This window comes from Bidens hawaiensis, unplaced genomic scaffold (assembly GCF_021521415.1).
Source record: "Bidens hawaiensis isolate Kalapana, Puna unplaced genomic scaffold, B.hawaiensis_p1.1 tig00013006_1, whole genome shotgun sequence".
In the NCBI taxonomy this organism is placed as follows: domain Eukaryota; kingdom Viridiplantae; phylum Streptophyta; class Magnoliopsida; order Asterales; family Asteraceae; genus Bidens; species Bidens hawaiensis.
The window spans coordinates 414,521-558,699 of record NW_027492092.1 but is presented as its reverse complement, the minus strand read 5'-3'; the positions used below and the strand labels follow the sequence as shown (position 1 = coordinate 558,699).

At 35.0% G+C, this 144,179-nt stretch overlaps 7 protein-coding genes and 2 pseudogenes across 8 annotated transcripts in view; 7 read left to right on the top strand and 2 right to left on the bottom strand.

Moving 5' to 3' along the window:
* Positions 1–7,570: 7,570 nt before the first annotated feature.
* On the top strand, positions 7,571–8,888 carry LOC143542943 (transcription factor TCP15-like). The gene has a single exon (XM_077035398.1). It carries the CDS (start codon positions 7,598–7,600, stop codon positions 8,693–8,695), a length of 1,098 nt encoding a protein of 365 aa, XP_076891513.1. The 5' UTR covers positions 7,571–7,597; the 3' UTR covers positions 8,696–8,888.
* A 24,115-nt stretch (positions 8,889–33,003) lies between these two features.
* Positions 33,004–34,525, top strand: LOC143542942 (uncharacterized). Its single transcript, XM_077035397.1, has 9 exons — positions 33,004–33,183; positions 33,283–33,347; positions 33,428–33,468; positions 33,544–33,632; positions 33,703–33,816; positions 33,885–33,962; positions 34,048–34,113; positions 34,208–34,285; positions 34,371–34,525. Exons 1-9 carry the CDS (start codon positions 33,064–33,066, stop codon positions 34,476–34,478), a joined length of 759 nt encoding a protein of 252 aa, XP_076891512.1. The 5' UTR covers positions 33,004–33,063; the 3' UTR covers positions 34,479–34,525.
* A 12,832-nt stretch (positions 34,526–47,357) lies between these two features.
* On the top strand, positions 47,358–48,442 carry LOC143542941 (transcription factor bHLH47-like). The gene is made up of 4 exons (XM_077035396.1): positions 47,358–47,413; positions 47,503–47,621; positions 47,708–47,835; positions 47,926–48,442. The coding sequence occupies exons 1-4, from the start codon at positions 47,388–47,390 to the stop codon at positions 48,334–48,336; spliced, it is 684 nt and encodes a 227-aa protein (XP_076891511.1). The 5' UTR covers positions 47,358–47,387; the 3' UTR covers positions 48,337–48,442.
* Positions 48,443–65,855: 17,413 nt separating this feature from the next.
* Positions 65,856–73,007, bottom strand: LOC143542960 (microtubule-associated protein RP/EB family member 1A-like; annotated as a pseudogene). Its single transcript, XR_013136986.1, has 9 exons — positions 72,921–73,007; positions 68,170–68,261; positions 67,536–67,604; positions 67,364–67,450; positions 67,173–67,279; positions 66,951–67,093; positions 66,802–66,872; positions 66,611–66,724; positions 65,856–66,140 (listed from the first exon to the last, which is right to left on the bottom strand). The product of XR_013136986.1 is annotated as a microtubule-associated protein RP/EB family member 1A-like (transcript).
* A 94-nt stretch (positions 73,008–73,101) lies between these two features.
* Positions 73,102–74,149, top strand: LOC143542940 (pentatricopeptide repeat-containing protein At1g59720, chloroplastic/mitochondrial-like). The gene has a single exon (XM_077035395.1). The coding sequence runs from the start codon at positions 73,210–73,212 to the stop codon at positions 74,128–74,130; it is 921 nt and encodes a 306-aa protein (XP_076891510.1). The 5' UTR covers positions 73,102–73,209; the 3' UTR covers positions 74,131–74,149.
* Positions 74,150–80,154: 6,005 nt separating this feature from the next.
* LOC143542959 (uncharacterized) lies at positions 80,155–87,583 on the top strand (annotated as a pseudogene).
* Positions 87,584–97,284: 9,701 nt separating this feature from the next.
* LOC143542958 (pectinesterase 1-like) lies at positions 97,285–98,037 on the top strand. The gene has a single exon (XM_077035411.1). It carries the CDS (start codon positions 97,285–97,287, stop codon positions 98,035–98,037), a length of 753 nt encoding a protein of 250 aa, XP_076891526.1.
* Positions 98,038–105,814: 7,777 nt separating this feature from the next.
* On the bottom strand, positions 105,815–108,779 carry LOC143542948 (RINT1-like protein MAG2). Its single transcript, XM_077035403.1, has 4 exons — positions 108,126–108,779; positions 107,934–108,043; positions 107,762–107,865; positions 105,815–107,679 (listed from the first exon to the last, which is right to left on the bottom strand). Exons 1-4 carry the CDS (start codon positions 108,392–108,394, stop codon positions 105,829–105,831), a joined length of 2,334 nt encoding a protein of 777 aa, XP_076891518.1. The 5' UTR covers positions 108,395–108,779; the 3' UTR covers positions 105,815–105,828.
* Positions 108,780–140,498: 31,719 nt separating this feature from the next.
* The window catches only part of LOC143542939 (transcription factor PRE6-like), a 4,432-nt gene continuing 751 nt past the window's right edge, over positions 140,499–144,179 (top strand). Inside the window, exon 1 of the mRNA XM_077035394.1 lies at positions 140,499–140,788. Within this exon, the coding sequence (XP_076891509.1) occupies positions 140,657–140,788 (132 nt within the window). The 5' untranslated portion in view covers positions 140,499–140,656. The remainder of the gene's footprint in view (positions 140,789–144,179) is intronic.

Here is a 144,179-nt window from a genome sequence, read left to right as displayed (position 1 = left end):
ATTCAGGGACTTTAAAACCTGGTTTCAATATGAGACACTCATTTTCTGTAAATAGGGTTGAGAATTTCTTATCACAAATTTGAGACACACTGCGCAGGTTGTGGTTGAGCTGTTCCACCAGATTGACCTCATCGAACGTCAAAGTACCATTCAAGACCTTTCCTTGCTTTGTAATTTCTCCTCCAATGTCACCGGCAAAAAAAACGTGCCCGTCGTCGAATGATTTAATGTTGAACAACAGCGACTCGTCTCCTGTCATGTGTCGGGTACAGCCACTGTCTAAGTACCAAATACTGATGACAGGCCGTCCAGGCTGACCCTACACACACGAACAATTAGTTAGTGGAGGGTTTCCCGAGACGTACTTGTCTTGGGAAAATTAAACACAAAATCACCAAATCTAATTTTATGATTTCTGAAAATGTAGTCTCTTGGTGAGTCAGAATTTGAAGAGAAATCCCTCGAGGAACTTGAGTTATGATTTCCTCGGTTTTGAAATGGTTTTCTGGATTGCCTTTGTTTTGGTTTGGGCTTAACCACAAAATCTTCTTGGTTAGCCTTGGTGAAAAATTTTGAAGAGTTCTTGGGCTTTTTAGCTTCAGACCCCTTAGCTAACCGCTTCCTTTCTCTTTGGGTTAGCCAGAACGGTTTCTTGGGTTTCTTATTTTTCTTGGGTCTTGAATCCGTCTCACTAGCTGAAGTGTAAGTTTTGTGAGGCATTTTCTTAGTTTGAGTATTAAACTTAAGAAATGTCTGACCAAACTTACTGTTGAAGTCTCTTTGTTGCTTATGCCAGTTCTTGCAATGTCTTGTAAGATGAGATGGATTGCCACATACAAAACAGCATTTTCTCTTATTGCAATTATAGACATCTTGATCACTGACATATGTGGGATAGGGTGATGTAGTAGGGTTAACTTGTTTGTAACCTGTATCTGTCTGATAATGATGAACATTTAAAATGTTGAAGCAAAATAATTTGAATGCCTTGGTTTTTGTTGAGAATAGTAATAAGCACTATCGAACTGATCATAATGTTGAGAACTGTTGCTATATGAAGTATTTTGAGAAAATGAAGTTTTCTTTGGTGGCACATATTTACAGGAAGTTCTTGGTTTTTCATTTTCAAACTGGATTTCTCTTTAGTTAAGTTCTTAAAATGATGATCAGTTGATGAGCAGCTAGGACTTTTCTGTTCATCAACCTTCGCTTCGATTGTTTCATCAAAAATAGTTTCACGTTCAGAATCAGATGAAGAACATTCACTTTCATTACAAGCATTTGTACAACTGTCATCACTGGATGTTTCACAAAATACAGCTTTTGATCCTGACATTAGACTTCCTAACATTGACTCACACACTTTATTACAGGCAGGATTGTTAATTGATTTTGTTAGACCCACACAGGACTCAAAACGGGGTTCTAACTCTCCTTTTGGCTTACAACCCTGGTTAACCTTTCCACAATCATCACTTACATCACCTACTACACAAGACACGTTGACGTTAGACTTATCAGATGATGGAATTGGAGCAGCTGATGGAGAAGCAGCAGAAACAAATTTCACTAGTTTTGGTAGTTTACCAATACCATATGCCATTTCTTCATCAGGAGAAGTATTATAGCTAAAGTGGGGTAGGTTAGTGTAATTATCATTCAACGGTGGAGGTACTGCTGAATAATCATATCCTAGCCCCGCTTTAACTTTAGTACTTCTCTGGGCTCCAATAAGATCATCTAATTGCTCAAATGATGCTTCAAATCTTTCAACTTGTTTTTCTTTTTCACTTTTATCAGAAGCATCAAGTTTTAATTTCTCAATTTCATCTTTTAACTAATTAATTATATTTTTATAATAGATGACAACTTGCTCCTTAGCAAAATTTTTAGTCTAAGATTTGCAATATCATCATGGTGAGTTTTTATCTTTTCAACATAAATCTTGTCAACCTTAACATACTCTGCATTCAATTGACGAAGTTTTGAATTTTCTTTCAAAACTTCGTCTTGATGATATCTATAATATTTCACTTTGTTTATGCAAGCTTGAGTACATAGAGTGTGATGTACCTCATCGATGGGTGATTTATCAGAACTTGCAGCAGTGGATGAGGATGCTTCATTGTTTATTGTGAAAGCCATGCCTGCTATGTTAAGAGGATTCTGCAACTCTTGAAATTGATCATCCCAATCTACACCAACTTGGACCTCCATTTGGGAGACAAGGGCCTTTGTGTTTGAGCTTGAGTTGCCCTTGTGTGGATGACTTCCAATTCCTTGAGCTGAGCTGCTTGGCTTCTGCACCTCATGCCTCTTTCCTGCAGCTTTGCTGTTTTCTTCCTCTATCACCTCGGTCACACGAATATCATTTGCTGGCTTTGAAGGATTCGTGCATTCTCGTGAAAAGTGACCTACCTCACCGCAGTTGTAACATCGTAGCTTCGACTTGTCAAACCCAATCCTTTTCCTGTCAGAATCCTTGAAGCTATCCTTCCCATACATCTTCATGAAGTTTGTAGCTCTTTGCACGGCCATTGCCATTTGATACTTGATATCCATCTTTTCAATATCCTTTTGATTTATATCTCTCAAATCCCCAATCTCAAATTGCGGAGGCAATAGATTTCCCTGCATCAACTCTTCATGGCTTGACAGAAAAGCATGAACTATTGAGATGTTTGAATCATTCAGCAACGGTAGAGCTTCACAGTAGCTTGAAGGTTTGCTTGGTTGAGGTTTTGAAGATGATGAAATTCCGTGGGCCTTTAGAGCTTGCTCAACAGCACTATTGACTGCCTTCTTAAATGAGCTAGACTCAGATGGTCCAGATTTACTTCCCGTTGAGATAAAGGCAATAGTCTGTGGAGGAACACTTGATGAAAACTGTGGAGCAGTCACTTGGTACACATTCTGCTGAGTTTTGCTGATAAAACCAGTTGGCATTAATGATGCAGTACTCTTCCCAACCTGATTCAGAGAACTCAGATGATTGTTCATTCTCATCTATTCATCCATTTCAAATGATTTGATGGTGGATATCAAATCACTGTTTGTTATAGCATTCAGATTGGTGGTTCTCTTGATTGTGATTGTATTTGTACTCCAACTATAAGGCAATGAATTCATCAACTTGTGATTAACCTCGGAGTTGGTGATGTTGACACTTGCAGCTCTTATTCTCACCATTAGTTTCTCAAATCTCTTCACTATGTCCAATACAGCTTCACCCTGACGATGATTGAACATATTAAACTCTTCTTTCAGCAGGGCTTTCTTGTTTTCCCTTATCGCAACATTGCCTTCTATCTCCTCAACAAGTGCATCCCACAAGCACTTTGCAGTTCTGTGTTCCCATAAAGTCTCAGTGATCTCATTTGAAAGACAAACAGTCAAAATGAGATATGCTTTCCTGTCTTGTGCTAACAGGTCCCTATCATTTTGATCATAATCTTCAGGATCCTTTAGTTGTTCCCCAGCTTGTGTAACAGTCACCGGAACATGAGTACCTTGTTCAAAACATCTCATCAAATCAGTTTCAGTCAATGAAATATAGTTCATGAACCTCCATTTGAAGTCAGCAAAATTATCATCTAGGGTCATAAATTTTGGAGGTTTTTGAGGTGTTCCCACTTGGTTTTCCAACAGTAAATAACCCTTCAACAGCTCAGAATCAGTGCTAGCCATGGTCTTAGCAGTCTCAAACACTTAACAGTCTTAAACAGTTCTGAATTTTAAATCAGGAAACTTTTTCGCACAAAACAGCTTTTCAAGCGAAGCGAAAAAGTTTTTCTTTGCGAAGCGAAAAAAATGAAGCGAAGCGAAACACCACGCGAAGCGAAACCCCAGGCAATGCGAAAAAACTATGCGATGTGAAAAACTTTCTTGAGCGAAAAAGTTCAGTTTCCTAGAAGAAATCTTTCTTGGGATCAGTTCCACCTAACTTGTCAGTACTAGGTCAAAAGTTGGTACACTGATTTTTATGCCATGAGAAGCGAAAATTTAAATTGTCAATTTTAACAATTTTCAAACCCGTAAACACCAACTTTAACACTTTTAAACCCAAAACATTTGGATCTAAGGCTAGTATACTGTTTATTTTCACCAAGAACACAATCTAAGTCATGTTCACAAACCAAAAACCGATTCTTTTGTATTTTTTTTGTTTTCTTTGCATGAAGCTTTCTTATCTTCTTCTCAAGATCAAAACCCAAGGTTGTGATCCAACAACCCTCAACTAGTGAGCCGAAGCTCTGATACCAATCGTAGGTCCCGTGGCGGGTGGATCTAACAATGTTCTTGGATCAACCGAGCTTAGTACTAGTGGAAATCACACTAAACCACCTAAGCGGTCTCGGATCTTGAAATGTTATTTCGGGTAGAGAGAGAGACGAGAGAAAGTAAGAGAGTGTATTAGCAAAAGGTTTTTCTATTTGGAATCAACTTTTATCTCTCATGGCATGCTTCTCTATTTATAGAGAAGCATGCATGAGAAACATGTCACATCGTATGCCTAATGGGCTTCTTAACATTATTTCCCTTAGGCCTATACATGCAAAATAAACTACTAAAGCCCATAACAAAAATACATTCAATACAAAAGACTTAGATAAACAAAATGGGTCTAACAGACATACCATGTTGATTGATCACAACACAATTGTCAATAAGTGTTGCTGAAAATTTATCAGTGGACTCATAAGTTTATTGGCCCCATATAAATTATTTATTGAAGACTTATTGTAATAAAGTCAACTACCGTGTTTTCTTAATCACTAACAGTTTGAGAGGTGTTGCATTAAAATTTGATATGAAATTAATTATTCATTTATGAACGAATTGAGGAAACTAAATTTTCGTATAGAATACATTCATGACATGCTTAAGGATTTTATAACTAAACGTCTATCGCCCAATATTATTATGAAAGCATTTATAATCATGACGGGTTTATTGATGACCATGTACAACTGCATAGAATACTGTGAATGATTAACTATTGTTTTTTATCCTCAAAAGTTTTGACTTTGTATGTCTCTTAATATGTTCTGCATACATAATAACACATAGACGAATTACTATACAAATCAAACGCTCTGAAAGGTTTACATGAAATTTTGATCATATAACTACTTAGGTTCTAAATAAGATTATGATTAATGAGGGTCTTGAGCTGATTTCTCTGCTTCAATTTGAGTTTAAACTAAAATGAGTGTTAATTCCTTATCAGACTTATCTAATACTCATAATAAATGATTACTCGGTCAAGTGGGAGGATGTAAGAATAAATATATATTATATATTTATTAATATGGTCAGCGTTATCGTTTATATTACAATAGATCAAAATAAAATTATACCTTATTATATATTAGTTTGGTAATTGTTAATAGGCCATATTACCCTTACTAACTAATAAAGGTTTCTCTTTTGATGTATATAAGGGAGATATTAAAAAATAGCATCATAACCTAATCTCATAAACATATCAATTTTGTGGCATTCTCTCCTCTACCGAAATCAGTTCTCCCAAGAACCCTAAATCCCATAATTAACTATACATCCTAAAGGGGAACTTGACCAATCTGATAATCATGTCATCTGGATCATACTCCTCTGTAGTGGCTACTCTCCATACTGTAACAGGCATGCATGTTATCATAGGTTTATCATATTATCATGTTTTTCCATTAATAACATGAAGAACTAATCAACATAAAACTCCAATGAGCTTTAGTTAAACTGGTAATGGAGAGGAGCTTAAAATCTGGGCTCCATACCACAATGTCTTGTGTTTGAATCTGATCCCAACCGTGTTTTACCGTAGTAGATTTTCGGGCTACGGGTTTTTCGTGGAACAGGCATTGTGGATTTGGGATATCCAGTGCTGTTCATAATTACGGGCGTATAAGATCTCTTTTTATTATTGAATTAATCTAATATCTGGATTTTATTTGTTGGTCGTTAAAGAAGATTGCAAATTCAAAAAGTTTTTTTTTTTTCAAACAACGTTAATCTAGGATTTTACAACGCAATCAGTGTTCTCGAATTGGCTGAGTCAAGGGGGTGGGACCCAGACGATGGAGAGGAGGGCCCACCACTGATTTATGGATTGAATGATAAAAAAGAGCTCCTCACGTGGACTCTGAACCAAAGGCCTCTGTCCAACCACAATTAAAAGGACTTCTTCATTTTTGGTTTTATATTTGTAAACTTAATATTTGTTATCATAAAAAATAAAAATATATATTTAAAAAGTATTTAAAACAATATAAATGTTGTGTGTTTGATATAAGTTCGAGTTTTGTTCGTGATAGATTCAAAATCTTATAAATCAACGTCATCTGATTTTTGAATATATAAATAATACATAAAGTATCTCACATTATATAATACATAAATATAAAAATTTACAGCGTGTATCATGTGTGACACTGATGTTATTAGATCCGTGGATTGAATTTTATACAAATAGTCAAGAATTTATTTACTTTTGTATATTTTATAAAAAAGGTTAAAACAAAAATGATAGCAATATCTGGAAAAGAAATTCCTTTTTTGATACGTTTCAATCAATTTTAAAGATACCAGCAAAGATGTCAACAAAGTAATTTCTTAATTTCTCTTTGTTCCCATTTTTCAATTATACCCATTACCTATCATCTAACCTACATTATGCTCCCTATACTTCAATTCTCTCAACTTTGACTACTAATTAAACTTGCATTCTCAATACCTCTTTCTACTAGGCTGCATACAAGCTATGTAATAAGTGGTAGAACCATGATTTCTTTTCATTTGGGGGTGTTGGGCCGGGGGGGGGGGGGGTGGTTCTGAGTCTTAACCAAAATTTTATGGCAGATGATCGAGATTTAAGCGTATAAATAAAACTGAAATTCTCACAATATATATGATTATATCATATCATGTATGCCTTTAAATTTAATTGGTTAAAACGTTTTCATTGTGCCAATATACGCGTCTATTGTTGTATAAAATGAGAGTTACATCAAAGCAGCACCACTATAGACTTCCAATTTATGGTTATAAAAATGGCCACTTAACTTGTTAAAAAGAGATACATACACACATTCGTTAATGACCATGTGCATTCACAAACATCTACACAAGAACATGCTAAAAAAAGTTCATATCCCAATACAAGTATAACACAAGTGGATCGACGTCGACTACACATGCGGACGCGTTCCTTCAGTGTTTAAATTCTAACACCAATCCTTTTCAAGTGGAAGGACTATAAATGCAGAGTCACCAATAGTTTATACACCAAACACATATTACAACATTCATTCTTAGTTTTTCCATTTGTTTTGGTTTTAGCTTTTTAAAGCTCACACCCTTATAATTCCCACTCATTACCTTTGTTGCTTAAAGCTTGCTCTCTTCTTATCCTCCCACATATCTTTAAAACATCAAATGTATATCAAGAGAGAGACTGTTAGTAACTTAGAATGTTCTTGAAAGAGAAAGAAATCAAGACTTACAAAAAACCCTAAATTAAGAGAGAGAGAGAGAAAGTGTGTGTTTTTTCACTTTTTTGTAGGTTTTAGTGTGTGTATTATCATCTCATGTGATCATGGACGGTGGAGATGATCATTTCCACCACCACCACCACCGGCCAAACTTCCCTATACAATTACTAGGAAAAAAAGATGATGAAGCCGCCACCGCAGCATACCCGTCTCTCGCGATCTCCGCCGACACCTCTAATATGCAAATAACCACCACCACCACCACCTCCTCCTCCGGTGAACCATCAAAAAAACATCCCCCTAAAAGAACCTCCACCAAAGACCGCCACACGAAAGTCGACGGCCGCGGCCGACGTATCCGCATGCCCGCGTTATGCGCAGCTAGGGTTTTCCAACTCACCCGCGAGCTGGGACATAAATCCGACGGCGAAACAATAGAGTGGCTGCTACAACAAGCCGAACCGGCTGTTATAGCAGCGACTGGAACCGGTACAATCCCAGCAAACTTTACTTCACTTAATATCTCATTAAGAAGCTCAGGCTCAAGCATGTCCGTACCATCTCAACTCCGATCCACTTACTTCAACCCTAATTTCGCCATCCCACAAAGGCGAAATCTATTCCCACAACTCGGATTATCGAATACTAATGATAACAATAATAATAACACAAATCTATATCAGATGTTACAAGCAAAGCAAGAGATGAGAGAGAACAACAATAATGATACTAATAATAATCTGGAGTTATCAGAAACTGAGGATAGTATGGGAAGGAAGCGGCGGCCACCGGGTGAGCTCGAATTGTCACCGCACCAACATTTTGGGAGCTACTTGATGCAGTCAAGCACGGGCGCTGTGGCGGCGAGTCACCCGTCGATTCCGGCTAACTTTTGGATGGTTGCGAATAATAATCAACACCAAGTCATGAATGGAGACCCTATATTGACGTTTCCGAATGTTAGCAGTAACGCGGCCGTGTATCGAGGGACGGTTTCTAGTGGTTTGCATTTTATGAATTTTCCGGCACCGGGACAAGGTGGTAATGGTGGTGGTGGTTATAGTGAAGGTGGGTTGAATATGTTTGCGGGTTTGAATCCATATAGGCAAATGTTTGGTGGTCCGGGAACGTCTGAAACTCCGGCGAGTGGGCGCGGCGGAGGAAGTGATGATAGACATGATACAAGCAGCCACAACTCCTAGGGGATTCATGCTCCTAGATTGCGTTGTTAAATTTGATGTGTAAACACACGTGAGGTTTGGTTTTCTACAATTTTTTTGAGATTTTTGAACCAATTCTTATATATTATGATTTTATTTTTTATTTACTTTATTTTCTATTTCATTTGTGTGATTAATATTATGAAGATGTTCCAAGGGTTTGGGGGAAAATGTGGTTTTTAGTTATACAAGTTTTCCCAATTCGAATTTTGCATCATTCTTGAATTTATGATGTGTATGATACAGAAAATGTATGATTTAGTTGTTCGATCTCAAGAGGTGTTAATTCGTTGGATCGAATAATTCGAACTGAATTCGAATTAAGAATTCGAATTCAGTTCCGAGTTTCATTTCAGTCGGTTTCTTGAATTCTAATTTGAATAATCTAAAGCACTACCCGAATTGGGTTGTACTTATGATTCATCAATTTGATCGTACTCCTGCCCTTCTTGTATATTTTGCATTTTTTTGTGTTTCCACAGTTATCTTTTATAGTTTGACTTTGTCACAATATTCGCCATCGTCTACTTCTTTTGAAGAAGGTTGTGGTTTCGTGGTGGAACATTGAGGAGCAAACTTTCTAATTGATGGTGGTTGGGAGTAACTACTATTCAAATCAAGTTGGTATGTGATATACAGATATGTATTACTTTTAACTAACTAAGCTAGGTGTCATTATGTTATAATAATTTATAATGATTTAGGCTGTCCTTTTTACGTCATCACCACGTAGAAAACGGGGTTTCAAAGCCCCTTTTCATAACTACGTATGTGTGTATGTGAGGGATAGAGAGAGAGGTGCAGGCCTCACCATTCCCCCATGTCGCCCTTCATTGTGATGTAGCAACCCCCCTCCCCAAAAAAAAAATCCAATCACCCTCTGTCGCCTCAGCGTGTTTCTCCCCCCAAGTCGCCCTTTGTCGCCCACATTGTAGCCCACAGTAGGTGGTTTTATGGAGGACAAAAGGAAAAAAAGGCATATGACTAGGGATAGTAAAAAGAGCTTGCTTGATCGGAAAACCTATATTTAGGATGGGTATTCAAGTATAAATAGAGTACATTGTAAAAAATTGGCAAATTGAAAATAAATAATTTCATTTTTTATGTATTGGCCGATAATAATCTCACCTTTAAAAATCACTATCAACGGTCCAGCCTTTCAACTATTTTTGTCTCAATGGTCATCAGTTAAAAAACACTTAACGCCGTTACGTATTTTTCCAAGTTTCAAACCGATATTTTAGGGCTTTTGATCGGAAAATTGATACGAGTCAATTAATGTAAAACTTATCTCGAAACGATGCATCAAAAGGATTGATTTTTGGTAATTGGAAAGTCAAACACCCGAATTGAAACACCGTTTTGTCGTTTGGATCACCATTTCGAAATAAGTTTTATATCAGTTGACTCGTATCCTTCTTCCGATCAAAATCCCTAAAGCATTGGTTTGAAAGTCGGAAAAAAAAACGTAATGACGTTAAGTATTTTTTTAACGGAGGACCATTGGGACAAAAACAGTTGAAAGGTTGGACCGTTGGTAGTGATATTTAAATATATGATTATTATCGGCCAATACACAAAATATGAGATTATTTATTTTCAATTTACCTAAAAAAAATTTATGGATATAAGATGAACATAAGATTAGGTGCTACTCCACATAATTACTTGAAATCATATATCCGTTTATTCAAACTTCTGTTTTTATATTCCCTTGACCTTTGTCTAGTGTTGTTTTATTAAGCTATCGTAATACTGTAAAATATTAACTTTTCTTTTGAGACATGAATTTGATGATATAAAATATATTTTGTATGCTATGACATATGATCTTATCATTTGAAATTTCCATCATCACAAAATTATATGTTTTAGATATTTCAACTTTTTTATGGTGAAGTTGATTATCGATAATATGTAATTTATCATATTCTAATATGTTTTATTAATACTCATCCTATTGGCATGCCAACATAGAAAATGCTCATTCTATTGGCATCCCAAAGTATAAAGCTTCTTTCTTGTTCACCAAAAGGTAAATATATTATAGTTACTTGTATTGAAGTAAAATGTGATATATACGTACATATAACACGAGATTTGTTATAAAAACTATTTGTAAACTCAAAACGATGTTGTGATTCGGAATATTTTATGATGTGAACTGTATATAAGAGTGTAAAAAATAAGCACTGGTACAAAAAAAGAGACCTAAATAAGACGTTTTTTTAATAAAATAAGACGGTAACCTTACCCCCTTAAAAGCCACCGTGGTATTTGATCATTGACCGTCTTATTTATTGCTAAAACTTTTTAAGACGGTTGTTATATATAACCGCCTTAAAATGGTTTACTAAAACCGTCATATTTGGCATAAAAATATACCATATTAAAGCACCTTATTAGAGCCTAATAAGACGGTTTGAGTTTTAAAATAAATAATTAGGCGTCATATTAAAGCCTAATAAGACGGTTTGTTGTGTGGGCTGATAAGGCATTAAATAGGGTTTTCATTCAATTTTTTAAATATGTATTTAACCTACATCATCACCATTCAATCCTTTAATCCATCAATATCAAAGTCATATAAATACAGATTATAAAAAAATATACCAAACAAAAAGCAATTTTATAAATAGCTTAAAAAGCTAAATCATCCATATTGACATATTGGTCTAAAGAATTCACTGACATACAAAAATTATCCAAACATTCACTTTAACCCAAATACAAACAACCATTCAAAAACCTTCTATGACTTCGTATAACCTCCTTTATTCACCACAATAACAACAAGCTCTAAAGTTAACTAGAATCCTTTTGCCACTGATCAATACACATTAAAAAATTCTCAATTAGAATCATGGAGGAAATTTAAATTAGAATCAACATTAATACCACGTCCTTTAGGACTCCTAGAAACACCTAACATTATATGTGATCTATATTGTTAAAAAACCCTTTAGAGCGCATAGACCTAGGGTCAAATGTGTCACACCCCAACCTAAGGCGGAAATGTCGGGGCGTGATCCGATCGCTCACAACTCGAAGATACTATCATATATAAAATGTGACAATATCTAATTAATTATTTTATTTAAAAAAAATACACACCATATCCAAGTATAGCAAACAATATAAGTACATGAATGTAAACTCGAATAATATTTTCTTGTTTATATCCTAAGATCTTGTCTACGTGTCCAACTTCAGTCTTCAATACAAGCAACATGCATATGCGTAGAAAATGGAGTTTTTGTCAACAACACATGTTGAGTGAGTTTATCACCAGTTTTTGACACCACAAATAATGTTGATATAATAAATAAGAAAACTAAGCAGAATGTAATAAATGCAGTAATGAAATCAAACCATGAGCAAGTAAGTTGTCGATTATACCATTGCCAAGCAAATCGGGCGTTGGTCAATGAGAACCCTCTCCAAGAGGATATGTCAAACGATTGCATACAAAGACAAATAATCACATAACAAGTATATTTGATTAATCACACACAATTACACGTTTGCTATTTTTGACATATATATTTATATATAGTATAATATATGCATATGTCCCCAAAACATTATGAAAACTGAGTAAAAAGGGGAATGATAACACTCACCTTAGATTAACGACAAACGAATATAAATACGATTAAGCGAACCAACGAATAAGCGAGTTGTCCACTACACGTCAAATGATATGAACAAATCAGAATCTGAGATTTTATTATATGATAATATAAATAAAAACAAACTCGTGGCCGCTGGAATCAATCCAAATGGATGTCTAGAACTCGAGTTACGTTATATTTAAGATTTAAGCGAGCTGGTACTGACCAGAATCCGAACAGCGAGTCGGAAATCAGGTTTTGGTCAGTAACCTTAAAATTTTGTTACGAGAATAAAAGTCTTCTGGACCGAATGTTGAATCCGACCAGAAGTATGAGAAAACATAAAGTCAAACTTGTTGACTGTTTTGCCATTTAACGAGTTTTAAGCGAATTGACCAGTCAACACCCTTCAACCATCGAAATTGATTGAAGGTTATTGACTAGGGAATATATATGAACGATTCCTATGTTTACAACTTACCCGAAAAGCGAAAGGATCGATGAAAAACGGAAGTCAAAGGTCGGTACATAAGTAAAGTCAACCGATTAAGCGTGTATCTTCAACAATAATGCAAAAACCGAAGAAAATGGAGTATGGAAGAGGTAGGTGACGGTTGGGATTTGTGTTTTAGGGTTTAGGGATGATTTATGAAAGAGAAATAATGATATGTTTATATAGAGATTGCTAAAACGAACTATATATGGTAACTTACTCGTTTTAGAACCAGATGGGCCTTTGATGATCAAATCAATATTAAAATCAGTAAATTTCATTCTTGATCACGGGTTAAGGAGTATGGACATGTATCTAAACTATATTAGTTTCCCTGGGTCTTAAAACACTCGATTATGTCCTAAAATAAGCGATTTCGATGCTAAAAATGAAGTAGGAAAAAAAATCGACAAACGAAACTAATCAGATAGGCCATGGCGCCGCGTGGCCAGCCCCTGAAGGTGCCATCGCGCAGCACCCCGGATACTAGGGGTTTTTAATTTGATTTTTGGCAATAATAGCCCTTGTAGTTTAATATTTGATCAATTATTGAACTTTTTATGTTTTAGATAAAGATTTAGACATTATATAAAGTATGAGGGGTATAAATTGAACATTAGAAACTTAAATGTACTATTTTTGTATAATAATGAAGATCTTAATAATTCCCGGGTCGGGTTAAAAGTAAACGATTACGGTTTGAAAATTCCGAGATGTTACAGTCTCCCCTACTTTAGCGAATTTCGTCTCGAAATTAAGGAAAACCAAAACATCATCGTTTTTTTTTAAATAATTAACTTTAAATAAAAAAATATCGTAACATAGAACTTCTAATAACCGAAGCAACGCTTCAAATGACAATCCGATAAGGGCACTTATATATAGGATGTACCAGCGGCGTATCCACCATGTCCTTATCATCACAACATTCGTACTGTTACTCAAATTACGTTCCGTTCTAAATCATGACACACAATTGTACATATTATGATTTCCATGCGAGGACTTGGATAATTATGTTCGCGGCCATAATTACTTTTATCGTCGAATGGTCTGCATAATTCGTTTCATCATGTGGGTTATAAAATATTTAGAACTTTCATTTTGAAAGAAAAGAAATGTTTTGATAATTTTTAAATATAAAATCAAAAGATAATTAATACATGTTCGAGTTGAATTTGTTAAAACCGTGAAATTTCTAAACACCTTTTATAGCAAAGTTACAAATTTTAGAGTTTGGAATGGATTTCGTGAAACAGACATTTGAAGTGAATTATGATGATCGATAATAAGCTAAGAGTAGAATATGAAGTTAAACGTTATAGATAAAGGAACTTGTTTCATGAGATGATATGCGCAAAAGTTTAATTTATAACAATTTTTAAGATAGTTAATAACATGTGGAATCTTTAAAGATCGTATTCATTATAATGAAATTCTTAAGATCGAGAGTATAAGTTAAAACGAAGATTTTGGTGAGTCGAGTTTGATTAGTTCGAGAACTTATGGGATTTAAAGAGAAGTTAATATAAAGTTATAACTTTTCAAGTTGGTAATTTTGAGATTAGATTAATTCGATTAAGATATTCTAAAATATTATAATAGTTAGTTAATAATTTAAATATTAATGATAATGCGAAAATATACATATTTGAATTAAATTGTTAATAGATTAAACTGGGAAGTGGATATTCCCGAATCACCGAGATAGTCCTATTCCAATTAAATCTTTAAAATGAGATAAAATATAAATTAGGTAATTGAAGATATTAAATTAGAGTAAATTGAGAATTCATTGATTTTTTCCTTTATCACAAAATTGTTATAAATATTAGGAAATAAATAAATTGAATTATCGATAATAAAAATTTAAGTAAATAACAAATTTTAAATTAGAGTGAAGCATATAATAAAATAAGATAAATGCAAGGATAGAAATGCATGAACCACCATGACTATTCTAACAACTACGAATTTATCATTTAAAACGTTCAAGATTCTCAAGGTGTATCAAAAATCAAAGTAGGGGGTTGTAGTATTATTTATGAACGAACGTTTTGTTTTCAACTAATTAACGAACTTAATCAATAAGTAAAGTGAGTGATGAGTTTTAATGAAGATTTATCAAAAAGTCAATTTTAATAGTAAAAATTTAATCAATGGAAGATTTAATTTAATAATGAAAATTAAATTTGAATGATGAACAATGTAGTTTAATATCAATGAAACTTACAATATTTGTATTTTTAATAATAAAAACTTATAAAATGAAAATTAAGTTGTGAAAAGTAACATGAGGAAAAACAAGAGGTAATAAAATATTTATAGTTTAAAATTGAGGGTATTGATTGAAATATACTCGATAATTTATAGTTTGAGAATATAGAAATAAATAAAAAAAATGATTTAAATAATATTTTAACAGATATGAGTTAGTGTAAGATTTCTTGTTCGGTGTATTTTAGTTTTGTCGAGATTGGCGGTCGTTTTGATTAACGAAATACATCAGCAAACTCCTTGTCGATTCTAGTAGTCGAACGGAAATCACGAGAAGAAGGTGAACGACGTTGATTATGATGATTGATTCCTAGGAGAGACACTCTATGAGGACCAACAACGAAATTGTATAAGATGATGGGTAAGTTGTGGAAATGAGTTGATGTGAGATAATAGGGATGCGTCCGTATACGTATGTATATAAATTAGTGCTAGTGAAGACTCGAGGACGAGTCGGGGTTTAAAATAATATGTATAAGTTTGAAGCATTTAAGTAAATGAACAATGTTTATAAAATTTTCCAAGAATAAAATAACCAAGCATATCAAACAAGTTGACCTCCCATGAGCTTTCCATGGCAATTTGAACGGCCCAACTAACTAAAGCAACATAAAGTTTGTAAAATTGGCCTCCCATGAGCGTTCCATAGCAATTTGTTGGCCCAATTCAAATAATGAGTAAATAACAATTGAGTTGGTCAGCCCATGAGCGTGTACATGGCGTTTAACTGACCCAACTAATTAACGAATTATCAAATCAATGGAGTTGTTCTGACCATGAGCGTTACATGGCATTTAACCGACCCAACTAAATATCGAATAAACGAATCAAATATAAGTAGTTGGTGTATCTCGGGAACCACCCCGGACGATACGTTCCAACCCAAAAATCAAATCGAAAATGGTTTAAGAAATGAATAGTTGGAGTGCCCATGGATTTCCATGGATTTTTCACCCAACTAAGCATTTAACATAATTTGAAAACACAATTTGAAAGTATAACCGTGTAGCCGGTTATGTTTACCACGCAACCGTTTAGCCGATTACGGGTACCACTTAAAGTTATGGTTGTATGACATTGGTCATACCCCAATGCTTCAAAGTGAATATACAAAACAAAATACGGGAATTCTTAAGGAATTTCCCACAATAAAAGGCAATATACCAAAAATTAAGAGGATTTAAAAATATTTTGGAAGTGAGGTGTAACCTCAGAATTCGTGTGTGTGTGCAACAAATAAATAAGATAAATACAATAAAATAATTAATCTAAGCAAGCTATAAACAATTTATTAAATAACACATAAGGCAGTTCAGATAAGCACGTATAGGGTCCTATGCATATGTCTAGGACAAATTCTAACGACCTATCTTATAACCTTCGGCTCTGATACTAAGCTGTCACACCCCAACCTAAGGCGAAAATGTCGGGGCGTGATCCGATTGCTCACAACTCAAATATACTATCATATATAAAATGTGATAATATGTAATTAATTATTTTATTTAAAAAAAATACACACCATATCCAAGTATAGCAAACAATATAAGTACATGAATGTAAAATCAAATAATATTTTCTTGTTTATATCCTAAGGTATTGTCTACGTGTCCAACTTCAGTCTTCAATACAATGCATATGCGTAGAAAATGGAGTTTTTGTCAACAACACATGTTGAGTGAGTTTATCACCAGTTTTTGACACCACAAATAATGTTAATATAATAAATAAGAAAAATAAGGAAAACGTAATAAATGCGGTAATGAAATCAAACCATGAGCAAGTAATTTGTCGATTAAACCATTACCAAGCGAATCGGGCGTTGGTAATCAAACATGAGCAAGTAATAATAATAAGATTGTTGCCAAGCGAATCGGGCATTGGTCAATGAGAACCCTCTCCAACGGGATATGTCAAACGATTGCATACAAAGACAAATAAGCACATAACAAGTATATTTGATTAATCACACGCAATTACACGTTTGCTATTTTTGACATATATATTTATATATAGTATAATATACGCATATGTCCCCAAAACATTGTGAAAACTGAGTAAAATAGGGGAATGATAAAACTCACATTAGATTAACGACAAACGAATATAAATACGATTAAGCGAACTAACGAATAAGCGAGTTGTCCACTTCACGTCAAATGATATGAACAAATCAGAATCTGAGATTTTATTATATGATAATATAAATAAAAACGAACTCATGGCCGCTGGAATCAATCCAAATGGATCTCTAGAACTCAAGTTACGTTATATTTAAGATTTAAGCGAGCTGATACTGACCAGAATCCGAACAGCGAGTCGGAAATCGGGTTTTGGTCAGTAGCCTTAAAATTTTGTTACAAGAATAAAAGTCTTTTGGACCGAATGTTGAATCCGACCAGAAGTATGAGAAAACATAAAGTCAAACTTGTTGACTGTTTTGCCCTTTAACGAGTTTTAAGAGAATTGAACAGTCAACACCCTTCAACCATCGAAATTGATTGAAGGTTATTGACTAGGGAATATATATGAACGATTCCTATGTTTACAACTTACCCGGAAAGCGAAAGGATCGATGAGAAACGGAAGTCAAAGGTCGGTACATAAGCAAAGTCAACCGATTAAGCGTTTATCTTCAACAATAATGCAAAAACCGAAGAAGATGGAGTATGGAAGAGGTAGGTGACGGTTGGGATTTGTGTATTAGGGTTTAGGGATGATTTATGGAAGAGAAATAATGATATGTTTATATAGAGATTGCTAAAACGAACTATATATGGTAACTTACTCGTTTTAGAACTAGATGGGCCTTTGATGATCAAATCAATATTAAAATCAGTAAATTTCGTTCGTGATCACGGGTTAAGGAGTATGGACATGTATCTAAGCTATATTAGTTTCCCTGGGTCTTAAAACACTCGATTATGTTCTAAAATAAGCGATTTCGATGCTAAAAACGAACTAGGAAAGGAAATCGACAAACGAAACCGATCAGATAGCCCATGGCGCAACGTGGCCAGCCCTTGAGGGTGCCATCGCGCAGCGCCCTGGCTACTAGGGGTTTTTAATTTGATTTTTGGCAATAATAGCCCTTGTAGTTTAATATTTGATCAATTATTGAACTTTTTATGTTTTAGATAAAGATTTTAGACATTATATAAAGTATGAGGGGTATAAATTGAACATTAGAAACTTAAATGTACTATTTTTGTACAATAATGAAGATCTTAATAATTCCCGGGTCGGGTTAAAAGTGAACGATTACGGTTTGAAAAATCCGAGATGTTACAAAATGGACGACTGGTCAAAGTGGGCTAACGAGCCTAAATAACGCAGCCATCCATGCAATGAACTCTCAATATAATGAATAAAAAGATTGTGTTCCGAGACTCACTCAATTGCTCTAAACAATTACTTAAGAAAACGAAAACAAAAACTATAAAAGAGATAACATACTGATATACTGACCTTCATTCATCCTCCTCATCCTCATAGACAGCAAATAATGTTGTAAACACCTTTAAAGTACGCTTTACAAATTTATTAATTTCACGTTGATCAACCATTCTTGTATTATTTACCAGCTAAAACATAAAGATAGATACAAGTTAGATTATGCTTAATATACATTGTAGTTAAACATATATAAAATATAAATGGAAGTGTATAAAATATGCTTACCCGGTTATCAACAATAATTAAAAATAAATAAACATGTGAGTTAACTGGTTAAAGTAGTGCTAGTCTCAATTTTTTTAGTAAGTAAATACATTGATTGTTGGACAACTAAACACACTCATGAGTGGTTTTGTACATGAAGGACATGCATGTATAACAAAGATAATAAAAATGAATAAAGCATGACTTACATAATAGATGCTCACATGGTGTGACCTTGAAATTTTTGCGCACTCACATTTTTCATCATAATGTAGCGAATATAAAATGCTTTTAATTTTTTATCAGGATTGATTTACTATTTATCGTATATCAATTGAATTCATGGTCTTGTGCTACATCATGACACAGAATCAAAATCAACAAGATAACAATGATCAGCAGCCTGCAACGTTATTCATGCCATGACACTATAGAACCTCAAAATTAGATCTTTTATGCAAATTCTACTATATTGCACAATAAAGTAAATGGCAGATGTTTATAGTTTAAGAAAATATTACATATTTTTAAAACAAATTAAACAACTTCAGTAACTAGTTTAAAAAGACTTCCATGAATAGTTGGGACTAATGGATGATCTTACAACTGAATTTTAAAGTTTTCATACATTAAGCACATTTTTGGGTCCTTAAACACACTATCATATAACTAGAAATATGTTTCAAGGCATTTGCAATGTTATCTTACTATGCTAATTCCCAATAGCAGTGCATACTAGCAAAAAATAGATAGTCCTTTGAAATGTAATTACATTTAAATATGGTTTAAAATAAATACACCAACACATAAACTTGAAAACAATATCCTAATGCTGAATCATAGAAACATACCCTATATATGGTCTAAAGTTCAAGTTCAAATAATGGAAACTTGAATTCCAAAACATTATTCAATAATGAATTATCATAAAGACACGTGCTTCACATCAATAGGTGTATTGTCCAGGGTCAGCATGGCTTGAAAATATAACATACCATAAATCAAGCAAAGGTACTAAAAGCAACAAAGAGCTGACAGTAGAAATTTTCACAAACATATGAGAGCAGTACTCGCTGTAGACATTTTCACAAACACATGGGGTGCATCATTAACGTTTAAAAGGAAAAACGATAAAATCAACATCAATTATGATAAAAATAACAAATATATTATGTTATATGGAAAAAGTTAAAATACAAAGGGAGACAAAAATGAGAATTGTGATAATGATTTGTGACCAAAAGAATATAAAAAAAATCGTAACTCAGAATATAAATAAAACGTTTCTCCTGTCATTCTCGTTCCAAAAAAATGGCGAAAAGCACAATGCCTAGATAAAATGACACAATGACGAAAATTAACAAAACACACAATTATTAATAAAAATGACAAAATACATCACATAATATAACACAATACCGAACAAAATATAACATAATGTTGAGTCTTGTAACATTCGGTCATTCACACCACCAATATTGTCCACTCCACTTTGCCCACAAAGAGCTTATGGATTTGTTTTTGGTTGCCCAGATGGAGACTTCCCAGGAGGTCACTCATCTTGCTACTAATTCCATATAAGCACGCTTAACTATGGAGCTCTCCTCTCATCCACTAGGGTTAAGTTAGAATAAAAACACACTTGAGTTGTGAAAACTCTAGAAACTCATTCTCAACCACATGTTTTTAATTAAAGATTAAATCTTGTGGTCTAGAATTAAAGTTAATAAAAAATGTAAATATAAATATAACATTTTCTCTTTTCTAAAAACATATATAAAAAATTAGTAAAAAAATGTTAAAAAATAGCAAAACAATTTTTTTTAGTTTTCGATTTTTGTATTAAATGGTACAATATATATTACATGTGTAAAAAAACCGATGTTACATAGGGTTTTAATGGGTTTTCACAACTCAAGTGGGTTTTCATTTTATACTTCCCCTATATATATATATATATATATATATATATATATATAGGATCAGGATCGTGTGAGAACTTTTTGGGAATTGAGAACTATGAGAACCATTTTGGACCACAAAAAAACCCAAAAATAAAAAAAATCATAAAACAAAAAAAAACACAAAAATAAAAAAAGTAAAAAAAACCAAAGTTCTTATTTATCATCCCGGTTTCTAAAAATTATTCTCGGTTTATCTAAATTATACATATACATATATGTATAATATGTACATATATGTACACACATGTTTTTTTCCTATACACATATGTATAATTTATGGTAAATGATAATGTACATATGTGTACATTACATAACTAGAGATTAAATAAAAGTATACATATGTGTATAGGTATGATACGAATTAAAAAGAAAAAAAATCGGCTTTTTTTATTATACATATATGTATAATATGTACACACATGTTTTTTCCTATACACATATGTATAATTTAAGGTAAATGATAATGTATATATGTGTATATTACGTAACTAGAGATTAAATGAAAGTATACATATGTGTATAGGTATAATACGAATTAAAAAGAAAAAAATATCGGTTTTTTTAATGAAACCGGAATGAAATATAAGAATTTTAGTTTTTTTACTTTTTTAAAATTTTCGATTTTGTTTGTTTTATAATTTTTTTAATATTTTTTAGAGGGTTTTTTTAGTGGTCCAAAATGGTTCTCAAAGTTCTCAATTTGCCAATGGTTATCTTAGGATTCTTACCCTATATATATATATATATATATATATATATATATATATATATAATTCATCAAATAAGGCAGTTTCAATAAACAATTCATATATATATATATATAATTCATCATGTTCCATCAAATAAGGCAGTTTCAATAAATAAAGTCCGTTTAATTTCAACAATCAAATGAGACGGTTATATCAAAGTATCAAATAAGGCGATTCCATTAAATAAGGCGGTTCCAATAATTTGTTTAATTTAAAAAATTGGTTTAAGTCTCAAATATGACGGTTTATTGTTAATAATCAAATGAGACGGTCATATCAAATTATCAAATAAGGCGATCCCAGCAAATAAGGCGGTTCTAATAAATTATTTAGGGAATGTTTGGCAATGAGCTTTTAGGAGCTTTTAGGGGATTCAAGCTTCAAGCTTTTAAGAAAAAGCTCTTACCGAACAAAAAACCTTGTTTGGTTCAATGGGCTTAAAACTTTTATATTATGAGAAAAAGCTCTTTTTCTAAACGCTACTACTATTAGCGCGTTTGAGAAAAAGCAATAAGCTTTTACAATTGAATTTACAATTTTGGTACTTGAACTTTCATCAACTTTTGTTAATTTATATAATAGTTACATATTTTACCCTTATTCAAAACTAACTACCCCCGTGACTCTTTAAAAGTCCATAACTTTTTCACACGTCAATATTTTTTTTAAACACACTATGTCATAAAAAAAGAGTATTTTATTCTCTTTAATTTGAGTGTGATATTGATATACTTATTTACAGGTTATGATTGGCAACAAGTCGAGTCAGACGAGCTCGGGTCATGTGTAAGACCAAATTAGGGTCGGAACGAGTCGATAAAAAAATGGTTAATTTAGTTCGGTTCGCGTCGGTACGGTTTTGGGTCGAAAGGGGCCAGGTCATAACATGTTTCAGATTAAAACGATGTCAGGTCGGAAAGGGTTTCAAATCAACAGAGGTTGGTTTAAAAAACCATCTATTTGAAATTACTGTATATTTTAGCTTTGATTATTGATTTTCGCCACGATTACACGCTTGCTGCCTTTGCACGAACTACACATCTTCATTCGGGTTATGCGTGCACTAATATCAAGTGAATCACGTACCGACACTGATTATGCGGTTGATCTCAGGTTGCGCGCGCACTTCGCCGCACCAAGCTGGCACCCAATTAGTTTTATTAAAAGCTCCAGCTACTCTGCCAAATACCTAAATATATCTACAATGCTCCAGCTACTCTGCCAGACACCTAAATATATCTAAAAAGCTACAGCTAAGAGCTACCAGCTACAGCTACCAACTTCTAGCTTCTAACTACCAGCTTCCAGCTAGTTTTTCCTAACATACTCTATTGGTTTAAACCTCAAATATGACGGTTTTCATCAAAGCCGCCTTAAAAGGTTTTCCCACACCGTCTTATTTGATGTTTTTGTACTAGTGAAGGGCTAGAATATTGCAACTAGAGGCGATCATGAAGATACGAATGTAATTAATAAGTTGTTCTAATTTAAAAAGTATAGTAGGGAATATAACTTATAGATCATTTGTATCTTAATAAAGAAAAATAATGATATCAGAGTAAATTATGAAGAAAAAAAATCATGTTTTTTTTCTAATTTATTGTTATAAATCAGTCGTGTTAGATAACTATACATCTACAGACAATAGATAGGAAAATCTATAGTCATGTGTACTTTTGCTCGCATATCTGATCATATTTCACTTTTGCATGTGCATCTAATCAATAATTCAACTATGCATACTTGAATCACAACTCGCATATCATCACCGAACTTACATTTAAATGACCAAACTCAATAAATATGCCATATGGAGTAACTATATAATATTTGTTTTCTTCGCGAAATGCAGAGTAACTCTTGAGTTTTCTATTAAGGTAAGGATTGTAGCGAAGACTATACTTACTCCTAACTCCTAACCGATTTAAATACACACACAAAGATACAAATTTAAGTAGAATTTTATCCATGAAATTAAATTGATCAAACATATTATAAGGTTTTTATAGTCACAAAAGCAATCGTTATTGATTGATAGTTTGCTTTTAAGACAAATAACGTGAGTGGTGTTATAAAACGTAATTAACTTATCAAAAGGTGATAGCTGACTTAACAGGAAATGATAGGGTATTCGTATAGTTTGGTGCTCGTTTACAAAAGGGTTAAGTTTTCCTTACCCTGTTAATAAATTAAAACTGCATCAACCCCATATGATGATGTTTGTACATGATAAGCTTTTTAGACCTCATAATGCATTCAGAGTTAGCAGAAATGGTAAGGACATGTAGTTAAATCATAAATGATGTCCTTTTAGTATGTCACCATTTCATAATTTTGTGATCACTGGTCTTTGATTGAAACTTTTATGGAATTGATACATCAAATTTCAAATTTTGTGTACTACACTAGTCAAATCCAAGATGACGTGCAGCTTTTAAAAAAATACATTAACATTTGCTTTCAAATTGGAGTACTATTTAGCATTTAGAATGTGTCAATAAGGCTATTATTTCTTATAGGAAAATTGAATTTTAATAATGCAAACTTTCTGTTATTGGTCGATTATAATCCCAACTTAGTATATTCCCACCAGTGGTCCCAAATTTAAAAAAATTGGCTTTCAATGGTCCCCCGTTAAAAAAACCTAACGGCATTAAGTTTTTTTCGAATTTCAAACTGATTGTTTAGGGCCTTTGATTGGAAGAATGATAAGAGTCGATTGATGTAATACTTAGCTCGCAACGATACTCTAAACAGCATAATTTTTGTTAATTTGAAGTTCAAACACCCGATTTGAAGCACTAATCAAGCCATTTGAAGCATCATTTCGAGCTAAGTTTTACGTTAATCGACTCGTATCCTTCTTACGATCAAAAGCCCTAAAAATCAGTTTGAAATTCTGAAAAAATTTAACGCCGTTAGGTTTTTTTTTAACGGGAGACCATTGAGAGCCAACTTTTTAAAATTTGGGACCATAGGTGGGAATAAACTAAGTTGGAATTATTATCGACCAATAACAGAAAGTTGGGGTTATTAAAATCCAATTTTCCTTTCTGATATGCATATTTTTCTAAGAAATTTTAAGTGTAGTTTAGTATTATTCTATCGATTTATGTCCTATGATAATAACTGAGCACTAGCTATTGTTTGGCTAAGTTGTGTCTAGCTAAGTGTTAGCTAGTGTGAATTACTTGATTAAGATTGTGCATATTGAACCCACAGTTGGATTAATTAATTTGATGAAAACATGTTGCACGCACGTGTTTCCAACGGGAAACTCACGAGTTTTTAAACCTGGACAACTAGGCAACTAGCCTAGAGTGATCTTATTCATAGTGTTTGGGATGAGTTCTCTACCCACCATGGTGATATCCACCATGTTTTTAGGAACAAACCATTCCTTAGGGTGCTCTTTGTATCCAAGTCAAAGAAAAAAGTAACTGTGGAAATTGTTGATTTTGTGTGCTAGATTAAGTTATAAAAATTTGAATATTGTACACCTTATGTATCTGTTTTGATTATGAACAGATTCACTGTTTTGTGTTAAAATGTTATCTAGACATCACATTACCATTATGTTTGACTGCAAAGTAAATATAATAATATATTTTAAGTTTGGCTTGAGAAACTTGGTTTTAGGTTTGAGGTGTTAAAATGGCGCAAGGCATTCTCTAACAAAGAACTATGACATGGTGGTCTACGGTAGTGGTACCTGATGAAACTTCACATGTACGTTCTACCTCTTGTGTATGATTCTTTTTGCTTATTTGAGTATCACAACTATGGTGACTATCGTAGAGTTCTTAGATTGGGTTTTGCGATTCAAAAAGGGGTAGCGACGCAGCTTGTTGCCCGCTTGCCTTCTGTTTCGATGTAATTCAATAAACAATCAAATTTATTGCTTTATTATTCTTTAACTCCTATTATGTATGATGCATATTAAACCGTAGTTGAAGGCTATAAGGTAGAGGTGTTCAAAAAAACCGGTTATAGAACCGGTTTGGTCGGTTTAACCGAAAACCGGTTAATAGAAAAACCGGTTATTAAAAAACCGGTTAGACCGGTTATTGAACCGCCGGTTAGTACTTCGGTTACTCATTCGTGGACAAAAACCGGTTATTGAACCAGTTAGTAAAAAAACCGGTTAAATTTAAAAACCGGTTATTAAAAAACCGGTTAACCTAAAAACCGGTTAACCGGTTTTTAGGTTAACCGGTTTTTGACCGTTATAAAACGGCCATATGACCGTTTGGGTCCTTTTTTGCCCGTTTTTTCTTGATTTCTAGCCGTTTTTTTTAACATTTTACCCCCACAAACAACTATATATAGTTTAGGTTGGGTAGGTTAGCTCACACTCGATTATACAACTCTACTAGCTCTAAACGTTTATTTCATACGCGATTATTTTGTTATCTCACACTCAATTATACCACATTACCACTCCATACGCTCTTATTTCGTAGTCGTTTATTTCATACTCGTACTCGTTTATTTCATACTCGATTATACGCTCTTATTATCATGGCCTCCCAAAGTGCTGCTTCATCCGTCAACATGGGTGCCTCGAACACAGACATAACGGTCGTTCGGATCATCCCCACGAAACGAAACCAAGATGTGTGGCAACATTTCGACCTATGCGAACTGTCTAACGGTCGCCAAAAAGCTCGATGCAAGCACTATTTGAATTTCTATGCCAAAGATGCAAACTCCACTTTAAAAGGGCATATACAACAGCGCTTTTGCAAGGCCTTGAAGGACGAAGCGGGAAGTAGTTCGCAGCCGGAGATGACGAATCAAGGAGGGGTGTTTACGTACGACGTTGAAGCGGTACGTCAACAGTTTTCAAACTTTGTGATTCAACAAACACTTCCTTTCAACCACTTCGACAACCCTCAATTCACGGAGATGATGCAAAACTATGTTCAACCACGCTACCAACACGTAAGTCGTTCGACCCTTATAATAGATTGTCTTAAAGCATGGAAAAACGCTAAATCCGAACTAATTTCATACTTTTCAAACTTACAAACTGGTGTAAACTTAACAACGGATGTTTGGTCGGTACCTCATGGTTCGCCCGACTCATACATTTGTGTGACGGCTCATTGGGTTGACCCCGAGTCGTGGCAAATGATGAAACGAACCGTTGCGTTTCAATTGTTTGATTACCCGCACACGGGTAGAAATATTTTTCAAATCTTGGATAAAGTCATTCGACAATACAAAATTGAAGATAAAATCTTTTCAATTTCGTTTGATAACGCGTCCAACAATACGGCCGCGGTTGGCCATTTAAAATTAAAGTATAAACCTATTTGTGATGGAGCGTTTTTTCATAGCCGATGCATTGCACATATTATCAACTTGGCCATGCAAGATGGGTTAAACGTGATCGAAACGCAAAGAAACAGTTTTAAAAGAATGTTGCGAGATGTTTTTAGCAACAATAAAACATTTTCAAGATACAAAAAATTTTGTGTAGAAGCTAATTGTCAATGGTTGGGGCCAAATTGGGATTGTCCAACAAGATGGAACTCGACTTGTAATATGTTTGAGAAAGCCATCCAACAAAAAGAATCATTAATTGCGTTTCATCAAATTTTGTCAAGTAGGGGTAAATGTGCACCATATGATCCTAGAAACTGGTTATTGATTGAGATCGTTACGGAGGTCCTTCAAATTTTTAAATCTTGCACAACTAGTTTATCCGGGGTTTACTATCCAACAAGCCCCATTGCTTTACCAAAAATTGCTGTCATGTGCACAAAGTTGAGTGAACTTGATTGTAGGGGTGCACCTTATTTTGATATGGGTGTAAAAATGAAAGAAAAATTTAGAAAATATTTTCAACAACTACCCGCTGTTTTGACATGTGCTGCTGCGTTAAACCCTTGCATCAATGTTGGTGGTGTTGAAGCTTTAATAGAAAAAATTTGTGATGAGCTTGGGTTAAACGACGATCAAAACCCCTATTATAGCCAAACTTTAAAGAATGCTTTCAACACCACCTTGTCAAACATGTATGATGTCTACCTTACAAAATACGGGTCGTCTTCCCAAATTCATGACTCGTTAAGAGTTGTTGCCCAATCCCAATCCCAAACCGACCTTGAAATGGGGATGTACTACATGATTTGGGAAGACGCCGGTAAACGTCAAAGGGTAAACACCCCAAGCAGTGAACTTGGAAGGTATGGTGGTACCAACTTTGTGAAACACATGACTCCGGATGAATTTAGAAGTCTTGATTTGCTGGCTTGGTGGAGAGGTAAGGAGGATGAGTTTCCGATCCTCGCCGCCATGGCCAAAGATTTACTAACGGTCCAAGCTTCCACGGTAGCTTCGGAGTCTGCTTTTTCTGTTTCTGGCAGGGTTATATCGATTAGGAGGACTCGACTCACTGCACCAGCTATAGAGATGTCGATTTGCTACAAGGATTACTTGCACTCTTTAGATAGGGCACAACATCAACGCTCACTCGAGGGGGAAATGGAGTATGAAGCGGGCTTGTATGAAGACGAGGTCAATGAAGGACACACTCAACCAATGACCGATGAAGAAGCCGCGTACGACGATTACCTAAGAAATAGCTCGGGATCGGGTAGCGAAGAAAATTAGTTAAAGAAACAGCAAACATGGAGGCAAATCATGAGTAAGAAACAGCAAGTTGTTCATGTAATCGTGTCTAAGCATTCTTTTTCCTAATAGGTGCTCTTATTTACTTGTTGATTTGGATTTTTCTAATTTAGTTAAAGAAACAGCAAACATGGAGGCAAATCATGAACAAACTGCGATTGGGAACAACAGGAGCATCTGCTAGTTCACGATTTAATGTTTGTATTTTTGAGTTAAATCATGAACAACAGTTCTTGGCAAAAATTTCTTCAGTGTTAATGATTTAATGTTTGTATTTTTGAGTTACGAATATGCGATAACGATTTAATGTTTGTATTTTTAATGTAAAAACTATAAATGAAAGTTATGTGTTTTTAATCTTTGGTTTGTTGAAAACACATTCACCAACACACACTCATACTCATCTTCCAAGCAAAGAACCCTAACAACGAAAGCAAAGAATGGCTTCGGTCAGTCCGTTTTGCCTTGTAGTTACCGGTTTGCCTTGTAGTTACCGGTTTGTTTATACTGTGAAAAAATAATGGTCTTCATTAAGTACAAAATATAAAAAACAAGTATTCGTATTTGAAACCGCGAAATTTAAAAAAAAAAAAAAAAAAAAAAAAAAAAACCGGTTAATAAAAAAAACCGGTTAATAAAAAAACCGGTTTCTAAACCGGTCCTAACCGGTTAGACCGGTTAGGGTTTTGACAGAAAAAAACCGGTTATTAACCGGTCCGGTTATTAACCGAACCGGTTTTTTTCCGGGCCAAAAAAAACCGGTCCGGTTAATAACCGAACCGGTTTTTTTAAAAAAACCGGTTTGTGCACCTCTACTATAAGGTATAGAAATAAATGGCAATTGGACAGACAAACAAGGTTATTTTGTGAAGATAAATGACAGAACCTAAAATAAATAAAACTAATATTCATCTGAACCACTAAAAATTGTATGTTAATATTTATCTGTCCTCAAACTTGTTCAACATTGTATCGCAATCAAATAAATTCTAACAATTAATATTGTATTATTAAGGAAAACCTTTTAAAGGTGATAATAAATGCATTCACCTTTCTTGACAAAGTAGCAATAGCAAGTTTTATCAAGAGTCGGCTAAATAAATATGAAGGCCTAAATCAAAATAAAATTTTAGAGTTTTTTTATAACAATTGTTAAGAAATAAAACTGAAAAACATTGCTTAATAAAGGTTTTGAGCTCATGGCCTATACTTTATTTAGTAACAACCAAGCAAACCGTCACACCAATACATTACTTTGAATTTAATTTATACATTACTAGATTTTATTCCCCGTATTACGGGGGTTGTTTTACATTTTGTTTTTAATATATATATATATATATATATATTTGGATTTTAATTTTATTTATTATAAGAAAGTTAATAATTAATATACTTGAGGTTTGATGATAAAATGGTTTCACAAATAAATGATATGTTATAATCAAGTTTAAAAGCTATCTGGGTTTTGTGATACCCATTACCCGTTTATTTTCTTTATTATAAATTATTTCTTATTTATAAATAATATCTTTTTTTAAATAAAATAAGATATTAATTTTTAGTATATCCCTATTTTATAGGATTTTCATATCAAATATTTGATGAGGTTAATTTTTAATATAATGAGATGTTATAGCCCGTTTAAGAGCTATCTGAATTTGGTGAGACCTTTACCCGTGAATTTGAGTCAAATGCGTGAGAAAATGGTTGTTTTACATTTTTTGTTTTTTAATATTTATTTTTTGGATTTTAATTTTCTTTATTGTAAGAAAGTTAATAATATACTTAGGGTTTGATAATGAAAGGGTTTCATAAATAAATGATATGTTATAACCCGTTTAAAAGCTATTTGGATTTGGTGACCCATGACCCGCTTATGTTTTTTACTATAAAATTGTTTATTAATTATAAATAATATTTTTTTCTTTTTAAATTGGATATTAAATTTTAGTATATCCCTATTTTATAGGATTTTCATATCAAATAATTGGTAAGATTAATTTTTAATTTAATGAGATGTTATAACCCGTTTAATAGTTATCTGGTTTTGGTAAGACTCATACCTATGAATTTGGGTTAAATCAATAACAGGCCTCCATTTAAAAATCAAGCAATCTGGTGGCTTCCATAAAAGGGGGAAGCGACCACATCGCGACGCGTAGGATTTTAAGGCTTTCATTTATATATATTATAGATGATATATCTATATATAATTTTTTTAGACTTGGAGGCCTTAAGTAAGTGCGGTTCTAAAGTCCTAACTTGTTTTCGCTGACATACAAGCCAACCCTGGTTTTATCTTTCTATTGACAGGGGTGTTCATACAAGCAATCAAATGTATTCATGTGAAATCACATTTATAGCAAAAGCTATTAGGATAATTTAGAGATGGTGAAATAACGACAAGCATTTTCTCTATCTATTAGATAGAGAGGTCTCTCCCATGAGACTAATTGTATCGAACTAACGATACCAAGAACATAAGCTGACTAGTTGTAACACTCTAGGCAAATCTTGTATCAGCTGTGAACATGAGGGATTTTTGGGTTATAAAGAAATGTCATGCCTCTTAAATCATCAATGCGTTTTGGGTTTAGTTGATTGTGGAGCACATGAAAAGTCAGCGGTTAAACATGCTAATTAGGTGAAAATAGTACTAGGATAGATGACCTCCTATGAAGTCTTCACCGAAACAACTAAAAACAAATCTGTAAGTTTTCTAATGGTCATCCATTAAAAACAAAGCAGACAACATTGGTGATACTCCTGGTTCATAAAAAACATGTCATATAAAATTTGATATGGAATCATAAACCAACAAGACACATGAGTGCTAACACATATACAACGCTAAGGCAAGGCCAGAACAAAACAAAAGTGTTATTCTACGATAAACTTACAGAGTATCAAAGAGGGACACTTATCCACCCTTATCCAACATCTACAACCGCTTCTATCCCCGACGAGGGCTGTGCAACGGTTTAAAACCGTCATAATCTAGCCGGAACCGATAAAGGAAGAAAAATGAAATCAGCACCGGACCCTATCATAGTAAATCGGTTCGGTTCCAGAACCGGTAAAGTCAGTTCTTGCTAATCGGTTTTGTCTGGTTTGGTCGGTTATTTATCAAATGAGTTGTACAAGCTTTGCAAATTGCAACACAAGTTTATTTAATTGCATGTCTTCTATCACGATAAATTTGATTAGATTACAACATGAGCATCCATTATATGTTTTGATTAAAAACTAATTACTGAAGTTAAATAAATCTTTGGTGGCGATAGAATAAAGATCATACCGTTATATATTATATTACCTTGAAAGCTTGAATCAGAATTGAACTTGGCTGCTAGGTATTTAACGCGGGGAAGGAAAATTTCAAATTAAAGATTGATTAAATGGATGCCGACTAATAAGTTACACCCTATAAAAACCTGGATTGGTAATTTTATTTAAAAAATTAATAAAATATTCCGGTTCTTCGGTTCCACGTCTAGAACCATTGATTTTACCCGGAACCGAACCGGAAGACATTTAATACAAAATCTAAGAACTGAGAACCGTGAGATAATACACGTTAGTGGTTCTAAGACACCGGTTCAGTTCCGAACCGTATCCCCTACCATATTTAAGTCTAATAAATCTATGTATCATATGCTCATCCTTAGGGAGGCCTCCTCTTAAGAAAGTGCATCGCCTCAACATCCTCTCATCTCTGTTACCTCAATCTTGCATGTTTTGTTTTCTTAACCGTCCAACCATTTTGACTGGTTCACTCGCCGTGATCTCTCATCCTACCGAAATCCAATTCAAATCCTTATAGAGATCTAATAATAATATTAAGAAATGGCTAGGGTTAGAAACTGGTATAATCAATCCAAATCAGCAGCTGCTTTGATCATCTGGTTCATCTCCTTCATTACCTTCTACGTTCTCTTCCGTACGGCTTCCAAACTATCTACTTCTTCTTCTTCTTCAATAGGTACGTAATCCATCCATCTCATCTATTATTATTATTCACTCCACTTTCGTATCAAACTGAAATTGACACAATTAGCTAGGTTAATCTTGATGCAATTAATTTAGTGGCTGTTCATTTATGGTAAAACTTGTTTCCATATATTGTATCTAGTTGCAATTATACTCTATAGATTGCGTTTTTGGATTTTTTTTTTATGCTTTAGACTTCAAATTAATTTTCTTAATTAGGGCTGTAAATGAACTGAACGTTTCACGAACATGACAAATTTCGTTTGAATAACTAAAATGAACAAATGTGAATATTGGCCATGCTCGTGAACGTTTTGATAATGTGTAGTTTATGTTCATTAATGCTTGTGTGTTTGTTCATTAAAGGTTTCTTATACTTTTTAATGACTTTGCTAATCTTATCATATAAATTTAAGCAAAATTATAAACTATAAAACTAAAATTTATATTAGTATTATGTGATAATTTATATGTAAAATTATTAACATATATTAATATGAATGTTACAATAACACTAACACAACTAGGTAGCCGGACCGAATGGTTGACACTGAACATTCTCGGTTAGACAAATCAATTAAAACATTGTGTTCATTTGTGTTTTGTTATTTTTTGTTCGTGAATTGTTCATGAACAAGTTTGTGTCCTTTATGAATGAACACAAACAAGAAATTTCGCTCTTTGTTGTTCGTGAACCGGTCACTTGTCTGATAAAATCTTAATGGACAAACATGAGCAGGGCCTTGTTTGGTTCGGTTCGGTCGGTTTGTTTACAGCCCTAGCCCTACCTTAGTTCCTTTGGCCTAATTGTATCAAGGTAATGAATAGTCTTAGCCTTTCTAAGTTGTGAGGGTTCAAATCCCATGGGTGACAAATTTATATACAAAAAGAAGTAGATAACAGCCCTAATTTAGCAGATCTTCTGGTTTCAAATGGGGAGAGGTTGAAATTATATGAGAAAATGAGCAGAGATCTGGATGAACACGGGGCGCTTTTTCTTAAACACGGAGAGACTTCGCAGTCGTTGTTGCTTTCTGATCTCTTTGATATTGCAAACGGATCTGTCACGCCTGTTTTGAAGGTGATTACGCGATAACTGATAAACTGATATTCACACTTTTATAAAAATCATATTTTCATTTATGAACATTGTAATTTGCTGTTGTTCTCACTTCTACAGGCTGCTAATCCTCCCGTTCGAACTAATGTCCTGTATTTAACCTCTGAATATTCACTACCAATGGCGTATGGAAGTTGAAATCTTACTTAATGTCTGATCTGTTATCATGTTTCTATGAATTTATGCATGTTGTTTGTTGATGCAGGAAAGCAATCAGGGACATATTTTCACCGACTCTTAATGAAGGTAAGTTTAATGTTTTATAGCTTCCATTGTAGATGTGTTTATCTTTCTTGTTAAGCTTAATCATTTTTGTGTTAGTAATTTGGTTTCAGAATTCTGAGCTTTACCATTTTAGTATGTTTCATGCTTCACACCACATTTCACCCGTTCCCGCTTCAGAAGAGGAAGTAAGCATCTTTTTGTAGCCCCTTAATTCTTTTTAAATGTTTATTTTTATTTTAAATGTAAGTTTGTTAGATTGAAGCAGAAGTAGATGCTGTGAAATCAGTTGCAAACCAACTCTGGCCGTTGAATATTATGTTGGATCGGGTTGTTTTGACTTCAACCGGTGTGCTTTTAGGTTGCTGGCAGGTAGTTTTTATGATTTCATTCAATTATGGTTTCTTTAGCATTTAACGAATACAGATTTGATTATTTAGGTGATATCGGGGACGGATCCTGTAAATATCCGTTCTAAGTTAAGGAATGCTCTTCCACATGCACCAGAGAAGCAACTTGTAAGGATCTTATCAAATTACCGATCTTACCCTTGAATCTTTTATGTAAAGATCCGGTTGACTAAGTTTGACTTTTATGATGTAGTATGCTCCTGCTATACTTCATACATCACTTGCAAGGATTCTTGGTCACCCTAAAAACTCATCCGAGGTTGTATTCATATGGTTGCTTTAAACTTGTTAAAGATATAGCCTATATAGATTTTCTCATTTCCCTTTGACTTGTGATTATTGATACTATTTAGGAAACGGATGTCGATTCAGAATTGCAACATTTTCGTGAACTAGTAGTTCGTTTGAACAAACACATAGGTGGCACTAAGGTGATCTTTTTATTGTCATTTTACATTAAATAACTATTTTGTCTTGTTCAATTATTATGTGTGCATGAGTTGCCATTATTTGCAGGTAATAATATCTGAGTTATGGTATGTAGAAGAGTATGACGTGTTGGCGTTGGCATTAGATGGGAAAATGAAAATACACCGGTTCCAATTTGGATGTTTGAAAGCATGAGAGTTGAATACGCGTATTTTGTTTTTGTAATAGATTTTTAATGATTTAATAAGTTTAGTTGTATTTAATCACATGTATCGTGTTTGCTCATATGTATTGTATCATCATATTACGAAAATTCGTAATAGAGTTTATAAAATATTTACATGATTGGCTGTAAATAATATTAATTTTCATTAAAAAAAATTGGTGGAAGATAAACTTTTACACCCATATTTAGAGCATTCTCATCCAACCCCTCATTTAATGTGGGGTGTTTTTATAATTTAGGAAGTGATTTAGGGTGTTGCGAGTGAAGAGTTTTTATATTTTAGAAAAAGTGGTGATTTTTCTGTATATCTGAAAAGTTACTGTATATCCTCTATAATTTTTTAATATATTTTGAGAGTGATTGTGAGTGAAAGAAAAAGTAATGATAAAAGGTATAAAAAGTATTATTTAATTGAAGAGGTAGGTCCCAGTAGAGCCCAGTTGGACCCGCAGGACTCACCTTGAAGATAGACGTCTGCGCGGAAACCAACTGGATCCGCAGGACCCACCATGCTCAGAGACGTGACGTCCTTACGCGCAGTACGCAAGCTGTTCCCGCAGGAAATGCCTCCCAATGGTGAAGTACTCCGCCTGTTCCCGCAGCTGCGGATACAAGCCATCAGGGAAGGCCACCCGCGCAGCAAGGCTACACGCACAAGGCACTTAGCTCTCAAAATAATTCAGTAATGTCACCTGAAGAAGGAATGAGCAAAGCCGGGAACAATCCCGCACAAAGGCGGGAGGGGGAATACTCCCGCCCAAATGAGCCAGTCCGTACGATACTGGAGGATCTTTTGTACTGTACCTGACGAGGTATGGGCAAAAGATCTGACCAGAGATACGACAGCTCATTGACAACAGTATGGCGAGCAGCATGCTCTTGTACTGTATGTCACTATTAGCCGCTGCCTACTCACCAACTCCTGTCATACCACGTGCATAGCCTGCAGTTGGTGGAAAAGGAATAGTACACAGCAGGCCTGGTCACTGTCAGCCGCTGCCTACCCACCAACTACCAGCATGGCACGTGCGTAGGCCACAGTTGGTAGAACAGGAATACTATTCAGCCGGCTATACCTTCTTGGAAACCTACCTTCGGCTATAAATACCCTAAATGGTATGATCATCTTATCTTATCTTGTATCTTATATCTTATACCTGATATCTGCTCTAGCAATCTCTTAATATACACTTATATTTAAGAGCAATCTAGTCTGATTCTCACGCCGGAGGGTGGTCACAAGGAGGTACCCCCCCCCCCCCTTCTCAGTGACGAGCTCACGGTGTCTGTTTTGCAGGTTATCAGAAGAACCATCTTTGCCGGATCTAACCCCTCGTGGGAAACATCTATTTAACCCCCATATTATCCGTAATCTGCCCGGGGTCACTTAGTGTTTCTTCATTGGCGCCATCCGTGCATAAAAGCTAGAACTTAATTTCTTTTTTCAGTTTTTTCAAACTTCTGGAAAGATGGTTAAAGAAACTCCGGTAACCACAACCCCAGCTACTGGGGGGAATACCGGCGACTACACAGTTTTACGAACACTACCCCGGGTTACCCAAGCCGGGGCAAGTGAAGTAAATTTTACGAACACTACCCCAGTTACCCAAGCTGGGGCAAGTGCAGTAAATAATCGCTCACTGGGATTCACCGATACCCAGTTAGAGAGACAACGAACGAGGCTCCCCCGCCAAACACTCGATGAAGTTAAAGCGTGGGCGGAAGCACGTCAAAAAGAATTCCAAGCTGAGTTGGATGAACGCTTACGTTTACTCCAACAGGCTGATGAATTCGTAGAGTACTTTGACGATGATTCGGAGGAATCCGATAGTGACGCAAACCCTCGTCATAGGGCGAAAGGGAAGCGTAAGGAAACGGACTCCCAACCGAGAAGGCATTTTGGAGAAACCTTCAAACCAAAAAACGCGGGTGGAAACCCACGTGACTTCTCCAAAGCATTTAGACCAACTGCGGCAAATGCGGGAACGTCCAAATTTGCAAGGGACATTGCGGAAGCAATCGCCCCGACAAGTGCCAAACAGATGTCCAACATCGGCACTTACGATGGTATATCTGATCCAGACGATCATTTAAACAGATTCATAGCGGGGGCAACCGTCAGTAATTGGACGGAACCTACGTGGTGTTACATGTTCCAAATGACGCTTGTTGGGCCAGCTAGAGCGTGGTTCGATCGTCTACCGGTCAACCACATCTACGATTGGGCAGACTTCCAACAGAAGTTTAGCCAACACTTCAGCCAACAAAGAAAGTATACCGAAGAGCAATGGACAATCCTCAAATGCATTCGAGAGGAAGATGAATCTTTGCCAGACTTCATCACTCGCTTCAACTCAAAGAAGCTAAGTCTGGGTAATATTAGCGAAGATCTTGTTCGCGCTGCTTTTATCCAGGGCGCGAACGACCCAGAGCTCATCCGCACCTTAACGGGTAAAGATGGCATGCCATCCACATGGGATGCCATCATGACAGCAGCTAAACGCTTTGCGGAAACGGAGAATCAACTGGGTAGAGATCTCCCCCAGAGCACAAACCTCTACACCCAGAAAACAAGAGAAGACAACGTCCTTACCGCCCGACTAAACAAAAAGCGGAAGCTAGGCATTTGGCAGTCAAGGGTAAACTTTGACACCTCATCCGGTTTGCAACATCAGTTAGGCGGAAGGGATAACGTACAGTCGAACCAGAACTCCAGATGGACGCCACTCACCAAAAGCGTCACCGAGATATTCGCCACTGAGGAGCTCCCATGGCCAAAGGCTCCAATAATCCGACATCGTCACAATGCTGATCGGAGCAAATACTGTGACTTTCACAGGACAAAAGGCCACAACACTGAAGAATGCACAGACGTAAAGGACATCGTCGAAGCATTTGTCAGAGATGGGACGCTCGCGCACCTCGTGGCGTAACGAACGCTGAGCAGGCTGATGCGTGTAGAACCCCAGTTGGGGAAAACACGAATAAAATTGCAGCTTCAATGTTGGAGACTACATACTGCGTAAACAACGAGATCCCGAACCAGGTGCATATCGGCTCGATGGCACTCCCATCCCAACAACATGGAAGGGAGCTCAATTACACAGTTTGCATGTAGATCAATTCCAAATTTGTAAAGAAAAGGCCCAGAGCCACTTCTAATGGAAATGATTCTCCTTAGAACATCGATGCTGATGATCTTACATTTATACTTATGAACTTTCCACACTGATATGCCGGTCTTCACCGCATACATAAGTGGGGAAGTCGTTGCTTGTGGAAGGCGGCAAAACCCGCATAAACACAAAAAACGGCAAACCTTCACGCAGGTCAGTCATAGGTAAAGTTGGGTCATCCCACTAAATGAAAGTGCCGGTCCTAACCGCACAAATCATGATGGAGGAAACCGAACTAACCTATTGACAACCGCGCGTCGAACGGTTAATTTATTCAAAACACTGATGCCGGTTTTCACCGCATAAATAAGTGTAAAGAAATCGTTGCTTGTGGAAGGCGGCAAAACCCCATAAACACAAAAAACGGCAAACCTTCACGCAGGTCAGTCATAGGTAAAGTTTGGTGATCCCACTAAATGAAAGTGCCGGTCTTAACCGCACAAATCATGATGGAAGAAACCGAACTAACCTATTGACAACCACGCGTCGAACGGTTACCCTATTCAAAACACTTAAAAATTTTCTAACAAAAAGACGAGGAAAACCTCCACGCAGGTCAGATATAGGTAAAGTTTAGCCATCCTACTAATTGCAAGTGACGGTCCTACCCGCACAATCACGAAGGAGAAAGCAAAACTTCAACCTATTATCTACCACGTTCAAAGGTTAACTTATTCTAAACACTTGGAAAATTGCTAATTTAAACTAAAGTATGCATGAGCAAGTCATATAACGTTTATAAAGCAAGTCATCCAGTGAAAGTAGCGGTCTTACCCGCACAAAGATTTATATTTCATAATAATTCATTACAAGAATGGCCGGGTAACTACCCGCCTACAAGAATATAAATCTATACAAGCTAAACCTATCCTAACAGTGGGAAGGGATCTTAAGGTTCAAGCTTCAGGACCACTCCCTCCAAACCAACTTGTACCCGCACCATCAGTTGGCTGTGGCGGTTCAAGGAAGGTCTTTAGAATGGCTAGCCCATCATCAGCAGCAGCAACTTCGTTCACCTTCTCCACCACCGGATGCGGGAAGGCGGCATACTGATTCGCTGCTTGGTCATATACAGCTTCAGTATCAACATCATATAAAGGGAAGTTGGAAGGCGGGATGCCTTTCTCAACGAACCCTAGACCAAGCAGGAAGCCGGCCTTTTCCCCATCCTCGTGAGAAGCGTTGAGGGCTGCGCTCATGGCATCGTCGTATGATGTGTCCGTGAAGACTCGATGCACGACCTACAAGAAAAAATACAAGTATCAAAACCTTTTCTATTTACAAAGAAAAGCGTGAAGACATTATGAAGCTAAGCTTACCTGCGACAACGCTTCTCGAAGAAGCCATTCCTTGGTAACCAGAGCTTCCTGGAGGGCAGCTTGAGCTTGGTTATGGGCGCGTTCGGCTTCACTTTTGTTGAGGTTGGCAAGCAACACTTCTTTAGCCGCAGCCTCTTCAACGCCCTTTAGCTTCCGCTCAGTGTGGTCAAGCACCCCCCTCTGGTCCAAGATCTCTTGGAGCTTCTTGGCGTCTTCCATCGCCAAGGCATCATGAGCCTGTTGGAGCGCTTCTAGTTTGGCTTTAAGTTCCTCATTCTCGAGGCGTAGAGGCTCAGCAACAGCTTCAGCCTTGGTGGCCCTCTCAGTTGCGTTCCGTGCAGTTTCCTTAGCCAGCCGAAGCTGTTCGTTAACAGCTTGGGCAGCCTTGGAACGGGCCTCGAGCCGGGCCTGAACTTCAACCTCGAGGGCCTTGAAGGCCTTCTCCTTTTCCGCAGCCACTGCGGTAAGCCTCTTGTTCTCCTCCCGGACAGCCCGCGCCTGTGCTACTTCTTGAATACGAGCTGCTTTTAACTTGTCGTTTTCACGACAGAGCAGCTCGACGCGCGGCTGCATTCGGGCCAGGAGAATCCGAAGCTCGTTGGTTAGCCTACCCTCCTGGTAGCTAGCCATTGCTTCCCCCAACGCACCACTGGGAGCTGCGTGACGAGCCCACTCCACGCACTCCACAGGCGTGCGAAGGGTTGTTCCTCGGCGGATGTTCCATCGTGGAACATACACTTCATTGGAATCCGACACTGCAAAAAACAAAAAGCAGTTAGGAAAAGATGATATATATAAAAAAAAAGGCCAAAAGAACCCTACGCACCTGTAGGGTCGACAACAGGCCGATAGCCGCCAAACTCATCACCTGAACCCAAGGGAAATCCATCCAAAAGGTCAGGAAGATGGGAAGGAGGCAGAGGTTGGCGAGAAGCCCCAAGCATACCTGAAGGATCGGCCGTAGCTGCCGACGTCGGAGGAGGCATAGAGGCCGCCGCGGTAGAAACCAACGGAGGTGAACTCACAACCGTGGTCGCCGCTGCGGAAGTACCCGCAGAGATAGTCACCGCCGGCTCAGTGAAAGATTCAGTAAATATGGCACTGACAGCCGGCGGAGATGTCATCACAGTTGGAACAGTTGGCTCAACTGGGTGAGCAACTGAACCAACAACTGAAGCAGGCGCAGCCGCCTGGGTCATCGCCTCAGGTAGGTTGACCAAGCCTACCGTCATGGGTCCGGAGGTGCTCCTCCCCGCTCCACCCTGGAATGCGGTAGCATCCACGCCTGCACAAAGAAGATATAAGTATAATGACGGAAAGATATGAAGTTAAAAAGTAAAGGAAGTTTGTACTTACGGGTTTTCTTGAGCCTAAAAGTGCGAACAGGCGGGGACGAACCCGATGGAGCCGGCCTCTTCACGCCACTCACCGTCGTTGTCCTGGGCTGCTCGGAGGTGACGGTCGTCTCAGCCTCCGGAGCAGTGGTCTTATCACCACCAGGGTTCCCCGCCACCTCCTCGCTCTCGGTCTCTGAATCAGACCGATGCACCGGATCGGCAGTGGAGGCAACCTTCGCCTTCCCCTTCCCGCCGGCAGCCTTCTTCTTCCGCACCAACGGAGGACCATCTGCGGATTCCTCATCAGAAGATGACAAGATTAGAGGAATTCCAGCAGAGTTTTCAGCATTGAGAGGTCGAGGGTTGAATAACGCCTTACCTGGCCGCGTGGCGCTCAGAATAAGGTGGCCTGGCGGGTAGACCTCCACAAACCGATCCCTTGTTTGCTCCAAGATGGGCAACTCGTTCTCATCGAGAGCATGAGTACCCATCCGAGCGGGACCATCACTCTCCCGCGGCTGCAGGAGAGACTGCAAGTCGTTCCCCTCTGAAATAAAAGAAACAAACAGTTAGAAGACAAACCTATATAAACAAAGAAGACAGAGCATACCGTAAGGGACAGAGTTCAAACCGTATTCGAGGACGATGGGAACCTGTGACGCCTCCTTCCACACCCGGCTCATCCCAAGCATCACCATCCCAGACTCCGCAAAGCGGTATACCGGAGTCTGGACCCAGGAGATCTTGGCGAACCACTCCGCCTCCTGGTAGTTGAGGGCGTGAAGGGCGGGGAGTGCTCTCCCATTCTTAAAGGTCATCGCAAGGGGGACGACGCGAGCGGAGATATAAAAAAACTCACGCTTCCACGACCGAAGACTGCGCTCGGTAGCGCAGATCTTCAACCCCTTGATCCGATTGACCAAGGTGTACCACCCCTGGATGCACTCCAGGAGTAGAAGGTCATCAACCGATCTACGTGGGGCTCCACGCCCAGAATGAGGCACACCCACTCAAAGTGGCGGATCTTGGCGACCGCCATCGGGTGTACCTCCGTCAAATGCACCCCGTGCCTCTCCAAGACACGGTATACAAACTTCGTTAATGGGAACCTGAGATTCCCATAAACGAAGAATGCAGCGTACACCCCTATCTTGCCCTTGGGGGCATCGTACACCGTCTGGTGTGGCTCCGGAAACTCAGGCTCGAACGGCTCGAGCATGAACTTCCGGACGATGTACTGAAAAAGCTCAGTGGGAAGAGCACACTGGCATTCGCCAGCAGTGCTCTTATCGTCTTTATCAGACGTAGACGTCGGGATCTCGACGTGCACGTCAGATTCCTCGGCAGCAGCTTCGAAATCGTGAGTAGAAGACATGGTTTGGAGGTAAAGGAATGATTTCAGGAGAATGCTTGGCAGAAAGTATTCGCCGGAAATCGTTTACAAGAAGAGGAGTGAAAGTATGAATTACAAAGGACCCTCTCCCCCTTTATATACTCATCGCAATTAATGCGATGAATTTAATGCGGAAGAGAGAGAAATCACAGGTGCAATGAAACTATGACACGTGGCAAAGTGCAAGCTGGCAACAGCTGTTGAAAGGACGCGTGCCATTAATTTCGCGGCCACGCGCCCGAAAAATCGCGCCCACGCGCCTGAAAAAGCGTCTGGAATGACCATGTACTGTCACATCGCCATAACTTCCTGCACGTCCTGACACAGTCAGAAGAAACCGTCGGACGACGTTTCAACAGTTTGGACTGTTCTTATCCTTTCACCAACTCTTCGAATTTCAAAATTTCAAAAAGATTCAAAAGTAAGCGGGAAAATACCCCTTACCTTGGCAACCAAGTAACTATAAGACAGGTGCGAGTACAGTGTTAAGGCAAAACCCTTCACATACTTAGCACCTGCAGGGAATTGAAGCCAATAATACCTCGGCAACCAAGTAACCATAAGACGGGTGCGGGTACAGTGTCAAGGCAAAACCCTTCACATACTGAGCACCCGCAGGGAATTGACGCCAGGAATACCTTGGAAGTAAAGTAACTGTAAGATGAGTGCGGGTATAGTGTCAAGGCAAAACCCTTCACATACCTAGCGCTCCGCAGGGAATTGAAACCAAGAAGGATCTTCTGGGCAATGCTTGCGGAAACGGGAATAACATCCCGCATAGCGGGAACGTCGAGAACTACATTGTTTGAAGCTCCAAGATGGAATTGGTGGTTTTAACATAATTGATCACTATGTTCAAAACTACCAAAACCTCATGGAGAATCTACACAAGTGGGACTCAACGCTCCTGACTTGCGAGGAGGTTACAGACCTACCCGCATCATACTCAAAGATCAAGGAAAGTCGGGAATTTCTGCAAGTGACATTAGGACTTCCGCGGGAAGAATCCCCATGGAAAACCTTAAAACTAAACCCTTTTCAAAACCCTTTGCTTAAGTCCAAAAGTTCACCTCACTTATTAAACATTCATGAGAAGAACATTGGACTGGGGGACTTGAAGAGGTAGGTCCCAGCAGAGCCCAGTTGGACCCACATGACTCACCTTGAAGAGAGACGTCTGCGCGGAAACCAACTGGATCCGCAGGACCCACCATGCTCAGAGACGTGACGTCCTTACGCGCAGTACGCAAGCTGTTCCCGCAGGAAATGCCTCCCAATGGTGAAGTACTCCGCCTGTTCCCGCAACTGCGGATACAAGCCATCAGGGAAGGCCACCCGCGCAGCAAGGCTACACGCACAAGGCACTTAGCTCTCAAAATAATTCAGTAATGTCACCTGAAGAAGGAATGAGCAAAGCCGGGAACAATCCCGCACAAAGGCGGGAGGGGGAATACTCCCGCCCAAATGAGCCAGTCCGTACGATACTGGAGGATCTTTTGTACTGTACCTGACGAGGTATGGGCAAAAGATCTGACCAGAGATACGACAGCTCATTGACAACAGTATGGCGAGCAGCATGCTCTTGTACTGTATGTCATTATTAGCCGCTGCCTACTCACCAACTCCTGTCATACCACGTGCATAGCCTGCAGTTGGTGGAAAAGGAATAGTACACAGCAGGCCTGGTCACTGTCAGCCGCTGCCTACCCACCAACTACCAGCATGGCACGTGCGTAGGCTACAGTTGGTAGAACAGGAATACTATTCAGCCGGCTATACCTTCTTGGAAACCTACCTTCGGCTATAAATACCCCAAATGGTATGATCATCTTATCTTATCTTGTATCTTATATCTTATACCTGATATCTGCTCTAGCAATCTCTTAATATACACTTATATTCAAGAGCAATCTAGTCTGATTCTCACGCCGGAGGGTGGTCACAAGGAGGTACCCCCCCCCCCCATTCTCAGTGACGAGCTCACGGTGTCTGTTTTGCAGGTTATCAGAAGAACCATCTTTGCCGGATCTAACCCCTCGTGGGAAACATTTATTTAACCCCCAGATTATCCGTAATCTGCCCGGGGTCACTTAGTGTTTCTTCAGGCTGTAAATAATATTAATTTTCATTAAAAAAAATTGGTGGAAGATAAACTTTTACACCCATATTTAGAGCATTCTCATCCAACCCCTCATTTAATGTGGGGTGTTTTTATAATTTAGGAAGTGATTCAGGGTGTTGCGAGTGAAGAGTTTTTATATTTTAGAAAAAGTGGTGATTTTTCTGTATATCTGAAAAGGTACTGTATATCCTCTATAATTTTTTAATATATTTTGAGAGTGATTGTGAGTGAAAGAAAAATTAATGATAAAAGGTATAAAAAGTATTATTTAATTGAAATAAAGAGAGAAAATATAGTGAGTTTTAATGTAATTTTTGATTTAGGGATAAGGGTGGAATGAGAATGCTCTTATATGTGAAGTGTATCTTTATCAAGATGTATATACTTTTTACACCCATATTCAACAAAGTGGTTATATTTTAATGAGTAAAGTAACCATGATTCACATTTTGAAGTCCTTTAATTTCCTTTTCCTATTCAAAGTAGTTTCTTTCTAACAACTTCTGTTATTCAAAAGGTTTGATAAAAAAGAAATGTGTTTAATGATTGTCTTACATAGTACAATTGTTAGCATAACTACCTATAAATATGACTTAAAATACAACTTACGAGTGCTTGCTACACTTTTAACTATAATCCACTATATCAAAGTGGATCGGACTAGAAACAGTTCAATATGCCTACTCAATTTGTAAGGTGTTACGATATTTTGATCAGATCAGTCTTTAATTTGCGGTAAATTAGTAATGCGGGTTTACAGTTGTACCAATCACACATCTTTTTAGAATGAACAATAACATAACCATTAATCAAAACGAAAATTGACAAAAAGAATTGCAGTTGCCAAAAACTGAATTAACGAAAATTGGTTATTGGTTCCTTTTGTGGCAGGTTAACTAAATCGCTCGATCATATTTCATATATTTCTAGTTTTTGTATCTCCATTTCTTGTGTATTTCACGTTTTATATGTTCATTTCATTATCTATACCTCCATTTCATGTATGTATAATCTATATCTCCATTCAATGTATTTCCAGGCAAAAGTTTTAGACAAGTTTGGTTTTGGTTATTAACCAAACCAAATCGAAAATCGATAAACTAATCGAATTAATCAAGAATTTGCGTTTACACACCCCTAAGACAAAAGACCATGTGTAGTGGGCACTTTGGAAGGGGTGAAAGAGCCCCAAACACCGCCCTAGGGGTTCTTTGAGGGGGCTTTTTGTACATACCCCCCCCCCCCCCCCCAATCAAATTAATCAATCAATCAAATTATTCCTACAAACTGCATCCAATCACACATTTATCTTATATATACTTAATTAAATTATAGTAGCCGAGTAATGATTAGAGTGGCTCTATCTACCACACCTCTTTTCAAGAAAACGTCTCAATGCTCACATGGCCCAAAATGAATCATTGAGGATCCAATATACATGTTCTAAATAAAATTGGAGAAAATTTCCAAAATGTTCCATTAATAAAGAGAGATTCTACTCTTGTCCTTACAAATAAAAGTTTCTAAAAATGTCTCATACAAACACGTTTTTGACTACGCGTTAGACTTCAACGCATCTTTCATGACTTGTTTGGCCACCAAACGCGTCGTTCCCGACCTGCTAGACTCAAATGCGCGTCTTTCACGACATGTTTGGCCTATTGATTGCTTTTTTTAATATTACATTATTAAAATTAATTTAATCCGTATTTGGTTTTCTTTTATAACTTGTAATATATAAATTTATATATAATTTTGAATAAGTCATTATGACGTGCTTATTTTTTCTACATATTGTCATAAATCTTACTCAAAACTGAGTGTCAAATTGAAATCAAAACGCCCAATAAATGTTTAATAAAATTTGACCACTCTCTTTTTAAGTAAAGTTTATGCCAACATGAAAATAAAAATAAGCACGTCTTAATGGTATATTTGTACTTTATAAAACTTTATGTATTACAAGTTATTAAAAAAACCAAGCATGAGTAAAATTAATTATAATAATGTAATATTAAAAAAAACAATCAATAGGGCAAACATGTAATGAAAGACGCGTTAGAGGCTAACAGACCGTGAAATACGTGCATTAGAGGCTAACAGGTCGTGAACGACACGTTGAAGTCTAACATGTCGTCAAAGACGTATTTGTAAGAGACATTTCTTAAAACTTTTGTTTACGAGAAAAAAAAAGAAACTCATTTTAAGAATTTTTGGCATAAAATGAGTATAGTGTGGTGTTAGTTAGTATTATCTATCCTAGGTGGCAATATTTAATTAGTAATTAGAAAAGCATGTAATGTAGGTTGCAGGCAGGTGGCGGCCACGCTCCGCCCTATCTCCTATAAAACCACTTCTTTTGCCCGCCACACGCTTCCCACTATTCACGACGCTCGGTCTTCCCTTCCCCTCAATTATTATTATTATTATTATTATTATTATTATTATTATTATTATTAATCAAGGTATGTACGTCTCTCGTGCTCTTTCGTATACCCTAGTTTACAGATCGCTTCATCTGCTCTTGTGATTCTGATTTAATCTCCGATTATGTGTTTTCGTTCTTACTGAAGGTTAATTCAATATATGTATGTGCTTAATCTCTGTATCGTGAAATCTAGGGTTTATGATTAACTTTTAGATGTGAGGTATCGATTGTTTGTGTTTCAACGGTTCCGATTCAAGGTTGATTTACTATTTGATTATGCATATGGATTATTGGATTAGGAAACTTGGACTTTGATAAGTAAAACTGATATCGATTGGCCGATAATAATACATGCTTGCACTTTTGATGCCAAGAGCAATCTCCGTAGCGTAATAATCAGAAATTTATTATTCGATTATTCTTGATTTTCAGCTGGTTGCTGTTAAGGTAATGATTATGAATGGAATGGATAAAAGTATTAGCGAAATCAAATATAAATGAAATGAAATGAAACGCAAACCGAGTGTAGAAATATTTGATGATTATGCTACCGGGATTGCTTTTGGCAACAAAAGTGAAAGTTAGGATTGTTATTGGTTGAAGTGTAAGTGTGTGATGGTTTGGATTATTAAAATCCTTTTTTTTTAATATATTCTTAATCGAATTTGGACTGGAATTAACCAAATTTTCTGTGATGATGAATTGGATTATAATCAAAATAACTATGAATTTGTTTGTTCTTTGTTTTTGAGATGATGAAGATTTAGGAAACAGGAAATTGAAGCTTTTTATGTGTCGTTTGATCCGTTTTTTGTAAAATTCTGAAGTTGATGTTCTCTTCTGATTGATTCTGTAATTTTTTTTTTCTTGTAGTGTTCATCTGCTTGCCAGCTATAATTTGTAAATATTGATTATTCTTTGATTTTGTTGCATTCTTTTACTTACCAGTAACTAGTTAATACACTGGATATGTGTATAGCTGTTAAAATTAAAATCTTTGGTTCATTATTGTTACTTTTATTAAAGATCTTTAATTTGTTGCAGTTATCAGATAAGAATAAGATCGGCATAGATTTCTGAGATTTACATCTAACAAAACCAGCATGGGAGCCGAAAGATCACCAACTTGGTCAGTAATACCAAGTTTTACTTTTTATTTCTTCACTACTTTACTTAAAAAAGTAAATAATAATAATAAAATTAACAAATTTGATGCAGCTTGGAGACTAGCAAGAAAAATCCAGCTAAAGTTCCCAAACGAATCCACAAAGCCGAAAGAGAAAAACTAAAGCGTGAACATTTGAATGAACTGTTTCTTGAGTTAGCGAATGCACTTGGTAATTTCTGATTAATGTTTAAACTTTAATTAAACATTTACTGGCTATCTGCATATGTTTGATCAATGTTATTTGCTACATTGCAGAACTTACTGAACAAAACAGTGGGAAAGCCTCAGTTTTAGGTGAAACGACTCGTGTTGTAAAAGACATGATTGATGAAATCAAGTCTCTCAAGAAGGAGAATGCAGCTTTACAATCCGAAACACAATATGTAAGTTTTTAACAAATCGACCCATTTAAGAAATGAATCAAAGTTGCAGCTTTTTTCATTTTAGTATGAAACGTTTGGTTTTATGAGCAGGTGACAGGTGAAAGGAATGAACTTCAGGGTGAAACTTGTACTCTACAAAAGCAAATCAGTGCATTACAGAGCATATTAAAGGAAAGAAACGTCCAAACTACCCTTGACCTGAACGCACCCGCAATCGAATCTCAAGAACCACAATTACCGACTTATTATCCACAAGAGATGACAAGAGTGTTACCATCTGGTGATTCAGTTTTGAATCCGGTATTTGTTATTCCTGGTTGTCACGGTGTTCAAGCTCACATGCAAGCGGATTTGGGTACAGGTACCGGTATGGGCAACAGAGCCGTGTCAAATGTGAGTAAACCGTACCCAAGGTATCCCACTGCATCTGATTCCTGGCCTTCCCAGCTTCTTGAAAACTCGTCTCGAGAAGTCGGGAAGGAACGCACGGAGCGCGTATAGTATTCGTGATAATAACAAAGGTGTGTTAGTTGTAATTTGCCAATATTGTTGTTAAAAGAAATGGTTAACTGTTGTGTTGATATTATGAACCTGAGTGTCTATATAAAGCTTGAAGGTAATCATGATAATTGTTGTCACCAATGCTATGATTTGGCCTCTTTGTTTTGCATTCAAAAGTGTAGGCATTCAGCGAACAAATAATAGAAAATGGTTAGTTGCATCATAGTGAATGTCTTGAAAGGTTCTTTTTGGTAGTTTTTATTTATTTTTTTGGCAAATTATAAGCTTTGTTTAGATGATAAAAATAGTACATGAACTTTAAATGTCAATGAATGGCCTTTGAACTTATATAAATAAAAGTTATGATTGCTGGCATTGTTCGTACAACTAAAATATATGTGTGTGATGAGGCAATTAAATGATATAATACACATATTTAATAAAAGAAAATGACAAGATTTATTTATTTTAACGGCCAACGAACATAGAATGCCTAGGTACTCCGTACGAGGTGACCCAATGGCAAAATGCCATCGTCAGCTGGCCCAACCCAGCCGTACGGAGCCCTTAAGCGCCTCCAAGTTATCTCCAATTCCGAAGAAAACCTACTGTCCGAAGGCCCACTGGTAGTAAAACCCGGTTGCCCTCAGGATCGAACTGAAAATCACAAAGATCTCAGTCTTCCTTCATAGAACCACCCATAACTCCCCAAAGTGTTGTAACTGGGAATTGAACTTGAGTCTTTATTGAGAAACCCAAGCTCCCTACCACTATACCACATTGAATGGATAACAAGATTTATTTATACCTTAAATTTCTCGCTCATACTATTATTCTATTTTTAATTTAAAAATATCTATGTCAGTGTAATCAAAACGTATCAATCCATTTCTGATCAAATAAATATACCTAATTTGTAGAGATTAAAAATATGTGGGTATTTTTGTTAATATAATCAAATTATTTATATTTTTAATTAAATAAGATCTACTTGTTTTTTATTTAATTAATTTATATACACCTTTGAGTGTATAAGATATATGTGATAAAATTCAATGAACGATATTTATAGGTTTAAGATGATAAATACAAGAAGAAAGTACGAATGAATAACAACTTTATTCTCACATATTCATTCAACCTTATTTTTATTAAACTACTGAAAATTAATTGTTGGGTAAAATTGGTTTTAGCTTTGATTCGTTTCTTGGTTTGGTTTGAATATATTAGTTCAAGAAGAAAACAAACTCTGCAAATAATAAGGTATATTGGTTTTTATTAATCTCAAATATCGTCTTTTGGTCACTACCGGTTCCAACTAATGAATTTGCTGCTGACGGTCCCAACTGTTAACGTATTTGTTCCTGATGGTCCGCGACTAATAGAATCCTAACGGCGTTAGTTTCAGGTCGCCGGAAAAACATTATTGGCCGGAAAACTCAATTTTTTTCCCGAAAACTCAACATTTCCGTCCTAAGCATCTTGGTAACATTGTATCGGACCTTTTTTCTAGTAAAAGCCCCAATTGTTGAGATCGCCGTAAACCCTAGAACCATCGTCGAAATCGGTTGATGGTGCTCAAGTGGTGATAGTTGGTTGGCGGTGAGTCAATTTGTGGTAGTTGCGGTGTTCAGGTGGTGTTCTCCGGCAACAAATTTGACTTTTCTGGCCAAAAACGTTTTTCCGAGGACCTAAAACTAACGGCATTAGGATTCTGTTAGTCGCGGACCATTAGGAACAAATACTTTAAAAGTTGGGACCGTCAATAGCTAATTCATTAGTTGGGACCAGTGACCAAAAGACAATCGTTGGGATTAATAAAAACCAATATACCAAATAATAATGACATAATGATAATTTCGTAGCAAGCCCCCTCCCTCTTTATGTTAATCGAAAAGAAAGAACTGCATTCGCAATGTATAAGTATGAATCGTAGTCAAAAAACAATCTTTAGTGATACCTTTTTAGTTAGGTTCTAAGTCTTTAAAATAATAGCTTTCAAGAGAATTTAAGGGGTACTTTTGATCAACTAAACCTTTTTAGTTAGACTCTAATCTTTAACATAAAAGCTTTTAAGGTCGCATTCGTTTAATAGAATTCGTGGGAATTCAAAAAAATTGGAATTAAAATCCAACGACATGGTGTGTTTGTTTCGTTGGAATTAGATTTTAATTTCCTTTTAATGCGTTCGGTTGTCAAGGAATTGGAATTGCAATTGCAATTCAATTCCTTCAAATTTCTTTAAATAAAGGGATTATAAATCCTTCCAAAATGTGGAGGATTTTAAGTGAATTCGTTAGAATCTTTTCTCGAGATTTTTTAAGGAGAACAATGAATAAAATATTTTGGTTTTTTACCTTTTTTGTTCTCGATTTATATTTTGAGTTATGAATTTTTTATTATTATTTTTGAATATTTTTTTGATGGGTTTTTTATCTTAATAGAAAACCCCTAAAAATTTTTTTAAAAAAATAATAAAAAAATCATAACACAAAATATATATAGAAAATAAAAAATCTAAAAAAACTAAAATGTTTTTGCCGTTATCCTCGTTAAAAAAAATCGATTCCAATTCATTTGTCAGATGAACACATCAAGAAATGGAATTGGATTTCAATTCCTTCAAATTTCAATTCCTATTGGAATGTTCAGATTCCAAATCCTATTCAAATTCAAATTCCAATTCCATTCCATTCTGTGAAACAAACACGTCCTAAGAGAATTTAGGTGGTTCTTTTGATCAACTAAGGAATTGAGATATAAAATAAAGAGATTTTTGCATACATCACCTCTCTAACTTCCTTTATTACATAGTTTCCCATGCTAAACCTTAAATTACATATTTCTCCTTCTAGTTTTTAATTACCATTTTACCTTTTTACAATTATATGTAAATGCTCCTATATTTATTTGAGCATAATTGAATTTACATAATTTGACATTTTGACTTTGATACTTTTTTATAATGCTTTTTTTTATTGTAATTAATAAAATCAAATTAAATAAACTTATTTTGTAACCTACATATTGAAAAGCAGTTGAAATTTTATATATTATATAACCATATTAGTGCATTTTCTAAATAACTACTACGTAATTATTTGATATTATTTGTAAAAATCCCTTTATACAATATTACGTGATATAATTTGTCGATTTCTCATGTTAGAAATGTTGAACCTATATATATATATATATGTTAGCGATTAAAAAAATCGACTTCAATTAAATATATTAGCTTCGATATGTTCGTCTTAAAACCAACCCGGTTTGGGTTTAAATTGGGGATATATGTTATTGTTACTATTAAGAATGACATATATGTATATTAGTTCATTAAGGGTACAATGGTCATTTTGTTAGTTAATTTAAATGAAATGGGGAACTATATAATATATATGGTTTAGGGAGGGGAAATATGTAATTTAAGATTTAGCATTGGGGAAATATATAATAAGAGAAATTAGAAAGAGGATATATATAAATGCCCCAATAATAGATGTCCGATACGATGCTCAATTCACTTTCGGTGTATGTATTTTGATTGTGGATCATCCTATATCTATCTACAAGGGAATATATGCCTTTATTTGATTCTAAATGTGGAACATGAAAGGAAACCAACCTCCAATAATGATGAAAACAATGACTTAAAATAAAAATACAAAGCAACAAGTTTTCTATATAAAGTTGTGTAATCCTTTAACACTCTCCATAGACAAACACAACAAAACCAAATCCTTTCCCAACTTTTCACTTCAAACGACCCCAACTAACAAATATGTCATATTATTCCAAGTCGAAAACAGAGCTTGCAAAAATTGGTGGGGATGCATTTGCTCTCCTGGATTTCTCTAGTGGGCACAAATCCATTCATAAGTATTCGACATCAAGTGTGAGTGCTCCATCTTATCAAAGTACTAACTTGTTCCACTATCAACATTACCATCAACCAGCATATCAGGTTCGACAACAAGTGTATGCCACCCAAGTTCATGCGACAAGGTATGAGACCACTGTTGATTGCTACGAAGCAACCAAAAAGTATGGTGGGACTGTCATTATAGATTATGCTAAGAGAAAACCCGTCCGCAGAGGTTTCTTTGACTGAGGTCCCATCATTCCATGTGGAATAATCCTCTTGTCCTTGGCTTTAATATACGCCTATTGGATATGTATACCTTGCTATCATCGTGTGTTGTGGTTAAGACTAAGTTAAGTAATGTAATAAATTAAATAATCAATGCATGTGTAGCTTTTGTTTAAAATTGCCTCCCATTCTCTTTGCTGTAATGGTTGTCGGTTGAACTGTCGAACCTCACAAGAACGATGCTCGTAAAATATTAGAATGGTTATTTTATTTATTTATGCAGAAAACTAATTATTTTTATCCTATATTATGAAACTAGCTTTATAACCCGTGTAATACACATGATGCATAAAAAAATACAATTAAGCTATATAAATTAATTTATTAGATTTTTTTTGAAAAAAAACGTTATCGAATTTAATTTAATGGTTTGATAAGTTCAGGTTATATTTTAGAGTAAAGTGCCAAAATCGTCTATAATTTTTGATCAATTATGCGATTTTCATCCAAAATGTTTTTTCGTGCAACTGAACCACCAAGGTTTTCCAATTGTTGCCAATATAGTCCGTTTTGCTAACTCCTTTAATAATTTTTGTTGTTAACTCTGGGATAATATGGACATTTTATCTATTTATTTATTAAAATACTATTAGGATTAGTTTTCCCCCAAACAAACATGTCTCGTCCTCATGAGTTCTATGTGTATATTACAGGGGTGTTTGGTATTCCTTATTTTACCTTTTTATAACTGTTCATTAAGTTAATAAGTTATAACATTATAACTTATTAAAATTTTCCTCTCACAATATAAGCAACCTCAAACACCTTGTTACTTTTCAAAAAGTTTATAAGTTATAAGTTGGTGAAAATAAGCAATCTCACACCCCCTAAATCATCCATCACCACCTCCGAAAAAAACATATTGTAGGTCGCCTCTGGCTCCGGCCATCTGTGGTCGAAAACATAGATCCAAATCTCTCTAATCTAAAGGTTAACCCCAAAACAACACCAAGTTTCCCATCTCTCCTCTCACCTTGAACAAAAACCCCCAATTTCATAACTAGGGTTTCATGATTTAAGATCTGTGTTGCGGGTGCTGATTCAATTAAGATGTTTTGTTTTGAAAAGTAAGAAATGATTTCCATTGCTCAAGATTGATGATACGATGTTTCATTATAAATGACATAAAAAAATAACACCATGTACAAACTTATCATGAATAAAACATGCTTTTTTATTATAGTTTCGAAAGAGACGGATAAAAACTCAATGAATTCATGAAAATTGAATGAATATGTGACAATAAAATTGTTATTCATTCGTAATTTCTTCTTATTTTCATCATCTTAATCCTATAAATGTCGTTCATTGAATTTTAACACATTCATTTTCTGCAATCAAAAGTGTATATAAATTGATTTAATATAGTTTCATTAAATATATAAATATTTTGATTATGTTGACATAAATACCAATATATTTTTAATCCCTATAATTTAGGTCGTTAGTTATTTGATTAAAGGATAACTTGATATGTTTTGATTATACAAACATAAATATTTTTTAATAAAGATAGAAAAATAGTTTGAATGGAAAATTTATGTCAGTAATGAATCTTCAAATGACATGTGTCATTAGTTATTTTCTTTTAGTATAATAGATAGAGGTAGTATGATCAAATCCCAATGTCAAAACTAAGTTAAATACTTTTTGCATAGCAAGACGTATAGTTACTAGAAATATAATACTAAGATAATCTCATTAGTATTGTTTATAGTTTCTGTAGTTTTTTTTGTCAAAAAGAATTTGTCAATTAAGTTTAATCATGCATTTATGTATGGATTAAGACTTACTAAGATTGTGTCAAATAGTAAGTAACTAGGGTTAAGTTTATTCTATAAAGGCTCATACAAATAAGAAATATAATAAGCCATAATTAGTTAGACATGAAGTGAGATCAAAGTGAGAAAGACATAAAAGTAATAACAAATATTTTTTTCCTTTCACGTGTAAGACACATGCCAATTTAGCCATCTTTTTAAAGCATCCATGACCTTTTCATATGATATTTATTTTTTTGAAAGTTTAGCATAATAACATGCGTTTTTTATCTTTAATATGAGTATGACTTTGTTATATAAAAATTAAAACAAAAAATTACATCATTTTGTCTTTCTACTTGTCATTATGTTTTTTTACGCCATTTTATTTTTCCACTCAGCATTGTGTATTTTATATTTTTAATACTAATAGCACCGTTGTGTAACCAAAATATGTAAATATAATGATAAAAAAATAACAAAAAAAATTATCAAATACATAAAACACAATGATTAATACATATTATACAATAACTTGAAACACAAAACACAATGGTGAATACTTATTACACAATAATCTGAAACGTAAAATACAATGAAAAATAAATATTACATAATGACCTAAAACGTAAAACACAATGGAAAATAAATATAAAACGATGACCTGAACGTAATACTTTTTTTCTCAAATTAAGTGAATGTCAAATTTCGATCTCCAACAAAAGGCAATGAAGTAATACACAATTACTAAAGCACAACGATGAGTAGAAAGCCACAATGACGAACAAAAAGACACAACATCGTAAATTTTGTTTTAATTTTTATCTTGAACATTAGTATCAATGGAAAAACACAATGAGCAGAACCGTAAGAACATCCACAATAAGAAGGTATAAAAACTTCAAAAAAACACGTCTAGCCAGCTACCACATCATTAAAATATCATTTTTTTAAACATTCAAACCCCATCTAATAAAGATTTATAAAAATATGCAAAAACATTGTCATACATCATCATCTTTTATATCCAAAAAACCCCCCCACCCGACCCTACCACCTACAAAAGACCCCACATTTATCTCATTTTTTCTAGTTTTTGTAAAAGAACTTACTTGAAGCATGCATTCTAAAAATCACTCCCCTAATAAAGAGAAATGGATGAGTTGAAAAAACACCCCCCCCCCCCCCCCAAGACCACTCTCATTGGCAAATCCAACATAGGTTTGTCCCACTATTTAAATTATAAAAAAAACAAGAATATATGACAAACTAGTTTGGTGTCTTGGGTTTGTCACATGTCACCATCTTAATAGACATGTTTTTAGTTTATTTTCTTTTTTTCTTTTCACACTAATTAGTTTAAGCTCTAATATCGATTTTTTTCTAATAACCTTTAATGATTAAGTTTGAAAAAAATATTATTGTTTAACAATTTTTTCATGAACACACCGGTATAAATTATATAAAAAAGTAGAGTTTGTTTAAAATTATACTTTTTAATATAAAATAAGTATTAATCATTACCGAACTTTTTTTTATTTTTTTTAAATAATTTCATATTAAATATATATTGTTTATTTTAAATAAAGAAATTATTTTTTATATTTCTAGTCACTTTTAATAAAAAAAACAATAATTGTAAATAGTGAAGTCTGGGTTACTAATTAATGTGGAAAGTTTGGTTAGGTTGGGTTGGATAGATGAAATAGATAGAAATTAGTTTTATAATAAAGATTGGTTTTGGTTGGCTTGTGAATGTGGACAGTCAAAATCACTTTATTCGGAAAACCAATTGAAAAACATGATGACCAACTAATAATACAATGTATAAAACTCACTATTTATTTTATTTTTTATACTAGCTTTAGAACCCGTGTGATACACGGAAAGCTCAAAAGAAATACAATTAAACTATAGAAATTAAATGATTAAATTAAAAAAACTATATTTTATCAAATTAAATAGTTTAATTAAGTACAAGTTATATTTTCTAATGGAATATTAATATGAATACATGGTGCATTCTACGCAATTTCTTCATAATCACGAAAAATATGCACATGGTGATTTTATAAGTTGTAATTATATTTTTTTAATGAAATAGCGAATTTTAACAAAAGATGATAGATGTTTCATTATAATTGACATAGAAAAAGAACATCATATATAAAATTAGCATGACTAAAACATACTTTTATATTACAGATTTGAAAGAGATTGATGAAAACTCTATGGATCCATGGAGGTTGAATTAATACGTGAGAATAAAATTGTTATTCATTCATAATTTCTTCTTGTTTTTATTTTCTTATACCTATAAATATCGTTCATTAATTTTTACCACATTCATCTCCAACACTGAAAAGTGTTTACAAATTGATTTAATGAAAAAAAAAGGTTGATATGATTTCATTAAAGATATAATTTTTTTTATTATACTGACGTAGATGCATGCATATTTTTCATCTCTGTAATTTAGGTAATTAGTTATTACTGATGTGCGTATCTCGCATTTTAAAATAAAAACAAGAAACAAAATCACAAAAAAAAAAATCGAAACGACATATACCTGATCAGATTTGAAAACATTTTCATCTCTCACTTCCATATAACTTGCAGATTTCATATTTTCAATTTATGATGTGGTTAGACAATTAAGCAATTTGGACTTATCATTTTTTTAAAAACAAAATAAAATTTAGGTTTGGAAAGTTGAGCTCAAAAGGTTGGGGTTGGGACACTGAAAATAATAAGGATGAGCACATGAGACGTTGCGCTTAATATATTAAATGTTTATAACATAAACTAGAAAAAGAAAAAACTGCATTGGCGATGTATCAAAGTATGAATTGAATAGTCAACAAACAACATTTTAGTTAAGTTTTAAGTCTTTAAAATAAAAGCTTTCAAGAGAATTTGGGGGTACTTTTGATCAGGTTCTAATCTTTAACATAGAAGCTTTTAAGAGAATTTAGGTGGTTCTTTTGATCAACTAAGGAATTGAGATTTAAAATAAATGGCCGATACGATGCTCAATCACTTTCGGTGTATGTATTTTGATTGTGGATCATCTTATATCTATCTACAAGGGAATATATGCCTTTATTTGATTCCAATGTGGAACATGGAAGGAAACTAACCTCCAATAATGCTGAAAACAATGACTTAAAATAAAAATACAAAGCATCATCATCATCATCATCATCATCATCATCATCGTACTCAGTATATCCCACCAATAGCAAAGCTATGGTAGGGTCTGAGGAGGGTAAGATGTAGACAGCCTTACCTCTACCCCATAAGGATAGAGAGGCTGCTTCCGGTGAGACCCCCGGCAAAAATACAAAGCAAAAGTTTTCTATATAAAGTTGTGTAATCCTTTAACACTCTCCATAGACAAACGCAACAAAACCAAATCCCTCTCTCAACTAACAAAATGTCGTATTATTCCAAGTCGAAAACAGAACTTGCCAACATTGGTGGTGACGCATTTGCTCTCCTAGATTTCTCTGGTGGGCACAAATCCAATCATAAGTATTCGACATCAACTACAAGTGTTCCACCTTATCAAAGTACTAACTTGTTCCACTATCAGCATTATCGTCAACCAACATATGTGGTTCGACAACAAGTGTATGCCACCCAAGATCATGCCACAAGGTGTGAGACCACTGTTGATTGCTACAAAGCAACTAAGAGGTGTGGTGGGACTGTTATTGTAGATTATGGTAAGAGAAAACCTGCCCGCAGAGGTTTCTTTGATTGAGGTCCCATCATTCCATGTAGAATAATCCTCTTGTCCTTGGCTTTAATATACGCCTATTGGATATGTATACCTTGTTATCATCGTGTGTTGTGGTTAAGACTAAGTTAAGTAATGTAATAAATTAAATAATCAATGCATGTGTAGCTTTTGTTTTAAAATGTCTCATTTTTTCACTGTAATGATTGCCAGTTGAACTGTCGAACCTCAAAAGAACGATGCTCTTAAATACTAGAATTGTTAATTTTTTTATTTATGTAGAAAAATAACTATTTTTATCCTATATTATTAAACTAGCTTTTGAACCCGTGTAATACACGGGATGCATAAAAGAAATACAATTAAGCTATAGAATTTACATGATTAGATTAAAAAAAACGATACTTTATCAAATTTAATGGTTTGATAACTTCAAGTTATATTTTAGAGTAAAGTGTCAAAATCATCTCTAAGTTTTGGTTAATTATACGATTTTCATCCAAAATGTTTTTCACACAAAATCCAACCCATTTTTCACCCACTACGCATAGTCTAATGAGGTAATTAAAGGATATAATTAACCTATTTCTATTTTTAATGTAAACATATTTATGTTAGTGTAATCAAAATATTTTAATCCATTTTTAATCAAATGACTAATTACCTAAATTATAAATATTAAAAATATGTGAGTATTTAAAGCATTCTCAGCCCGTCCTTTAGAATTATGTGAGATGGTTTGCAAATTATAGGGTGTGGTTGTGAGTGATTGAGTGCAAGTTATAGGGTGTAGATAGATAAGGTAGCGATTTTTTGTAAATTTTGGAAAACTTTGTTTGCCTGTATTTGTTTTTTGATATTTTTTGAAGTGGTTGTGAGTAGATGAGAGAGAAAACTGTAGTGATAAAGATATAAAACAAATATTATTTAATTGAACAGCAGAGGAAAATGTAGTGTATTTTTGTATAATTATAGAGATGAGGATGGGGGACAGGCTGGGAATGCCCTAAGTTAATATAATCAAATTATTTATATTTTTAGTGAAATCAGATTTACTTGTCTTTATTTAATTAATTTACATATACTTTTAAGTGTATGAGATGAATATGATAAAATCCAATGAACGATAGAATAGTTCTGGTCAAACTAAAACGGTTCAACCTAGGTCGGGTCAAACCAAAATGAGGCAGGTAAAAATGCTGCATTAAATAAACTATGTATAGAAATTTAAGCAACAAATTTTATTAAACATAATAAACAAAGTATATATTACAATCGACCTTTCCATGATTTTATTTTTTGAAAACGGTCAATTATAGCCTTACTCATAACACTTGTAAGTGCTTTTTTTATCATTTAAATATTGTGAAACTATTAATCATTAAAAGATGATACTATTTATAAATTCAAATTTCGGTCTAATTATTATAACAGTCATATTAGACTCTAAATTAGCTAGGATGTTTTAGAAACCTAGATCCCAAATTATCGTTCCTCAAATGACAACAAAAATCCCATTCCTTTTGAATTTCAAGAAACACGAAACAATCAAATTAAAACGAAACCAACGAAAATTAAAATAAAAAATGTAAACTATTGATGAGCGTATCTCGTATTTCAAAATAAAAACAAGAAAACCGAAATCACAACAAAAATCTGAACGACATATACCTGATCAGATTTGAAAACCTTTTCATCTCTCACTCCCGTATAACTTGCAGATTCCAAATTTTCAATTTATGATGTGGTTAGACAATGAAGCAATTTGGACTTGTCATTTTTTTAAAAACAAAATAAAATTTAGGTTTGAAAAGTTAAGCTCAAAAGGCTAAGATTGGGGCATTGAAAAAAAATAAGGATAGGACACACCGGTCGTTATGCTTAATATATTAAAAGTTTGTAACATAAACTAGAGATTTGATTGGGTGCCTCCACTCCTCATGACCCAACACTAAATCCCCACCCACCCACACACACACACATTCGCTCATGGTTATCAAACAAGAAAGAACTGCATAAGCAATGTATCAAGTATGAATCGAATAGTCAAAAAACAATCTTAGTGATGCCTTTTAGTTAGGTTCTAAGTCTTTAAAGTAAAAGCTTTCAAGAGAAATTAGGGGGTACTTTTGATCAACTAAACCTTTTTAGTTAGGCTCAAATCTTTAACATAAAATCTTTTAAGAAAATTTAGGTGGTCCTTTTGATCATCCAAGGAATTGAGATATAAATAAATGGCCGATACGATGCTCAAACACTTTCGGTGTATGTATTTTGGTTGTGGATCATGTTATATCTACAAGGGAATATATGCCTTTATTTGATTCCAATGTGGAACATGGAAGGAAACTAACCTCCAATAATGCTGAAAACAATGACTTAAAATAAAAATACAAAGCAAAAGTTTTCTATATAAAGTTGTGTAATCCTTTATCACTCTCCATAGACAAACGCAACAAAACCAAATCCCTCTCCCAACTAACAAAAATGTTGTATTATTCCAAGTCGAAAACAGAACTTGCCAACATTGGTGCAGATGCATTTGCTCTCCTAGATTTCTCTGGCGGGCACAAATCCAATCATAAGTATTCGACATTAGCTGTTAAGTGTTCCACCTTATCAAAGTACTAACTTGTTCCACTATCAACATTATCGTCAACCAGCATATGTGGTTCGACAACAAGTGTATGCCACCCAAGTTCATGCGACAAGGTATGAGACCACAGTTGATTGTTACGAAGCAACCAAGAGGTATGGTGGGACTGCTATTGTAGATTATGGTAAGAGAAAACCTGCCCGTAGAGGTTTCTTTGATTAAGGTCCCATCAGTCCATGTAGAATGATCCTCTTGTCCTTGGCTTTAATATACGCCTATTGGATATGTATACCATGTTATCATCGTGTGTGTTGTGGTTAAGACTAAGTTAAGTAATGTAATAAATTAAATAATCAATGTTGTGTAGCTTTTGTTTAAAAATGTCTCTCATTCTCTTCACTGTAATGGTTGTCGGTTGAACTGTCGACCCCTCACAAGAACGATGCTCGTAAAATATTTGAATGGTAATTTTTTTTTATTTATGCAGAAAACTAATTATTTTTATCCTATATTATGAAATATTTACTTGGAAAACGATAGTATGATAAAATCCCAATGTCAAACCAAATAGTCGTTAAATATTTTTTGCATAGCCACTAGAAATATAATAATACTAAGATAATCTCATTTGTAATATCTGTACTTTCTGTAGGTTTTTTTTTATCAAAAAGAATTTGTCTAAGTTTAATCATGCTTGTGTATGGATTATGACTAAAGATTGTGTCAAATAATAAGCAACAGGATTGAGTTATTTTATAAAGATTCATAAAAATGAGAATTGTGAGAAGTCATAATTAATTGACATGTATCTTATGAGATCAAAATAAGAAACGTATAAAAGTAATAACACATATTTTCTCTCTCTACATGCAAGACACATGCTAATTCTCTTATCATTTTAAAACGTTTATAACTTTTTCATATGATACTTTAAAAAAAAAGTTTAGCATAATAATAAGTGTTTTTTTATCTTTAATATGAATATAACTTTGTTATATAAAAATTAAAACAAAAATAGCAAATATTTTTTTTATAAACCCAATTAAAAAACACCTTATTCATAAACCCAATTGAAAAACATAATGACCAACTATAAAAACCACTATTTTTTTATTTTATATAACAATATGATACTCATATTAAAAATAAAAAAAAACGTTTGTTATCATGGTGAGTTAAAAAAACAAAAAGCTGACGTATGAAAAATTATGATTGTTTTAAGATGATAGGGGAATTCACATGTGTTATGCATGCAGATACAGAAATTCAATAAATGTGGTTATTCTTTTTATGTTTTTTTTTATTTTTTTTCTCTTAAATTAATCACAGTCATTTAAATATATTAGATTAATAAACTAGATTGTTTCTTCCACTTCCTATTTTTATAATCCTTTGTATTTTAATTTTATTCTAACTAACTAATCGTTTTTAACTGTCATTCTATGTGGATTTTTTTTTCTTTAATGTATGTAAGAGCAATGGTGAGTTGTGACTAAATTTCCTTGAAATAAGAATAATGCAATCGTGCAATCTTTACGTCACTGCGACCGTTTATTAACTTAAGGTTTTTTAGGATTTCATTTTCTAACCTTCTTTTATTTCAACTAAAAATGTTATTATTGATAAAGTGAACTTTCATTTTGATAAAGTGAACTTTATTTTAATATGTTTTTATGTTTACGTGTGCACATATCTTAGTTTAGACTTTAGATTTAGTTACGATTTGTATTCCCATATATAATATATATTTTATGGCGGAAAGTTCGTTTATGTTCGTCTGTTTAATAAACAAACAAGACACGAACAAAATTTTGTTCGGTAAGTTTAATGGACAAACATGGACACAGGCTGCATTCGTTCAATAGCGTTCGTGAATGTCCGGTAACGTCCATCCAGTAACGTCCGTTTTATAATTTTGTGTATGTTGGAATTCCTTGAAACATAATGAATTTGAAGCTTGCAGGGGTGTTTAGAATTTGATTCGAATTCGAAACATTCGAAGTTCGATTCGAATTCGATTCGAATTCGATTATTAAGATTTAAATTCGTTTTTAAAAAATTCGAATTCGATTCGTATTCGAGTATAGTGATCGAATATGAATCGAATACGAATTTATGATTTATTATTCAATTCGATTTGATTTCCAATTAATATATATATATGGTAAGGATCCTAAGAGAACCATTGGCAAATTGAGAATTTTGAGAACCATTTTGGACCACTAAAAAAACCTCTAAGAAAATATTTAAAAAATTATAAAACAAAAAAAAACAAAAATTTTAAAAAAGTAAAAAACCCAAAATTCTTATATTTCATTCCGGTTTAATTAAAAAAACTGATTTTTTTTCTTTTTAATTCGTATTATAGTATTATACCTATACACATATGTATACTTTCATTTAATCTCTAGTTACGTAATATACACATATGTACATTATCATTTACCTTAAATTATACATATGTGTATAGAAAAAATATGCGTGAACATATTATACATATATGTATAATAAAAAAAACAATTTTTTTTTCTTTTTAATTCGTATTATACCTATATACATATGTATACTTTCATTTAATCTCTGGTTACGTAATGTACACATATGTATATTATCATTTACCTTAAATTATACATATGTGTATAGAAAAAAACATGTGTGTACATATATGTACATATTATACATATATGTATAATTTAGCTAAATCGAGAAATTTTTTTTTAGAAACCGGGATGATAAATAAGAACTTTGGTTGTTTTAGTTTTTTTATTTTTGTTTTTTTTATGAATTTTTTTATTTTTGGGTTTTTTTTGTGGTCCAAAATGGTTCTCACAGTTCTCAATTCCCAAAAAATTCTCACATGATCCTGTATATATATATTTATATATATAATTTGTTTGTTTGTGCCAAATCCATAAATAATAAATGTCCATTACAAAATATTGAACCCAATAGCACATATTATTTTTTATCTTATTGTATTTGTATTTTAATTTTGAACTTATTATCACATGGTGCTGTAACTACTTTAAACTAATATTTGTGTATTTTACAATTATGATTTTGATTTTTGAAAATTTTAACATAGGTTAACTTGAATTAAATCGAATTTATCCGAATTTGGTTCGTATCTGATTCGAATTCGAGTTTCAAATACGAATCGAATTGAATTTCGGATATGACATATAATACGAATATGAATTCGAATCGAATAATTCAACTTTTGTTCGAATACGATTATGAATACTAGCAAAAAATTAAATAATTCAGATTATTCGATTCGATTAACTTGAAAATTCGTTATTCGATTCGATGAACACCCCTAGAAGCTTGTTTCTCATTAAACAATGTGGATTTTGAACACCAAAACATTATTTTGATATGATTATACTATGTTATGTATTAAGTATTTTTGGATATCATGTGGTATAATTTTGATTAGTGTTTATTGTAAGTAGTTTGATATGTTTATGTTTGTTTGTCCATTAGCATTCACTAGTGTCTATTGGTGTTTGTTTGTGCATTAATGTCTGTTAGTGTCCGGTTGTCCATTAGCATGACCGGCCCAACTTCATTATAAACCCAAGCTAAGGCTTTAGACCCCGAAATACTTAAGGCCCCATTTCATAAATATTTATAAATAATATAATATTATCACTTATTCGATAAATAAATAATTTTTGTGTTGGCTTGGTGGTAGCTGGCAAAAAACTTGACTTAAATGCATCAACACTAAAAATCCCATCCCATGTTCGACTCGCTCTGTAAATTCTTTTTACCAAGATTTTTTAATACAATATGGCACAAGCAGGCTATAGGGTGAAATGCTAAAAAAATGGTAAACAATTCAATTTCTTTTTGTTGGTTTAGTGGTTTAACACTATGCTAAAAAAAATCTGATGCATAACAAATTTCTAACTTTTTTTAATTTTATTTTTCAAGTGCGCTTCATTTATATAAATAAAAGTTATTGTTGCATAAAATACAAGCCTAAACATATTGAGATAACCATAATATTTTATCGTGATTTATTGTTTTATTTGACGAACTCAGCACATTTTATGCCAAAATGTAGTTTATAAGTTCCTTAGATAATCAAATAGAATTTGAAAATAAAAACCCCAACCTACATTTTTGAAAAGGTCCCCGATTTTTGTTTTCCGCTTTAGGTCACAAAAATGACTGGGCCGGCCTGTCCATTAGTGTCCGCTTACAATACTAAAGAACGGACACGGGCAAACTCAATTCTTTAATGAACGGACACGGATTTTCATTCGGTAGGATGTTCGTGAACCGTCCATTTGTCCGACAAAAGCTTAACGGGCGAGCGTCCGAACCCCCCCCCCCCCCCCCCCGGCGCCCGACGCCATGTTACTCCGATGGCACTCCAAGATCCAAGTAGACTTTGCTCTTGGCAACAATGAGAATGGCTGAGCTAGCAGGGGAGACTGCCTGGCTGAGCTATACAACCACAACGCTCAAGTCTAAGACCAAGTTATACTAAGTGAAAGCCTGAAAGATGAGGGGAGAATGGCCATGCCATGTAGGCCGGAACACCACACTGAAGTGGTGCTCAGGGGCCTCGTGAGTAGAGGTGCACAAGCTAATTGGTTAACCGGTTTGTAACCTGAAACCTAACTGCTTATTACCCGGTCCAATAAACCGGTTTATACCTGGTTATACCCGACGGATTACAACCGGTTATACATTTGGCCCAAAAATTGGTTAATAACCGGTTAACCGAAATTGGTTTTAGGCTTTTTAATTAGCAGTTATTTACCGGTTAACTAGTTCGGTTATAATCGAAACCAGTTATACTGGTTAAGGTTTTTATGCTTGAAAACCAGGTAGTATCCGACTCGATTAACCAGTCTAACTGGTTAGTTAACCACTAACCGGTTATTAAATTAACCGGTTTTCAAATAACTGATTAATCGGTTTGCGCATATCTACTCATGAGTGTGCTCATGGACATGAAGCATTCATTTTTTTAAGTATTAAATTTTCATATTAATTCAATGATTATTTTATAAATGATTGATTAAAAGTAATTACTCACCACACATTGTAAGTCACTGAATCTCTTCCCTGTTTATTCACCATATCTTTGTGACGGTGCTCATTATTTATAACACATACTCTTTTAGTGTTTTTAAGTGTTTTAGAAAAAGACAACCGAAAAGACAACTAAAACAGCCACGGATGAATGAAACAAAAGAAATGTGCAAAGTTAAAACTTGTATATCAGTTCAAAGACTTCAAACAAAACAACATTACACATTTGTCATAAGTTAGGAAAAGTAGTGTACAACGTTCAACCATAACCGTTTAACTCTCAACAACTTCAACACAGCATAATCTACTTTACCTGTGGTGAGATATGACACTTTCATAACTTAATCTTACACATGATATTAATGAAGATTTTCTCCATTATTATCATGATGTTTCACTTTGGTCAACTGTCATTCATTGACCGGCAGATATAATTTGTTGAGCTTCAGCAAGTGCAGACTCCTCATCTGCAGCATAAAGTACCTTCTTGACCGCCACAACCATCTGTCATAAAACTCCCATTAGCCATTCTACCGGAAACTTCTGTTTGTTATTTTTTTTCACTTAATTGATGTAACGTCTGTAAACGAACCGAACGCACAGTGAACCGTTCGACTGAAAGCTCATTTATGTTTCTTTATTTAATATATGAACATGAACGCAGGCCTCGCTCGTTCATATATTTCGTTTATGTTTGTTCATTTATGCTCATTTATGTTCGTTAGTTTGCGTTTGTTTAAGTTCATTAATATATTCATCTTAAATTTTAGGCCCATTATAGTCTAGTATAGTTAATAACTTTTTAGGCCCACCACATTGTTGTTCACATTTACTTTTAATTGGTTTTATCTGAGTTATGTTCATTCGTGAACCATTCGTTCATATTGTTATGTTAATGAACACACATGAACGAACATAAACGAACATGAACACGCTCATCAAACAATAATATTCACAGCAGGTTGTTACATTACCGGAATATTTTCCAGTTCAGGTGCCTGGCAAAGTATTTCTATGTCCCGTAACTTTGCAAAATAATAATCTCTTTCTTTCTCCAAAAGATCAACAGATACCTTCAGCTCTGTAATCTAAGAATAAAAATAAGAACTTTAATCGTAATTAACGTTTGCAATCTATCAAATCTCAACAGACCAATCGGGATTACCTCATTGGAAAAAGCCTGAATTTCCTCTGAACAATCAGACTCGACTACCGCATTTGGTCTTTGTTTAGTCCCTAAAACAATCAGCATTAGAATCAATAATCATATATACACACAATAACATTATGAGTAAAAACTGGTAAATAAAATACCTGATATTTTGGGAATGTTCAATTTGTCAACTGAACCAGGATTCTGTGAGTTGTTTGTTTGCAGAGATTTTGAATTCTTCTGGGATGCTTTTAGATTACGTTCTTTGCATACCTTACCTCGACGTTCCACAGGATTATAATTCCTGCACAAATATTAAACATATAACTAAACACAAAAGGGAAAAACACGTGTTATAGTTGAGGATTGTAACATTAACATACTCATTCATGATGCCACCGTTAACAGATTCACAATATCGTTTCAACCATTGCAGAAACTCCAAGTTGTCCAATGGTCGACCCTTAACCAGCCTATTTACTTCAATATGCTGAAACAAAAAAAAAAAAAAATAGTAGTTTTTTACTTGTTTATCAAATTATCTTAAATCTAACTTCATGGAAAGCGTACTTACCTTATCAATTTTGAGTTTGTTGAATACATCTTGCAGCACTTTGTAGTTTTGGATCATATCATATTCCGTCCTTGCATCAAAGTAAACCTGTGTCAGACTCAAACAGCATCATATCAACAATTGGATTGGTTTAAAGATCAAATATCTACAAGATGAATCGTGAGCTCGTTACCTTGTGCATAGGAACAGTCCCTGGATAGGTCATGTCCATCATCTGGCACTGCACAGCACCTGAAGCAGCCTGTATACCAACATTCCATTTATTAAGTCACAAGCGAATTAATCAGAATTCACTAACATGCAATAGAAAGTTTGAATGCAAATATTTAAAAGTGTTTCAACCTTCATCAACATAATATTTAAACGAACCGAACGTTCATGACCTGTTCGGCAGAAAGTTCGTTTATGTTTGTTTATTTAACAAACGAACGAACATAAACACACGCTTTGTTCGTTCATTTATGTTCATGAACCTCCGTTTATGTTCGTTTAAATTTCAAAATACATAATTACTTGGTCGATTCTGTTCGTTTATTTGTTCAATTATGTCTGCTTAAATTTTAAAGGCATTAAACTAACGGTTACGAAAATGCACATTTTCTAAATGAACAAAAAAAATCTGTTTGATCATATGTTCGTGTTCGTTCGGCCTAATTACTATTAATTAATCACCAATTCTAGTTGCTAATAATCAGTAATTTGAATATAAGTTATGGATCAAATACACAATCATAAATAGGTTAATTTGCAGGCTATCTAGAATCTAATACCGAACAGACTTGCATAATAATAACAATGAAAAGTACCTCTTCGATACGAGAGAGATTGAGTTGAAGTCTGGCATTGATCCATGACAGAAGCTCGTTACGAAGTACGCACTGTCCATCATTCCGATATTCTATTCTTCTTCTCTATGTTCGAAATTCAAATCACAATAATACAATTGAAGAACAATTGCAGCAATGGCGTCACCAACCGGCCACCCAAAAAGATGACTCTTTTAAAAGAAAAATAATAATTTCATAAATCTCAAGTCTTATTGTGTTTAAGCCAAGTCTTTGGAAAAACTACCTGGAAGTCGGAAGCCAACAGGTGTAGCTAATAGTTGTTTTTTAGATATACTTAATTAATTGTATTGTTTTTAATAAAACATATAAAATGATTAAAATGGATATCACTAGAAAAACATAATATTAAATGTATATATCTTAGAAGATTATTTAAGTAATTTTAAATAGTAAATGTTTGTAACTCTTTTTAAACGCTATTATTAGGAGCTTCAAGCTTCAGTTTTTTCTCCGAACCTAAGAGTTTCAAACCAAATAAGGTTTTTTATTAATGGGTTGGAGTTTTTTCTTAAAAGCTTGAAATTAAAAGACCCCTTCAATGTGTTACTTTAACATTGCATAGACAAGCTTGCATAGACCTTTGGCTCGTTTAAGGCACTACACATGAGATCGAGCTGAACTTAGGCCCATCTTATATTTTTCTTAAAGTATAAAAAAGTAATTTGAATTAAATAAAATTAATTAAAAATAAACGAGTTGAGCCAAGGCCAAGCTCGAACTTAAAAAAGTAACTCAGAAACCAAGGTCCAGCTTTAGAAAAATAGATCGAAATAAGCAAGTATCAAAATAAACTCTCGTAAGTCAAATCAAGTTGAACTCGAACCTTGTGAAAATTAGATAAATTGTATCTTTCATGTCATAGATCTAACTAAAGTGGATAAAATTTGTTCAACTAATATGATTACAATATGTAAACACGTATATGATTAATAATTTCTTGTTGCAATCATGCAATGCATATTTAAAAACTTTTGTTACAGTTACTGTATTTTTATGACTTTTGTACAACTATTTGATAAACATACGGAAAGTAATTAAGTAGCAATATGACAAAGTCATGTATGTATTCGATGATAGATCATGACTTGCTTATGATATATGTTGCCAATCGTAACATGAAAACACATGGGTCGGCCGGTCTTGTCACTATTGAAAATTATATTATCATTAACATGCGTATAAAAAGAAAATAAAAATAGAAAGTGGTCGTAGTAGTAACATAACCGGTCGTTTATCGACGATTATGAAATATTGTTGCATCGTTAATACGTATATAAAATAGGGAAAATTAATGAAACTAAAAAAACATACAACCGTGTGAATCAAGTAATGTAAAAATATATACAATTAGTAATTATGTAATTACACCACACTATAATTACACTATGTTTTATATATAATTATACTACTTAATTCGCACAGTTATCACATTAATTTTGATTTGTATTTGTTCCGGACCCTCTTAATAAAATGAGAAAAAAGTGACTTGTAAGACTGACATTACATTAGAAGGGTGCAAGGGTGTTGTTTGAAAAATAATGCAGTTAGTAATATCATCTTCCAAGTGTAATGTTTTAGAAAACACTTGTTTAAAGAAAAGAATGAGTCAGGTGGGACCACGGGCTGGGTCATGTGCATAGCTTCGGTCGGGCCCTCGAGTGAGACAAGGTCACAAGGCTCCTTAGCCGGTATCCGCGTGAACCATGGCTTGATGGTGACTCCTTATAATGGACTCTAGTATTCGTCTTTTTCAAACTAATACATCAAACACTTGTACCATGTGCTTGTCAAGTAGTACCTGATATGTTTTTTTATTAATATTCTCTATTCATGTATTGTAAGGCTATAAAAATGTATTGGTAAGTTGTGTATTTTTATTAGTTTAGGCATTAAATAGACCAGCTAGATTTTTAACTAATTTTCTTTGTTTTGTTTTTTTTTCTTTTTATATGAATATTAAGTACCTATATTATATTACACAACTACTTACTCATTATTGATAATAAATTCGGCTATGAAGTTGAATTATGGCCTTGGAAATGAAAGCATAAAAAAATGATATTTGGTCTGTAAAACGATTTTCAGTTTTCGCTATCTTTTAAAAAAAAATCTATGTTTTAAGAGCTTACAAATATGTTATTGTCTCAAATCTCAAGTTTAATATATAACTTTAAGTAGAGAATTATGATAGTACTGCTACATAAAAATTTGTAATACGTAACTAAAAATCTAAATCGTTTATCATATTTTATGTTTTCATGGTTTTGTATTAGAAATTAATTACATTGGACAATTTATTACAACGTTATAAATTTGAATCTATAATTCGATGGTTGTGGTTGATGGTTCTTGATACTGGATTTCATAAAATTGAAAGAGTCTTATGTTTTTATCAAAACATAAAAAACCATTACAATTAGTCATAAAGTTAACGGTTGGTTGTTTAGTAATAAAGAAAGCACAAATGATTAATAACAATCTGCCACATCATTAATATAAGTTTAAGAAAAAGCAAGATAAGTTCAACAAGTCTTATCATAGGTTATTCATAAGTACCTAATCAACTAGTTCACCATCATTATCATTATGGAGATTTTGTGACGTGTGGGGGTGAGAGAGGCGTCCTCAGGGACCCACAGTCAGGTAGGGTACCTGAATTATGGTACACCGTTGTTTTTAAAGTTTTTTATTTTGCCCTTTATCGAGATATACAACCCATCCCTAAATTTGTCTAGCAGCTCGAGCTTGTGAATCGGCACATGAACATTGACTAGGAGATGCGTGTGGACCCTATTAAGACTTTAAAAAAGTACGAGATCTAGGAGAAAGCCATAGAAATTCCCCTTGGCTTGTTCAAAATTGTGCTATTTTGCCCTATACCAGGGTACACAGCCCATCCCTAAAATTGTCCAGCGCTCGGGCTTGTAAGATCATATCTAAATTTCATATTAATCAGAAACATTAAACTAGAATAATTAAAAAAAAATAAAGAGTTTTCTTAACAAACTTGCTTCATCCTAATATTGATCTTTGAAAATATATCATGTAAGTATTTGTCTTTGAATCAAGTGAAAAGTTACTATTACGTTAACTTCTTTTAACATATGGTTGTGGATGTTGACAAAAAAAACCCTGTTTCAGGGTCCAAAGTGCAAAATGTAATGTACTAAAATATAAATGCACTAGCCGGGAATCGAACCCGGGTATGTACCGTGGCAGGGTACTATTCTACCACCAGACCACTGGTGCTGGATGTTAGTTTCTTCTTTATAGTCTTACTAGTTCAGTTTAAATTTTGCAGATAAATAAAGTGTACGGATTCTTGTGATGCATATATCAATTTAAAACATTAGTTTTTAATGAATAAATCTAAGGTGTGTGTGTTTCAAATTATATATGCGGTTAAGGTGAATGGAAAGCGTGTGCCAGACAAAATAAATGAAGGCGATAAGAATGGCTTTCTAGTTTTTGCGCACTTATATCCACCATTAATACAAATTACAATATGTTAGCTTTTGTGGTGTTGGTATGATACAATAAAAGTTTTTGTGAATGTGAAACTAGTTTTCTGTAAAAATGTATGAAGGAGACCACCTCAAGAAGTGTTTCTGTACTTCATTTACCACATTTGGTTTCGTTAGACCCACACACATACATTTCTGGATAGCTCTATTCTCTTGTAGATCCAGTCAAATTGCTCAGATGTCGGTTGTGAACAGATCACCCCGGCCAGCATCAGATCCTAAAAGTTCAATAAAAGTGATGCTCCTATCTAGAAAGTGCACTGATATATAATGTTGGGACTTGGGAGGATCCTTTTGCTATTGCTTACATTTACAAATAATCATGGTCCTTTTCTGTATATAATTTTGGTCGGTTGAGGTGGCCAAAACAGCAAAAGCAACCATCTGCTGCTGGTTAAGCGTGCGCTAGGCTCAATGCTTCCACTTCAATCCTAACTGAAAACAGAATTTGGAGCTAGTGTTTGTTTAACAGCATCTATTGCACCAGGGACCGGTTGACTTTGAAGTTTGACCTTAACAATATCAAAAAGGATGTCCAACCTATCGCTTCTCCCATCTGCAAGTTCATAAGAAAACGCCCAACACCATGTTCAGGCCCGTCTTCGAAAACGATAAAAAAAAAATTTAGGCCCTGTGCGGAAAAAAATATTGGGCCTTCTCTCTATAATATAAATAAATAGTGTCAAATAAAATAAACAAAATGTAAATATATGAACTTAAAATCAAATATGTTATTAAAATAAAAGGTAAAAAACTTTGTGAATGTCTTTCGAAATTTATCATAATTAATTATTGACTTGTACTGACGTATTGTGTACTAGATGTACATGCCAATTTATTAAGCAATAAACAATTCAAAACATAAAGACAAATAAATAAACAACTCATAGTCATCATCTTCAATTCACATTTCCCCACACTTTTCTGAATATTGCAGCACCGTTTTTTTTTTCCGATGACCGGAAAATATATTAATAAGTAATTTCTTTCTCCATATTCTACCATTTTTGTGAGAGCCAAAACTTGTAAGAACGGTCATGGTGTCACAACCACGTTAAACCTCTTTGACATTTTGGGCCTCGTGCCTACTGAGCCAATGCACCACCATGTCTCAGGTGAAGCAGGTTCACGCTCACACCCTCCGCACCACTCACCTTCTTCCTCCACCATTCATCTCTCCACTACGCTCTCAAGTTCTTCCACACCCACATCCATAACCCCAACTCCTTCGCTTGGAACACCATCATCAGACCCTCTGCTCGAAGCACCCATCACAAGCTATTCAACTCTACCAAAACATGTTATTAGCATCCACTGTTGCTCCCGATAACCATTCTTTCCCCTTTGTCTTAAAGGCTTGCACGCGCATGTTTTTAAACTTGGGTTTGCCTCGGATTTGTATATAAACAACAGTTTGATCCATTTTTATGCCTCCTGTGGGAGCTTGGACGATGCACGCCACGTGTTCGATGAAATGCCTCAAAGAAGTGTCGTCTCGTGGAACGTCATGATCGACGCCCTTGTTCAGTTTAACGAGTTCGACGATGCGTTGATGTGTTTCCACGAGATGCAACAAAGTTTCAAAGCGGACAGTTTTGCAATTCAGAGCGTGTTACGTGCGTGTGCCGGCTTGGGGGCGTTATCACTTGGAATGTGGGCTCATGCGTACGCGTTGAGGAATGAAATGGCGGATGATGTTCTGGTTAATAATTATCTGTTGGAAATGTACTGTAAATGTGGGTCGTTGGATAATGCGAAGTACATATTTGAAAGAATGGCGAAACGTGATGTGACGTCGTGGAACGTGATGATTCATGGATTCGCAATGCACGGGCAGGCTGCGGCGGCTTTAGAGTACCTGAGACGAATGGTTGATGAAGGATGGGTGACCCCGAATTCGATTACATTCAGTGGGGTTTTAAGTGCTTGTAGACACAGCGGCATGGTGGACGAGGGCCGGAACTATTTTACTGTGATGACAACACGTTATGGGATTGAACCAGTGTTGGAGCATTATGGTTGCCTGGTTGACCTCCTGGCTCGAACAGGGCTTATTGGCGAGGCGCTAGACGTTGTGTCCAGCATGCCCATGAAACCTGATGTTGTAATCTGGAGGAGCATTCTTGATGCCTGCTCTAGAAGAAGCGTAAGCGTGGGAGTCGAAGAGGCTATGGCCCGAAAGATCATGGATTCGGAAGAAGGTAGTGGTGCGTACATGCTTTTGTCGAGAGTTTATGCAGTGGCTCGCAAGTGGGATGAGGTGGGTGCGGTGAGAAAGCTAATGGTGGATAAGGGTGTAGCCAAGGAGCCTGGTTGCAGCACCATTGAAATAGATGGTGTGACTCATGAGTTCTTCGCGGGTGACGTCTCTCTTTCGCAAATATTGAATACTTAGCTATGCAATTCATACATGTTGGCATGTTTCAAATGAGAATGTACCTAAGCAATCTAGTATCATATATTTTGATAAACTTAAGCACAAAAAGATGTATCATAATTCATACATGCATATTCATATAATAATAGTATTCACTCCTTATGATATGTGTATGTGCAACATTATTAACTAATTGATAGTTGAGAAATGAATCATTCATTCATCTTGCTGAGAAGAGGAGTTGTGAACGACGACAACTTTCATCATAACATTGTTGGGAGGAAGCTGCAATCGAAGAGGGTAAAGGCTCCCATCCAATGGACTACGTGTGCATACCGTTATGTTCTTTAGTTCTGTTTCTTCTTCCAGCTTGCGCGTTAACTCTGTCACATCGTTCCCCTTGAAGTTAATGCAAAACCCTTGCGCATTTTCATCCATTTCCCCAAAATCATCCGAAACCAGATGGTAATATATTGCCCGACCTTCCTCCATCTTTGCGGCTGCTGGTGATGAGCTATCTATCAACACATGAAACCGAAAAAACTAAACAGAAACAAAACCCAACGATTAAATTTTATGTTTTTGTAAAAACCGATCCCATTATAGATTTTCATTTTTTATTTTAAGTACTTTATAAGAATTTAGTAGATTATGCAACTCACACACTATAGTTGCAATATATAATATTGATTAGTTATTAATTAATAAAATGATTCAGACCCAAATTCATTCTTTTATTATTTTTCAAACCAAAATTTTAGAAATGGTAAGACTGATCAAACCCTCAGTTTTGGTTTTTGGTTTGGTTTTAATCTAAAACCGACCCAACCCGAACTATGCACAACGATTATATTCATTCATTTCATCAAAGCAAAAAACACATATGTGAAGATCATGTGAACCTTGAACAGATATGTAATGTTGAGGCTATTCTAACCCCTGCGCATTGCGGCATGCCCCTAGTATGTTAAAAGAAAATTGCCAACCTGAGGCTCAAGACGGTATCACGGCTGCAATGTTTTTCGCCACACCAAAAGCCTAAATATCATCATAGCCATAAAAGTTAAAACGAATCTCATAAGGTGTAACCACATCACACCGGCTGCAACATAAGTTGCCACGCCAAAGTGTGAATCATCATCACAACCATAAACGAATCTGATGACGCAATTAAAAAGTATACGCTTAGAATGTAAAAAAAAAGGCATATAAAATTGTTAACCCGAGTCTCAGGTTGGTATGACGGCTGCAACATACGTTGCTATGTCAAAAACCGAACCCTCATCATAGCCATAAACCGATCTTAATAGATGGAATTAATAGACTCTGGTCGGATTATTACGTACAACTGAAAATGGGTTTTGCAGAAGTCGAATCTATTCTCGGATTCTCCTATCTCCACTCCCTCTTATGTGGTCTGTCACCCGTAGAAGAAAAGAGTTGTAACAATTTTGAGATCTCATTGCTTTATCAAATTACTAACTAAATACAAACTGAATGTTAACAAATTGTTTACCTATTTTGATTATTTATTTTAAAAGTTAATAAGCGTATTAAATTAAAAACCTTCCTTACTAAAAATTTATAATCCAGGTTTTAAACAGATAACTACCATATGAAAGGTAATTACATATTATAAAACCTTCTGTACAAAATATGTTCATTTAATTTAACTTTTATTTAAAAACTATGTTTAAGTTAAGCTAGTAATTTTACCCGCGTAATGCGCCAATTTGATTCATATATACGACACAACGGTAGTCAATAAAAAGTTAGTTCGTTTAAAACAATGAGCGTAAATATGAAAGCTTATATAAAAAAGTAAAAATATACCATATTTGACTTCACTTGGTTTTAAATAAAAATTATGTCAAAGCGTAAATCAACTCGCATCCCGATAAAAGTTATGCCAAAACTTAAGAACCACCTAAAAAGAAATAGTAAAGTGAGTTTCTAATCAGTATATACGATATAAGAAAACCCAAGACTTAAAGTGGGAAATAATTAAACGTGCTTTATAATGAAATTGGGAAAATGGAACTTTGAGGACAAAAAGAAAATATTAGGTGTAATTGACCATAGAGTAACAAAAGCACTTTCTCCTCACAATAGGTTAATTGGTTGATGATTAATACATACTAGTAATCGTACCCACATGTTGTTGCGGGCAGAGTTAATGATATGTTTGTGGTCATTCATCTTTTCGTACAATCAAACTGTTGATAAAGTAGAAGTGGCCTATATAAGTGCAGCCATATTCATTTTCTATACACTAACTGATTAACTACAGACGAAGCAGTTGGTTTTCGACGAGTCAACATTAGGAAAACACAAACAAAAGGACTGAACACATACACAAAGCTGCTAAGAAGTAAACCACAAAACACATTAACGAAAAGCGAATCAGTATCTAACTCATAAGTTAAATAAAATTGTCCAAACAAACACCTTATGGTCTTAACTATCACACCCACATGTACACTAAACAAAAATAACCGTAACACTATACATGAACAACCATAACAAAAGTTGGCTCAAACGATGCAGATCATGGTCACCATGACAACCAAGCAAAGGAAGAATGAAGCAGTTTTATCAGCTATAAAAGAATCTATCTCCAATATCATTTTTTTAATACTCACACTCCTTTCATATAACTGCCCGTTTCGACCCACACCGCCATTCTGCTCTGAACCTGTTTTTTCAAAATGGGATTCCGTTAAATGTCTAAAATACCCTTGTAGATTCATACCTTTCTTTGCACCTTTCAAAAAACCATGACAGTGATGATTTGCACGCTTAGGGAACAACTGCATGCGACAAATGGGTAAATCAAGTTGAATCTGTGTCTCAATTCTACAGATATCTTTACCATCACTCATGACTCATGTGGTATGTTTACATGAACTTTATCAAAAAATTTCTTTTAATGCAGAGTTTTCAAAGCACCAAACAAAATGGTGAACTAAACCTTTAAATATCATTTCTAACTAAACTTTGGATCTTACAAAGTATTCAACCAAACTAAAATAACTGACGCGGGTTTAATTATTTCACAACATAAGAAATATGCTATAAAAAAAGTTAAAAAGGATGCAAACGACGAAAGGTAGATGTTGATGAAGACAATACCTGATCTCCGAGTAGCGATCAACCGAATCTTTTTTATTTAAGAAACAGTCATAACTTCTGTAATCTTACTATATTAGCCTTTGAACTTAACATAGAGCAAGTCTCCCCTGATGCTTCCTGGAACGTCCGTAGATTAATCTAGTCTCGACAAATTTTCTTGGAAGCTTTGTGTAGTCGTTTTCCCTTAGCACCTTTTTTAGGAGGCTCTTGCGTGTCCAGAATAAAAGGTCGGGAGATGGTGGTGGCATTTGACTTAAGTTATGGTCAACTTCCGTGGTATGCACGTCGTCATCTTGATCGAAAGACGTTAACGGGCGATAACAATTTCCCAGTGGATCCATATTCTTTAAGAAATGTGCTAGATTTTTTAAGGTGTGGAGAGAAACGAGATAGATTTTTAAAAGAATGTAAAAAGAAACAGAGATAGCATGGTGTGTAATTTTTAAAGATTAAAATGGTAGTTAAATTGTCTCCAACGATAAAAAAAGGGTTTCCCCATTTCCCAAAGCCTCAACTGCTAGAAAAGGGTTAGTGCCAGAACGGTTAGTCTTACACTTTAACAAGATTTTTTTAAATTAATTATTTGGGATTATACTTTATTATAGCTAGTAGTATTGGTTTAGGTCGTTTACACTACTTTATTGTAATGATTAATTAGAAAAGAGGCATACAATATTTACGTCTGCTTGTGAATTGCTTTAATTAGCCTCTAAATAGTTTGGCATTGGTTTGACCACCCAGTGGGTACACTACTGAAGAAACACTAAGTGACCCCGGGCAGATTACGGATAATCTGGGGGTTAAATAGATGTTTCCCACGAGGGTTAGGTCCGGCAAAGATGGTTATTCCTCTGATGACCTGCAAAACAGACACCGTGAGCTCGTCACTGAGAAGGGGGGGGGTACCTCCTTGTGACCACCCTCCGGCGTGAGAATCAGACTAGATTGCTCTTGAATATAAGTGTATATTAAGAGAAATTGCTAGAGCAGATATCAGATAACATATGGAGATATAAGATAATGATACCGTTCCAAGGTGTTGGAGTATTTATAGCCGAAGGTAGGTGTCCAAGCAGGTACAACCAGCTGTATAATATTCCTTTTCTACCAACTGTGGGCTACGCACGTGCCGTGCTGGTGGTTGGTGGGTAGGCAGCGGCTGATAGTGACATGGCCGGCTGTGTACTATTCCTTTTCCACCAACTGCAGACTATGTACGTGCCACGATGAGGGTTGGTGAGTAGGCAGCGGCTGATAGTGACATTAAGTACTAGAGCGTGCTGCTCGTCGTACTGTTGTCAGTGAGCTGTCACCCTATGATTGGTTCATGGGCTGCTTTGGTCAGATCTTGTCTATTTTGTCCATACCTTGGCAGGTATAGTACAAAAGATCCTCCAGAAGCGTACGGACTGGCTCATTTGGGCGGGAGTATTCCCGCCTTGCTCATTCCTTCTTCAGGTGACTACTGAATTATTGAGTTAGTGCCTTGTGCGTGTAGCCTTGCTATTAGTGCGGGTAGCCTTCCCTGATGGCTTGTATCCGCAGCTGCAGGAACAGGCGGGGTACTTCACCATTGGGAGGCTTTTCCTGCGGGAACAGCTGGCGTACTGCGCGTAAGGTCTTCATCTCTCTGAGCATGGTGGGTCCTGCAGAACCAGTTGGTCTTTGCGCAGACGTCCCTCTTCAAGGTGAGTCTTGCGGGTCCAACTGGGCCCTGCTGGGACCTACCTCTTCAACTACAAAAAAAAGTGATCATTAGAAACTATACTTTTAGGGACTGATATATCTGTTTCGAATGCTTAGTATCTGGGACTGATTTATCAGTTATCATTAATATTGGGGATTGATTTTTTTACGACTGATGTTAGGGACTGATAATTAGTCGCATACATTATTTGAGGCTAAATTTTAGTCATAAATAGATAAGAAAAATGGCACAAAAATTTGGTGACTAATCTTTAGTCTCTAACGTGAAAGGAACATATTAGAGGCCGGAAATCAGATCTTAATATTTCCAACACATATCGAATTAGGAATTGATATTCAGTACTTGACGTATTTTGTGTATGGAAAGATCAAGGACTTGTTCTTAGTCACTATTTGTTGGGAGCAAATTCTACAATATCAGGAAAAATATTAGGGGCTAAGAATCAGTCTCAGAAATCATGTAATGTATCTTTTTCGATACTGGTTTTTAATCTCTAAATATAATTTTTGATGAAGTTATTTAGGACTAATATGTAGTCTAATAACCACCGAATATTAGGGACTGATCTTCATTTTCCAAACATCATTGTCACTTCAACCGTTTTGTGTCTAAACTTTTAGGGACTGCTATATTAGTCTTAAATAAATGGTATTTGGGACAGATTTATTAGTTACTAATTAATTGGACAATATTAGCTTTATGTCGGAAAATTTATTGGAGACTGAATTTCAATCCCAAACTGATGATGAAAATTATTCATATGACAACTGATCTTCAGTCTCTAATATTAGAGATTGAAGATCAGTTACCTACGAATGTTTTTTTTAAAATTTATCACTAATGATTTAGTTCTATACAAGTCATGATTTCTATTCATAATTTATTTGAGTTTTTTTTTTTACCAATATTGGGTGTAGGGAAAAGTATTTACCAAAATGGGGTATTTGCAACTTATTTACCAAAATAAGTGATTTTGTGTAGATTTGTCTTTTCCCGTTATAATCTTATTGGGTAAAAATCAATTCTATTAAAAATTTTATCTTTGAAAAAGATAATAAAAAATAAATTAAAAAATAATGACATTTATATTTTTGTCTATCATCTTAGTTCTTCAAAAATAATCAATTACGATTTTTTAAGTTGTTTTCTAATCAACTAATTACACATTTTTTTTCATAACCAATTTCAGTTGTAAGATAAATATGGTATCTTCGCATATAAGTTTAGATGTTACCAATTTGAGTGTTCTGAACCTGGTTTTGTTTTTTCATAACCAATTTCTCTATGTTCTGAACTTGAGATTTGCGATTGAAGTGCCGAGAATTGGAGCCATGATCGAAGAACCGCTTATTGAAGAACGAAGAAGGATAATCGATTATCGAAGACAAAATCTGTTTGGTTTCTCTCAAACGAGGTATTAGGAGTTTTTTTTATCTATCTAAACCTTAAAAGATAATGAAAATAAGAGATAAAACAAGAAAACGTGGCCGGTCGGACCGGTCCGACCAGGATTCGGTCCTTATACAGGGCCGTGTCAATGTATTTGGGACAATTCTAAAAACCCAGCCAGGTTTTGCGGGTGGTGGTTGTCCCGGCGGGTGAACCGATAAAACCCATTTTTTATTAAATCTAAAATGAAATGTGTATGGCGGGATTCGAATTTGGGTCATTTAAGAGATAGAAGTTTTAATAATTACCGTATGAGCCAACCAACAAACCTTCATTAATGTCCTTATTGATCAAACATATATATTTAAAAAACAATGTTTAAAATATAAATAAATATTAAAGTTTGTTATTATTATTATTTTTGGTTATTAATATCTTTTATATGTATATATATATATATATATCTATACTATATATAATATATAAGTAAAGGGTAAATTAAGACGGTCATTTTAAGTATTTTACAACCACTAAAGCATATGGTACCATCTTTATTAAGGGTATAAGTGTTATTTTTATCTTAAATCTCACGTGCATTTTTTGTTTATTCAAAATAGTTACAATTTTAATCCCTCAAATTTTGTAAATTTAAATAATAGTTACAACATTAGTCCTTTATCTTTTACCTATATATTCTTATAATTTCATTTTTAACCCAACTTCCCACACGATTATTAAACGGTCATAACATTTTCATACGTCAATATTTTTTTTTAAAAAAAAATTGCACCATAAAAACGAGCATTTTACTCTCTTTAATTTGATTACCATATTGGTATAGTTTTCGAAGTTAACAAAAATTGCAATGGGGTGTGTTGCGGTCCGATTTTGATGGTTTTAAATTAAACAATGAGCCAAACCGTTACTAACGTTTTTTCTCATCAAAAATCGAAATTGAACCGTTGAAAATTGAAACCCAACCAAGGCAAACCATTACCAATTGTTAGGTTCCGATTTGGTTTGTACTTCGATAATAAATTGAGTTTAAAATAAGAATTATTAATCTATCTATATATTCATTTCAAATTAAGCACCAACTAATATTCTATTTAAGAGGATCATAATATGAACAAAGATAATTTTGGTCACGTAAATGATAAACTTTATTGGAATAAATAGAAGACAAAATCATAACAAAGAACAAAACCGATAAAAATCATACCAGAATTTAGGCTAAACTAAAGTTATAATAAACATGCTTACTCGTATTAAATAAAATTTTCTTAGTTCAACCGTAAAACCGAGCTAGTTTATATAAAGTTTCAAAATGCATAAGTAAACAATTAAAATTTCAAAATGCATTCAATATTTATGGTTCGCTTCAGGTCAACCGTGAAACCGAACCAGCGAACGGTTTCACAATTTCAAGCGAAAAAATGAACACCCATAAATTTATTACGTCATTACTAAAGTATGTGTTTCCCGCAGTATCGCGCGGGCACCCACCCGTCTAGTTATAATACATACATATAGGAAAGACAAGAAGGTAATTTCACCATAAAACTCTCAAAATTAAGAGTTTTACAACTCACATTGCCTTATGTACAACCCAGTGAAGCACACTTGCTTTCATTCAAACTTTTGTGATCCATTTTAGGGTTTCAAAATTTGAATCCCCCTTCAATAATGTCATCTCCAAATCGGCATCTTATGTCTCCAAGACACACAAATTCAGTATGTTACTTTTCATTTAGGTCGACCTGCACAAACCAATTTGCGTCATCGTGTCTATCGGAAATACAATTTACCATCGTTTGCTTAATTTGGAGCCCTAGGGATTCATGTTTATATTCTACCATTATAAGGATAAAACGTAAGTATGCTTTATATCACTAAAGTTTGCAATTGTTTGTATTATCTTTCTTATGGGAGGTAATTATATTAATATTGTGTGATTTTAAGTTTATAAGACTGTGATATATATTTGTACATCATTCGTCATTTTTGAACAATTAAAAATGTTAAATGTAGGCGCACTTGGAGCAATATTATGTAGATATTAGTCGAAGCCACACATGTATGTCGGATGCTTGAAATTAGGACCTGTTCTTGCTCACGAGTAAGCCAAATCCTTTTTGTCAAACTAATTTACTGCCTGAATTATGGTTTTATAGTCAATCTATAATTGAAAATCATGTTTATACATATGGCAAGGAATGGGCATGGCTTGATTTTAGGCTCCAACCGGACCAAAAAACTAAAAATTTTGTTTTTCAGGTTTTAAAACCCTTTGTTTTCTATGCATTTGGTTTTTGAGATTTACCTTGTTTACTTCTCACACTCACAGTCAAATTCAGCAAGTGGTTGAAGAACTTAGAAAAGCTGTCTACAGGTTGGTGTTGATTTCTTTTGATGATAGTTGTATACAACATCAGTTGGTTTATGGTTTTGAGTTGCTGTTTTACTTCTATGTAGTGGGTTTAATACGTAGGTGGCCTTAATATTATTAATTTGTTTTGTAAGTAATAATATTTTTTGTATTTGTAGGAAAGTACTTTTCACAGGGCAAACTGCTACACGAGGTAAGGATTATTTTTATTGTTCTTGATCAAGATTGTAATAAAAAATATGTCTATTAATAATAATTTAATTATGCAGATGTAGAGCCAGATTATCTTATATATATTCCACTCTCACACCCTGTAAATGAGCTGTTACTGATGCCAAACTCTGAGGTGTTTACTTTTTACTAGGCCAATAAAAGAACCGAGCAAACACGAACGAGGTATCTTCTTGTTCATTCGTTTAACTTTAACAGAAGAAATGATCAAATATGAATAGTTTATATATGCTTTAATTGGTTTTATGTATTTTGGGAAAAATCTTAAACGTGCCTAAGCTCGGATCGAGCTCGAGTAGTAATTTTTAAACGAGCCAAAGCGTTATGAAGGTTTTATGTTTTTTTATGTGCAAAAATAATATTAAAATTGCTTGCTTTCTCACATGTTGTATGCTTTTATGCAACTTTGTTGACAACAACTTTCTCTTGAGTGGTAACAAGGACTCTACTTTGAAGGTAATTTAATCTTGTTTGTAATTTATATTAAATAATCTAAGATCGATCTCATAGAGGTAGGCGTTGGACCGGTACTGAGGAAAAATGATCACTGGATGATATCGGATTCGTCTCAACCACCTTCAAGTGAGACCGAAAATCTTCAAAATCAGGTTGTTGCACTTAAGGAGGAACTGAAACAGAACCAGGAGAAACTTAGACAAAGTAATGAGCTATACGAAAAAATGTCAATGTTCATGAGTTAAAAGTTTCCAGATTTTGAGAACGTTGTAGATGCATCTGCAAGTAATGGAGGAAATGGATCGAGTGGACAACTCAATGAAAGTGGTAGCGAAGACCTGATCTAGCTGGCGTGTTAGTTAAAGACTTATTCTTTATGGTTTATTACTTGTTTTATTTACTAGCATTTTAATGTTTGGAAATACTGAATCAGGTTTTGTTTTTTTTTTATGTCTAGCATTTCAAAGTTATGATATTGTTGGTTTAGCATTACAATTATGATATTGGCAGTTAAATGAAGATATATGGAGACCCTAAAAGTAAATAAATTAAGACAATGCAAATACATATTAAGGACTGAACAAGATTTTATTGAAACTACTTTCTAGTCTTTAAAATAACCAAATTAGATTTAAATTTAATATCAAAGACTGATTTATAGTTATTGAAGGAGCGTATTAGAGAGTGATTTTTAGAATCTGATTAAACGTATTGGAGACTGGTAAATTTTGTTATTAGAGATTGAATTTTAGTTTATATAAAAAGATATTCGAGACTAAGATAGCAATGCATTTGAGATTAATTTTCAGTCACTAAAAAAACATATTAAGGACTAAAAAGGCATGTTATTAGAGAACAATTTTTAGTTACTAAAACACTTTATTAAAGATTGAAATTTGTGATATTAGAGACTAAACACTGGTCTCTAATACACCTTTTAGGAACTGATTTGGTACAGAGTTACGAATATAATAAAACACATTAGAGATAAATAGACATGACTTAGAAGACGGATTTTTAGTCCCTAAATAAATGCAATTGGGGCTGAAATATCATAATACTAGGGACTGATTTTTCCTCACAGAAGATACGTATTGGAGACTGAAATAACATGGTACTATTGATCAGTTTAACGACTGAATTTATGTGTATTGAACACCGAATGTTAGTCCCTGTTGACGTCACGCAATGGTGACTGTTTTTCAGTCACTAAAACTACTATTTAGGACTAGGAATAGGGGAATGACTTGGGACTGAAAAAATCAGTCCTTGATAACCATTAGGGACTGATTCGTTAGTATTGGTGATTGATTTTTCAGTCCCAAATACCGCTCTTTTTTGTAGTGGTAGTGTGTATGTATGTATTCGGAAAAGAAGTTTGAAGGTAAGCTGCTAACCCAAACCCAAACCCAACCCAACTAGGGGTGCAAATGAGCCGAGTTACTCAAGAGCGGCTCGTTAAAAAGCTCGATCGAGTCGAGCGCAAGCTTGAGCCTAAAAGTAAGCTCGTTTAATAAACAAGCCCGAGCCCAAGCTTTACTAATTGAGCTCGAGCTGGCTCGCGAGCCTAAACGACCCTGTCGTTTATATAATTTTTAAAAAAATATATTTAATAATTTGTATATATAATCTTATGAAAAAATAAATAAAAATAACTTAATAATATATATTATTTTATACATAAATTTATAATAGAAAAAATATATAAAAACTAATTGATAAATAATAAACGAGCCGAGCTCGAGCTTTGAAAATATAGTTCGAAACAAGTTTGTGCCCCTAAACCCAAGCCAACCAACCGAGATTATATTAAAATTAATAATTCCGGCATCAGCACGACGTTGATTGACTCCATCCATCCATCCATCCATCCATCCAGACCATTAATTAATTAGCAATAATAATAATAATATTGTTGTGTTGTGTTGTGTTGTGGAGTCGACCCGATTCATCCATCATCCCATTTATTATTTCGATTTTATTGATATTAACATTTTTGGAGGCAGCCCTCCCTGGTGAGCATAAGCAAATGCGGAATGAGAATAAGAAGAATCTGGGTTGTGTTGGATGAAAGATATGCCGTGTCGTTTATCATCATCGCCTCACTTGATTTCCCCTCTTGTTGTTGGCACAAATAATAATAATAATAATAATAATAATAATAATAATTTCAACAAGAAGATTAGTCCATGCCATTTCCAACACTGGTGGCTGGCTCACTCTAGGTTGGGAGGAGGAACATCATTTCACCACCACCAATCACACTGTAAGCAATGACTAGCAAGTTAGGTTAATCTATATAAACCAGGTTATTGTTACACATTATAGAACGTGTGAAATGCAACCGAGTTATGTGTAATAGGAGTTATATTTCCTTTATAATATTGGGAGTTATTCAATATTGATTATTATGTGTTTACGTTTTGGTGAGTTATATCAATTCATCCTTGACCTTCCTTCCTTACAAGGTCTTGATTTGTATTTCTCAATTAGGTGCTTATGTTCTCATACCCCTGCCCTAGGTGTCTCATGAATTAATTCATTAATATACTTGTGCTTTCATTGCTTTCACTTGTACTCCTTCCTTATTTTAAAATAAAACCAACACCCCTTTTGTTTCATACTATTAGTGAACAAATCTTGTTACCTCAACAACAACAACAACAAGATACAGGAGGAGGAGTGCAGGGTATACTAAATAGACTCGAGAAACCTAGGAGTTCCTCATTTGGCATTCATATGCAGGACAAAAATAAGCAGGCTTCCAGTAACATCTCGCCAACAACTCACGTGGGAGGTGAGTGAGTGAATGAGTTCTGTTGCTTGCTTTATGGCACCAGTCTTAGTTGTAAAATTAACTTACTTACTTTGTGATTTGTTTCTTCACATCACTTGCTGCTGCAGCTGCTAAGCTTGATTCACAGAGACAGATTAAGGATTTAAGCCCTGACAACATCACAGCGCGTCTTCAGCATATGCAACTAGAGCTTTCCTCTGCTATTCATTCATTGAGGTTCAAAAGCAAGATCAACCACACACTTTACCCGCAGGTTCATGAAAGCTGTGGCAACGATTTGCAGCAGCTTTTGGATGTCTGGGAGTTCCAGGAAAATGAGGTTATCAAGGCTGGGGATAAATTAAGATCCATACGTGCAAAACTGGCGGTGTTACAAGGCAAGATAGCACTATCAGTCATGTATGCTTTCTATTCTTTTTTATCCTCATCTGTCCATCCATTAAGTGAAACAAATTACAATCTGTATGGATGGTTTCAGGGATACACACAAGTTAGTAGAGGAGAAACAAAGGAGAATCGATAGTGCTCGTGCAACTTTGCAGCTTCTTCGCACCACCTGCATATTTTGGTCACATTCAGCGTCAGAAGAAGTTTTGTTACTTGGATCCTTTGATGGCTGGACTTCCAAGGTTCCGTCTTTAAAATTATTATGCAATTAACATTACAGAGTATGATTTGAAGCATAAATGGTTTTGATAAATGCAGGTAAAGATGGAGAAAACAAAGACAGGCGTTTTTTGTACATCCCTCAAGTTGTAACCAGGAAGATATGAGGTAAGTAATAATAGTCTACAGTCTACATATCCATCCTCGACCACGTATGGTATATGAAAATATGAAATGACCATTTTTTTTTTAATAATTTTGTAGATAAAATTCATTGTTGATGGAGCATGGAGAGTTGATCCTATGCTCCCTGTCATTCACAACAACGGCTATGAGAATAACATTCTAGTCGTCCACGAATCTGCATAGCAGCAGCTTCTTGTGTACAGCTTTTGATTCTACTAGCTAACCACATTCATAATTCTTTTATGAGAGTATTAGTCAAGCAACGCAATTTTGCGTGTGTGCATGCGCACTCCCGCTTGAATGCCACGGTTCAACAAAGTTAACTATGCCCGTGTAAGAGACTTTCTGGTCGTTAATGTTGACAAGTTGTCTTGTTAGACCAACTGATTGTTGTACTAGAATCTAGCGTTGATGTCACTTGACTTAGACTTGTCGAGTTGAGGTTTGGCCTAAGGTGAATGTTGGGATTGCCTTTGTCCTTCAACTTGAGTGTCGCTCGACTTAAATTCTTTTGTAAGAAGCCTCCTTTGAGACAAGAATCATAGATTGTTGGTGTGGTCATGAGTCGGAATTTATAATTAAGGATTTATGTTGTCTGTAAATATAGATGGTACAATAAAAGTTTTTGGGAATCTGAAACAAGTTTTCTGTAAAACTGTATGGAGGAGACCGCATCAAGAAGTGATTTGTTTACTACATTTTGTGGTCGCTTCCTCTGAAAGGGCTATTATCGTGAGTCCTACACACTTACGTTTCTGGATAACTGATGAATCTAGCCCTCTTCTTTTGAAGATCAAGTCAAACTTGATACCAACTCATGTTCAGATACAAAATTAGGAGCGGATCACCTCGTATGGATTTGCTTTCATCATCAGAGCCTGTGCTCGAAGCACACACCACAACCACAAGCAACAAGCTATTCTACTCTTACCAGTTTATGCGGGTGGCTAACCTGTACTTTCTTGTTCATATTAACAGTTTACGCTGGTGGCTAACCTGTACTTTCTTGTGTCGTTACTGACTTAGTTTCTTGTTCATATTAACAGTTTACGCGGGTGGCTAACCGCCTGTACTTTCTTATAATCTCTTGCTTATCGTTTTCTCCTGTTTCTGAATAATAACACTGAACTGCTGAAGATGAGCATGCTTATTGCCTTGTTGATGCAACCACAGGCCCAAAAAGTTTTGGGGCCCAAATGAAAACATATCAGGATATGCAATAGATAAAATAGATACAAACGAAACTAAGTTAAACATCTTTTGTAGCTCATTTGGTATACTGCTTTGTTTATATCCTGTGCACTCAGATTCGATACTTGGGTACTCCAGGGCTTGAATTGCAGTTTTTTCCAGAACTTGAATTGCAAGGCCAACGTTATTTTCTTTTCTTTTTATTGTTTGGATCAATTTCTTTGTTTGTATTAACATCTTTTATCTTATATATAAATATATCTAATATATATATTTTTTAAAGCAAAAGCTCATAACTAAATTTATAAAATTCCAATTTTGTTCAAAGAACAAAAAGTATGTCTTTTTGTCCAAATAGAATAATTCGAGCATTTTTTAGTTTCTCTTTAAAACCAAGTTCAAAATATAGGGGCCAATTTTTTTCCTTGCACAGGACCCTTGAAGTACTCCGCATCCTCAAAGACGGCCCTGATACTAGGCTTTAAAAAACGGCCACTTAAGGCGCATATGAATTTATGATACCATAACTCAAAAGTAGTTATATACGACTAAATTCGTATCGAGAAACCTATATTTACCTTTATATAAATTTGTTATTTTAAATGTACATAAGTTTGTTGGTTAACAAAAGGCACTCTATGTATACATAAAGGAATTATTGTTAAATAGCGTCTAAATCCATTTAAAACAACGCATAATCTCTTCTTTTGTTTCATGAAGAAAACAAGAGAGAAAGAAAGAATATAAGAATACCATTATATTTTTCTTTAAGGATAACACAACAGAAATTAAGCACACCTTGATCCACACCACATTCTTCACATGAGTTATCTTCAACCGCTTCTCTTTAGATAGAAAGAAATCACCGTCAAAAGTTTGTAATTTTAATTTCTTAATGTATTTTGAAGATTCTAAGTGACCTATATATGAAAAGTCAACAGGTGAGATTATACTTCAATTCATGTCATTACTTACAATTATTCTTCAATTCATGTGGTGCATATTATATAATTATTTTACTTTTAGTTTACTTTCAAATTTAAGGTTGAAAAGCAAGTTTGTTTGACATTTGAGTTGGTTGGTTATGTGTTTCCATCTTGCATTTTTCGTTTATAATCATTGGTCAAACCAACAGGCATTTATCTTACGATTTTGTTATGGGTTGCTTTTGTTACAGCAGCTACTATTGGTTGTGGTGTGTTCAAGTAACGACTGTTGATCTCGGTAAGTATTATTTGTCGTTCTTTACATTATGCCCGTGCTTTAGGATTTGGATTTAGGTTGATAAATTAAATATGATTTCCAACATTCATGCCGAAAATAACTAATTTCTAATACAAAATTAATTAAACTTTGGTGTGAAAAGGTTGACAATGTTGTATCATTTTTTTCTTATTTTAGTTATAATACTCACATCATGTGTATCTCGGTAGAGAGTTTATCTGGTCATTTGTTTCTTCACACACAATAGTATTTAATAGACATAATTTAAGAAGATTCTGAGAAGTTAATGGAAGACTCTCAAATTTCAGGTGTGATACTTATTTTCCATTAGGGAAAATTTCCAAAATAGCCCCTTTTACTAAGAGAAGTCTCAAAATAGCCATTTTTTCGTCAAAATCTTTTATAATTTGGACTGTCAAGTCGCATTGGGAAAAGATAAAAATAAAGACGAGATTTCGAAAGAAAGTCAGGTAAAAGACGAGATTTGGGGAAATAATGTCGGTAAAGTCCAAATTATTTGTAATCTTGGAGCAAAAGTTCAAATTTTTTAGAAACTTTTTTACTCAAAAAAACCGTCTTAAGAGACTGTTTTTTTATGTTTACTACCTTTTCCGTCCAAATTTTCAAATTCGTGGAAAATATATTTTTTACAATTATACCCCTGAACCACCATCACCACCCTTGAACCACCACCATCACCGACGCCGTCGACCCCACCCCATCACCACCAGTGTCACTACCACCATAGCCTCTGGCGGCAATTGCTACTTCATTTTTCTGAATACTGCAATTGTTGTTGTTATTATTATTATTATTATAATGGAGATAATTATGATGAACTGCTAGCTGCTGTAATTGTGAATTTGTATCTGCTGAGAAGAGACTTATGGCATGTAACAGAGTCGGTGCTCGTTTTTGAATTTGAACATGTTGGCTTTGATTTTCACATTATTATTACTATTATTATTATTATTATTATTATTATGGAGATAATTATGATGAACTGCTAGCTTCTGTAATTGTGAATTTGTATCTGTTGAGAAGAGATTTATGACATGTAATAGAGTTTGTGCTTGTTTTTGAATTTGAATTTGTTGGCTTTGATTTTCAATTATTATTATTATTATTATGAACTGCTAACTGCTGTAATTGTGAATATGTATTTGCGTAGAAGAGATTTATGACATGTGCTCATAGTGACGGTGGCGGTGATGGGGTGGGGCCGACGGTGTCGGTGATGGTGGTGGTTCAAGGTGGTGATGGTGGTTCAGTGGTATAATTGTAAAAAATATAATTTTCCAAGAATTTGAAAATTTGGACGGGAAAGGTAGGAAACATAAAAAACAGTCTCTCAAGACGGTTTTTTTGAGTAAAAATTTTTTTGAAAAATTTGAACTTTTACTCCAAGATTACAAATAAGTTGGACTTTACCGACATTATTTCCCCAAATCTTGTCTTTTACCTAACATTCTTTCGAAATCTCGTCTTTATTTTTATCTTTTCCCAATGCGACTTGACAATCCAAATTATAAAAGATTTTGAGAAAAAAATGACTATTTTGGGACTTCTCTCTCTAAAAAGGACTATTTTGAGAGTTTTCCCTTTCCATTATATATGATTTTGCTTACAACCAAAGGCAAGTGGATGGTTTTGCTTGATGCTGCAAATTGATCTACATACCCTCAACAAATTGATCTACATACCCTCAAACTGGGACTCTGACTGTGAGGAGAATTTATCGTACCTGTACCTGTACCTGTACCTGTACTTGTACCATCTTCTACGCAATCACCAAATATCACTTCTTTTACATATTTGAAGTTCTACTATTGAATCCAGAATTGATGCTTATTGATGACCTTATTGTGTTTTTATTTGAAACTATGTCATGTATAACTTTCTGAGCATTCAAGCGTAACGCGTTAAATACGATGTATGTATTATTTTTGCTATGAATATCAACAATGAACTCGACACCAACTTAGCCCGCAGGTACGATAACTTGTTTGATTTAATTACCAATTCAATAAAACGAGCATGTTTTTTTCTTGAAGAAACCAACATTATTTAATCCAAAGTTAATTTATATATCTTAACTTTTGTTTATGAAAAGTGTTAGTTTATTTACAGTTGAAAGATATGTTTAATTTTAGTCATCATTAGAAATTGTTAACGAATATAATAAACTTTGTTATGCATAAGTTGAATGTTAATTGTACCTTTAATGTTCAAACGTCTATTCTAGATCTAGATCTGGACCTGAGAAATCAATTTTGGACTTCTTTGGTTACAACTTAGAACGTGTTTATCAATCTTCATCCTACTTATGAACCATTTAATTTTTGCTTTCCGTGTTTGACAATTCGGTATTGAGGTGTGACTTGAGTTTCTCACTTCTCATGATATAGATCTAGTGAATATAAAATACTTTTGTTTATCATTTATTAATGTTTTTAACTTTTGTATTCATTCAAACAATAGATATGTTTATACCTACATAGCATGTTTGCACACACACACATTCTTGATTTTGTTAAGAAAAAAAGAAGTAAACAACTATACAAATATTAGAAAAACCAAAAAGAGTAATGCTTGTTAGGAATGACAGAAACGATTAGGAATGATAAAAACGGGTGGGAATTTGAAGTTGCGAGATAACGTTTAGGTCGCTTTGTATTTGTCGGTTGGTGCAACGGGTTTTTGCTGTGGTTCGGTTTGGTTTCAAGGTCGGTTTATTTTCTTTAGTCGGTCGGCCGGCCGGTTTCAAAGTTTTCAAACGGTACAAACGGTTTGGTTTATGGTTTATATAAAATACCGACCAGGTAAGGTTTATATTTCATATGATATATTTTTTTAACTATTTGAATTTTATATTACACTTGACTAACATAAAATACACTCATGCTCATGTAAATTGTTAAGTTTATGTAATTCTTTCTCTGGTTATTACATTTATCGGTTTATGTTTTTCTATTTTTCTGGTTATACACGAAACTCTACATGAACTAGACAATCTTTTTTAGACCTGTTTTTTGTATTGTTAATATTGCATGCTGCACATCAACTGTATTCTAGTTGTTTTGAGCACCGGTATTCACATCTCGTTTAAAGCTTATTGTTGTTTTGGGCCTTTTGGCCCCTCTTTTTTAAACTTCTTTTATGTATTTTGGAAGCATGTCGTAAGCTTATATTATGGACAATTTGATTAAATTCTATACAGCTTCTAGTTTAACAGTTTCATTATCTAATAGAAGTAAATGACACGGTCCGCGCTACAAGTATTATTTTATTGTTTTTTTTTTTTTTTGCCTTCCAAAAAATGTTTGTTTTTTTATTTTTTAATTGTTGCAAAATTTTGTTTTCAATTGTTTTATTGGTTAAATGTTTTTTCTTTTTGTTTTTTTCCTAGATTCGTAACAATCATTATGTTTTTTGTTTTACTGAAATCGTGTTGATTTACCGCCACAATGTCCGGGGCTAACAATGCTCGGGTTTTAACGACTCATAGCGCAACGTGCAGTACCGATAACGCTTGGGTTTTATCAACGTCCGGATTTTGCCAAACTTTATTTTAATTCCGATACCGTAACAAATTAATTCGCGTTAACACACCACCGAGAAGCTCGGTTTTTTACTAGCACCCCAGTTTTACCGACTCGCCACCAAAAACGCCCGAATACGAGTCGACTCGACGTTTCGTATAGAAGTAAGGTAGACACGTCGGTGCCACAAGATTCATTTTTGATTATTTTACTGTTTTTTTTTTTTTGCCTTTCAAAATATGTTTGTGTTTTTTGTTATTTAGTTGGTGCTAAATTTTGTTTTTAATTTTTTTATTGGTTAAATGTTTTTTTTTTCTGGATTCGTAACAAGCAGTCAAGCATTATGTTTTTTGTTTTACTGAAATCGTGTTAATTGCCACAACGTCCGGGGCTAACAATGCTTGGGTTTTACTGACTCATCGCGCGACGTCCAATACCAACAACGCTCGGGTTTTACCAACACTCGGGTTTTGCCAAACTTTATTTTAGTTCCGATACCATAACAAATGTAAACGAAAACTATGAAATTCGCGTTGACCACCCCCGGAAAGCTCGATTTTTTACCATCGCCCCAGTTTTACCGACTCACCACCACAAACGCCTGAATACGAGTCGAGTCGATGTTTCGATGATCAGGCTTTACCAACACTCAGGTTTACTGACCAAATAAACATTGTTTTAAATATGGTAGGAAAAAAAATTATAATATGTTATACGAGTGCTCTAGAGTCACTGCCTCAGCGTCAGGGACCGACTGCGACGTCACCCCATTCGCTCATGTTACTTTTTGATTTTATTTTTTGTTTTAGTTCCAGTACCATAAAGAACGTAGTTAATACTGACTAAATTCGCTTTTACTAGCTGCTGTCGTCCGGGACCAACCGACGCTACCCCATTGGACTACCTCAACTTTTATTCTTATTTTTTTGTTTCCATTTTGTTTTAGTTCCAATACTGTAACGGGCGTACCTACTATTGACTGAATTCGCGTTGATTCATCACTGCAACACCCGGGTTTTGCTGACCAATTTTACCGCGTAGCGCTCGGGTAAATCACTATTATATAGTAAAATTGATGGTTGGTGCTGTAAAGTTCTGATTGGGCCGAGTGACACCACCTCATTGGTCCAACATTTTTTTTTGTTTTGTTGGTTCAATGCTTTTTTAAAGTTCCAGATTCATAACAAACATTTTGTTTTTTGTTTTACAGAATTCGTGTCGACTTACCGCCATAACGTCCGAGACTGACAATGCTCGGGTTTTACCGACTCACCACACAATGTCCAGTCCCGACAACGCTCGGGGTTTACACACGCCCGAGTTTTACCGAATTTTATTTTAGTTCCCATACCGTAACAAATGTAAATGAAATCGATAAAATTTGCGTTGACCCACCACCGGGATACTCAGATTTTTATTGACGCCCCAGTTTTGCCTGCTCACCACCGTAACGCCCGAATACGAGTTGACTCGCTGCTGCAACGATCGGGCTTTACCAACACTCAGCTTATTAATCGAATAAACATTGTTTAAATATGTTAACAAAAAACATTATAATATGTTATACGAGTGTCGTAGAGTCGCTACCTTAACGTCTGGGACCGACCAACGTCACCCTATTGGCCCTCCTCAATTTTCATTTTCATTTTTATTTATTGTTTTCAATTTTGTTGTAGTTCCAGTACCGCCACAAACGTAGCTAATGCCGGCTTAATTCGCGTTGACTCACTGCCACGCCATTGGCCCACCTCAATTTTTATTTTTATTATTTTGTTTCAATTTTGTTTTAGTTCCAGTACCGTCATAAAGGTAGCTAATATTGTCTGAATTCGCGTTAACTCGTCGCTGCAACACCCGGGTTCTATCGACCGATTTTACCGCGCAACGCGCGGGAAAATTACTAGTTTTATGTAAAGTTCAAAAAAAGCCCAAACCGTGAAACCGAACAGGAACCAAACCGTTCGAAACGGTTCGATTTGGTTTTAAATCTAAGCGGTCCGGTTACGGTTTTTGGCAATAAAAAACCGTTACCAACGGTTTGACCTAAAAATCACTAAAACTAGATCGTGAACACCCCTAGTTTTTGGATCAGTTTACGAGAGTTTGTTATTGTTAGGATTAAATGCACACACGAACTGAACACAAACACGAAAGCGATAAACGAAGACGAGGATTTAGCATGGTTCGGTCTAAACTGACCTACGTCCACGGGTGGCAACTAGATATTCTTTATTGAGTGACAATGATTACAAGTATATAATGTGGTTTAAATAGAGATTGAACTAGGGCTAATAAATTATTAAACAAGAAATATAAACCGGGCTGGGCTTGGGCCAAGCCGCCCGCACCCGTCTCCTCTTTGGACTTCATATAATAAACCGACCCTACACCAAAAGGCATACGAAACCCAACTGTTATCACCTTGCTCCCTTTCAAACTTCTCTTTTGTTTTGTTTCGTGTGGTACGTTTTCGAGTGTTTCTTTAGCCTGGTCTTATACTTGCACTTGGGAGTTGATTTCCTGACCACTTTGTAACTGTCTCGTCTTACCTAGTTTCTTACTAGCCGAGTTCATTTTTTTAATGGCTATGTTCGCCAAAGTTCTGAACCTAGAAAGAGTTTGAACCTGAGACCCTTGGATAGGGATGACAATGGGCCAGGTTTGAACCAGCTATTGCTAATTCCAGACATGCACCCGGTCGTAAATTTGTTAAGAAATATCCATTGAGATTTCCATGTATCCATTGAGATTTCCATGTACAATTTCTCTACCGTTATAATTGTTGTATTCTTTTTATTTACATAAGTAATGTCATTATAATTTTATGCATGTATACATTTCACAACATATAATATACAAATAATATCAAGAGATACATATCCTAAAACAAATTTTAATTTTTCATATAATGAACGTACTAAAATAAAGCGTTAATAGAAAAGGGCTAACGGAATAAATAAATCAAAAAATAAAAATGTTTGGGTATATAATTAGACTTTTATGCCTCGAGTCAACGTGCATTTGGTTTCAGGTATCACTTGATCCATACTCATCCCATATCAAAGAAAAATTATAAAACAAATCACATACCCGACCTAATACCTGTCAGGTATATCTATCAAACCTTTTTTTTTCAACCCTACCCACACTTTATTTGAATTCGGGTTTTACTACCCGATGAAAGTTATGAGAGAGAGAAAGCCGTAAATATTGGTGAAGAGGAGAGAGGTTGTATGCGAGTGGTCCGAAATGTGAACTTAGGGTTGTTCACGAGCAGAGTCGAACCGAGCGATGGCTTGCTCTTTACTTGGCTCGCTTCAAATCAAACCGAGCCGAGATCGAACAAAACCAAAATCGAACCGAGTATTTTTCAAGCACTTTTCGAGCGGTATCGAGCGAGTTCGTAGCATTACTCTTTTTTTTCTTTTTTTTCCCTTTAAATTCTTTTATAAGAAACAAGTTTGATATTGAATATAATATGCATGAAAATAAATTAGTAGTTTTTAAAAAAACTAGTAGTACCTTATAATTTTTGATAAAATTGAAGTATGGAGTTGGATATAATGTAATAAAATAATTAATAATTAAAAAATAATTATTTATATAAATATATATACACAAATATTTAACTTATTATTATAATTATCTTTAATATTGAAATATTGAAAACTAAATATAATTATTTTTTATATTTAAAGTACTAGAAAATATTTAATAAATAAAGATATTATATATAATATTCAGCTTTTTAATATTCAAGATAATTATTAAAACAAAATATATATTTATAAATGAATTAAAAATATTCGAGCCGAATCGAACTGAGCGGACCTTTGTTCGTTGCTTGGCTCGTTTACAAACCGAACCGAGCGGAGAGGCTCGTTTACAACTGAGCGGAAAAACAAGCGAGCATTTTCCGAACAAATTCCGAACGATCGGCGAGCGAGTTCGAGCGACGATCGATTTGAACAGCCCTATACGAACTTCTGGAGAGTAGTCGGTGGTTTGCTGAGATGGCCCTCAGGTTTGTTGGGTTTCCATAGTTGTGATCCGCTAATACTCAATTACGCGTGTCAAAATCATACTTAAAAATTGGTCCATTCCTACCAACCGTTATAAAGAAAAACATTTGATAATTGAGAAGCCCCACTGTCTTAATTCGACTAATTATTTTATTTTCGCCGAAAACCATTAATTTAATTAAAAATCATTAACTTATCCTTAATTTACACTTTTATATTCAAAGTTAAAATATTAAAAAAAAAAAGCATATAAAGTCGTTATATATCTCCTCTCTTGTACTACACGACATTCTCAACAAATGGAAGATTCCGTCAATCTCGTGAAAGGCTACGGCAAAATTAACCCCACCGACGCCGAAACCACTAACGCCGTTACCATCACCTCCCACTCTCCGTCACGTTCACGCCGTATAACCGCCATCGTTATCCTCACTCTATCCATCTTCGCCGTAATAACCGCCGTCATAACCGCCACCACAGCAATCCACCGTCACCGCCACCACTCCTCACCGCCGGAACCTAACCAACCGCCGTCTCTGAAGTCATCGGAGTCAATCAAAACCGTCTGCGCCGTCACGCAACATCCAGACACGTGTTTCACCGACGTAAGCTCAATCAACTCCGGCGACGCCGTGGATCCGGTGACGATCTTCAACCTCACGCTCCGGTTAACGTTCGCCGAGCTCACGAACGTTTCCGCTTTGCCGAAAACGCTGATTTCCGAGTCGAACGATTTGCGAACCGGTTCGGCGTTGCGAGACTGTGCGAGTTTGTTCGATGACGCGGTGAGTCGACTCAGTGAGTCGGTGGAGGCGATGGCCGGCGGTGGTGATGAGTTGACGGAGGCGAAAGTGGCGGATATGATGACGTGGATAAGTGCGGCGATGACAGATCAGCAGACGTGTGTGGATGGATTGGAGGAGGTGGGATCGACGGCTGTGGATGAGGTGAAGATGAAGGTGCAGAGATCGAACGAGTGGATGAGTAACAGCTTAGCAATACTTAATAATATGGAATCCATACTTGGCAAGTTTGGGCTTCATTTGCATTAAGCATTAATCTTGCAATTTGATTGTAATTTTTGGGTTTGTAATTAAGTAATTAGTTAATTAAGGTTTTGTGTAATAATATAAGTGGTGTTGTAAAAGAAAAGAAGAATATATATTTGAAATTTTTGGTTTAAATTTTCTTTTTTTTTACTTTAGATATGTGGTCAACATGGCGCATTTGATTCATATAAAATGTTTGTTAAAAGACTAAGCAAATATATGTTCTTGGGGCTTTTGCTTTTGGTTTGACAACTTGGTGGAGTAGCCTTTGATTTTGGTTTAATTTAAGAGTAATAAAAGCGATACAACAAAATTTAAAAACAGATTAGGCATTAAAAGAGAGGGACAAGTCTATAAGGCCATAGGATTTTAATGTTTGGGGCGTTCAAGCTAATATGGCAAATGTTAACAAATAGAACATAATTTTTTTATATGGTCAAGAGGCATTAAAGACAACTCAAGTTAAAGTATTAACAGACTTTTTTTTTTGAACGACTAATTTGAAAATAACCATGTGTTGTATTTATAAAAAATTAAAAATCAAAGATGACAAGTTAATATTTCTTTAATAAAAGAAACAAATCACAAGAACTAAAAAAACACATGAACCAAACACAAATTTGTAAATTTCCTATAGACTCAAACTATTTATATATTAAGTGCGCAGCGTTACCAGAGTTACAACCTACATTTTGTTAAATATCTCAAATTAAATTATATCACCCCGTATATAAATCGAATAAAACAATGAAAATAACAATACAAAAGCAGTGCCGTAGCATGTTGTACTCTATGTTTCATGGTCGGCATCTGAGTACTGTAGTCAGACAAAGGCTCCTACATTGTACACAAACTAAAACACATTCAGGGATGAAAATGAAACCTTTCTAAAGTAAAAGACTAAATATGTACATAATCAAACACATTAAAGGATTAAATATGTAATGTACATAACTCTGTTGTAGCAAAAGTTGCTATTGTCTCTGTTCTTTTTCTTTAATATATAGTATAATGTTTGTTAAAGACTTTAACAAAGAAATGTTTTTCTAACACATGGAAATCGATGGCCTTTAATTTTTGGTGTAATTTAAGAATAAATAAAATTTGATAAATTAAGAAAAACACGTCAAAATTGGTCACTGGCAATTAGCAAAAGAGGGGAATATAAGTCTACAACACCCCCCATTTGAAAATAACCATGTGCCGTATTCATAAAAATCAAAGACTAAAAAGTGAAAGTGATACAGCCTGCCTACAACTATATAACTTAATAATAATAAAAATTTAAGACGTATGGACTAAAAGCCTAAAATAGAGTAAATTTGTTGTTACTGTTTTCTCAACAAAAAAAAAAATAATAACTATCAAGGAACCCCATTATTCATTATTAAGTTAGGGCCGGCTCCGAAAAAGCAAAAAAACTTTTGGACGAAGGCGAAAATTATTTTGTGCCTTACATAAAAAGAGTATTTTGTTGAGTTTAAACAATTTAATTTTTATATAGTTATAATTTGGGTTGTGTAAAAATTTTTGTATGAAAAAGAAATTAAACATGTCTCAAGTGATGCTATAACCCACAACCTCTTGGTTGTTGTGAGTAATACCCTTTTCCACTAGATCACAAGCTAGTGGTTATGTAATTTTTTTTTTAAACATTTATTTATTTATTAATATCCTTAGACTTATATTATTATTATTATTATATTATGTTGAATATTATTATTATTATTATTAAGTATTTAACAATCCCAACCCCAATTTCCCTCTTCCTCTTCTTCTCTTTTTTCCGGTCACCCACCACGCCGCCACTTCATCCCTTCCGGCCAGACACCGCCACCCCCGTCGCCTTCCATCATGCTTCACCCAGTCACTGTCGCTTGCTAACCCCGGCCACTACCTCAACGGCACCGAGTTACGTGGGTTTATTCGCGTCGCATCACCCTAAATCGCACGGGATTTCGCATAAGATTTTCGCTCAAGGGTTTCGAATGAGATTTTCTCGCATAGGTTTTCGCGTTTGGTTCTGATTTCGCGCGAAATGGGTTCGCGTCTGGTTCAAGCAGCCGCGTCTAGGGTTTCGTGCGGCTCTCTATTTGCCGGAACCCAGATCCAGGCCTTATTTGGCCGTTTGAGTTCACCTCGGATCTCGTTTCCGTTTTCCGTTCACCGGAAACCCACCCTCACCGGAGCTCAGGTCCCGTTTCACGTCGGGCTTCCACCTCAGTTGATTATACCTAATTGCTCATGTTTGTATGTATATGTGTGTGTATATATATATATACATAGGCTAAGTATAAAATGAAAACCCATTGTGATAACTCTAGAAATTCATTCTCAACTCCATGTTTTTAATTAATGTTTAAATCTTTTGGTCTACAATTAAATTGAATAAAAAATGTAAATGTAAATATAATTTTTTCTCTATACTGAAAACATATATAAAAATTAATAAAAAAATGTTAAAAAATAGAAAAACATTTTTTTTGATGTTTCGATGTTTTGTATTAAATGTTACAACATATATTACATGTAACGAAAAAAAACGATGTTACATAGGGTTTTCGCGGGTTTTTACAACTCAAATGGGTTTTCATTTTAACCTTACCCTATATATATATATATATTCATATCTTGTTTGTTCATTTGCTTGACCGAGATCTCGTTTTCATTTGGTTATTTGATTTCATGTAAACTTGTTTTGGTTCGGTTCGTGTATTCGTTTGTTACTAGATATAAGATGGAAACGAAATGAGAAAGGAAACGAATATTATTTTTAACATACCTTAAATATAAGTTTTTGAATAAATGGAGAGAGTGATGAATTTGGAATTGGAATATTTGGTGTGCAAGAGATCTATGTTGTGTATGTAGGTGTGCCAATGATTAGAATGATGATGGTGAAATGATAAGGATGGAAATCTAGGGTTTTAGGGGTTTAAATAGGTAAAGCCCAAAGGCTTTAAGGCCAAAATCATTCCTAACTCCAATAATCCCTTAATTCCACCCATACTCTACATATTATTTAATTAATTTAAATTAACGTTTCTCGACACGATAATTGAAATAACCGACTTACTTTATTTATTATTTATAAAACGAGGACGTTAAACTAACATTATTAATATAAGGTATCGCATTTTTGTTTTAATAACAAAAATCTAACATACAAAGAAAATAGAGATAAATAACAATTTAAACATATTTCTAACTTATACCATGAAACAAAAAAAAAATTAATTAAAGCTTAGTCATGTACTGAAATCATATGCTGTAAGCTATGAATCGTAAACATGTACATGTTGTAACATAAGTTGTGTGCTATAAAAACTATTTTTATTGAAATTATAAAACATATAAGTACACAACATAAAAAATGCTACAAATATGAATATAACAATGAGGTATAACAATTATAATTTTGATTAAACCGTTTAATAAAGTAACAATAAAATCCAACTTAATGACTTAAACCACTATTTCAATCCAAACATCCATACATTCAGTCCAAACGTTCATAAATAATTTCTCAAAATCCAAAAAAAAAATAAATAACAAAGTCTCAAAATTTTAGAAAATAACAATGAAGACAATTAATTGCCGCTGTTACTCAATAAATGGTGGTTATAACCATTTATTTTGAAAAATTCTCAAACTTAGGAGTTAATGTTTAAAATTAATTGTTTATTAGGTGGATTATTTATTTATAGAATTTGTATACTTGACATTCTATGTGGATAACCTAGTTAAATGACATGTGGAAAAGATATGTTGCTTGAATAGTATAGTAAGATAAGGTATAGTTGAAAAAAGAAAAACATACCATGAAATAAATAAATACATATTCTATGTAGATAACCTAGTTAAATGACAAGTGAAAAAATTGTATACTTGGCATTGTTGTTTTAATTTAAAAAATCCAACATACAAAGAAAAACAGAGATAAATAACAATTTAAAACATATTTCTATCTTATGCCATGAAATAAAAAAGACATATTAATTAAAATTTCATCATGTACTGAAATCGTTTGTTGTAAGCTATGAATCATAAACATGTAGATGTTGTAACATAAGTTGTGTGATATAAAAACTATTTTTATTAAAACTATAAAACATATAACTACACAACATAAAGAATGCTACAAATATGAATAGAACAATGAGATATAACAATTATAATTTCGATTAAACCGTTTAATAAGGTAACAATAAAATCCAAACTTCATAACTTAAACCACCATTTCAATCCAAACATCCATACATCCAGTCCAAACGTTCATAAATAATATCCCAAAATCTAAAAAAATAAATAAATAAATAAAATAATAAAGTCTCAAAATTTTAGAAAATAACCATGAAGACAATTAATTGTCTTTGTTACTCAATAAATGGTGATTATAACCATTTATTTGAAACATTCTCCAACTTATGAGTTAATGTTTAAAATTAAATCGTTTATTATGTGGATAATTTATTTATAGAAATTGTATACTTGGCTATTTATGTGGATAACCTAGTTAAATGACATATGGAAAAAATATGTTGTTTTAATAGTATAGTAAGATTTTCTTATTTTCTATATATAATCATTTAGAACGACAAATGGCGATGCGTGACTGCGTGAGAAACCTTCAAAAAATATTCTTCATTTATTATAGAACTTAAAATCGCAATAGAAATTTAATTATTCGACACATGCAATTAATAATTATAAATATCATAACTTTATCCAATATTAAAAATTAATTCCACAACTCACCTACAAACATCATCTACTAGACTACTGCAAAATATATACAAAGACCAAAATTTGTGTAAACACTAATTACGAGTGACAGTGGTTGTGGGCGGGAGCAAGACTGATTCAATCTTTTTGTAGGATTAAAATGGACTCTAAAATCGGGTCCTCCTATCAAAAAAAAAATGTGTTAAAGAAGTACAACACGTGTCAATATGATGACACTATTTTTTTTGTTAGAGGTTTTATTCGGGTTGTACTTTCGGGTTTCTCGGGCCGGGTTCCTCGGGAAAAATAAATAATCTATGGAATTTAATAGTTGGAAATAGTCATATCTAATCTAAGGAATTAATGATTGTTGGAAAAGTAATCGATAGATGAGGTTGTTGAAAATAGGCTAAGGCATGTGATATAATAATTGAATAGAATACTTAGTCAAACAGGTTATTCGGGTTTACCCGAAACCCATTAAAAAGTAATCGGTACTTGACTCGTATTAGTTCGGGTAGCACTCGGGTTCGGGTTTCATGAGTACGGATAATTCCGAGTTCGGGTTAATAATTATTCGGGTCGGGTTTTGGGTTACTAGTTAAAAATAACAGCCCTATTTTCTGTAAGCAATTGCTAAAAGATACAAAAATATACAAGTCCAACAAAAAAAAATCCAAGAGATTTGAGAGAGCTTGGTGAGCTAAGAAATTGGAGGCATTTTATTTATAAAAGCCTAAAGTTCCAACTACTGAATGGGATGTAGTGGTGGTTGATGGAGGATGAGAAGTGGTAATTTTTGAATGGAGGTGGTTGACTTGAGTGGGCATAAGAGGAATAATCAAGTGTAGATTGGGGTTTCTCGGATTCAATATTTTAAAGTTTGAGCCAACCAACAGAAGGTTTTGCTCCTGGGTAACATGTCCAAAAAATCGAACCGAAAACAACATAATGTATTCACTACTAGATAATTTAGACTGGTTTTGATGTTTTAAGATTTTTAGCTCAGGGCTAAACGTTTTGAATCGATATTAATCCGTATGTGCATGTTGGGACCAATCTTTTTTGTCTTGAATTAATGATATGAATGTCCGGTATTTGTGTAATAATACCCATGCTTTTGGTTATGTAAAAATTCAAGAATCAGATAATCACTGTTATATCATGACATTCATCACCGCGGTAAGCCAGTAACAAAACCAACATGAATTTCAACAGAATTTGTTGTCCTTTTACTTATATTTTAAGAAAGTCACACCCAAACTACTCATTATTGATTATTACAACTTTAAAAAGGCTAAAAACATATTTAACACTGTCTCCTACCATAGTACTATGTGTCAAGAACTAAAACCCCATACTCAAGTATAAATGTACTCAACTGTCATTCCTACAAGGTTCTACAAAGTCTGGAAAAACGGACACTCGAATTCGGTCATGTAACGAGTTAAAATGGTTCAGATCCAAACAGGTTCTTTTAAGAAAATATCAATTTGATTAGGGTAAGAAACGAGTCCGGGCCAAAGTGGGTTCGTGTAAAATAGGCCATAAAAATCATTGACGGCACGCATCAGCGATGGAACGTCTGTATGTATAAGTTGTGTGTACACTTAACATTAACTTGCATAAACTTGAATTAACAAAAGCCTGGATTTAAAGAAATGCAATGGACAAGAAGCTGTTAGGAGAACCTTACCAACTCACACCAGAAACATAGTATCTTCTAGGTGGCACTTATACACATCTTAACATATTCAGTAACCAACCTTCATTCTACAATGTACACGTGTCCAAATCAGGTCATATGCAACACCAAAATGGGTCCCAGAAAGAACCTTAATTGGAAAGACCCACAAATAATGTGGGCCCATGAAGTGCAGTAGAATGAAACACCTGGGACCCACACCAAGATTATATAGTATCAGCAGCAGACAACACACAATACTGCTGGTATGGTTATAGTAGTTTTCTAACTAAATTTGTCTCCAAGCTACAAGTTCCACTGCCTTTTTAAACTAAAACTGGCTACAAAATAAGAAAGAAAAACACACAAGAACTCAATCATGTCTAGCAGAAGAACAAGAACTCATAGGAACCGAGAACACGAGATCGATGATCTCGTGTCCAAATTACAAGCATTGCTACCAGCTTCAAGTTCAGGCTGCAATAAAACAAGGGTACATTAGTAGTTTGATTTGTTTATGGCTTACATGTACATAATAGCATGGCATGCATCATGTCGAGATTGCTCGCTAAAACCTAAATTCGAGCCAAGCTTAAACGAGCTCGAGCTTTTCCTTAGGCTCATTTAACAAACGAGCTCGGGCCAGCTTGCGAGCCTAAACGAGCCTTTTATTATATAAGTTTTATATCCAATATATTAAATATATATCTATATAATGATTACTATATATGTATAGTTATGGTATAGATAATTATAAAAACATATATTTTATATTACAAAAATTAGAATTATAAATATATTTGCAATAAATAATAACATATAAACATAAAATTAAATGATTAATAAATAATAAACAAGCTAAGCCAGTAAGCCCGAGCTTTAGAAATAGAGCTCTAAACGAGCCGCTCCAAGCTCTCTTAAATTAAACGAATTGAGCTCGGGCTCAACTCGGCCCGTTTACACCCCTAGTAACTAGTGACATGTTCATAGACTTCTTTGCAACATGTCACATATTATAATCTCAGAACATATGTAAGCAACATCTGAAACTGATTTGTTTGAATATGATGATAACAGGTACCACCATCAAAGATTCTTGAAGACACATGCAATTACATAAAGAACTTGAGAACAGAAGGGGGCAATTTAGGAGAAAGGCTGTCTCAATTGTTGAACTCTACGGAAAACAACGTTGTGGATGCAAACATAATCAGAGATCTTTTGCAACAATAGTGTGTGTAGATCACTTAGCCAAGCATATGCATATGGTGTCTTATGAACTGTTGTACCAAGTATGTAAACTTTATTTCTAGGTTGTTGGATTCAAACAGACAGCTAATATAAAAACTAAGATTAGAAACACACCCGACAAGCATTGACAGAGTTTAACTGCCGTAAACCCGACTATTCAAGATTCTTTCCACCTCAGTTACAGTCAGATGCTTTATCATATTCATCTTGATCCACCTTTCATCGCCTTCAACACCGCCACGAACCTGTCTATCCTCCATTTTCAACAACTTTAGCCCCTCACTCGATTTTGGAAAAAACCCTTCGGGTCTCAAACACCAAGATTTAAACACACCAAACAAAACCGTCATATCATTATCGAGTCTTTCAACACCCCCGTCATAAAACTTAGCATTACTCATAAAAACACCATTAAATAAATAAGAATCTATAGCAGAAGCGAGGCCTCTCCAAACTGCAACAAAATCCATCTTATTTAAATTCATTTCTAATACCGACATTTTCACCTGAAGATAATCGAGTGCCCCGATAAACGATTTCGACACCGCCCACCCTTCTTCAGTCTTTTCCATCCATTGCCTTTTATTTTTTATATATTCATGACTGCAAACATCAAAACCTCTAAAAACAACCTTTGACAGCTTATCGACCCACTCGGTTCTAAACGTTTCCAATTTATGAATCTCCTCATCGATTATCCCACCTGAATTATCCTCATCATCTAATCCCATTTCTAGAAAAAACACTTCTTCACACCATTCCTTCAAAACCGACTCAAAATATCGAGACCCGTTGACCGATTTCGTTACTTTAACCAAAGCATCGTTGTCGGTCAAAGCAGTCAACCCTTCGGCTTCTTGGCATTTCAAAAGCAAGAAATCCAAAAACTGGTTTATAATCGGTGCGCCTGCCAATCTAAAAAACCGTGATCTTAAACGAACATTTGGTACCGATTTACACCGTTCAATTATAGACGATAAACGTCTGAGAAACGCACTCGAAATCGCAGGTGACCTGTAAGATTCTGAACCCGAAACAAGAGCAGATTCTTTGACCTCAGTTGACCATTTCTTTTCATCTTCAAGTTCGGGTGTCAGCTTATCGATCGCATCACTGAGCTCTATTTCAGCCCATATATCGAGCCAGTCAGGTCTATCACAGAAAACCGATAAAGATGAGATCTTTTGCATGTTATCATCTTCGTCAACCGATAACGTGATTCCAGATTGTGCTACAAGCGTTTTGACTTTCTTATCGAAAGAAATCATTAAGTCAATAAAATGTAACCAAAATACTTTCGCTTGTGAATGGTTTTCTTCATCTAACTGATTTATATAAACCGGAAATAACTCTTTTGCGATATAAGTTGATAATGATGTCACCATTGCCGAAATCCATTCTTCCCGACAAGAATAACCGGATAGCATCGCTTCATCAACGAGTGGCTGCAATAACTCATCCATAGAATCAACATAATCCCGAGTTATTTTATGAACTAATGCAAAAATAAGCTCGGGTTTATCAACCCATTTTGCAAAATGACGCTGAGACGCGATTGAAATCGGGTTCACGAGTTCTTCAATGGCCCAAAGGGGCTGATGCAGAGTAAATTTACCTTCATGCCCTTGAAGTTGTCGGGATTTTCTTCGTATTTGTAGTTCTTGTAGTTTGCATAGTGCAAGAAAACCATCACAATATTGCTTTTCGAGGTCACCGTATAATTTAAAAAGGGGATTTGTGGATTCTGATGATTGTTTTTGTTCTGAATTAGGGTTTGAAGTGGTAAGAGGTGGTGGCCAATTGATAAAGGTCAAAAGAGACCGATAATCAGCAATCGCTTGAGGTCTTAAAATGGCTAATGCTCGATCTACTCTGTGATCAACGGCTAAGATTAAACAGGACCATTGAGGACGGGTTTTTGAAACGTTGATTAAAACATCTTCTGCTAGTTTGAGAGCATTAATAGCAGCAAAACGCACTTCCTCCTACAGATAATAAGTTTTTAAGTGTTAACCGAAGTAGAATGTAAATATGTAATCCTAATTTATTTCACTTTTTACTTTTTACCTCTGAACTATGGGCAGATGTCGGTTTCCTTAAGTTTCTGTTTACACTAAAAGAAATAGCATCTTCAATATCCCCAACCAATGATTGAAGTTTCGATGCAGTTTCTGCAAAACATATGAAATATTAAAAATCAAATTTTAAATAAAAAAAGATGTTAAATTTAATATATTACCAACATAAACTCGAACTGCCTCTTGCCGAGCGACTTCACGAGCAATTTCTAGTAACTCTTCCCCTAAAAAAGTTTCTGATATTTCAAATTGTTTTAATTTCTCATGAGTAAATAAAAACAATAAATATAAAAAATGTAATGATAATGTGGATGAACTGTTTGATGTCTATATTCTTAATAGAAAGCTGACCTGATGTTGAAGATTGAGAATTGTTCAATATGAGGTTTATCTTGTCAACTACGGCGCGTACTTGATCTGAGTGTTCATAGTAAGCATGCAAACAAGAACCGAGCTTTTGGTTTAAATCTGTGAGGTTTTGTTCCAAAAGATGACAATCGTTCTGTAACTCGGAAACAAGTATAGGAGCTTCTAGAAGATTGTCGGGCGTGCGTAGTTTGGTGTCTAGAAAGGTGAGAACAGAAGGAGAAAGGGATGAAACTAAAGGTAGAGGTTCAATCATAGCGTTTAATGGTCGTGATGATTCAAGCAGATACTGATTACAGAAATCCTGCAAAACAAGTTCTAATATACAATATATTAACTAAGAGACGATCAAATATGGTTTCTTTATACATTTAAGGATCCTCTGAATAACATCTTTTGCAACTGAACTCTCAACTTTGTACAAAATGTTGGAAATACCAATACTTAGAATTTGGTTACCTAGATGGTTGCTTATTTGAAGCAACCTCTCTATTCTTCAGGATAGAGGTTCAGTTTGCCTACATCCCACCCTCCCCAACCCTGCTTATAGCGTTGCTATTGGCTTGGTTTTAAAAAGCGAGACGAGCACAAAAGCGATGGGGACTAAAACCGAAGCGTGAAGCGTAAAAGCGTACCGATTTTCATACTCGAGGCAAAAGGCTTATATTTTTTTTATATATCTCAAATAGTTTTCTAGCATCCCCTACCCAACGTTTATCTATAAATAAGCTTTACCTACACGTACAACCCAAAAAACATGTGATACAACATTCTAAAACATACAAATGACCAGTTTACAAAAAGCGCACGCCTTAGGTGCGTTTTTGTGCCAAAAAATCGCGCTTTAATTGCACGTTTTGGACTTTGGTTACCTTGTGTAGGCAAAAGCGACAAGGCCATCACCTTGTGTCGCGTTGCGCTTCGGTGCGCTTAAAGCGCGCTTTTTAAAACCAAGGCGATTGGTGGGAATTTTTACTGCGTATGATCGCTGTTGTTGTAGATGGTTGCTTATTTACACAGCTTATGATTATAAGCAGAAACAGATAATCAGCTTACCGAAAAAACCTAACTTTACACCAAGAGTGAACTGTTCAAAACAAGCAATCTCAAAGTGCTTGCTTGAAGGTTTAATTTCATTCAACATATCTCTAATAGATTGCATTAATTTCTTCCAATCCTATAACTGTATATAAATTTTTAATCAACTAAAAGAGATTTAAGTGTAGGTTTAGCTTCAATGACCCACCAAGAATATAAATCTGATGATCAAAGTAGATACTCTAGCTAATTACTGTTAAACGTGGAACAAGTGAAACCAAATATCGAAAAGCCAACCAACACAATCGATCTGCTCTAAACCTTTGAGCGACTCTTTCTTTCTTGTTATTATTGAAAACAGAACATGCATAAAAATAAAAAGACTTCTTGGGTTTATATACACCCATTACACCGACTCCTACCATAATTCAAATACCACAATTTGAATTCAAAACAAACACTATTTTAAATTAAATAAAACAGACTCAAGATAAACCAAACACAAAATTTAAATTAAAACGATAATGATAAATTTTGATCTCCTCCAAGCCACCCCATGAGACCAGCCTATCCACCCAACAAGTCGATGATGCATATCGTTTGGCTCAAATAATAAATATTCTTTTTTAGGTGGTCTACGAGCTGCTGCTCAATCAATTAGTTATGAAATACCATTAACTCTATGTGTGTTATCAATATCTCTACGTGTGATTCGTTAAGACATAAATTTCCGGCTATTTCTTTTCTTTCTAGGAAGGAAGTGTCATGAGTTGAATATATCTTTTCGTTTTTTTATTCATTGGGGGTTGATGAAGGAAACCAGATAGTTCCCTTTTGGGCCGGTTGTGGGCGAGGAGGGATTCGAACCCCCGACACCGTGGTTCGTAGCCACGTAACACTCCCTCTCAACATCGACTGTATTCATTCCCATCTTAGCACAGAATTCTTTCATTTTAGCACTCGGTAACCCCTTCGTGAACACATCTGCTACTTGCTTACTTGTATCCACATACATCAGACCAATCTCTCCTTTCAACACCTTTTCACGAACAAAATGATAATGTACCTCCACGTGCTTAGTACGCGCATGAAACACCGGGTTCTCGGCCAATTGAATTGCCGACTTATTATCACAAAACAATTCCACTTTGTATTCAATCTTCTGTCCCAAATCCTCTAACAAACGGATCAGCCATACTAACTCTTGAGCTGCTACCGCGGAAGCACGGTACTCTGCTTCGGTAGTTGAAAGAGACACCGTCGGCTGTCTGTTACTACACCATGATATGGCACTTGAACCGAACATAAACACATACCCCGACGTCGACCTTCTACTTCCCGGATCGCCGGCGTAATCGGCATCACAAAAACCTCTAAGTTTAGCATACGACTCCCTCTTAAATTCAACACCCATCCTGTAAGTTGATTTAACATACCTCAAAACTCTTTGCATGGCATATATATGAGGCTTTCTTGGAGTTTGCATAAACCTACTTAAAACACCAACCGCAAACGCGATATCGGGCCTTGTCAACGTGAGATATATCAAACTTCCCACCATGCGCCTATACTCGGACGGATCTTCTAGTTCAGTTCCTTCGTCCGGATACAACTTTGCATTCACATCTATCGGAGTTGACGCCGGTTTGCAACAATTCATACCAAATTTTTGTAGTAAATTAATAGCATATCTTCTTTGATGTAGAACAGTAGACTTTTCTTTGTACTCAAGCTCTAGCCCAAGAAAATGTTGCAATCTGCCAAGATCCTTTAACTTAAATCGTGTGTTTAAGTTATCTTTCAATTGGTCAATCACCTCTTCAAGGTCTCCCGTTATTATTAAATCAACATAAACCAACACTACCACCACCTTTGTTCCAACGGTCTTAACAAACAAACTTGAATCTGAGGTCGCGATGGAAAACCCATTGTGTTTGAGAAATTCAGCCATCTTCCCGAACCACGCCCGCGGTGACTGCTTTAGACCATACAACGCTTTCTTTAATCTACACACATAGTTTGGGTTACTCGTGCTAACAAACCCATCTGGTTGTGTCATGTGTATGGTATGATCTAGGCTTCCATACAAGAAGGCATTATTAATATCCATTTGCCACATATTCCACCCTTTGCTTACTGCCAAAGCTACGACGGTTCGAACGGTTGTTAATTTTGCAACCGGGCTAAACGTTTCTTCATAGTCTAAACCGTATTGTTGTGAGAACCCTCGGGCCACGAGCCGAGCTTTACATCATTCTACCGTGCCATTTGGTCTACGTTTCACTTTATAGACCCATTTACATGAAATCGGCTTCACTTCTTCCGGTAACGGAACCAATTCCCATGTTTGATTTGCTTCAAGAGCTGACATCTCGGCTCGCATTGCTTCGGCCCACTCTTCTTTCTTACTCGCTTCATCAAACGAATCCGGCTCGACAACCTGTTCTTCAACCATTGCTACATTAGCATACCGTTGATTAGGCCTTCTTTCTCGAGATGATCTTCTAAGATTTTCCTCTTCGAGTTGAGTCGGATCATTCACTTCGGCCGACACCTGTTCCGCTCTTACCTCATTATCTTCTACACTATAATCATCATTAAAATTTAATTTTACTTGAGATAGCTCTTCTTTCAAGGCATCGGTAACCGGCAACCGGCAGAGCTTCTTTGTTAATCGACCACCATGCCGACATCTCTTCGAATACCACATTACGAGAGACATAACACTTCCTTGTTGTTGGATCCAAACAACGCCACCCTTTTCGTTGAGAATCGTATCCAACAAAAATACAACAAACGGCTTTCTTCTCTAATTTGTGTCGGAGATGACTTGGGATAAATACATAACACATGCACCCAAACACTTTTAGATGTTTCACACTTGGTTTTCTTCCAAACAGCCTTTCATATGGTGACGAGTACTCTAAACCTTGTTGTGGCAGCCGATTAATTACGTAAGCTGATGTCATCATTGACTCAGCCCAGTAACTTCCTGGTACATTTTTATCGTGCAACATACTTCCCGAAACTTCAGATAAATGTCTGTTCTTTCTCTCCGATACGCCATTCTGCTGAGGCGTATTTGAACACGTAAGCTGTCTCCCAATCTTATTTCTTTTCAGAAAATCATTAAACTCGTGTGACGTGTATTCGCCACCAGTATCGGACCTTAGGACCTTTATTTCTTTCCCTGTTATTCGTTCAACTTCTAGCTTGAAGTCTTTGAATTTCTCAAACGCGTCGGACTTATGTTGCATAAAATATAGCCACACAAACCGTGAATAATCATCAATAAACGTGATCATAAAGCGCTTACCACTCAATGACGGTTGTTTCACGGCTCCAAACACATCAGTATGGATAAGGTCGAGAGGAGCACTCGATTTGAATTCCGAGCCTTCGAACGGTAACTGTTTAGCCTTGCCAAACTGACACCCAGCACACACATGATTCGGGTGTACATCATGAACCGGCAAATCTCTTACAGTTTGCTTCTTCATCATAATGTCGAGTTTATCGAACCCGACATGACCAAGCCGTCTATGCCATAAATCGGCGTTTTCGTTACTTCAGGTCTTTTCCACATAAGCCGATTCAGCCGAGAGAACATAAATCGTCTCTTTTCTTTTACCTTGTAAAACCGGTTTACTTGGAGTTTCAAAGTGATCGAACACTTTGACATCATGCGGCCCAAATAGCACATAGTGGCCTGCTTCAGTAAGTTGAGGAACTGATAAAAGGTTTTTCTTCATCCCTGGTACGTGATAAACATCTTTTAAGGTTGACTTGTTTTTGCTTGACCCGACGGGAAACGCCACGCTCCCGATATGTGCGATTGAGTGCCTATAGTTATCTGCAAAAACAACCACCTTACTTCCACCATATTTTATAGGATTTGACAACAAACCTTTCTCCCCGGTCATATGATTTGAACACCCGGAATCGACTATCCAATCATCGAGGTTGTTAGACTTTTGTTGAACCGTTGCCGAATATGCATGAATATCGGCTTCTTGAGTAAAATATGCCTCTGCATCCCACTCGTCTTCCTGTTCAACTACCGCATAATTTCCCTCTTCTTGGTTATTTTCCGTGCACTTTCGAGCCATGTGACCCTTTTGTCCACACTTGTAACACCTGAACGAAAACTTTCTATATTCCGAATTCTTACGTTTGTCTCCGGCTCTTTCATTCTTTTCTTTTTCCTTCTTGGTCCATGGTTTCTGTTTCTCATCATACTTGGCCCGGTTCTGGAACTTCCCGTATCGAGTACCTTTCTTTGCCTTTCCGGCATACAAGGCTTGATCTTCAGCCTTTGATGGTCCAATAGAAACATCTCCCATCTGTTTGCTTAATGCTTCTTGGCCTGCCAAATAATTTTCGAACTCACCGAGCGTAGGCGGGTTTGCCCACCCCTGCAAGGCTGCAACAAAGCTTCGGAACTCGGGTTTGAGCCCGTGAATAATAATTCTCTTCATCCTTGCCTCCCAGATCCTAGCTTGTTGATCCAATTCTCCGATTTCCCGACATAACGTCTTCACCTTGTGAAAGTATTGGGGGATAGTAAGATCTCGTTGGCTTATCGACAATAACTCATTCTCTAAAAGTTGGAGTTTGGTATCGTTTTTCTTGGAGAACAAAGCAGCCAACGCATCCCATGCCGGTTTTGGTGTTTCGAGATCTTGGATATGTTCCAATAGCTCTTCATCAATTGTAGTTTTCAAATAGAACATGGCTTTACCGACTTTCACTCGCCACTTCCCAACTGCCCCGTTCACATCGTTCCTCGGCTCCATGGTGCTTTCACCATTGACAACTTCCCACAAATCTTGCCCTTGTAGATATGACTTTATACATGTCGACCATGTATTATAGTTCGAGTTGTTCAACTTCTTCACACCACCGACGACTTGGAACTCCGACATGATTCGCGGATTTGGCTCTGATACCACTTGTTAAACATGGAACAAGTGAAACCAAATATCGAAAAGCCAACCAACACAATCGATCTGCTCTAAACCTTTTGAGCGACTCTTTCTTTCTTGTTATTATTGAAAACAGAACATGCATAAAAATAAAAAGACCTCTTGGGTTTATATACACCCATTACACCGACTCTTACAATAATTCAAATACCACAATTTGAATTCAAAAATAACACTATTTTAAATTAAATAAAACAGACTCAAGATAAACCAAACACAAAATTTAAATTAAAACGATAACGATAAATTTTGATCTCCTCCAAGCCACCCCATGAGACCAGCCTATCCACCCAACAAATCGATGATGATCAAAGTAGCATACCCTAGCTAATTACTACATAATATTCATTCAAGCATTTCATCAAACACCTGGTGTGCATATAAACCATTTACTAAAACTGCTCAAAAGAGGAACTGGGTTTCAATCTAAGCAACTGAACGATCAACATTAACTCGATCAAATAGCTAAAGATCATAAATTCATGAGATTTGCACCGACAAGGTGTATAGCGAAGAATATAGTTACCTGGACACAAAGACTGTGATAAATTATGTTCCGATCACGGTTAACTGTGAAAGACAGGTGTCCAGTAGATACAGATTTACAATTACAAAGCTGACCGGAAATTAACGGCGGCGATGACCGGCACAGGCTAATTATCGACGATTTCGTTCCGGTTCCAGTTGCGATCTTTTTCAGTTTATCGGATTACTTGTGTTGGCTTTTTTCCATTTTTATAAAGCTTGATTTATTAATTAGTTTTAGTACGATTTTAATTATTTTTGTATATTGGGGCGAAACTTTAATTATTTCTGATTTTCGGGATCGAGGTCGGTATTGGTCTGTACCATCCCAAGCTTATCTCTATTTTAAACAATTTTAAGTTTGGCTCGAGCTTGTGTAGTGGGCGCGTTCGTTTCATGGACTTTTTTTAAAGGATTTGGAATTGGAATTGGAATTGTAATTGGAATGGAATGAAATGTTTTTGAATCTCAATCATGTGTTTTGTTGGTTAATATGTATTGGAATTGGAATCTTCTTCACTCTCGGGTTTTTTTTTTTGAAGAACAAGGGAAACGTCAGAAACGTTTTAGTTTTTTCACATTTTTTGTTTTTGATTTATATTTTGAGTTATAATTTTTTTATTAATTTTTTCGAATTTTTTTTAGACGGGTTTTTACTTTCCATAACAATCCTTATAAAATATGTGGGATTTTAAAATCCCATGAAATGTGGGATTTGATAAGATTTAGCTTCCATTTTCATTTAATGAAACGAACATATCAATTCATATGATTTAAAATCTCATTCCTTATAATTCCTTTCAAATCCTTGAAACGAACAGGACCTAAAACTTAAAACACACAAGGTTGGACAAGCCTAAACGAACTTCTCATACAAAGCTTGAGCTTGGGACACCTTGACAACTAATGAGCTTTATTCGAGGCTTGGGCTCGGCTCAAGCTTGAAAAAACGCAGCTCATCTCGAGCTTCTTAGTGATCTGATCTGAAATAGCTCGCGAGCAACTCGACTTGTTTGACCCAGCCGTAAAACATATTTAGCTCCCTCATGTATTGGCCTAAACGTTAGTCTTATGAACGGCCCTTTTATATTTTATTACAACTAGAGGTGCACATCCAAACCGGTGAACCGGTTAGTGATCGGTTTCTAACCGGCTCACTAACCGGTTCCTACTCGAAAAAAACCGACTGTTAGTAACCGATTATACATTTTGGCCAGAAACCGGTTATTAACCAGTTAACCGTACCGATTTTAGGTTTTTTAAATATTTTTTTTAAACTGGTTTTTTTCTGTTAGTACCGGTTAGAGTTTTTGTGCCTAAAAACTGGTTAGTACCTAACCCGATTAACCAGTCTAATAAGTTAATTGACCGTTGACTCCTAACTGGTTATTTAATTAACCGATTTTCAAATAACCGGTTAACTGATTTGTGCATGTACAATTACAACTTCTTTTTATTCAAAGAGCAATAATAATAATAATAACATATTATTATTATTACTACTACTTTAATGCTCGAAGTTTTATATAATTTACTATAAAACGATTACAATAAAGTGGCAGGCAAACGGGCAACAAGCTGCGCCGCAACCCCCTTTTGAACAGCAAAGCCAATCCTGTTAAAAACGAAGCTTTGGGACCTAGAAGCTGAAGAGGTTCCGTGTACGACGCGCTGAACCCTACTCAAAAATTTCACAGCCTCTGGAGCCAGAAAACCAAATGTATCAAAGGTAAATGGTAGAAAGACATGTTGATTATCTAAACAAGCTTTCTCGTGTTTAACAACTTTGCCCGATTCAGCCTTCAACGCAGCCTGACCCACAACAAACCCACGGTCCCTGAGCCCAACAAGAGGAGACACTCCTGTAAGATCCACACAAGCGTGTTTCCCCCCTGCCCACCCGAACACAAGAATATCAGCTGGTCGTAAAGTAGACCTCCCTTCAATAGGATCCGTGAGAAAGTTAACAGGGGCCTCCTTTTTAGCAGAAATCCCTGCCCGTTTAAAATAAGAAGTATGACTTTTGTAGGAAAGACAAGAAGGATTGTAGTCCATTGATTTTGGATTTAAATGGTTGAGATTAGTGTAGAGGAAAAATCAAGTGTAAAATAAGTGGAAGGGTATAAAAGGAATTACCCAAATTTGTTGACTTTCTCTTTCCATGTGAAATGCACATGTCAAATTCTCCCATCATTTTTAAACGTTCATAACTTTTTTATACAATAATTTTTTTAATTCGAAAAATGATCGTAATAACGAGTGCTTTTTTATCTTTAATACGAATACCATATTGTTATGTAAAAAATAAAAAAAAATTAATGGGTTTTTATACATTGTGTTATAGGTCATGTTTATTGTGTTTTACCAAAATTGTGTTTTTCCCTTTGTTAAACATAGTGTATTTTTTATTGTGTTTTACTGTAATATGTTTATTGTGTTTTAGCATAGTGTTTTTCTTATTGTGTTTTATAATTATGTTTTTTCATTGTGTTTTAGAGAGCTTGATTTAAAGTTATTTCGTTGTGTTTTTATACAATTTAAAAAAACACACAATGCATTTACTAGTAAAAAAATCATATGAAAAACACAACGCAATTTTGAGAACCAAGTCTATGTGTACTATAATTAAAATGATTATTACAACAATTTCTAAAAAAACTTCGAAACTATTGTATTGAACCGACATGCCTAGTTGTGTTTTAGATGGTGTTCTGACGTTAAACGCAACGGACGACTTCTTTGATCCACCATCACTGGCAGCCTCTGCAGACTTCATCCGCAGCACCTCACCACCTCCGCCGTCTAGGCATCGGGATCACCGCCTGAGCTAATAACCACTGCCCACAACGACAAATAAAGTAACCGTCGGAGGCCGTAGCTACTGCCATTGTGCCTCTGCGAACCGCTAATCGTGGCTGGAAACTGTGATTGGAGACGGTGGGGAGAGAGAGAGAGTTCTCGATGGCGGAAGATGGAGTAATTGATCGAAAATGAAACGATGGTGAAGATGGAGAGAACAGGGCTGGGTTTTTCTAATCTGTTGTGGACCAAAATACCCCTTCCGTAGTTTTTCAACTTTGACACTTGTCATTCTATTATTCCTTCTTAACTTTCTTATCTAAACATAAATTCTTATTTGAACTCAACCCTTATTATCTATATCTATATCTATATCTATATTTCCTATAATATAATACATATTGAATGTATAAAATGGTAATATGATTCGCTCATTTGACCTTCTTAATTGGTTGATATGCTATGATTATTTTCTGGTTGATATGTTAACAGTTTCTCTTTCTGCCAATTTCTATATTGGTGGCCTAGACAAATAGTGACTAAAATATGTAGACGGAGTAAACAGATACCTGAATTTGATGTTTTTTTTTATTGAGTAATAAAAGGTATTAGGATAGTTTTAAAATCTCTTGTTCATGGCAAGGGTAGTTGGTATCTTCTCTCTCTCTGTCTCTGGTTTTTTTTTTTTTTTTTTTTTTTGTACATGTCAACAATGGGCTAATTCATTGAATGGCTTGTGATTGTAAACGGATAAGATTATTATGTGTTGGTTTTGTAGACCGCCCGGGCATGTTTAACATGACAGACAGGGCTAAATGGGATGCTTGAAGGCGGTCGAAGGTATTTTTTTGGGCTAAATGGGATGTTTGGAAGGCGGTCGAAGGTATTGTTTTGTTACTTATTGTAACAATAGTGTTTTTTGTGATCATATTTAATGTGTTTTTATTTGTGAATGTGGTTTTTGTATACTCTTGGCAGCAAAATCCAAGGATGAAGCAATGAGGGACTACATCACTAAGGTGAAACAATTTGCTGCTGCGTTTTTTACAACTAATAGCATTGCAGCTCGGATCAATTCAAGAAACTTTCTTGTACTTCAATACCTGTACTACCTTACACATGTAATACAACTTTCTTTCTTTATGGCAATCACTCGAATATGAAATATGGTGTTGTGGTTTTGTGTAGTTTTGTTGCGAGCAGCCGAACTATCACCTTTACAATCAGGTATTGCAATATCTTTTTTTTTATGTTTAATATTAATAGAAAACTTTATACTTATTTTTGGCTTGTTAGCTTGCAACCAACACACTTGAAAGGGTGGCACCTCTTACGCATTCGGTGGGCCATGTGTTGAAACGCGTGTTTGTGATCGGTTTCTCAATTGTTGTGTTTGGTAACCTTTCTAAAATAGATAATTACAACTGTTTGTATTGACACATTATTTTGGTTTAATTAGTTCCTTGATGATATTAGTCTTTCGGGCCTTTATAGGTATCACACCACGGGCTCTCTTTTGTCATTATTCAATTTTCACAGGGGATGACAATGCGTTAGTGCCCTTTGTGAATTTAAGATAATAATTGATATTGTGAATTTAAGATAATAATTGACATATTAATAGTTCAGTGGTTAGTTTCCAAGTAATATAATTGATTCATACATACATGCCTATCTATGCAGGTGAAACCAAACCGCTACTAGCGGGTTTCAAATTAATGGGTTCTATTAGGCTGCGCTTTTGCTTTCAAATTTGCCATCACTACTTGTTGATAAGACATTGGACGTGAACCGATTCTATGATGCAGTCAAGGTTACTCTGTCTTTACAGGTAATTCTCTATAATTTTGTTGTGTGTTTAGATCTTAACCAACTTTTACTTAATGTAGTATTAAAAACATTGTTTTAGGTATGAATACCATGCGATTTGGGTCAATCAGTATAGTATGTCTGCCGGCAGCGCTCTTGGATTGATATATTATCGAACACGGATGTGCACAAAACCGAAAAACCCAAAAAAATTAAACTGAAAAAACCGAACTGAAACAAAAATAGACTGGTTATATGTTTTTGTAAAAACCAAACTAACGGTTCGGTTTTGGTTTTGCATGTATTAAAAACCGAAAAACCGAACCGAATTTCTAGATTTTATTTATCTAATTTTTATTTTAAGTAATTTATTAAGAATTTAATAAATATGTAACTCAAATACTTTTGGCCAGTGTATAATAGTCTATTGCTTAACAATTAAAAGATTATTTATACCTAAATTCATTATTTTTAGCCAAATATTTTGAAGCTCAGATGGCAAAAACTGAAAAAACGAAACGAACCCGAACCGAGACCAAAAAACCGAAACCAAAAACATTGTAACCAAACGGTTTACAAATCAAACCGACCCGATCAACTCAAAATCAAACCGAGCCAAAATAAAGAAACCACTTTCCAAGCTTTCTTTGAGCAGTATCGAGCAACTTTGTAAGCATTAGTTTTCCCTTTAAAATTTTTAATAAGAATCAAAGTTTGATGTACATGAAAATATATTAGTGGTTTTTAGAAAAAAGGGATCAACAATGTTGTTTTTAAATTTTCAAACTATCATTCGTTTGTTTATGTTCATTTGTATTCGTTTAGGAAGTTAACAAATGAACATGAATGAATTGCAACAAATTTATTATCTTAATGAACAAACATAGATGAAATTTTGCTCGGTTAGTGTTCGTGAACAACTTCAAAGCTAAACAAACAAACAACAACAAGGCTCGGTTCGTTTACAACCATAATTTTTCTAATTTCCAAATTCGACATATATTAAATAATAATTCAAGTTTTATATCAAGTAACCATATATAAAGTATTTGCAGTGTTGATGTATTATCTTAACTGTAATATATGACAAATGGATTATTAACTTACAAATTTATATTGATGGATATGCAGACTGTTGTTCTTAAGGTTGGCATGTCATGTGGCGGCTATGTTGGGGTCGCGAAGCAGGTCCTTGTCAAAACGGAAGGTTGGTTAATTATTGGTTTATTCATTTTTCAAAATTAATCAAGATTTCCAACTTAAAATATTTGATATAAGTTTATTTATCTATATATTCCTTAGGGGTGGAAACTTTTGACATTGATCTGGAGCAACAAAAGGTGACTGTGAATGTAATGTGCAACCGGATGTTGAAAAGAATCAACGATTGCAACCAGATGCAGATCCTGAGATGGTTTTCGAGGAAACAAAACCGAGTTTTAACCAGCTGAAGGAGTGTAACTTTTGTAGCTTCCCAACTAAAATTCCACTCTTGCATATCTTCTGTCTTGTATCCCTAGACTCCATCAAGTTTTTTACTTGCTTTTTGTATCTAAATGGCAAGTTCATGTTCAAGTTGAGCTTTGGCTGCTTGTTATTGTTTGCTATTAGTTCTGTGACGTGTATCTATATTTAGTGTTTGTATATGGATTTTATTAATATTGTAAACTTCATTTCACGTTATTTAGGTATTGTTAGTGAATGACTTTTTGAAAGTTGTCGAAGCATGAAATGAATCTGACCTGATCCATGACGATGTTTTCACGGATTTTCGAGATGAACGAACCACGTCTTGATCTTCTTCTTCGGTTGCTTGAGACCTGCAATGGTTTTTCGGGGGTGTGGAGGTGACTGCTAAGAAATCTCAAAGATCTCTTGTTTACAGACACAAAAAGGTGATGGTGGCTCTTATTGAGCATGACCCTCTAATAAGGAGGTGGAGACCTCCTTATATAGAGAGCCTCATGGCCACCATCATGGTGCCCTAATGGGCCTAGCCCAGTTAGGGTTACCTCCACAAAACCCCTTCAGCCCAATAACATTGTATTAGTCCATATAATAAAATAAGCCAAACATAATAAATTTAGGGTCGTAAAACCGGGTTTAGTACCATACCCCTACAAATGTCGAAGCATGAAATGAATCTGACCTGATCCATGACGATGTTTCCACGGATTTTCGAGATGAACGAACCACGTCTTGATCTTCTTCTTCGGTTGCTTGAGACCTGCAATGGTTTTTCGGGGGTGTGGAGGTGACTGCTAAGAAATCTCAAAGATCTCTTGTTTACAGACACAAAAAGGTGATGGTGGCTCTTATTGAGCATGACTCTCTAATAAGGAGGTGGAGACCTCCTTATATAGAGAGCCTCATGGCCACCATCATGGTGCCCTAATGGGCCTAGCCCAGTTAGGGTTACCTCCACAAAACCCCTTCAGCCCAATAACATTGTATTAGTCCATATAATAAAATAAGCCAAACATAATAAATTTAGGGTCGTAAAACCGGGTTTAGTACCATACCCCTACAAATGTCGAAGCATGAAATGAATCTGACCTGATCCATGACGATGTTTCCACGGATTTTCGAGATGAACGAACCACGTCTTGATCTTCTTCTTCGGTTGCTTGAGACCTGCAATGGTTTTTCGGGGGTGTGGAGGTGACTGCTAAGAAATCTCAAAGATCTCTTGTTTACAGACACAAAAAGGTGATGGTGGCTCTTATTGAGCATGACCCTCTAATAAGGAGGTGGAGACCTCCTTATATAGAGAGCCTCATGGCCACCATCATGGTGCCCGAATGGGCCTAGCCCAGTTAGGGTTACCTCCACAAAACCCCCTCAGCTCAATAACATTGTATTAGTCCATATAATAAAATAAGCCAAACATAATAAATTTAGGGTCGTAAAACCGGGTTTAGTACCATACCCCTACAAGCCCCCCAAGTCCAGCGTTGCTCCTGGGCGCGCAAGCGTCCAGGTGGAGCGCTGGACTTTATGAGGTGTGTTAGGCCATGAGGCGGTTTTTTCCCTTTTCTTCGGCCTTGTCTTTATTGTCTTTGAGTTTTGGGAGGTTTTCTTCATGATGGTGACATGTTGTGGTCTTTATGATAATGATGGTGCCCTGGCATGAATAAGATATAGCACGCATCATAACAATAGTGGCGCGAGGCCTGATAAAAGGTAGAGCGCGCATCTCGATAATAATGTAACATAACTTGCGCGCGAGGCAGCTTACGAGTTATGAGAATAATAAAGCCTGCGCGCGAGGCGACTTACGGATCTATGAGAATAATAAAGCCTGCGCGCGAGGCGACTTACGAGTTATAAGAATAATAAAGCTTGCGCGCGAGGCGACTTATGAGCTATAAGAATAATAAAGCTTGCGCGTGAGGCGACTTACGAGCTATAAGAATAATGAAGCTTGCGCGCGAGGCGACTTATGAGCTATAAGAATAATAAAGCTTGCGCGTGAGGCGACTTACGAGCTATAAGAATAATGAAGCTTGTGCGCGAGGCGACTTAAGAGCTATAAGAATAATGAAGCTTGCGCGTGAGGCGACTTACGAGCTATAAGAATAATAAAGCTTGCGCGTGAGGCGACTTACGAGCTATAAGAATAATGAAGCTTGCCCGAGTTGCGGCTTACGAGCTATAATAATAATAATAAAGCCTGCGCGTGAGGCGACTTACGAGCTATAAGAATAATAAAGCTTGCGCGTGAGCGACTTACGAGCTATAAGAATAATGAAGCTTGCGCGCGAGACGACTTATGAGCTATAAGAGTAATGAAGCTTGCGCGAGTTGCGGCTTACGAGTTATAATAATAATGATAATGACTGGCCCACAAGGGCCTCTTCTACGCAGGATGACTATCCCAGCTTGTCTTCAAAATAATAATGGAGGCACAAACGGCCATAGTAATAATGTTATGGGTGCTTGTGCGACTCGTAGCCGAACATTGGCGCGTGGCCGTTTGGGATATTGTTAGGCTCCCGCCCTAAGATTCGGATGTCTTCCATCGCGATAATGCAGTGGTGGTATATCACGATAGTCCCCTAGTTCATTGCTGCTAAATGAGGTTGTCCTTATCCTGATTTGGGATTAGACTATTCTCATTTGCTGTGTCGCTTGCGCATAGGCTTTGGCTTTGTGTTATGCGCCACGCGCAGATGTTGCATGCGCGTGCACGTAGACTTTATGTCCCGCGCCACGCGCAGATGTTGCATGCGCGTGCGCGTAGACTTTGTGTCATGCGCCAGGCGCAGATGTTGCGTGCGCGTGCGCGTAGATTGTGTGTAATGCGCAGATGTTTCATGCGCTTGCGCATAGGCTTTGGTTTTGTCATGCGCCACGCGCAGATGTCGCATGCGCATGCGCGTAGACTTTATGTCCCGCGCCACGCGCAGATGTTGCATGCGCGTGCGCGTAGACTTTGTGTCATGCGCCATGCGCAGATGTTGCGTGCATTGATGTGATATGTGTGAGCATGTGATGCGTAAGCATATGTAATATGCGTGAGCATATGTGGTGCATGAGCATGTGATATGCGACTGCGCTCAAGCATCATGGTGGTGCGCATGTTGAACGGAGCGGAGCCGCGTTCGGTCTTGTATTCGGCGCGAAGCCGTATGGGTTTATGAGGATTCCCAACCTTTAAGTTTGGCGCTTGGCCTGATGGGTTTATGAGGATTCCCAACCTTTAAGTTTGGCGCGTGGCCTGATGGGTTTATGAGGATTCCCAACCTTTAAGTATGGCGCGTAGCCATATGGGATATTATGAGGATTCCCAACCTTTAAGTATGACGTGTAGCCATATGGGATATTATGAGGATTCCCAACCTTTAAGTATGGCGTGTAGCCATATGGGATATTATGAGGATTCCCAACCTTTAAGTATGGCGCGTAGCCATATGGGATATTATGAGGATTCCCGACCTTTAAGTATGGCGCGTAGCCATATGGGATATTATGAGGATTCCCAACCTTTAAGTTTGGCGCGTGGCCTGATGCGCGCATGCACGGCGATGGAGTGGTGACTCGCGAGCGCGCGTGCGTGGCGGAGGTCTCTTGCGCAAAACCCACATGGTGGTTTCCGCGGTGGTTTCCACGGGCGCTCACGCATGTCGGCGGAATGGTGACCCGCTGGCGAGCATGCGTGGTGGCAGTCTTCTGCGCAAAACCCACATGGTGGTTCCCGCGGCGGCACATGCATGGCTGCGGAGTGAGAATCCGCGGGCGCGCGTACATGGCGGCGGAAGTCTGGTAATTTTTGGATCTGCAATTTAAGAGTTAGATCTGCAATTTTAAACCTAAAATCCAGGTCTGTAATCTAGATCTAGATCTGTAAATCAGATCTAGATAGATCTGAAGCTCGGAGCGGATTTAAAACCATCACCGATCCGGAGAATTGATCATTCGAATCGGGCAGTTTCTTTTTGCACAGATCTGGAAGCCTCCTTTAGATCTATGGAACTTTTTGAGCTTTAATAGAGCAAGCCTTGAAGCCTTTTTCTGTAAACTTCCAGATCTGGGTTTTTCCTGGGAGAGATCTGACAGCCGAGAGGAAGATCGAAGGGTAGTTCGTTGCCGTCCCACGGATGGCGCCAATGTCGAAGCATGAAATGAATCTGACCTGATCCATGACGATGTTTCCACGGATTTTCGAGATGAACGAACCACGTCTTGATCTTCTTCTTCGGTTGCTTGAGACCTGCAATGGTTTTTCGGGGGTGTGGAGGTGACTGCTAAGAAATCTCAAAGATCTCTTGTTTACAGACACAAAAAGGTGATGGTGGCTCTTATTGAGCATGACCCTCTAATAAGGAGGTGGAGACCTCCTTATATAGAGAGCCTCATGGCCACCATCATGGTGCCCTAATGGGCCTAGCCCAGTTAGGGTTACCTCCACAAAACCCCCTCAGCCCAATAACATTGTATTAGTCCATATAATAAAATAAGCCAAACATAATAAATTTAGGGTCGTAAAACCGGGTTTAGTACCATACCCCTACAAAAGTCAAACCTGCATTTAAAGGAGTTAACAAGTCAACGGTATCTGACTAGATTTTGCACCAGCGCCCATTTAGGGTAAAACTATAAAAATTGTGGAGTAACGAAATCTCTTACAAGCGACAAATAATTGAAGGACCCAAAGATACGAATACTCTTATTTTAGATTTTGTTTGTTTATTAAACAATTTTAGGATAATTATTACATGAAACCGTCTGGCCTACTGACCAGTTCTCCTACAAAATAGCTGACCTGTAGTCAACTTGAACCAAACAAAAACATCGACATTACCCCCCAACATATTTTAATTCATTGTTACAATTGATTAAATAGCCTACTAGATAGATAGATTACCAATGACAAACCACAAAACCCCTGGCAAAAAACTTTGAAAACCTAGCCTAACTTATAATGGGCCACAAAACTTTAAAAGCATGAACAAACAAAATTGAACAACTGTAGAGTACAAAAATAAATTAATGTAAACGATTTTAAATGAGCAAACGGCACATCTACAAGCATCGAATCAAAACGAGTGGCCATCGGATCATAACGTGTCTGTATTTAAACAAATCATCTTCCATATAAATTGCCCACTTAGGCGTGACTAACAATACCAATGTGTTTTGTTTTTTAAAAACTGTTTTAACTTTCCCTTTCAGATTAAACCAAACCAGAACCAATCCGTTTACAACTAATAACTTGCCAGGCGGCTGAAGTACAACACGACTGATGAGATGCAGTAATATACCCACAAACAATAACCTACTATGTCGAAACACAATTTACTATTTTTGGGTTACAAAAGTTTATTTTTTAGTATTGCTGTTCATTGTTATGGTTAACACCTTCAATTACCTATACATTTTATAATTAGACTACAGCCTTTAACATGCTATTTAAACAAGTGTTTATATCAAAATACAACATCGTGCATATGGATTTTCCAATAATTTCATTCTTGCCTAATATAGTTGTCTAAAATGACAACTCTTGGTATCGTAAACTATACGGAATCCAAATACTATTGTCGAAAATGTCGGTAACAAAACGACCCCCTACGAACTAAATCACAATTGTGTCACCGCCGCAACGCGCGAGCACTCTTACTAGTTATTACTATTACTATTACTATTACTACGATGATGTGAATTTACATTTACTTTGTAATTGATGTAAACCGTTGTTTTGGAATATGATAGTTTTCTATGTTTTTGACATCATTCTTTCTTTAGTACAATGCTAGTTAAAAAGGTTACTTGCTTAAGTGTTTTACAAAACAAACCATATAGCTTTTTACTCTATTTTATAATAGTGGGCTTCTACATTGATCATTCTTTGTAGTTGTATTCTATCACTCGGACCGCTTCTCAACATGTTCTTGAATTTTGGCTATTTTTTCTCTAGTATTTTATAATTTGGTAATGATAATAAAGGTGTGTTTGGGATTGCTTATTTAAGAGAAAAATGACTTTTTGTTAAAAGGACTTATTAACTTATGAATATTTTAAAAGATGTTTTGAAAAAAATGTTTGGATTAGCTTATGTGTTGGGGAAAGCCAAAATGACTAAAAAGGATACTCTTTTTTAAAAGGAGTGTAATGGGTTCGAGGGTTAGAGGGGTGTAATAGGTAAATCAAACCCATTAAGTTAATAAGTTACAAATTTCTAACTTTTCAAAACCCCTTTATTTTGCCTTCTCCATAAGTTAAAATCCATAAGGCCTTATGGTTTGCCAAACACCTTATTAACTTTTCAAAAACTTTATAAGTTATAAGTTGATAACAATAAGGAATCCCAAACACCCCGTAAGATGGTTTTTAGTGTCAATTTCATGACACGCCATTTATCTTTTTTTTTTTTAAAATAGATTTCTTTAATTCTTTGTTTTGTATATTTGGAAATTTATTATTTATATTTTATCTTTTGGGCTATGATAGACTTCAAATCTCACAATAAACTCTTTACTTGTGACTAGGTGTAAGAAAAGAAAATACTAACAAATTTCGCAAGACGTTTTTGTTGACCATTTTGTAACTAGCACTTGAAATTAGACTTTAATATTTAATTACTAAACCTAAGAAAATATGTTTAATTACTTTAATTTTTAAAGAAAACCTCAACATAAATCTGACCACTATCACAAATTAATCGTCATTTAAATTAGGGAACAAAGTAACATGAATGTGTGTTGACTGGTAGAAAGCTGACTAACACATGAAGTTTGTCATGAATAGCATACTACTCCACATGACACGCTCTCCAAGGAACAAACACCACTACCCATATCACCGCCCATGTCCTAAAGCTCCACTTCCAAACACTACATGGGTTCTCGGTTTTCGTTTAAAAACTTAACTTTTCTAATAAACTCAAATTTTACACGGATCACATCGGCATAGTACCAATATCGTACTATAAAAACCGGTACCAAAATCAAATTTAAGCATAAACCGAGTTTATCGGTTTAATACCAATCGGTACCAATAAAATTAAAGATACTTGAAAAATATCAAACCGAATGGTATCGATACGGAAAACATGACAAACTAATATATGTACCAATACTGAAGAGTTGTGATGGTTCCTGCACATGTCAACCCATAAAGGATATCACTTGGTTTGATTATACGATTGAATTTCAGTTTTTCACACATTCAAATTTCTCATATTAGAACACGCCTTCATTCTGCTTTCGATACATTTGGTCTCTTGCCCCCGATGCTGCTACGTTTCTGAAAAGAGTTCAGCGGGTTGTGCACAGTAACTCAACGGCGCCAAATAATGATAACTTTATTTTTAGAAGGATTGGTTTTGCTATTTAAAAAGGGATAGCGGTGCATAATGGTCAATAAAAACGTCTTTTGCGAAATTTGTTCTTAGCATTTTCTTTTCTTACACCTAGTCGCATATCCTATATTATATAGTGTCACATAACCCCTTTTACAACATATAAAAAACCCAAAAGGTTGTTTTTAATTACATTTAAAAGACCTACACACATTTACAAAACGACTTTTAAGATACCGACTTATCTTAAATTGATCGTCAATTTGAGTCGCGTTATCTAAATTATACATCACACACAATATTAGAAATGGCCAAGTGAGATTACACATGGTTAAGCCCAAATTAAAACCCAAGTCTCGAAATTAACTCATAATAACTCTTACCCTAGCGTATATGTTGCCCCACATTCTGCTCAACAAGTGTATGGGCCAGCGTATGGTAGTAACAACTGGCGTATGCCTCTGTAGATCGGCGTATTATACACCGATGGGAGTATCGTACTCCAATTACATGTGAACTTTTGTTATTTATAATAGTCAACCTATCATTTAACTCTCACACATACCAGCTTATGTACAAAGTATCCAAAATATTTCATCCCACTTGAATTCAAATCGTCACGGTATACAAAAGGCATTGTTGCAAATGAGCAAGAACCGGAACTAGACGTTGTCATGATTCCATTGTGAAAAAAACACATATTATAGAATCTCACCATTCTAAGACTATCCTCATTCAAAACCAACCCAACCCAGTCTTTTATTATAAAATTAATTTCTCTCTCTTTCACCTACCCAACCTAACAAAACCCAACCCAATCTTCATTATATTTTTATTAAATAAATATAAATTATAATTGTTATTTATTATTAAAAGTGACTAGAAATATAAAAAATAATTCCTTTATTTAAAAAACAAACAGTATATTTAACTTAAAATATTTATAAAAGTTAAAAAAAATTATGTTCATCAAACATACTCAATAAAGTAGACAAAACAAAATTATAATCGTAGTTTGAAATATAAAATTAAATTTACAAATGATACAAACTACATAAATTGCTAATTTTTGCCATAAATGCTCAACCAAATCGTTCTTTAATATGAGTTTCTCTATTGCGAATTCCCTATTAGTCATATAACTGAATAAGCTTCTTACTCATTGAGTAGAGTATTAAAAAGTTTGTTTATCATCTTTACTTGAGCTTCTTTGTCACCGGTTAATATTTAGTTTACATTAAAAAGTATTTTTTTAAAAAACTTTATTTTTAATTAAATTTATACTGGCATGTTAAAAAAAATTGAACAAGAATATATTTTTAGATTTTTTAAAAAACTTAATTATTAAAAGTTATTAGAAAAATCAATATTATAGTTAAAACTAATTAGTGAAAAAGGAAAAAGAAAATTAAATTAAAAAAGAGTCCACTAAAATGTTAACATGTGGCGGTGTTCTTGTCCATCTACCCGTGGTGGCAGGCAGTGGCGAAGCTTGAACTAAGACACCGGGGAGGGGGGGGGAGACTCAAAATGTATACAAAAATTCACAAACGATGGGGGCCGGACTCAAATTTTTGGCCGAAGACGCCTAAATTTACACTACGCATAAAATTTCGGACGAAAACAGGTAACTTTACACTACTACGCGAAAAAACCGGGGGGGGGGGGGGGGGGGGGCTCCCCCGGCCTCAATAAAGCTTCGCCAATGGTGGCAGGGGCAGATTAAGAAAGGGAGTGGGTTCGGAGGGTCACAGGACCCTTCGGCAAGACTAAGCTTCCAATTAATACTAACATGCACTGTAAGCTATTTTTCGTATTGTTAGAGTAAATGCTAAAAAAAGTATAGTAGAAAAATGATTAAAGAAGAAATATTCCGGCAAAAACGACATGCTTGCTACGGGCTCATGGCTAATTTAGACTTAAGAGGCATAAAATGAAGAAGGAAAAGAAGTGGTTCGAGAGGACAACAAAAGAGATTACGTGTGTGTGTTTAGTTAATGTCCCAACATTTTAAAGCCAAAAGTAAATTTTGAAGAAAAGAAAAGGATTCACATTTACTTTTACCCTTTGATTGGGTGATGCAGAGCTACTAGTTATCAAAATTATTTAACTCTATCTAGTCCATTACTTAAATGATTTAACTTTTAGCTACTTGAAAACACATTCATCATCATCGTCATCGTCATCGTCGTCGTCGTCGTCGTACTCAGTATATCCCACCAATAGCAAAGCTATGGTAGGGTCTGAAGAGAGTAAGATGTAGACAGCCTTACCACTACCCCGTAGGAATAGAGAGGCTGTTTCCGGTGAGAGCCCCCGGCTCGATAGTTGTTTTGCATCAAGCCTTGGACATAAGGCGCATAACATTCAACCATCGGCACACCGGTCGATCGGTGCATGTACCCTTGTCTTTCGGCTATCAACGCCACCACATGATGCCTGATTAACCTTCCGCCACTTTTAACTTTATTTTCACGAGATTAGTAAAATAACGTCAAAATTACCGCAATTTCACTTTTGCACGCCCGAGGGTTCACACCGCGCACCGCAAACAGAACGTTACTTACAAACACATTGTAATATCTAATTATTTATGCATTTTTGAAATTTATTATTTTGTTAAAAAAAACATCCATGTTTTAATTTTGTTTCAATATGTTAGGGATTTGTTACTTTCTTTACTACTTTTATTCTTTTAAAAAGTATACAAAATTAACTGTGTTATATATTTATGTCTTGTGAAAAGGGTTTAAATAGTACACAACCATATTTTACAATCAAATTCACATGAACACCTAATAAAGTATGCAATACTTTAGTACCAAGTAATTAAGTTGTATCTTGAATACTTGGATAATTTTTCATGGAGTTTTAAATATGAATTTGGGGTTAATGTTAACGGGCATATATGAAACCATTCCAATTGTTTATTTTAAGTTTGGCATCAAGTACTGTAATATGTTTTTTCAAACCAAATTATATTTGACGCACCATATATACAATCAGGATGCACTGGTGTTTGAAACACACGTATGATAAGAATTTGTACGGGTATCTCAAGGGGAGTTTCGGTTCGATACCAGCAATTATGCCAATAATAGGGGGGTAGGGGGGGGGGGGCACTATTTTAACTACCAGGATTCAAACTCAAAGAATGTGGATTGTATGCGGGTGGTAAGCATTTTAGAGTTTTCTAACGACCAGCTACACTAAAGCCGTTAAAAAAAGGGTCCTGCTAGGGACACCCAAACACCCTCCCCCCAATACATCCCTTATAGGGCTATACGGGGGGTTATACGCGGCCCTATACGCCCCGTATATGATTATATGGGGCTTACAAGGGACCCTATACGCCCTGTATAGCTTTATACGGGGGCCTATTGATGGGTTTTTTTAGCAAAATTGGGTGGTGTGTCTAGAATTCCCCTAAAAATCTTTCTATTCTAATAAAGTAAAATAATTGTAGACACTTGTTATCTTTTGGTTAATTCTCACAATTATTTTCCCTCTAAAACTAAGATCTAAACTGGCCCTAATATATTTAATAGATTAATAATTATTCACTTTCTTTTTACACTCTATTTATATTATATCTATACATATTTATAAAAATAAATATTAACATATTATTGTACCATATATTCCAAAACTAGGTTAGCTACCGTGTATAACACGGGTTTAACAAATTTAATTTTATAAGTTCAAAATATTCGAAATATCAATAATAAAAAGTCATGATAAGAAAATTTTGGTATTATATATAAGAAATAGAAACATACATTTAGTTAAATAATATATTTTTTTTACTAACACATTGATCATGAGATGCAAAATATAATATGATCGAATACAATATATATGATACAAAATAATCATGTCATGAGTTAAAAAAAACACGTAAACTTATAATTATATTTTACTGAAAAAATTTGTTTTTAATAGTAATTAGAAGTTTTTTATAGTAACTATATTACTTAATAGTAAAATATTATTTGTGTTTAAAAGCAATTAGAAGTTTAGTGTTGTATAACATACATGTAGCAAATAATTAATTTATAAATAGTTAGAATATGATGTTTAAATTTCATAATCGGGTTATGATAAAATAATTTTACCATATGTTTTTCCATGTATAAATATATAGTGCTTTCTAATAGGATTTATAGCAACTATGGTACGTGTGTAAAGTTAATGCTATTATGATTTAAAAATTCAAATGATGTCTTAGTACCAAACAATATGAAATATAGCGTTTCATTTTATATAACATCAAATGTTTAGATAATATCTTAGTACCAAACAATAAAATTGTAAAGAGATAAAATTTCATAAAACAATCATGCCATTTCATTAATAAAAAACAATCCATAAAGTCAAACATCTGATAAAAGGTAAACAAAAACACAATCCCCAAACAAATTGTAAAAAAATATAATATGAGCAAACAATGAAAAAGGATAACAAAAAAGGAAACTATTTGTAACGATAAAAAGCTTTTACCTCTCCGTTTTTGGAATCAACAATTTGTTATTCCAAGTTGCATCAGACACATCATTTGAGTGAATCTTCGGCAGTTTAGTTGACGATAGAGCAAATGAGTCGTCAATGTTGTATACATCTTCAAGGTTACATTTCAAATCAAAATTGACGCGCCCTAACATTATTGTATCTTTAGATAAATAAGTAAGCTACATTGTACGTTTAAATTAGTTGACTATAACTAAGGTGTAGAATGATAAGACACTAAAATTAAAATATCTATTTATAGATTATTGATAGGTGTGTTAATGAAATAAACTGTAAAAGTAATTAAAGTATATTATAAATTTACATTTTGGTTACATATTAAATATAGTAATGGTAATTAAATGTCATATCTAATTAGCATGCAGGGTAATGTAACTTAAATTATTGTTATTGTTGTTGTTGTTGTTGTTGTTGTTGTTGTTGTTATATGTCATAGAATATAGAATTGTAGTAGAAGGTAGTGTAACTTGAACCAATTTTTATTAAATGCATAAATACGTATAGCTAAGAATATGGTATCTAACTTCACCTATTTAAAACTATATTTTTATGCATACAATTATCACATAGTATTTTTATTATCAATATGAATGATTAAAATAACTCTTAAATGTAAAAATGTTACACATGGAGAGATTGGTATTATCATATGTGATCTACAACATTTGGAGATAAAAATAAATCATTAGAGAAGAACGATAGTAGTTCGGTGGATACCTTGCTATGGCTTTCACCTCTTCCAAAAATCACTTAATCATAATTTTGACTATTATTTTAAGAAGAAAAAAACATTTTATTTAAAATTTTCGAAAAAGAACATCGAATAGGTATCATATGAACACAAAATCATATAAAAATCTTATGAACATGTTATTTAAAATTAAAAAACAAACATTAAACAGTTATGCTAGTGCTTACGCTTAAGTATAGCATAAAATATTTGTAGTGAAATTGTTTTAGGAGCAAAAAAAAAAGATTAGGTCAAAAGAAAAGAAGATTTATAGGCTTGCAGACGAAAAAGATTTCATAAATATAATTTCATTTTTGTTACACAGTCAAGAACATGGCGGTGCTATAGGTTTTTCAAAACTATTTTTATGACTATAACTTCATATAAAAAATCGGAGTAGTACAGATACAGATTTGTAAACACGGTAATCAAATTCGCTAAACTTGTATAAGATAGATTAAATTATAATATAAACACAATTAAAAATTCAGAAAGATTACGAATTTATTACATATGATACCTTAAACACAAGCAAAATGATGATTGAGTAGATGATGATTCAGATTCCTTTTCTGTAATTAAAGATTGATTTACAATTTCTTGAAGAAACATTACCAAACTTCATAAAATGATTTAGGGTTTTGATATGATATGAGAGAAATCGAACAAAGCCTTTAGTTCTGGTTGCCTGTGATTTTGAAGATGAAATTAGAAGTTTCTGATTTAGATTTTCTGGAGATGAAATTCGAAGTATTGTCGCCGATGATTTTGGAATTTGGGAACGAATTGTCGGATCAATGATAAGAGATATTCGATTTTGTGAAGAGCTTTGTGGGATGTTAAACATTAGGAAAGAGGTAAGAAATAGGGTTTCTGGAAAATCGCCAAAGTTTTTGTTCGAGTTATAAGTAGTTAATTTGGTCGGGTAAGGATATGAACGTGTTTGTAAAAGGAGGGTGGTGGAAGGCGGAAATTTGAGAGGAATGATGAGTTAAAAAGAGGATACGTGGCGTAAGAAAACTTTTATTTATTAATTAGTATAGATACTTGGTGAAATCCAAAAATTAACAACAAACTATGTTTGTCAAAGATTGAAAAGAATATATAATTTCAAATGTTATCATTAACATATTTTACATATTTTAGAAGATCGTAAAGAAAAACAAAACTCAAATATGCTTTCATTTAACAAAGTAATTTTTTGATCATTAAGTTATAAATATGTGCTCAAAAGTTTATCCATGTTTTAAAATCAATCCGTTTATCTATTATTATTATTATGTAAATTTATAAATTATAAATATACATGCTTTAAATCTATCCATTTGTTTTTTCGGTTAATTTAGTAAACTATATATATATATATATTAAAGGTAATTATAGTATATACCAATCAGACATAACAAATTTATCATATTTAATTTCTTTTTTTATCAAGAATTTTTTTGGTTTTTTTGTGAAACTTAAATTTGATTTTTATTAGTCAAAAGTTGATAAATATATTATTAGGTACAAATTAACTACATTTAGGCCAAATTTTGTTGCAGGTCAAAAATGAGAAATCTGAGTATTTTTAAAAGTTTGAGAATGCAAATAGATTTATCGTCAAGTTTGTTACGAGTTCAAAGTGTTGACTTAAAAATGTCAAACGGATGAAAGTTAAAATTTTAAACAAGATTCGGGTTACAAATTTATTTTCAAGGGCATTTTTAGAAATAATCAAAAGGTTCGGGATTTGGCAAATTGACTATTTTTTCCCCGACTATTAAAAGTTAAGAAAAGATTACGAACACTTTCAACATGCCACACTCAGACCTATCAATGCTTCGAATTTTTATCAAATTTGAAATATTTGTGTCGACGTTAACTTTTCCTTCAACTGTGATTATAACGTTATATGGGAAGCATGTCATGCAAAACTATGCTCAAATGAAGCAAAATATTCACAAAATTGAATAGGTGAACTTGTTATTTTTTATGTTATCGTTATAATAAAATCGAGAAGCCCCCTGAAACTAATCAAAATCTTTTTCATGGTGTAACTTAGAAAACGTCGTTCTTGAAGAACATCCGTCGTTACAATTTAATGTTTTCCTTTCCTTTCGATTGGTGGAAAATTGATAAATATATCAATAAAGGTAACGCTCTTTCCGTATTTAAGCTGGGTGGTTAGAACTACTATCGTATGAGAAGTCTTATTTTCGAAATTGGTTCATAACCAAAATTCTTTCAATTACACATATATAACACTGATAATGAAATTTTCAATAGAAAGAGCGTTCTCGGGGTACGATTTTGCACGTGCATTTTTTTATTATTTGAAAAAAAAACATTTTTTGATATAAATAAAATCAATTTACGTACACATAGTATAGATATAAGCATAGATACAATACATTTTTTTATACACGTTATGTAATTATTTGTTTTTTTTGTAATTTTATAATTTGGATCATCCCGTATATAACACGGGCTCTAAATCTAATATATGTATATATATATATATATATATTTAAGAGAGTTAAGTTATAATAGACAGTATACTTTTTGTAAGAATTATAAGAAGTAATCTTGTCCATTGATTCTAAATATGGAGGGTTGAGATTAGTTTAGGGAAAAATCAAGTGTGAATACAAGGTAAAGGGCATAAAAGCACATTTGTTGACTTTCTCTCTCCACATGCAAGGCACATGCCAAATTCCCCCATCATTTTAAAACGTCCATAACTTTTTTTACGATGTTTTTATTGAAAAACAAATTCACCATAATAACGAGTGTCTTTTTATCTTTTATATCAGTACCATATTGTAATATAAAAATTAAAAAAAAAATAGTGGGTTTTTTACAAATTGTGTTTTACCGAATTGTGTTTTACAAAATTGTGTTATATAATCGTATTTTTCATTGTGTTTTTTTTTCCATTGTGTTATTTACATTGTGTCATACAATTGTGCTTTTATCATTGTGTTTTTTTTTCGTAGTGTTTTTTTCATTGAGTTTTTTCGGACTTTTCCGGTGAGGTTGTGGCGGTGGGTGACGGTTATGGTGGCGGTGGGCGGTGGTGGTTGTAAGAGATAAGTGAAGATGTAATTGGGTTTTATGTAAGTGGGTTTTTGAAATTAATTTAAGTGGGTTTTGAAATTACATTCATTTCAAAAACCCACTTACATAAAACGCACTTACATCTTCACTCATCTCCTACATCCAACACCACTCCACCGCCCACCGCCACCGCATCCGTCACCCACCGCCACCACATCGCCGGAAAAGCCCGAAAAAACACAATGAAAAACATTATGAAAAACACAATGGAAAAATACACTATGAAAAAAAAACACAATAATAAAAACACAATTGTATGACACAATGTAAAAAACACAATAAAAAAAACACAATGAAAAATACTATTCTATAACACAATTTTGTAAAACACAATTTGTAAAAAACCCACTAATTTTTTTTAATTTTTATATTACAATATGGTACTCATATTAAAGATAAAAAGACACTCGTTATTATGGTGAATTTATTTTTCAATAAAAACGTAGTAAAAAAAAGTTATGGACGTTTTAAAATGATGGGGGAATTTTACACGTGCCTTGCATGTGGAGAGAGAAATTTAACAAATATGTTATTTCTTTTATACCCTTTCCCTTATGTTCACACTTGATTTCCCCTAAACTAATCTCAACCCTCCATGTTCAAAATCAATGACCAAGATTACTTTTTATTGTGACATTTGAGCCAAAACAAGGTACACTTCAGTACGTATTTACCGATTAAGCAAATAAACGCCTGTTACGTAACAAACGAACGATTAACCGAACGGGTCGGGTTATGACCCAGATATCTCGAGGGGCCATTTATAAGTGATATACGATCTATACAAGCTAAAATATTAGAAATATGGTCTTAGTTTGATAGCAAATAAGTTAAACGAAGACATGCTCGTTTAACCACCCGCTATAGATTTAAACGCGAAAGATAGTTACAAACCAAGCATTGTATCATCCGTTAAGCCCAAAAAGACTTACCAAACCCTTATTTGAAATGTTTTAAGTGATCCATGAAAATATTTTTGATTTTTACAAACATATAGTATGTTTTTATAATTTTACACAAAACTAGCCGAAAAACACTTGTTTTCGCGCTGTTTAACGCACCCGATAAGTTTTTCGAGCCAAAAACCGAACCCAAACTAAATTTGGACCGGGCTTTTTGTATTTGGGCTTGAGAAACCAGATCATTGGGCCAAAACAACCCATCATGGGCCCATATGGAGTTCCGATCGGCAGCCCACCCCACCCCCCATTTTTTTTATATAACTTGTTTAGGAAGCTTGTTTATCCAATTTGGTTTATAAAATCTGAGGTCCAAGCAGCTGCATCCTAAAATTCTAGAAAACCTCCAAACCCTAAGGTAAAGAGCTTAAATAAGTAGCTTTTGAACTTGTTTAATACCATAAAAACATGTCCTGGTTACTAAAAATCATTCATAACCGTGTAAAAATCCTAAAAATGGTCCATAAACATGTTTTGATCATACACATGGTAAGGAATCTGTTTTGATAGTTTTTTTGGCCATAAACACGGATTAAAGGGTTGAAACGACGTTTTTACGGTTCAAAAGTTTGTTTTTGTGCACTAGCCGAAACCCTAACTTAAGGGCTGTTATGTTGATGAAATATTGCTTGGTTTGTGAGATAGGACTTGTACCTAGCTTGCTTAGAAGCACAAGAACCTGAAAACTTGACTAAAAGGTCGGAAACGAGCCAAACCCGCTAAGGTAATGCCGAAACACTCGCTTACGGGCTATTTAGGTTAAGGTTTTGATGTGGATATTTTTAGGACTTGAAATTTTTCAGGAACATCAGGGACGATGTCAATGAGTCCCTGTTCAAATTTGGTAATTTTTCGACCATCCGAGAATATTTGGCGAATTTATTACCGAATTGGGACGTTTATTTGGGAAAAATATCTAAAATACTTAAAAAATTATGAAATTTTTCTGGAAACTCATATTTGATGTATTTTGATCAAATATGAATTTTGGGATCATTTTTAGAAGTTTAAAGGTGTCTTGTTTATTTGCGTTCGTGTGAATTTTTACAGCCGAATTTGGGCCGAAAATAATATCGCACGAGCTTTTTACATTTTGGAATTGATACAGGTTGTTTTGGGGCTTGATTTGAGTATTCAGGAATTTTTGGTGAATTTTTGGAAATTGTTTGGGGTAAACGGACGATTTTCAGACGAAATATAGCTGATAAAATGAATTTTTATAAATTAATAAATCAGTAAATAAATTCTAGAAATATTTTTATAAAAATCTACATATTTTAATTGATAAGTGGTTAAATTTTCATAATTTAATGATTAACGGTTAATTAATTATGCTAGTCTGAATATTAAACAAATTCAGTTTTTATAACAACCGGCAAGTTCGCGACTAGTGAACCTGCGGGAAAATCAAAACACCAAGAGTGATCAAAAATCATATGTTTGGATTAATTAAGTAAAAATAAACTTTTCTATGAGAAACCTGGACAATCCGGGTGGATTGTGCGCGTTTCTTCTCAAATCAAACTGTATAAACGGAAACGGGCCCCGTGGCTAATCCGGGACCCCAATATGTGATATTTCTTTATAACTTAATCATTTTATTAACCAATACATTTACCCAAGCTTATTTTCCCATAACTGCTTTCTGAATGCGTAAACGAGCAACTTGGCCAAGCTGGGAAAACGGGAGTCTGAGCCAAGTTCGGTTTTAAGTATTAGACATTGAACAACATCACAACCTAAGCCTATTGCCACTTTCTGGGCGTTCCAGCTACACCCAGATTAGTTATACAGCCCAGTTTAGTATTGAGATTAATATTATTATAATATTGATTATAGGAACTACTGATAGCGGACCGAACAAACCACGAGCTGATACAGTACTGAATATCTACTAAAACGTGAGTTTCATAACCCCACTTTTAAACTGTTTTTTGAACTTTTGGGGTGAAAAGCAAGTTTGTTTACATATACATACCTGAAACATGTACTGATGTGAATTATCTAAGTGCTAACACACGAAAGTCCCCACGATCACAGTGATTAACTTCGAGCCGGTGGCTTGTGAATAGTACTATTGGTTTGACAAACCCAAACGGAATCGGCCTGGTTTCCGTGTCACATAGCGCCGTTTGCACATGACCATATTTATACAAACAGGCTATGTAGTGTTAGACATAGCTACGGGGCATGTTGTGGGCGGAAAGAGGCCACAATGGTTGATTGAGCGTGGGAAATGGAGGCACGCAGCACGAACAGTCCAGGCTTCACTGTAGCTTAGCATAATTACATCACATACATCATTTACATACATACATACTTATTTCATGATTACAAGTGTTGACTTGTGAATACTCATTACTGATTTCTTGAAACTCGTGAAACTCACCAACTCTAGTAGACCCATTTTAAACTGCTTTTCAGGTGTACCTAAATCGGAGTAATTTGGTGACCTGTTACTTGCCTGAGGTGTGTGGTTGATGCTACGTGAATAGAAGCAAGGGCGATAGTAGTAAGAATGTATAGTTAACGACTAGTTTTGTTTGTATCACCTAGACCGTAAAACAATGATATAACAAAGAAATATAATATATTGTAAATTAGTTTGTAATGTTTCTTTATAAACAATGTGTTGATATCAGAGGTGTCTGTTACATTCCCGTTTTACGCTTCCGCATTGTGCTAGTCGGGGTGTGACATTTATACTTCCTACAAAAACTATACTTCCTTTTATAACCTAACCCTATATATATACACACACAAGAGTGCAGGTGAGATGTATGGATGATGGATTGGATCAATCGGATTTTTTTAGGGGTGGTTGTTGGAGATTTATTTTATATATATATTCATTTTAACTATTATAGTTAACTATTCAAATAACTAAAATATGTTATAATTTTCGGTTTTTACGGGTCAAAGGTCATCTTAATGACTAGATTAGTGTGGAATAAGAAAAAACACACTATATCAGTATGTTGTATAAATACATTACATGTATAATAGTAATAATAATAATGGAAACAAAGAGAAACACGTTTATTTTCATACTTTTATAATCCTTGTTCTATACGACAAAAAAACTAAATATTAAATAATGAAATATTATTTGTGAACATCTTGAAACTAGGATGGTGTGAGTGTTTTGAGCTATTTAAATAGAAGCATATAGGCCACATTTGTATGAACTTTGAACTTGTTCATCTTCTACAAGTTTTTGTTTTTAAAGAAGAAAAAGGAAATGTCCACAAGAAGATTAAATTCAAGATCAAGGCAACCAACGGCTTCGAGAATCACCGAAGATCAAATCAACGACCTTGTTTCCAAGTTGCAACAACTTCTTTCCAAAACCCACACTCGCGGCTCTAATGAGGTATTCTAGCTTAAAACAAATATACTACGATCACAAAGTATAAATGAAAATTTGTAAGTTTGTTTTTCTCGTTATTTTAGCCAGTTTCGATGGTGCATTTTTTTTTATTTTAGTAAATTAGGGTCATATGCAAATACAATATGATCAAAACTACTATGTTATATGCCTTTTAATGTAGTCAAAGGTGCATATTCATACACAAGTATTTTCAAACGAAAAAAAAAAAAGAGTTACATGGATGGATTTTGGTCATTAAACTTAAAAGAAAAAAAAGGAATTAGATGGTTCGTCCTCACTTTTAACTTAAAGGTAATGCTAATGATCCTCGACTTTATGCCCCGCGCCACAAAAAATTTTGGTAAACACCAAACAACTGTTGCCCCTACCTCTTGTGGTAGAGGATTCAAAGTTTCTAAAACGAATTATATGGACTACTGGTGTTAAAAAAATTAAGTCCGCAATGGTTTACTCTTGTCGAAGAAAGGAAGGTGAGGGGAAAGCGGTCGACAAATAAGAGTGAGGGTGGGAGTTGGGCATAGAGATGGTCAAAAAAACCGGTTCGGGAACCGGTTTGCCGGTTTAAACCGGAAACCGGTTTTTACGAAAACCGGTTTTTTAAAAACCGGTTTGACCGGTTTACAAACCGCCGGTTCGTATTTCGGTTACAAGTTTTAGATCCAAAACCGGTTAACAAACCGGTTAATGAAAAAACCGGTTTTTTTTAATAACCGGTTATGGAAAAATCGGTTAACCGGTTTTTTTATAAACCGGTTTTTGACCGTTGTGGAAAAACCGGTTAACCGGTTAAAAACCGGTTTTTGACCGTTGTATAACGGCTATATGGCCGTTTTTTTTTTTGACCGTTTTTTTTTTTACCATTTTACCCCCACAAACATCTATATATAGTTTAGGTTGGGTATTGGTTAGATCACACTCGATTATACAACTCCAAACGCTCTAAACGTTTATTTCATACGCAATTATTTTGTTATCTCACGCTCAATTATACCACATTACCACTCCATACGCTCTTATTTCGTAGTCGATTATCATGGCCTCCCAAAGTGCTGCTTCATCCGTCAACATGGGTGCCTCGAACACGGGAGAAACGGTCGTTCGGGTCATCCCCACGAAACGAAACCAAGATGTTTGGCAACATTTCGACCTATGCGAAATGTCTAACGGTAGCCAAAAAGCTCGATGCAAACATTGTTTGAAGTTTTATGGCAAAGATGCAAACTCCACTTTAAAAGCGCATGTACAAAGGCCCTTTTGCAAGGCCTTGAAGGACGAATCGGGAAGTAGTTCGCAGCCGGAGATGACGAATCAAGGAGCGGTGTTTACGTACGACCTTGAAGCGGTACGTCAAAAGTTTTCAAACTTTGTGATTCAACAAACACTTCCTTTCAACCACTTCGACAACCCTCAATTCACGGAGATGATGCAAAAGTATGCTCAACCACGCTACCAACACGTAAGTCGTTCGACCCTTAGAAGAGATTGTCTTAAAGCATGGAAAAACGCTAAATCCGAACTAATTTCATACTTTTCAAACTTACAAACTGGTGTAAACTTAACAACGGATGTGTGGTCGGTACCTCATGGTTCGCCCGACTCATACATTTGTGTGACGGCTCATTGGGTTGACCCCGAGTCGTGGCAAATGATGAAACGAACCGTTGCGTTTCAATTGTTTGATTACCCGCACACGGGTAGAAATATTTTTAAACTCTTGGATAAAGTCATTCGACAATACAAGATTGAACATAAAATCTTTTCAATTTCGTTTGATAACGCGTCCAACAATACGGCCGCGGTTGGCCATTTAAAATTAAAGTATAAACCTATTTGTGATGGAGCGTTTTTTCATAGCCGATGCATTGCACATATTATCAACTTGGCCGTGCAAGACGGGTTAAACGTGATCGAAACGCAAAGAAACAATTTTAAAAGAATGTTACGAGATGTTTTTAGCAACAATAAAACATTTTCAAGATACAAAAAATTTTGTGTAGAAGCTAATTGTCAATGGTTGGGGCCAAATTGGGATTGTCCAACAAGATGAAACTCGACTTGTGATATGTTTGAGAAAGCCATCCAACAAAAAGAATCATTAATTGCGTTTCATCAAATTTTGTCAAGTAGGGGTAAATGTGCACCGTACGATCCTAGAAACTGGTTATTGATTGAGATCGTTACGGAGGTCCTTCAAATTTTTAAATCTTGCACAACTAGTTTATCCGGGGTTTACTATCCAACAAGCCCCATTGCTTTACCAAAAATTGCTGCCATGTGCACAAAGTTGAGTGAACTTCATTGTAGGGGTGCACCTTATTTTGATATGGGTGTAAAAATGAAAGAAAAATTTAGAAAATATTTTCAAGAACTACCCGCTGTTTTGACATGTGCTGCTGCGTTAAACCCTTGCATCAATGTTGGTGGTGTTGAAGCTTTAATAGAAAAAATTTGTGATGAGCTAGAGTTAAACGACGATCAAAACCCCTATTATAGCCAAACTTTAAAAAATGCTTTCAACACCACCTTGTCAAACATGTATGATGTTTACCTTACAAAATACGGGTCGTCTTCCCAAATTCATGACTCGTTAAGAGCTGTTGCCCAATCCCAATCCCAAACCGACCTTGAAATGGGGATGTACTACATGATTTGGGAAGACGCCGGTAAACGTCAAAAGGTAAACACCCCAAGCAGTGAACTTGGAAGGTATGGTGGTACCAACTTTGTGAAACACATGACTCCGGATGAATTTAGAAGTCTTGATTTGCTGGCTTGGTGGAGAGGTAAGGAGGATGAGTTTCCGATCCTCGCCGCCATGGCCAAAGATTTACTAACGGTCCAAGCTTCCACGGTAGCTTCGGAGTCTGCTTTTTCTGTTTCTGGCAGGGTTATATCGATTAGGAGGACTCGACTCACTCCACCAGCTATAGAGATGTCGATTTGCTACAAGGATTACTTGGACTCTTTAGATAGGGCACAACATCAACGCTCACTCGAGGGGGAAATGGAGTATGAGGCGGGCTTGTATGAAGACGAGGTCAATCAAGGACACACTCAACCAATGACCGATGAAGAAGCCGCGTACGACGATTACCTAAGGAATAGCTCGGGATCGGGTAGCGAAGAAAATTAGTTAAAGAAACAGCAAACATGGAGGCAAATAATGAGTAAGAAACAGCAAGTTGTTCATGTAATCGTGTCTAAGCATTCTTTAATGTTTGTATTTTTGAGTTACGAATATGCGATAACGATTTAATGTTTGTATTTTTAATGTAAAAACTATAAATGAAAGTTATGTGTTTTTAATCTTCCAAGCAAAGAACCCTAACAACGAAAGCAAAGAATGGCTTCGGTCAGTCCGTTTTGCCTTGTA

Coding starts and splice junctions, on each gene's coding strand:
- LOC143542948 (XM_077035403.1), bottom strand. CDS start 108,394: ATGATTGAACCTCTACCTTTAGTTTCATCCCTTTCTCCTTCTGTTCTC. Junction 108,044..108,125: donor AATTCTCAATCTTCAACATC/AGGTCAGCTTTC, acceptor ATTGTTTTTATT/TACTCATGAGAAATTAAAAC. Junction 107,866..107,933: donor GGCAGTTCGAGTTTATGTTG/GTAATATATTAA, acceptor TATGTTTTGCAG/AAACTGCATCGAAACTTCAA.
- LOC143542958 (XM_077035411.1), top strand. CDS start 97,285: ATGGAAGATTCCGTCAATCTCGTGAAAGGCTACGGCAAAATTAACCCC.
- LOC143542940 (XM_077035395.1), top strand. CDS start 73,210: ATGCCTCAAAGAAGTGTCGTCTCGTGGAACGTCATGATCGACGCCCTT.
- LOC143542943 (XM_077035398.1), top strand. CDS start 7,598: ATGGACGGTGGAGATGATCATTTCCACCACCACCACCACCGGCCAAAC.
- LOC143542942 (XM_077035397.1), top strand. CDS start 33,064: ATGAGCAGAGATCTGGATGAACACGGGGCGCTTTTTCTTAAACACGGA. Junction 33,184..33,282: donor CTGTCACGCCTGTTTTGAAG/GTGATTACGCGA, acceptor TCACTTCTACAG/GCTGCTAATCCTCCCGTTCG. Junction 34,114..34,207: donor ACCCTAAAAACTCATCCGAG/GTTGTATTCATA, acceptor GATACTATTTAG/GAAACGGATGTCGATTCAGA.
- LOC143542941 (XM_077035396.1), top strand. CDS start 47,388: ATGGGAGCCGAAAGATCACCAACTTG. Junction 47,622..47,707: donor TGAGTTAGCGAATGCACTTG/GTAATTTCTGAT, acceptor GCTACATTGCAG/AACTTACTGAACAAAACAGT. Junction 47,836..47,925: donor TACAATCCGAAACACAATAT/GTAAGTTTTTAA, acceptor TTTTATGAGCAG/GTGACAGGTGAAAGGAATGA.